Source organism: Onychomys torridus, chromosome 2 (genome assembly GCF_903995425.1).
Source record: "Onychomys torridus chromosome 2, mOncTor1.1, whole genome shotgun sequence".
Taxonomy (NCBI): domain Eukaryota; kingdom Metazoa; phylum Chordata; class Mammalia; order Rodentia; family Cricetidae; genus Onychomys; species Onychomys torridus.
Window position 1 is genome coordinate 162435583 of NC_050444.1, and position 143815 is coordinate 162579397.

The window sequence follows — 143815 nt, forward strand, 5'->3', positions numbered from 1 at the left end:
TGGTCACGCCTACAAGGCGGGGTTGAGGGAGGAAGCGGAAGACCCAGGATGAGAGGAGAGGTCTCTCTTGGTTCCAGGACCCTGGACACTGGAGGTAGACTGGGCAGAGTTCTCCAGAGAACACCACCGGACTGTGCCATACCTTTGCCAGACCCTACAACTTACCCCTTCATTTGTAAGTTACCCCACAAAATAAACCTCCCTTTTAACTACGTGGAGTGGCCTTAATAATTTCACCAATAGCACCAAGTTCATTTTCAATCTGCTTTAAATTCTAGGGTTGTATGTGTGTACGTGTATGTGTGCGTGTGCATGTGCGTGTGTGTGTGTGTGTGTGTGTGTGTGTGTGTGTGTGTGTGTGTGTGTGTATCTGGGCCTTATGTATGTTAGGCAAGCACTTTACTACTGAGATACATCTCCAGCCTCAGGTGCATGCATGCACACACACTCACACATACGCACATACAGGGATGGGGGGAAGACCAAAGAGAAGACCTTTAACTTCTGATCTTCCTGCTGTCACCTCCCCAGTGCTGGGCTCTAGTGTGTGCCACCATACCCAGTCTTTGCAGTTGTGGGAATGGAACCCAGGACTTCATGCACGATAGGCAAGCACTCCACCAACAGAGCCCATGCCCCAAAGCCCAGAGTACTTTCTACAGTGTGTTTGTTGCTACAGATCTGAGTGGTTAGCTTCACCGGTGAGCCAGTAGAAGAACTACTGCTGCTCAAAGTTCTGCTCAGCACCCAGGGTCATAAGCACTGGCTCCACATGTCACACCAGGGTTCCTTCAGATGCCACACTGTAAGGTGTCCCTTGTATGGAAGGCTGCTTCCAGGCATCCCAGATGGGAAAAGGCCCCTCCAGTGACTTAAGTCCACTTTGGAACTTCTTGTGAATAGTATGAAACTGCCTGACAATTTTGTTTTTGTTTTTGTTTTTCGAGACAGGGTTTCTCTGTGTAGCTTTGTGCCTTTTCTGGAACTCACTTGGTAGCCCAGGCTGGCCTCGAACTCACAGAGATCCGCCTGGCTTTGCCTCCTGAGTGCTGGGATTAAAGGCGTGTGCCACCAATGCCCGGCGACAATTTTTATACTGTCTGTGTCATACCCACAAAATTCCATCCCATGCCACGTGGCAGTGAAGATTGGGCAATGTGCAGACAGAAAGAAAAACAGGCTCCCCAAGATGGCCAGACTTGAGTCTTCTTGTCTTGCAAATTACTTTCTGACCCTCCCCCCAAATAAAACCCCAAAGCAGCATGATAGTTTCTGCGGCATGTCAGGGTGTGCTGACCATGGACTAGCAGAAGAGGTGGGTGAGTGAGAGGTGGGAGAGCAGGAGAGATGATGCTTTCTGAGGGCCATGATGTTACAGCATCTGGAAAGCTCCACTCTACTCACTGCCAACTGTCTTTCAGGCTGAGGCTCTGGGACGTGGTATGGCTTTGGTAATTGGAGAAAGAGTATAAGCCATCCTGGTTAACCACACGAACTACTTCCCACACCAGTGTGATGTGAGTTCTCAGGCAACACCCACCTGCAGCCTGTTATACTCTTTAAGGACAATTTATTTGTTTATATTTTATTTACTTATATTTATTTCATGTATACGTGTGTTTGCCTACATGTATGTCTACGCACCATGTGCATGCCTGCCAGTGGAGGGCAGAAGAGGATGTCAGATGTCCTGGAATCGGAGTTACAGAGGGCTCTGAGTGGCCCTGTGGACGCTAGGACCCAAACCCAGGTCCCCTGTAAGAACTGCAGAGCTGCTAACCACTGAACCACATCTAGCCCCCCAGAGCCTGTTACAGTCTTAACTTTGGCATCGTGCCAAGCATGTGTGTGAGTGCTCACAGAGTCAGAAAGAGGGCATCAGATCCCTCTGGAGTTACAGGAAGGGGTGAGTCATCCGGTGGTGCTGGGAACTGAACTCAGGTCCTCAAGGGCAGTAAATATTCTTAGCCACTGAGACATCTCTTTAGACCCTTTGATTTTATAGAATTTTCCTATGTCGCCCAAGCTGGCCTTGAAATTTGGACTACACACCTGGCTGGTCATTGTTTTTGATGACTAGCTAAAGGGATAAGACAAAGTGAAGGAGATATCAAGGTGGAGAGTGGATGGGAAGCATCCCTGGGCTGCCTTGGAGGACAGTAGCACGGTCCTGGTCTGAACGCTGACCCACAGCCCCATTCCCAGGCTGTGTAACAGACAGCCTCGACAGTGAGAAGTATAGGCTGGCCATTTATAATGCTCATGGAGCCAGCACTGGGGAGGCAGAGCCAGGCAGATCCCTCTGAGTTCCAGGCCAGCCTGGTCTACAGAGTGAGATCTGGGATAACCAGGGCTACGCAGAGAAACCCTGTCCACCTCCCTTGGCTTCCTAACTATGGGTGCATGTGAGCAGCTGACACCACGACTTCCCCTCACAATGGACTAAGCCCTTCTGCATTAGCTATAAACCTTCTCTCTCTCTCTCTCTCTCTCTCTCTCTCTCTCTCTCTCTCTCTCTCTCGGCTTTTTGAGACAGGGTTTCTCTGTGTAGGAGCCTGTCCTGGATCTCGTTCTGTAGCCCAGGCTGGCCTCAAACTCACAGAGATCCGCCTGGCTCTGCCTCCCGAGTGCTGGGATTAAAGGCATGTGCCACCACCGCCCGGCTCCTTTTTCCTCTCTTAACGCTGCTGTGGTTGGACATTTTGTCACCGCAGTGGGAAGAGTCACTAACAGTCCTTTAGCTGTGTGTACTCCAACCCAGAGCAGCACAGTGAAGGCTGAAGGAACTGATGTTTCAATAGAAACTTCTGACGGAGTCCCAGGCTAACCTCTGAAAGATACATGCATGGGCTACATCCAAAGGAGCAGAGGACAGATTGTAACAGATTGTAACAGCTTAAGTGACACGGGAACTCTTGGTAGGAACAACAAGATAGGGCTTGTATGGATCTGCTCAGAGAAGCCAGAGAGCTCTATGACACAGAGTCCTGCAACATCAAAGCATCAAACGCTTTTTGACACGGAGAACCGGGAAAATGCAAGCCATTCTCAAGGGGAAAAAAATGGATGGATACCAACACCAGCTGCCCTAGATGTGGACAAAGGCCTCAGCGTGGCTCTCTAGGGCAAGGAGAAGATGCTCCACAAACAGAAAGGCCCAGGCTTTTAACGGAAAATGGAAATAATGAAGAGGTATGGAAATGTTATAACTAGAAAATTCAGTATCTGAAACATCCTGACAGAAATGACAACAACACAGGAAAACACCACCACCCCCCTCAGTGGAATGGAAATTACAGTCTTCACTCGAAAAGCAGATTAGAAATCACCAAAAACTATCAAACCACGAAACTCCTGGTACTGGCGTTTCAGAAATGAGGAAAGGCACCAGTATTCATCTGGACAAATGGAGAGTAAGAAATGGATGTTACAAAGGATCTTCTGGACTTGCTTAGGAAACACTAAGCTACACAAAGTAGAATTTGGATAAAAGAGGACTCCCCAGTTCTCCTCCGAGGAACAGCACAGTTCTGCCAGCCAGCCAGGACAGTCCTGGTTAGTGGCTGCCTGGGGACAGCAGTCCTGGTCTGTCCAGAGAGAGCTGTGACATATTTTACACTATAAATCTCTCCATTTGTCCAAACAGCCAGCCTTGGAATTTCTGTCTCTGTGAAACATGCTCAGTGCCTCCAAGTGTAAGTTGTGGCCATGACACTGTATAAGCTGATGGGTTTCTGTTCAGGGCTGGTTCCCTTTTGTGCATTAGCCAGAACCAGACTATTATTAAAGAGCCTTTCAGTATTAATCTCTAAGTGCTGGAGTGATTTCTCACTGGGAAGAAGTCATATTCATTCTATAACAGTGTAGAAAAATACATGAAGACATAATGATGGATTGCTTCCTATCCTGCTTAGGGTTACTATTGCTCTGATGAAACACCATGACCAAAGCAACTTGGGGAGAAAAGGGTTATTTCAGCTTACACTTCCAGATAACAGTCCATCACTGAGGGAAGTCAGGCAGTGTTGTTTGAATCTTAGATGGTCTTATAATAAAAAACCCCAGAGCCTGATATCAGGATGAAAGCTGAAAGATTAGAGAAGCAGAGCAGCCAGCCACTAGTTCTTACCTCTACAAAATCCTCAGCCTAAAGAGGGTGATTTCCTGTTTCCTCACGCCTTATATACCTTTCTCTGCCCTGCCATATTACTTCCTAGCATTAAAGGCGTGTGTCCTTCCCAAGCAAAGGCATGAGCTCTCAAGTGCTGGGATTAAGGGTGTGTGCCATCACTGCCTGGCTCTGTGATGTCTAATATAGTGGCTGGCTCTGTCCTCTGGATCCTCAGGCAAGTTTATTAGGGTACACAATATATCACCACAGGGCAGGAACTCCAACAGGGCAGGAACCTGGATGACAGGAGCTGATGCAGAGGCCATGGAAGGGTGCTGCTACTGACCTGCTTCCCCTGGCCCCTCTCAGCCTGTTTATAAAAGCCAGGACCACTGGCCCAGGGATAGCACCACCCACAATGGGCTGGGCCCTCCCCCATCAATCACTAATTAAGAAAATGCCCCTCACAGGTGAATCTTCCAGAGGCTTAGTCAGGGTTTCCATTGCTGTGAAGAGACACCATGACCACAATAACTCTTGCAAAGGAAAACATTTAATCGGGGTGGCTTACATTTTCACAGGTTTAGCGCATTATCATCAAGTGAGACACGGTGGCATTCAGACAGACAGGTTGCTGGCAAAGTAGCCGAGTGTCCTACATTTTGGCTTGCAGGCAACAGAAAGTGGTCTCCCTTGCTGGGTTTAGCTGGAGCATAGGAGACCTCAAAGCCCACCCCCAAGGTGACACACTTCCTCCAACCAGGCCACACCTCCCATTAGTGCCACTCCCTTTGCGGGCCATTTTCTTTCAAAGCACCACAGAGGCATTTTCTCAGATGAGGTCCCTTCCTTTCAGATGACTCTAGCTTGTGTCAACTTGACATAAAATTAGCTAGGACACTCCCCAAACTGTGAAAGACATAACCCCAGAGATTTAAGCAGCTCGGTGGAACACAGAAAGCCAGGCCTGTGTCGAACTCACCAGCTCTAGCGGTATAGAATGATGGTAGGAGACAAACTTTGACCAGCAAGATGGCTCAGTGAGCCGGGCGGCGGCAGCACACGCCTGTAATCCCAGCACTCGGGAGGCAGAGGCAGGCGGATCTCTGTGAGTTCAAGTCTACAGAGCTAGTCCCAGGAGAGGCGCCAAAGCTAGACCCTGTCTTGAAAAACAAAACAAAACAACAACAACAACAACAAAAGACAGCTCAGTAGGTGAAGGCACCCACCTGCCTCCCAAGGACACAAGCCCAAGGAACCAAGTTCAAGCCTCAGAACCCAAGTCAAGGTGGCAGGAGAGAACTGACCCTGCAAAGCTGTCCTCTGACCTCCACACAGCCAACTCACTAGCTGTAGGCAGGCCTATATGGCTTTTATTTTTATTTTTAATTTTCTGAGACAAGGTCTTACATATAGCTCTGGCTGTCCTCGAACTCACCATATAGACCAGGCTGGCTTTGAACTTAGAGAGATCCACCTGCCTCTGCCTTCCATGTGCTGGAGCTAAAGGCTTGCGCCACTACACCAAGCTGGAGAGCATTTTCTTAATTAGTGATTGATTGGGGGGGGGGGGGCGGCCCATTGTGGGTGGGGCCACCCTAAGCTAATGGTCCTGGGTTCTATAAGAAAGCAGGCTGAGCAAGCCATGGGGGGCAAGCTGGTAAGCAGCATCCCTCCATGGCCTCTGCATCAGCACCTGCCTCCGGGTTCCTGCCCTGTTTGAGTTCCTGCCCTCACTGCTTTTGATGAACTGTTATATGGAAGTGTAAGTGAAATAAACCCTTTCCTCTCCAAGTTGCCTTTGGTCATGGTGTTTCATCGCAGCAACAGAAACCTAAACATTCTATGGACAGTCGAGTGGCACGTGAATCAGCTGCTCTTGTGGGCTGGACAGGATTCGTTTTTCTGATCAGGATGAGATTTGAAATACAACAGAATTGTCAGGTGGGAGAACAGCTGGGTTCAAAGTGCTTACCTTGTAAATGTGGGGACCTGAGTTTGGTCCCCAGAGGCCATGTTACTCCCAGTGCTGGGAGGCTAGCACAGCTGTCCCAGCTGCTCCCAGGCATGCTGGCCGGCTAGCACAGCTGTCCCAGTGCATTCTGTTGTTCTGGGAGAACACAATGATCAACAGTAACACTGGGAAGAAAGAGTGTTCTGGCATTACAGTTCCCAAGGGATAGAGTCCGTCACACTAGAGGAAGGGGTGGCCTCACGACAGCGAGACAGCCTCACATTTCATCCACACACACAACGCAGAGTGAGGGAACACTTAGTGGAGCCAGAGTACACAGAACCTAGAAGTCCACCCCCAGTGGCATACTTCCTCCAGCAAAGTACTCCCCGCTAACCGTTTCATTAACAGACAGCACCACCTGGTGGGAGACCGTGTTCAAACACATGAACCTATGAGGAACATCTCACACTCAAATCTTAATTCCAGCCTAGTCACTGAGTTCCAGATTCAGTGACAGGCCCTAATCCAAGAAAACAGGTTGCAGCCAGGTGTGGTGGCACACGCCTTTAATCTAAGCACTTGGGAGGCAGAGGCAGGTGGATCTCAGCGAGTTCAAGGTCAGCCTGGTCTACAGAGAGAGTTCTAGGATAGCCAGGACTGTTACACAGAGAAACTCTATCTTGGAAAAAAAAAAAAAAAAAGAAGAAGAGAGAAAGAAAGAAAAAGAAAACAGGTTGGATAGCACCTGAGAAACAATATCCAAAGTTGTCCTCTGGACTTCCTGCCCTGCTACCTACCCGCCCCCCCCCATCACCCTTCCCCTGGTAGAACTAGCATTAGACTACTGAAGCAGTCTACTCCAGTGGCTGGGCCTCTTTACCAACCAATTTGTCTTCTCATAGGATCTGAGAGAAGCTTCTGGAGGCAGAAGTGTGAGGTGCTGTGGGTGGGTCCCTCTAAGGCCTCCTTGGCTTGAAGATGGGGTCTTCCCCAGGGTGCTCTCCAGCTGCCCCTTCTGTCTGCCTTTTGACCTCTCCCTGCAAGGACACTATCCATCTTGGTTCACAGTCCACCGTAGAGACCGCGCTTTGGCTCAATCCCTCGTCAAGGACTTTGTCTCCAAACACCGTCTTATTCAGAGAGTCTGGGTTTTAGGGTTTTTACATGGATTTTAGGGGACAGATCTCAGCCCATCCCTTCCAGCCCATTGAGTCCAGACAGGAATAGTTAAAATCATGAAACGGAGCTAGAGAGAAGTTCAGTGGGTGAAGTCGTGCAAACACGGGGATCTGAGCATGGCTCTCCAGCACCCACGTAAAAGCCAAGATGGTGGCACACACTTGGAATCCAGTGTCGGGGGCAGGAGGAGACAAGCCGGAGCACAGGGGCCAGATCGTCTAGCCAAATCAATGAGCTCCAGGTTCAGTGAGAGACCATTGCAAAAATGAGGTGAGAGCAACTTCGGAATATGCCTCTGTCCTCCAAACGCGTGCAAACACACAGGCACACACCCACCTGAATGTGTACACATATTATACACACACTACCCACTAGTCACGAAAGGAAATTATGCAGGTGGTTGCTCCTCAGCATTCCTCACAGTGTCATTTGTGGCACACCTGTGTTTTGACTTTTTTCACTCCCAGTGAGCTCCACGGCTGGCTCTCAGTCTCCTTTAATATCGATAATAGGACAATGCACTGGCGAGGCTGTACCGGCACCAGGGAGGTGACATTTGAGTCATTGGGTAATGGGATGAATCAAATCAATAACTAGAGCGGATGTTTACTGTACGTCACCCTTCCTGTCCCCGTCACGCGGGTGTGTGACACATCGATGCTGGATTATACCCAGACACGGCACCATCCCTTTGGCAGCCCAGTGTTCCCTGGAGGTGACTTCTGGGTCACAAGGACAGCTGTAGATACCTCTCCTGAAGAAACAACGTCCCAAATTGAAGCATCAGTCTGCACACACTGCCTTGGAGCATCCCGTGGTGGCTTGGTGTGCTAGATAGAGGCTTGTCCTAGACTGTTAACAGCAACCTCAGCATGTAAACTAGACTCTGGAATAGAGCTCTCTGGCTGTGGGCTGTGGCCATAGCTCCATGTGCTTTGTGATGTGATGGAGCAAGAAGTTATTCTTTCTGGATACCCTGCAGAGGAGGGGCCCCTGAGCCCAGGGCCTACCTTGAAAAGGGATTAGTACACACCTTCCACCTTCCAATATGGTCAGGGTCATGCCCAAAACAGCAAAACAACCAATAGTCCTGCCCGGCCTGAGCCAGCATCTGTCACTTGAGGAGTAGGTATGTCATCACACTCTGCATCTCATTCCTCGGCTCTGGAGGCATGTGTTGACTGCTATAGTCTGTTCCATCTTCCAGAAAAGGATACTATAGCCTGAGGGTGCACCAGACAAGCTTTCCCTGTCTTGGAGGCTGCATAACCATGTCCAAAGTGTTAGTGGTTCAGTCCTGATGAGGGAGTAGGTCTTGCTCTCTGGACAGTGGACTTCTCTCACTATATTTTTACACACACAGAATCCTCAAGTCTCTCTTTTTTTAAAAGGGCAGCAATCACACTCTGAAGACCCGCTCTCCTGATCTGAGCTCACACTGTTTCTCCCGTGACCCCCATCATCCTGGGATTAGAGTTTCAACAGACATACAGGCTGTGCTCAGAGCCTTGGGACTCCTGTATGTGATGCCAAAACTGCTTAGCTTTGAGAGAAAGCTTGGATGTGGCCTAGGTCATCTGCTTCACTCACACAGGGTGGTGAGGACATGAACATTCTGACCAGATTGGGAAGACAGGCTGGGGGCTCAAGGGTTGACTTGAGTTAGGTGTCCTGTGAGGATGCCCTTGTCAACTTGGTTCTCTCATGTCTGTGCTTGCCTGGCATCCAGAACTGAGCCCCTGAGTGCTATCTCAGTAAGATGCCGTGGGAAGGGGTGGGAATGGAAGGGAGGGAGAGAGGAATAATGAGAACAGAGTACAATGATACAAACGTATGAAGAGGCCATAACAAAACACATTATTTTGTTTACAAACCTAAAAGATTCATTAAAAAAAAATTATAAAGAGATGTGTAGGGCTAGAGAGATGGCCCAGTGGTTAAGAACACTTGCTGCTCTCGAAGAGAACCTGGGTTCAGTTCTCAGAACCTGTATGGCAGCTCATAACCATTTGTAATTCCAGTCCCGGGGGATCTGATGGCCTCTTCTGGCCTCTACAGGCACACAGGCGCGCGCGCACGCACACACACACACACACACACACACACACACACACACACACAAAACAAGAATAGACACATGTGTGTACACATGCGTTTACAGTCATCCCCCTGCCAAAAGCCAGGATGGACGGACGCACAGCTTCCTAAGCGTTGCTCCTGAATGAGCCCCCTCCCCATGTGCAGCCATGGTGGATGTCACCCTGCTGACCACTTGAAAGTGGATGTGAACACACTTCTAGAGCATGCTAACCCGGAGGTCATTCCCTAAAAAGACCAGACACAGAACAGCAGGACACATTTCTTATGGGGCTTCCCTGGGAGACCTGTGAATTCCTTTCTATCTGTGGAAACTACTATGTAGAAAAGAAGCACACATTTTGTATAGTTGAGTTCTTTTGTGCTACCATCTTGTAAAAAAATTTTTTAAAGTATAATTTAATCATCTGTGTCAGGCACTTCTGGGTTGCTGTGAGCAGACATCTGACAGAGGCAGCCTGAGGGAGGAAGGGCTTGTTTGGCTTATGCCCTCAGAGGGGTCAGCACATCACAGAGGGAGGCAGAGCAGAGTAGCTCAGTTCAGCACTGAGAGCAAACAGAGACTGGAAGGCCAGCCGTGTGTGTCCCACGTTCAGTTAATCCGGCACCTAGACACATCCAGGGGTCTAGCTGACTCTGATTGCTATCAAGCTGGCAATAAGACAGTAATCCAGCACCCCCTCCTGCGTCGGCTCTACCTGCTGTCACAAAGCTCTGTACACTGGGTAGTTGAGGCAACAGAGGTGACTTCCCGAAGTTCTAGAGTCTGGAAAGCCAAGGCCAAAGTATTAGCTTGTCACTTCCATAGTGGTGCCTGACTCTGGGCTGTGAAAAGTCCTGGGAAGGGGGTCTGTTGGATAGGAGAGAAGGTCAGTCTAGAGGAGGGACTGATGTGACAGTACCCGGGTCCTCAGGCTCCTTTTCCCTACGGAGCTTCATGTTCTTCCCTTGAAGAGATGGCATCCTGTTGGGGACTGACTTCAACCCTCACAAATTCACATGCTCAAGTCCTACCCCCAGCACACCAGAATATGACTGGACTAAGGAGACAGAGGTGATTAGGTAAAAACTGAGGTCATTATGGTGAGTGAGCTCTACTCTAGTCTGATGGGTGTCTAGAAAGAGACCAGGGAGTGGGGAAGACGACCCAGGAAAGTGCTTGCAACATAAGCATGAGGGTGAGTTTGATCACCCAGAATGCATGTACAAAAGCCAAATGCAATGGCATGTGCTACTAACCTTGGCCCTGGGGAGGTGGACAAAGGCAGACCTCTAGGACTCACTGGCCATCTAACCTAGTCAAATTGGCGAGCCCCAGTCCAGTGAGAGTCTGTCTCAAAAAATAACATGGGTAGCTCCTAAGGAATGACACCAGAGGTTGGCCACTGGTCTCCGCATGTGCACACACAGATGCATGTAAGAGAACAGAACAGAGACAAGCAGAGAGGACAGCCATTGCATGCACCAGGAAGCAGATGCCACCTGCCATCAGCAGAAACCAGCCCTACCATATGTTGACCTCATCTGTCTCTGTGGCCCTGTCAGTGGGACTTTGGTAGAGCAGCCCTACAGACCAGTTCATCAGTCCTGGAATGAGGCTGGCTTGAGGGCTTCCTTGGACCAAGAGAATGCAGTGGACTTGAGCAGCTTCTGAGCTTTGGCCTCAAAACTTCTGATTTTGTCCTTAGTCTTTCACAAGATGCCCTGTGAATTCTCCAGATTAAACTGCTGGGGATAGGATATAAGGGGAGGGAGGGCCAGTGGCTAGCCTGGGCTAGCCTCCAAGTGGGCAGTAAGGTCATTTCCTCAGTGAGGCCAGCAACAGGCTTTCAATAGTCCATGGTTAATGCCAGAATTATGAACCCACAGAGTTATGAAGACTATTATCTGAAGTCACACTTTGGGGGAGGGGCATGTCTTAGTCACTGTTCCATCACTGTGAGGAGACACCATGACCAAGGCAGCTTATAAAAGGAAGCATTTAATTGGTGCTTGCTCAGATTCAGAGAGTGAGTCTATGATCATCATGGCGGGGAGCATGGGGGCAGACAGGCAGACATGGTGCTAGAGCAGTAGCTGAGAGCTCACATATGGTCTCTTAAGTTGCATGTGTGTGTGTGAGGGGGGCCTGACATGGACTGTTGAAACCTGAAACCAAGCTCTCCTCACCCAAGCCCCAGTGAGACACCTCCTTCAACAAGGTCACATCTCCTAATCCTTCCTAAACAGTTCCACTAGCTGGGGACTAAACATTCAAGTATATGATGAGCCCACTGGGCCATTCTCGTCCAAACCACCACAGGCGTTGACAGATAACCAGGCAACAAGCTTCCGTTAAAAGGACACACACAGAACCCAAGCACTGTGCTCAAGGCTAAAGGATCAGGCATTAATGGTGCTTAGGCCCTTGCTGGGTGAGAGGAGTGGGCAGGCACCTGGGATAGCTCGTCTGTGTGGATCACACAGTAACCCCAGTAAGCACAACATATCAACAAAACATGACACAGACTGTGAATATGACATACTTAAAATGTAAAGAAAGAGGCTGAGAAACAGGGGTAGGAGATGCCAACATGCAAATTTAAGTAAGTTTGGCTATTAAGGATGTAGAATTGGGGCTGGAGAGATGGCTCTGTGGGTAAAGTGCTTACAAGACAAGTGTGAGGTCCTGAGTTCATATCCCATGAAAAGAGCCGGTGCAGGTGCCACACTGTAACTAACGGTGGGCACGTCACCATTAGGGGGTGATGGAGGCAGGAGGATCCCTGTAGCTTGCTGGCCAGTCAGTCTAGCTGATTGCTGAGTGCCTCAGAAATAAGCCGAAGAGCTGTAGAGAAATATATACACCTGACCTCTCCATGTTCATTCAGGGACATATGCACAGCTCCCTTCACATGTGAATACACAGGCATGCACATGCAACACACACACACACGAATGGAAAATACAGTTTGCAATTTTAAAGAAACTTTGTCCATTAAAGTAGGGGAACTGAGTTAGCTATGTAGCTGTCTGGGGCAACAGCATTTTGGATAGAGGGAATAACCAGTAATCAGTTACCTGACATACAAACCTACAATGACTTACTTAGTTGTTATATATTAAAAGTCTCTTCATGTGCCAGTAGTCTATGATTTTGTTTTGTTTTATGACAAGGTCTTGCTTTACAGTCCTGGCTGGCAGATTCCCCTGCCTCTGTCTCCCAAATGCTGGGACTACAGGTACGCATGACCACATGTGGATGTCTCTATTTTAAGAATAGCTTTGCAGCCAGCTAAAGACATGACATTCCTTGAGGTGGTCATTGTTCTCAGATGTCCCAGCACAGATGTGAAGCCACAGCTCTTGGAGGGTAGTTCCAACTCTCCCTGGGGAAATCTGAGCAAGCACCTACTGCCACCAACCACACACCAGAGCTGTGTGCTTCCACACACATTAAACCTGGCAAACCAATGAGTTTATTGGGCTTACAGAGGATGAGTGAGGGGTGGCAAACAGGAGCGTGGATCACCCCAAGCGGCTGCATCAGTGAAGACTCACTCCCTTACAGATGGAGTCCTCGCTCCAGTTAACTGTCTGCACTCTAGGTAAGGAGTGCCTTCTGAGACCAGGTACAGCTGCACAGAATCAGTAAGCTGTGGGCAGGTGTGGAGGGAGCACAGGAAGAGTGGTTGTGATCTGGTGACCTTTCTCACCCCATCCCCTTTCTGTGAGGCCTAATCTTGAGGGATCAGGGTCTCTGATGAAGATGGCTGCTATGCTCAGAGGGTAGCATCTACAGTAGTGCTTTATACACCTTCACACACCAACTGTGGGAACTGAAGCCTCAGAGCATTTCTGGGACAAGGTGACATTGTCATTGACAGCCTATTAAAGAAAGATGCTAATTTTCATTGATGTCTAGGCCTTCCATAGTAACTTAATTAGGCCACGCAGTAAAACTGTCACTAACCATCAGGAGGACCCCTGAGTCACCAGGAAATGACAAAGCTTGGCAAGCAACCAGCCTCTGGGGGGTGACTTCATCGCTTCCTCCCACAACTGTCCTCCAGTGTCACCAAAGACCCCTGGATTGGCTGGCCTACTCCCCAACCTTTTGGCAGAACATGAATGATTTACATGTCAATGTGCACAGACTGCATACATGCAAACACATCTATTATAGACTTTTAGTTTTTTGTTGTTGTTGTTGTTTTTGTTTTTTTTGAGACAGGGTTTCTCTGTAGCTTTGGAGGCTGTCCTGGACTAGCTCTGTAGACCAGGCTGGCCTCGAACTCACAGAGATCCACCTGCCTCTTTGCTTCCCAAGTGCTGGGATTACAGGCGTGCGCCACCACCGCCCGGCTAGTTTTGTTTTAAGACAGGGTTTCTCTGTGTAGCCCTGGCTGTCCTGGAACTCTGTAGACCAGGGTGGCCTTGAACTCAAGAGATCTGCCTGCCTCTACCTCCTGAGTGCTGGGATGAAGTGCATGGGCTGCCATGCCTGACCCCAGCATAGACTGTTAAAAAGATGTGTAGACCTTGAACTTCCATCACCCAAGTGTTGGCATTACCATATCACCACATCTGGTTTATGCTGAAGATTGAACTCAGGACTTCACACAAGCATGCCAACTGAGCTGCATCCCCAGCCTACAGCACAGCATTTTAGGAAAGAAAGTCTACCTCAAGACAACTACGTTCAGTTTTGTAATATAATCCATACCAATCCCATATGGAACGTCTTGAGCTGACTGTCTTCTATTGCTATTTCCTGTACTTACTCTCTATCATCTACTAACTTACACACTCACTGGGGTCTTAGGTTTCAAATCTGGTACCTGTAGGTTGAGTGAAGGTTTATGGATGTAGTACAGACTGGCCTTAAATTCAGGGCCCTCTTGCTTCAGCCTGTGGTATGTTGGACCACGGTTGTCACACACACACACACACACCCCCGCATGCACATGCACACACACATACTCACACACACGTACTTGGAAAGGTCTAAGCACAGAACTTAGGTGATGTGAATTAGCTGCTAACAGCAGTGCTTTGGTGGGCTGCAGTGTGTCTAGAGAAGCCACTGCCTGGGCGTGGTCCTGGCGGGGCAATGTGGAGACGCACTCCAGTCCTCTGTGATCAGTGTCGTCCCGCTCCGAGGAAATCTTGCTCTGAAGACTTGAGTGCTTGTGATTTTACAGGAAACCACGTACATACACTGGACTTGGGTTTTGAGCAAATCTTGCTATGTGTCTTTACTATTTCAAACTGGTTTAATACAACATGACAATTCATCTAGTCACAAGTCAAAGATTTTCTAAGAAGCTGACATATTTCACGTCATACCTCGCATCACTTCTACAACTCATCAATCTTCGTCCTTCTGCCTTGGCCACATCATGTCTAAGCCTGTCTTTCACTTGTGATTTATTGTCTATGAATTGTTACTTTGAAAAATTACATCAATGCAAAGTGATTACCTTTTAGCCTCCCTAGCCAATAAATTCATTTTATTTTTTTGGAGGGGACATCTGAGGTCACAGGATGGTAGATAAAACGGGCAATCCCTCAATGAGGAGAGAGTCGGAAGTTCTACAGAGCAGAAGCCCAGCAGGATTTCTCTCCATCATCATGGACAGGCTGGTCTTCTGCTGTCTGCTTTTTCTAGGACTCCTGGACCCACTCCTGTCCCTTCCCATCACTGACACTGGTGAAGAGACTCTTCGGCTTCCAGGTGAGGTGACTGTTTGTTTGTAACAGTTCTAGGTACCACTCAGGAGCAGGAAAGGGATTCTGGCTAAAAGGGGTCTTCTGTAAACCATGCTTTGGAGGAGAGGATCAGGAGACCCTTCCTGTGTGTCTTCTTTAAACACAGACACGTAGCATTGCTTATTTCATGTCATAAATGTAGCTCAAGCTTTCATAGTGGTCAGTTTTGGACTGAGTTTAGAACATTACCTTCAGTTTTGAGTGGACTGGTTGAGTGTAGGAGTGGTTTTTCCAGCTCCAGACTAGTCGGGTATTTACTTTGTCATGTGTGTTAGAAAGCAGTCATCTGTGTTGTATGAAACAAAAGGTTTCGTTAAGCACAGTGGCAGCTGAAGCTGGGTGCCTCACAGACATCAAGTATGTTTATGTTTTCCTTTTGTCTTACTTAATGTTTCAAGTTCAAATTAAATAAAAAAAAAAAAACTAGAAATTTTACCACAACCCTTTAATTTTGGATGTAGGTTGTGTGTTAGATTCCATAAAGATGTAACTGGATTTACTATTTAGCTTGGCTACTTAAAACAAAATTCCCTTTATGTTTATCCTGTGTGCATGCACACAGTGTGGTGGTCAGGGGAAGACTCAAAGAGGCTGGTTCTCTAGCATGTGAGCAGACTTGGGGGCAAGGGCTCTCCCTGTGGAGCCAGCTTCCTGGCCCCTGCCTCTGGCTGCTCTCAGACACTTTCTTCAGGAGCAGGCTCTCCCCGACGCGACGCCATCGCTGTTACACGTTCTAGTCTGCGTCTCCTGCCAACATTCTCCTCCTTTTTGAGCATCACTCACATCCTGCCAATCAGTGCTGGCGTCACTGGAGTCACACTGGCACTTAGCCTGGTGGTCAAAACCAGGCAGGAACCGATTCTGTCTTTTAAAAGGGCCAGTACACACTGCAAAAAGAAACCAGGAATGCTTTGGTCCTGACGCCACTTTAAACATCTACAATAAGACGCTGAAATGAGGCTGGCCTCTTACTCAGGTCCCACACAGGTCCCTCAGGTTGGCTCCTCACAAATCCCCTTCAGCACTGGCATTCGCCCATTATCAAAGGGGAAGGTTTTCATCAGTATTCCCAAGGAATACTGTGAATGCACTCAGATGCCTTTATAATGCTTTGCTCATTGTCTTCCCATTAAGGTGACAAGATGACTATTTGTCAGCCTGCAGCATCCAGTGTCGTGTGTGGCTTTCCAGCCTGACTCCCAGAGCAGCTCATCGGGCTGGTGCCTATCTAAGACACATGTCCCACTGTCAGCCTCCACTGCTCACACACATTTTGCATGCACTTAGCATACATACCCAGTACATTTACCACAAACGCTGCACGCACTCAGTGTATACACCTGTTGCATGTAGAACACACCTCATACCTGCTATCACTCTTTACACACATTTGCCACACATGATGCATGGACTTACACCTCACACCACACACGTACCATACCTGGCTTGCACATAGCACACATCCCAAGTATACTTACCATGCATACCTTACATGCATGCACCACATTTCCCTCACTTACCATACACACCACACACACCTTGGGTATCAGTCAATTTCACAGAGAAGTCACAATGCAGCATTTGAAGCCTCAGGTGAACCCCCACTGTGAGGTACATACAGTAGGGGTGCCACCATGCTTTCTTCAGTCTCCCACTCACACATCTCAAAAGGAAGGGCCAACAGGTAGCAATGGATAAGGGGAGACAAATCTGACTTTCTGAGCCAAACTGGCATTTGGGGTCTCATGGCACTGCCTCCCTCTCCTGCCCAAGGCAGGGGGCTGCAATAGTAGGAGGGGTGGTCAATGGGTTCCTCACTTTTAGACTCCTGCTGGCTTGTGTAAGATCTTTCTGCTAAATGCCACTGTGACAGATCACCAAGTCCTCATTTGGAGTTCCAGAATCCACCTCCCTGTCCTGGTACTCACCAAAGACAGGGACCAGAGACAGCCAGGTGAAGGCTAGGGTGGCCTACTTGTCTGTCTCTACCCCACAGTGCTTGAAGAGGATGCTCACTTGGCTCTGGAGGAGCTGGAAAGGATGGCCCTCCTGCAGACGCTGCGACAGGCAATGGGCACAGAGGCAGGCGAAGGTCTCGGGGAAGCAGGTGAAGGTATTCTCGGGCTTATGGGTGGCTTCCATAGCTACTAAATTTGCCTTCTATGCTAGCTATCAGAGAAAGCTCTAGAAGCTGAACTATATGAAACAACATCTCCTAAGACCCTCTTCGCCTACTCTCCTTTCACCCTCCAGCTTCAGCAAGTGCTGCAAGCCCAGGCTCCCCACGATAGACAGAACTCTTTTTCACATGAACTGTTTAAGGCAGGCAATGCTGGCTACCCAGTGCCACTGAGGCCAAATGTAGATCTTTGTGTCTCACTTACTACCATCTTTACAATGTATTTAATCTCCTATATCTCAGTTTCTTAATCAGTACATAGGAATGGTAAGGACAGTCTATGCCAGGCATGATGCAATCTCTGCACTTAGAGGCTGAGGCAGGATTGTGAGTTTGAGGCAAGTCTAGGCTACATATTTGCTCTCTCTGTCTCTGTCTCTCTGTTTCTGTCTCTCTATCTCTCTGTCTCTGTCTCTCTCTCACCAACAACAGCAAAAAAAAAAAAACCCAAACCAAAACAACAACAAAAAACCCAACAACAAAACAACAACAACAAACAAACAAACCAAAAACCAAAACAAAACCAAGTACAATACTTAGAAGGTCAGAGTGATGAGTAGCACCGGACATGGTGACTTCTACTTGTAAGCCCATAGGTCTGTGGACAGCCTGAGACCTCATCTCAACAAACAACAAACTGATGGAGAAGATTACAGATTTGACTCTTTATCCACACACTGATACAGTGCTCAGAACATCTGGATGATGGAGTCTTTCAGAAGACAATTCTGACAGTCCAACTGTAATTTTTGACAAACTATGGTTAATGAGAAAAATTAAAAGTGGTGAGGTCAGAATCCTTGTCTGCATTCAGGTACACACTGCCTCAGTGAGGAAGGGACTAGAAACTAGACATTATGTAGGGATGTTCTATTTTTTTCTTCTTTGCATGTGTGGTGTGCATGTGTGTGGGGGCCCATGTGAGCATGTGGGGGGCAAAGTTGACAGCAGGTGTTTTCCCCAGCTCTCACTTTATTTACTGAGGCAGGTCTCTACCTGAGCCTGGACCACCTTAATCCAGCTCTTAGAAGCCAGTTTGTTCCAGGGATCCTTCTCTACCTTCTGAGTGAGTGTTAAGGGATCAGGGCGGCCTCCATGCTCAACCCTGCTTTTATATGGTTCTGGAGATCTGGTTCCTGTGCAGCTATGAGCTCTTTCCAGCCTTGGAACCTTAGATTTTGTATGTTTTAAAATCAGCTTAACTGCTAGGTGTGGAGACAAATGCCACAGGTGGATCTTTGTGAGGCCAACTTAGTCTACACAGTGAGCTCCTGCTTTTACAAAAGAAAAACAAGAAATAGTAGGTCTGATGACATGGTGTCAAACTGTTTTCCAGATCCCAGTGATGATACTCCCACCCTAAGGGGAAGCTTGAGAAAGGTAAGGACTCTAGGTTTTGAGGGAGAAAAGCTGAACTTCTCATATTCAATTTTACAGAACCCTTAATTTATGACCTAAGAGTGTTCTTGGTGGAAATCACATATTAAAATGATCGGCCAGTCTTCTTTCAATCATATTTTTTCTAAACTGATTCATAGAATATGGATATATAACTGTAACAAGAACTTAAGCAAGCTGGGTGGTGGTAGTGCACGCCTTTTAGTTCTAGCACTAGGGAGGCAGAGGCAGGCGGATCTCTATGAGTTCGAGGCCAGCCTGGGCTACTGAGTGAGTTCTAGGACAGGCTCCAAAGATACACAGAGAAACCCTGTCTCAAAAAACCAAAAACAACAAAAACCAAAAAAATAAAAAAACAAAAAACCCAACACCTGTTCTAGGTAAATTATAGAGACATGTAAGAGAAAAAGAGTGGCAGGAGCCTTTGCTGTCCACTACCCTGCCACATGGCCCCAGGAGCACCACCATCACTAGGAAGCTGGTGAGAAATGCATCATCTCCACACCACCAGGGCCTACCAGTCAACTTGCAGTTCAACAGATCTGCAGGGATTGATACATTAGTCAGCGTGGGGCACCACAGGAAGGGATTGGAAGGATGATGTGCCCCCTCCCCAGGATGCAAAGTGGTGCAAAGCCTGGGGCAAGGAGTGAGTGACAGACACACACAAATGGTGTGCAGTTAGTGGGGACCACTGCATGCTTGCTGAGGGGTCTCCCCTGGCCTTGCCTTCTGCCATGACAGTCAGTGTTCATGACTATGTAAGGGTCTCCCAAGAAATCACAAGATCAACATTCACGGACCTGTGTCGCGCCCGCCTCGACCAGCAAGGAAGACGCAACACCTGGATCCTTTTTATCATAGTTTATTTAGACCTTTGATTAGTTACATTGTGTCTCTCTCGCTGGGGCAAGCCTCTCCCAGCACCTAAGTAGGGCTGGGCTGCCAACCCCAAGCAGCCACGTGGGCACTGTCCACAGGTTCACGCATATGCCAGCAACACACGAATCCAGCCATAGCCAAATAAGGAGCTGTTTACCATAAAGAGTGTTTGCCATCGGGAAGGCAGAGGGTAGAAGCCAGAGCCATCTTTAGGGTGCGGCTACACGCGGCTCTCTACAGTTTCCCCCTTTTTGTTTTGCAGAGCAACAGGCAAGAGTAGAGGTCTGATCTCTGCTAAAATGGAACATGTACTAATGTTTGTCCAGGCGTCGTCCACCCAGAGAACACTAGACCCGTCCGATACCCTTTTCACAGAGGTGGGAGTTAGGGTACCAACCCACATGCAATCAGACTTGTTCTTCTTGAGGTCAGCGTATCATAACCTCAAGTGCAGTGCGCAGGCCTCGCATCCTGTGTCTAAATATCTTTTAAAGTAGCCAACCAGGCTTGGGGAGACTGTCCTGTATCAATGGCCATAAAGGCTTGGACAATCATGGCTGCATGGCGACGCTGTGAGATCCTAATGCGACAAATGCACCATAAGCATACTAGGGAGGTGAGCACCAGTAAATCTACTAGGGCTCCTATTTCCGCCCATTCCTTTATGTGATCCATGGCTGTAGCAATCTAGGAAGATAATCCCTCCACCAGTCCGGTATCCATTCGAGTCGAATTTACCGTGACAATAGCCATTCTCAGCTGGTCCATCAGGTTATCGAACTCTCCAGTCCAATTACCTAAAAGATAACTAGACAACTTTTTAGATAAATCTGTAGCATGGGTAAAATTATTATATGGGACATTAGTCATATACAACCCTTTATACTTTCATTGGCAGCCGAGTTGGGCAATCTGCCAGAGGGTATCAACAGATACATGTACATATTTGACACGTCTAAATTTAGAGATGTGTGTAACATCCATTTGTCATATTTTTAGGGGGAGCAAACCATGAGGGTTAACTCCTAAGCTAGAAGGATGATGAAAAATGACATATTGGGAACAATCTAGTACCATCTTTTGTGTCTCTGTACGTGAGATAGAAAACTTTTGTTGTAATGTCCTTGTATTAACATGAAATTCTTTGTGGAAAGCATATGTTCGTTGTATGGCAGAAGCCATAAACATCCATTTCTGTCTAGTGCATTGATCTACTATATCATTGCCTTTAGCCAATGGACCTGGCAGACTGGTATGTGTACGGATATGTTGCACAAAAAAGGGATTTTTATGTTGTCAGATCAGTTTCTGTAATTGTCTAAACAATGAGCTAACCGGGCTAGAAGATTTGATGGGCCCTGTATATTTAAGGCTTTTTAAAGCATTAACAACATAACTAGAATCTGACATTAAATTAAATGCAAATGGACAAGCCTTGAAAATTTTAAGAACTATTGAAAGCTCCACCTGTTGAGGTGCACCTGGCAAGAATTGATGCTTTACAGGTTTATTAGAATCTATCATATAAGCACCATAGCCTGTCTTAGACCCATCTGTAAATATAACATTTCCTGGAATGGGCTTTGAAGCAGTTATTTTAGGGAAAACTATAGGATGTTCTTTAAAGAAAGTTAATAGTGGATGTTTAGGATAATGACAATCTATGTGTCCTGGATAGGTACAACGCAGAATTGTCCAATTATCTATGGCAGCATATAATACCTTGATTTGAGTAGAATCATAAGGAACAACTAGCGTTTGTGGTGACGTCCCAAAATATTGTAAACATTGTTGAATACCCTGTTGCGCAAGTAATGTCATTGTAACAGGATAATACTCAATTGATTTTGTAGGTGAGATTTTAGTATAAATCCATAACAAGGGTCCTTTTTGTCATAAAATTCCCTTAGGTTGTAACTGGGTAGGCAGAATGCACAGGGTAATATCCTCATTATTTTGTACTCTTTGAAGAAAAGCTCTTTGTAGTTTATCTTTTAATTTTGTTAAGGCTTCTCGGGCTGTATTGGTTAATTGCCTCGGTGAATCCAAGGCTGTATCTTTAATTAAAATATCATATAATGGTTTTAACTCATAATTGGCCATTTCTAAACTTTTTTTTATTTAATTTATATTTTTTAATAATTTTTGAAAATCATTTAGTGTGCAAAGATGATCCTTTTTTAACTCTATCTTTTGTGGCATGATATAATGATTAGTTATTTTAGAGCAAAGATAATTGACAATTTTGTTCTGTTGTATCTTCTCAGGGGCAATACAGAGTCCCTTTTGCTTTAGCAGTTTTACAAGTGAGCTATATGCTTTTTGAAGAATGTTCTCTTCTTTAGCTGTTAACAGTATATCATCCATATAATGGAGGCATTTTAAGCCTGGAAAACGTGCTCTCAAAGGTTCTAAAGCAGTTGTTACAAATAATTGACATATTGTAGGACTATTGGCCATGCCTTGTGGCAATATAACCCATTGATATCTTTTATCAGGTTCCTTATGATTAGTGGACGGTAAAGTGAAAGCGAATCTCTCACTGTCTTTGTTATTTAGTGGAATGGAAAAGAAGCAGTCCTTAATATCTACCATAATAATAGGCCAATTTTTAGGCAAGGCTGACAGCAATGGAAGACCATGCTGTACAGGTCCCATAATTCTCATTTGTTTATTTATAGCTCTAAGATCATGTAACAATCTCTATTTTTTTGATTTTTTTTTGATGACAAATATGGGTGTATTTCAGGGAGAAAGAGAGGGTTTAATATGCCTTTTTTCTAATTGTTCTTTCATTAATTGATATGTAGCATGTAATTTTTCAGAGGAGAGTGGCCATTGAGGAACCCAAACTGGCTCCTCTGTTACCCAGGTTATGGGAATGCCCTCCTCAGCGGCCCCTAGGAAAAACCCAACCCTTGTTTGGGTTTCTTAGGTACTGTTTGTATTGGCTCTTTTTTGTCTTGTAAAAATTTTCCCAGGCCAAAATCAGGATGACACCCCATGTTTTTTATAATATTTTTAGATTCTTTGGAGTATTTATTATTTAATTGAAAGCCCATGGATTTCATAAGATCCCTCCCCCAGAGATTTGGATTGCAGGTGCAGATTACAATATCATAGCTAGCAAAGATTGGCCTTGAGGTTGGCCTATACAGGCTTCCTCACAAACATTGCAGGGACTGGGTTATGCCAGTGTTCCAAATGTTAGTACAAATTTGTTAAATTGACAAGATTCCGAAGGTCACTCTGGCGTTATACAACCCTATGTCCTTGAGCTTCGGAATCTTGTCAATCCAAATCTAGGTCTCCTCCCAACTTTTCCCAGGAAGGCACTGTGAGGCTTCCTGAAATTGCAAACCAAGGAGCAATTACATCACATTGTTGTAAAAATCGTTCTAAGGTGCGTTTTTTTATTTTTAGTTTCTTAGAGAGAAGCAGCTCGTTAAGAGCCAAAAAAATTGGGTGCGAGGAGGAGGCGCCCATGTTAGTATATATATATATATATTTTTTTCTTTTCTCAATTTGAAAAGTTTCTCAGAGGTTTCTCAGAGCCTTTGTAGAATTGCTCCAGCCCTCCGGGCTCCTGCTTGTTTTGTTTTACCTGTTGGTTTGTTTTACCCTCGGGTTTTGTTATGCAAATTACCCGTCTGCTGTAGTCGCAGAACAGGTTCCATCTGTTGACTTTGTTATTTTAATTACCCGTCCGCTCTAGTCGCGGCCCAATTGAATTATCCGTCCGCTCTAGTCGCGGCTCTGCTCTCCCGCTCTCCCTTCTACAGGTGAGCGTTACCCGCTTTTGTCGCGGATCCCCAGTTTTTTCTGAGGACTTACCGGTACCGCCTGACTGTAAATGAGTTCTGAATCCGGAGAGAGTCGTGGTAATTGTCCCTGTATGGGCCACCACTTGTCGCGCCCGCCTCGACCAGCAAGGAAGACACGACACCTGGATCCTTCTCATCACAGTTTATTTAGACCTTTGATTAATTATATTGTGTCTCTCTCGCTGGGGCAAGCCTCTCCCAGCACCTAAGTAGGGCTGGGCTGCCAACCCCAAGCAGCCACGTGGGCACTGTCCACAGGTTCACGCATATGCCAGCAACACACGAATCCAGCCATAGCCAAATAAGGAGCTGTTTACCATAAAGAGTGTTTGCCATCGGGAAGGCAGAGGGTAGAAGCCAGAGCCATCTTTAGGGTGCGGCTACACGTGGCTCTCTACAGACCTGGACCAGAGACACCCCTGTCCTTGTAACAACCTCCAGCATTCTGGTGAGAGCCTAGAGACACTGAGCACCACCCGAAGCTCTCAGGACTAGGAGGGCTTCTGTGTGCAGCTATCGAAAAGTCCTTACTCGATGTTTATATGCTTCTACACAGAAGGCAGTCTAGTTAGGATTACTACTGCTGTGATCAAACACTGTGAACAAAGCAACCTGGGGAGAAAAGGTTTATTTGGCTTACACTTACACAGCATTGCTCATCACTGACAGAAGTAAGGATGATGATATTGTGTTCCCCAAAATATTGTGCATTCTAATAACTTATCTGGGGTCAGAGAACAGACAGCCACTAGATATAGAGGCCAGAAAATGGTGGCACATATGCCTTTAATCCTGGCAGTGGAACTCAAGGAACCACAGGGTTAAGCAGACTGGATGAGAGCTGGAGAGAGCCCTGAGGACCCCCAGTGAGGATTCTGAATTCAGGTCACTTATCTACTTTTCTGGACCTCTGGTTTCAGGCTTTTTCTGGACAAGACTCTAACACTGTTCTGAGTCGTCTTTTGGCAAGAACCAGGAAACAACATAAGCAACAGAGGCCTGTCTCGGAATGCTTCTGGAAATACTGCATTTGAAGAGTTCTGAGCATCAACTCGTCTCCTTAGAACCACTTCTTTAGAAAATTAAAAAGGAAGATGCCTGAAGAAAAATCAGGCTAACTATACCCCATTCTTCATTATTATGAGAAATAAATCCTCTATGTTTCGCAAGTATCACATGTGGTCAAGTTTACTTGTATATGTACATCCTGAAAATATGTAACCCCCCCCCCCACTGGCCCATTTAGCATTTCCTGAAAATGTACAAGTTGGGCTGGAAGAGTAGGTCAGTGGCAGGGCTTGCCTAACTATGTGAGTTCTCTGTTCTATCTTGGGCAATGCAAAAATGTCTAAGTAAAGCAATAAGTGAACAGAAGCACACAGCACAGAGTAAGAAGAAAAAGGCACAAAGAAAGATTTATCCAAGTCTCTCAAGTCACAAATGATTTAAGAATAAATCTGTTATAACATTTCAACCCTTAAAAATGAATATATTGTGGGGACCCACAGAGGTTTCCTAGTGAGAATTTACTCATGGTCCAAGAATCTGAGCTTGCTTTACCCAGCAGGGCTGCATTAGGGGATGATTTGACCACAGGAGTGGTTACCAGGTATTTGGAAGGGTCTACACTTGGCTGTATGGTGTGCTTTGCTCTAGCAAGGTGAGGTCTTTTGCCCCACCCCTTGGCGTTGTTATAAAAATCCCTTTCGAAGAGACAGAGGGGCCGTTGGATTTTGACCCAGGTCCTCCTGAAGCTATCCTGTGTTTCTGTCTGTCTCCTCTTCGCTGTCTTTCTATCTAAAAGTTTCATATCCCTCTCTCCTCCTCTTAGGAACCCTTTTAAAAGATGGGGGTTGGCCTCCCACAATATATGTTGCTTTTATTTCTATTTGGGGGAGGGAACAGGGTCTCATGTATCCCTGAACTCAGTATGTAGCCAACCTTGAACTCCTGATTCTCCTGCCTCCATATCCTGAATGCTAGGCAGGCAAGTGGATGTCATCACATCCAGAGTCTGTAGTGCTGAGGATGGGATCTGGTGCTTGGTGCTCATGAGGCAAGCATCCTCATTGCTCCTTTCCAGGAAGGCAGTACCTTAGCTTGAAAGCTCAAATGCCAAGGCGCCTGGCAGGAAGGGCTAGGGATGGTCTGAACTGTTTCTTGTGGGGAGTCCATGTGCTGAATCTTGCTCTTTGTTGCTGCAGTACTGAGCACCTGAAAACTTCCCTGCGCTCAACCTCTGTGAGTTAAGATCAAGGCCGACTCACACTAAGTAATGAAAACTTACTTCCCTTCAGCTACTAAAGGCAAAACACCCTGTGTTCTTAGATTTGCAGGGATTTGGGCTGTGCAATGGAATCAGTAGGTTATCAATCTTTAAGACCCACAGGTGTAAATACACTAGCATTCCATGTATAATCGTGGCAGTCTGTGGATGACCAGATACCTTGTCTGGGTGCCACAGGCCCTGTGACTGACCACAGAACCACAGGCTGGGTACCCTAAGGTTCCTGAAGAAACAAGCTTCCCTGCATGAGACCAGCCATTCCCCTGAAACATGCAGTTGAGCACCAACCATGAGACATACATGGCCCGTACTCACCGCTGTCAGCAAACATCACCAATGCCTTCAAACACAGCTCTGACAAAGCTTTCCTAATCTAGCTCAGAAGAGAAGCAGGTATGTAAATTCAAGCATGTGAACATCAAGTCTGCCTATGAGAATTACGGTTTTTCAGTTGTAACAATCAAACTAGCTCGAGCTCCCCATTGGCAACCCGAAAGCCTAACTGGTTCCTTGTGAACTAGTGTTATCCATAAACCATCACCAGCTGTAGTGACTCGGGGTAATTATCATGATGGATCCCTGAGCTCATCACACCAGCTATGCATGCGTCCTGCACCGCCTCAGCAGCCTACCCTGCACAGGGAGAGTAACAGCCACCATGGTCTTGCACGATGGGGAGATGAGGTGATTTCTACAGAGCACTTACACCAGCCGGCCGGAGCAGACACTGTAAATACTATGTCTGCCTTCTGTTGTCATCAGAGGAAGGAACACATGACTGGAAAGGCATGAGACTTAAGGCCTTGCTGGCTCCGGCTCCATATTTTGATGTCTAGATTTTGCTGCTTTAACAGTCAGACTGTAAAATACAAGCTCATCCCACAGAAGCTTCAGGAATTATTTGGATAATTTTATTAAATTGGCATAAATTAATAGCATTATACACGTGTATACACATACAAACATCTAGGACCCAGGGAATTCTTCTCAGGGCTCAAATGAGGACCAAGACACTGGAAAATGCCTTTCTTCCAGGGCAGGAATGGAGACACGTGGCAAAACCTGTTGTGAGAGTTGATGCTGAGCTAACACCAAGACCCCCAGGGGATCACAGGAAGCAGCTCTGGCTGACACCACACATGCTCATGGCTTGCTTATGCAATGAAGAGTATTCTCCACTTTTACGCATACATTGTTTATTGTTTTTACTCAAAAAAGATATCCAATGAAAAGATTAATAACCATTAAGAACAAGCAAATTCGCAATTAGTTACAAACAAATTGCAATTTGATTAAAATTTACCACTTTATGAATTATAATGATATTTCATTTAATTCATTCACACAACATCTTGTTTCCTTAAATTTTGACCTGTGACCCAAGAAAAAAAAAGCTTTGGGGAAAGAGTTATGTAAACATTGAAGTCTACAATACATACTTTTGTTACCAATTCTATAGTCATTAATACAAAAGTTAGTAAGCTTGAACAACAGTTTCTACTGGGTCTGGCCCCCATGGGGGGTAGCAATCTCTGCTGGACCTGCCCGAGCAGCAGGGACACTGAGTGCATTGATGGCATCCCCAGCAGAGGGAGACTTGGTTAGGGGCTTTACAGCCTGACTTTACAGCACCAGTTTCAAATCAAGCCTGGATAATACATACCCCGTAAGATGTGACTAAGGCAGAGAAATAAGGAAACAAGTACCCAGAACCAACAGGAAAGGGCCCATCTCACCAGAGCATATCAGGCCTGATGTATGTGTCCATGCAGAATGATCCTGGTAGAGCCAATACCATAACCCTTCACTGGAGAAGGCCAGCCTGACCCACGCAGGCCTCTGACATCATATAACTACCAGGGTGGAGTAGACTATGAGAAGTCTCTATTCACACAGCAGAAACATTTATGTGGAAGTGCATAATACCAGAAAATGCTAAGCGTCTCATAGGCAGCATTTGAGAATGCTTCTGACACCTTCCAATCGGCCTGCCATCCAGAAAACCATTCTTTTAGAGAAGAAGTCGAAGCCACAGAGCTGGAGCACAGGGCCAGCAGTCGTCACCACCTTCTCCTAACTGTCCTAATGACAGTACATTTATCAACAGCTATGAACGGACCGAGAAAAGTGTCCCTAAAGCCAAACAAAGCAACAGAAAAACACTCTGTTAGCCTGCTGTATGTAACACTCATGAGGCTGCTGCAGACTTCCTTCCCTGCTGTGACTTGCTGGGCTCTGCGTGCTGTGGATCCCACAGTCATCTGAAGTTGAGTCTCAGGCATCTCTAGTCTAGAGCACCGGGTAGTGAGTGGACAAACGGACAGAACTACAGTCCCCGAAGGCTGGGGTCACTGAGGTCTCTGAAGGGCAGTTTCTCAGTCCGCAGGCCCCAAACACTTACCCCGTTCCAGGGCAAACAAAAGGCAGTGCCATTCCGGCCTCTTGTCGGCATGGAGACCTCTTTGTGTAAGTTTGGCAGGAGAAAAAGTTAACTGTCAGACTGAGCATTTAAGCACATACATATCCAGAGTAACAATAACATAATTTAAAAAACTTTTCACATTTATTTTATAACAACAACAACAACAACAACAACAACAACAAAAAAAAAAACTTAAAAAAAAATACTAATGGCTGAGTAAGCGGCTCTTTTAGCATGCAAGGCTTAGTCTGAATTCTCCAGAGTAAGCCCTGTTCAGGCAGACAGATCTTACAGAAGGAGTTTCTGTGAGAGGCCGACATCAACAGGAAGTGCATGGACAAGAACGGGGCCAAACAACCAATCCATGATTCCCACATTTACTAGAGAAGGATGCACTCTAATATTTTGTGAGAAAGGTGGAATGTTTTATCATAATCAGAAAGGGAAGCACCATGCTATACAAAGCCTAGATCAATGTGTTAAATCCATGGAAAACATCATGTGAACTACACAACCTGTGGACAGAATTCAAGTATTCTAATGGGAAAATGACTTTGCAACAACAGAACAAAGGAAGCTAAGGCTGGGGACTCACTCTACCTGTAACTTACTCAGAGTGACTTCTGAAATCAAGTTGTATCAGACACATACCTCTTCAGAGGCAATCTGCTGTCTTCAGAAGACAGCTAAGCTAGAGAAGGCTTCTCAATGGCGGTTTTATTATCAGGAACAAGAGACTATGCAAATGCCTGCTTTGGGAAAATATCATCCATTAAAGACCAAGAAGGGAGGGCTGGGGATACAGGTCAGCCGTAGAGAGCGCCAGACTAGAGTGAGCAAGGCCCTGGGTTTGATCCCAGTGCTACCAAACATGGAACGAAACAAAAGCAAGAAAAAAATTTTAATGTTGATGACTTTCATTTAAGAGTTAGAGTTTAGTGAAGTCACACAGACATCTCTGTGCCCCACATGACCTGGAAAGTGTGACAGACATCTTCACAGGTGTTCAACTGGTGTCTTCAGCTGGGTGCTGTTCATGGGCCTCTGAAGTGCCACCTGAACCTCTGTCTTCACAGGCGACATAACTCTCCAAAAGAGAACAAAGGCAAGTGTGTTATGTGACTGGCTTTGTCGGCTTGACACAAACCTAGACAGATCTGGGAAGAGAGACTCTCAACAGAGAAAATGCCTCCATCAAACTGGCCTGTAGGCAAGTCTGTGGTGCACTTTCTTGATTAATGATTTATGGACAGGGCCTAGCTCACTGTGGGTGGTGCCACCCCTGGCTGGTAGTCCTGGGTGCTGTAAGAAAGCAGACTGAGCAAGCCGTGGGGTTTGCTTACTGAGTAAGCAGTGTTCCTCCACGGCCTCTGCATCAGCTCCTGCCTTGAGTTCCTGCCCTGACTTCCCTGTAGACTGTATCATCTGTGAGGTGAAATAAGTCCTTTCTTCCCTGAGTGGTTTGGTTATGGTGCTTCATTCACAATAGAAACCTAACTAAAACAGAAGGCAGAGAAAAGAACTGCAGGAAGAGGTAAGAGGACACCTTCAAGAAACCAACAACAAGTTCTGTACCCAAAAGAGACAAAACAGAAAAACAACATCAAAACCTCTCGGGAGGAATTCAAAGGGAAATCTGGGGAAAGTGAGAACTGAGATCATGAAGAGAACGGACAGTCATCCAGAAGGAAAAGACAGACGGTGGAGCAGCATTTAAAGTTTATGTGGTCCGAGAGGACTACACAGCCGCAGAGGAAGCAGAGGGAGGGAAAGGAAGGAAGAGGATGTACTGGAAAACACAAAGCTGAAAATCTTCTGGATTTAGTAAAGACATGATACAGCATCCAAGAATCTCAGTGGCCTCCAAGGGGGATCAGCTCAGAGGCACACACCCCGACACATTATAACCAAACAGTCAAGCCAAGCAGGAGAGGATGCTCCACACACAAGGGATTCTTAGCAAGATGGTCAGCAGATGCCTCAGCAGAAACCCCGGAGGCCAGAAGGCAGCAGCTGATACAGCCAAACAAGGCTGGGGAAGGGGGTGTGGTCTTCACCATATCTGCAGTAGAAGAAATGCTGAAGTGGGGGGGGCTGGAGAGATGAAATGGCTCAGTGGTTAAGAGCGCCGGCTGCTGCAGCAGAGGAGCTGGGGTTAGATCCCAGCTCACACACGTCAACTCACAACCACCCCTAACTTCAATTCTAGAGGATCTGGTGCCCTCTTCCTCCCTCTGACGGTACCAGGAATGCATGTGAGTGCACAGACATATGCAGGTGAAACATCCACACACATAAAATAAAACACTTGGAAAGAAAAGAAAGGATCTGACAAAGGAAAGTCTGCAGACTGATTCAGAAGGATAGTAGTTCAAAGCCCTGGCTTGCCAGTCCGTTACATAGTTTAAGAGATTAATGCGTAAGATTGACTGGAGTTTGTGTTTCTGGGCTCTCGGTGTACCAACAACAGAAAGGAAATGGTTATGGAGCTCCAGCAGGGGGAGATAACTTCCTTCGGTGTGGGCCTTTCTTATACTCAGAATTTGGATTTCCAAGCGGGGATGAGCAGTTGACCTGTGTCTCTCTGATAGCTCCCTCAGCTGGTCCCACTTCAGGGTAGTGTGACCACGATGAACATTGGGACTGGTGAAAGAGGGCTATTTCATCACGGTGTGGAGTGCTGGCTGATAAATGTAAGAACTCTGACTACTCACAAGAGTGAACAGTCTCTTTAGGATGGGGCTGGTTGAAACTCCCCACAGAAAAGGGGGTAGGGAGAGTCACTAGACCCTCACTTTAGACTCCAGCTTCTGCTCCCAGTTCTCTGTAATTTCACCTCAGGTGTCCTGTGCTCCAAGGAGGTGATGGGAGTCTACAGTGTGCAGAAGGCACTGACAAGGCTGGGCGTGGAGGAGTCCTCCTGTGAAGCTATGCTATCAAGTTATCATTCATACTGGATGAGATGTTTTTGTGATGTGGCTGTTCTGGGGCCACTCATGCTCTGTATGTAAGCTAATATCAACTCCCTGGATTCCAAGTCGGCTTTTCCTTCAACAGTACTATGGTGAATAGATGTTTGTTATGCCTCTCTAAGGAACTTTACAGTGTTGAAAACCTAGTACACACTGTACTAATTATCTCACAAGTACGTACTGTGCTGTCCAAACACAAAGGTCACTGTGGAGGTGAAGAGCACCTGTCACCTGGCATACAACAGTCGCTGTATGAGTGATTAGTGCTTACTTGGAGGCGCCTTCTTGAGGGGCAGTGTGGCTGTGGCTCCAGGACAGCACCTTGGCCAGCTCCTCCTCCTGTGCAGGGGAGAACCTGGGCTGCTGCTGCTCCATGCTGCTGAGCTTTTCCAGGTCTTCTCTCAGCACCTCTTCTCCCCTAAACACAGCAAAGGCCTCTGAGAACAGTCTCCTCTCCCAGAGCGAGGCACTGTTCTGTTGACTTGTGACATAATCAAGTCATCGGCCACACTGACACAGCAGACCTCTGCTTCTCGGTGGGAAACAAAGTATGACGTTTAAATGAAGCATTTCCTTCAGGCCTCCTCTGCCAGGGGCAAAGGGAACCCCTTGACCACATGCCCCTGGAAGCACAGCTCATGTGCTCTTGCCTCTGTGGTTTGGTGAACAGCGTGTTTGTTCTGCAGGGATTGGCGCATGTGCAGCTGCAAGCTTTCCTTCAAGAATCACCTGTTGCTTGAATTTAAATGAATAATACATCTGTAAACACACTTTTCCTATGATGTGTATAAAACACTAAAAATCACTTTATATTGAAAAAACACATTAGAAACAAACAAACAAACAAGAGCCAGTGACATGGCTCAGAAGGAAGGGGCGCTCTGGCCCTGTCTGACGACCAGTGCTGTCCTCTGATGCACACACCACAGCAGTGAGGGTGCTCCCCTCTCACCAAGTCTAATGCCTGCGTCTGACTCCCAGGACACACATGGTAGACAGAGGTCAGGTTTCCACATGTGTGTCACAGCACACTCACACATGTACACAACAAAATAAATAGACTGTAATGGAAATTGTTTTGAACTACAGAAACCAATCAACCAAGCATACAGGAGGTTTTCAGAAGAGCTTTCATACCTGCTGGGCACCTGGTATGTCATGAGAACACTCTCTGGCGTCTGTTCTATCATTCTCCAGATGGACTCTTCAGTCACCCCGGGAAAGGCTTCATTCCTCTGTCTGTCCTGGGACCTCTGTCCATTTTCAGAAATTTCACAATAGTCGCTGCTACTCAAGTACATACTGCCATTACTGCTCCCTATCAAAGATCAGCAAAACACCTGTCAGAAGTTTAATTGCCAAAGAGTTCAAACTCTGGCAATCATCTGCCCATGCCAGCAGAGCAGTGACAGTTTCTAAAGACATTAACCAGACCCTTACCAAATGGCTCATAACATTACTGACCATAGGCCCAGACCAGAAACAGCCCAATAACCATCTACACAATGTACTCCTCTTGAGCAACAGAAAGGAACAGACGACCAATTACATATAACAAGGATGAATCTCAACAGCATTATTCTTTTAACACCAAAAGCCCTCACACTGTCTTTCTTGGGAGGATATGAAGCTACAGAAGCTGCAGTGGCAGAAAGCACACCATCGGCACGCCAGGGCAGAGGACCAGCACAGTGGTCAACTGTCAGTCTGAATATAAAACACCCCCACAGGCACACGTCTGAGCACTTGGTCTCAGGCTTGTGGCACTGTTCTGAGAAGAGGTGCAACCTCTGAGGCAGGGTACATAAGGTGAGTCACTGGGTGTGTGTGTAGGATTCTGAAGGCTGTAACTCAGTCCCACTCCAGGTCTGAGCTCTGTGTTTCCTGTCTGCTGTGCCAAGGTCTCACCTCCATTCCTTCCCGGCCACGATGCACTGGACCCTCTGGACCAAAAGCCTAAACAAATCCTCCCTCCTCTAAGTTGCTGCATCAGACATCCTGTCACAGCAATGAGCAAAGTAACACAGACACGAGCCGCTACAGAAGAACCTTCTAGAGCAACAGGAACATTCTGAGTGGTGACTGTAACAGTTATACCAGGAATATTACACACACACACACACACACACACACACACACACACACACACACACAGGAATATTCAAGTGGTGACTGTAACAGTTATACCAGGAATACTATATATACAGGAATATTACACACACACACACCACACAGAGGAATATTCAAGTGGTGATTGTAACAGTTATACTAATGCCAATTTTGTCAAATATAAGTATGCCCCCAAGAAAGCCTATAAGAAGGGAACAAAAACCCAAAACTTTCCTCATTCATTAGTGTCTAGTGTCGAAGTTAGAAGGCGCAGTGATCTGGTAATAATGTGAAAGCTGTTTTTCCTGGTCACTACCTGAGGCAGCTGCAGACAGAGACTCCTGATGTACTGATTCGGTGGCCAGTTCCCCGGTGGCACAGTGACTGCTCCTACTGCCACTGTCACCTGCATTACAGTGCTGGAAGGAGGACACAAAGGCACTTTAACACCCTGAGAATTGGTTAGCAGCAGATCTCTGACTTTACATATTGAATAGAATGAGACTCTTATGCCTGACCGAGAATGTGGTTAAAATTTCTTTGGTACTCCTGCATTCCAAACACTGGCTGCATGCCAGGTACCATACAAGTGTGGGCTTTTGTTCGTTTCTGTCATCTGGCAAGCATGCCTGGACATTTTATATGTTCTAAGCACAGTGTGTCAAACTCTAGGAGCAAACAAAGTCCAGTCTTGTGAAAAGAAAGATGCACAGGGGAAGCAGCACATAAATACTGCATCATCCAATCTTGGCATATGCTACGAGGCCACCGTCTTCCCAGCTTTCTCATAAACAAACGCAAGCTGAGTCAAATGCCCCTCTTAAGCGAGCCCATCTAACTGGTGACAGAGCTCTGATGTGGAAGTCTTCACATTTGTTTGATTAGGTCGGCAAGCTGGCTCAGTGGGTAAAGGTACCCTATGGCCAAGCTCCATGACCTGAGTATGATCCTAAGACCCACATGGCGTAAGGACAGAACCAATTCCCCAGAGTTGTCCTTTGACCTCCACATGTACACTGCGGCAATTAGTACCCACTCCACCCCTCACCAAAATAAATAAATGTACTTAAGTTAAAAATATGTATTATGTTGTATACAGGTGTACAAGTATCTGTAGAGGCCAGACAAGGACTTGGGGTCCTTGGGAGCTGGAGTTCCAGGAGTTTGCTAGACAGCTTATGTTTCGGGCTCTGCATTGCCCTCATGATGCACAGTAGACACTCTTAGCCCCTGAACCATTATCCAGCTGCTGGGATGCTGTCTTTTTTCCTAGCTCCCAAGCTTTAGTCACTCAGGCTGTCAAGTGAGTGAAGGGATTGGGGAGACAGCTCAGAGTGCTCCCAATGTTCTTACAGAGGACCCGGGTTCAGTTCCCAGCACCCACATGGCTGCTCACAACTGTCTGTTAACTCCAGCTCCAGGGCATCCAGCTGCCTCTTCTGGCTTCTGAGGGCACTGCATGCACCTTGTGCATACAACATGCATGCTGACAAAATACTCAAATATATAAAATAAAACACTGGTTCTACACCTCAACACAGGAAGGACAGATTCTGAAGATTAGTCTGGTAAATAAATCTGGAAATGCCTTTTAAAGTAGAGTTTGTCAAGTTAAAGGAAATTTACCTAAAATTTTTTAATTTTGACAATGACGTGTAAACATGGCAGGATAAGCTGCCCACTTTCTGATGATGCCAAACAGTGACTCCAACTCATCTGTGTAAACACAGAAAAGCAGGAATTCTATACCTCTAAAGAGGAAGCATCATATTTTAAGAGCTGAGGGACAGGATGTCTATTGTGAGACCATGCCTCCTAAAAATGTCAGGGAAGCTATGCCCATAAAGTCTCAACAATATGGCTGCCTATACAAGACCTGAACAAGGACAACACCAATGGACATGTCAACATGGAAAGAGGAAAAAAAAGCCACAGGGCCCCAACCTTAGACAAAGAACATAAGGAACTAGTTATGCCAAGCATGGGAGACAGTCTTCCCTAGGGTTACCCAACACCAAGTAGTGAGCCCTGAAATCATAAATAGGAGTAACACTATACAGACTTAGCATACTGAATTTACATATTTAGAATATATGTGCTTTGTATGTCTCTACTTAGGGGCACACATGCACACACACACACACACACACACACACACACACACACACACACACACACACACACACACGCGCGCGCACGCACCCCTATTAACAACAATATAAAAACAAAAAGGCCATAACTTTGAGGAGAGTAAGGGATCCATGGGAGGACCTGAAGGAGGAAGAGGAAAGGGATAATGATATATTTTAACTAAGAAATTTAAAAGTAGGAATTCTAAATTCATATCCTGCCACATGGCTTATTTCTCTTACTAGGCCACAACTCCAGCTGTAATTTATAATATAATTTATAATATAATTTATAAGGAATGAACACATTAAGTTTAATTCCTGGATACCAAATTTTGAAAGGTATAGGAAACCCAGAATTTGTGAAAATCATCCCCAAGCATCAAGAACAGAAGACTCCGTTTCTGTTCTACAAGTAGCCAGGGACACACTCTCACTTACACAGAACACGGCTTAATCTTAATCTTAGTCTTAATCACAGCTGTGAGGCAGGCCACCTACTGGGGACCAGGCAGTCAGTGCTGAGCCTCCCCCCCCCCCCCACTGCCCCCAAGACAAGGTTTCTCTATGTAATAGTCCTGGCTGTCCTGGAACTCACTCTGTAGACCAGGCTGGCCTTGAACTCACAGGGATCTGCCTGCCTCTGCCTCCCTGAAGGCTAGGATTAAAGGCGTGTGTCAACACCGCCTGGCAGTGCTTAACCTTTGACTTGGTAAGAGAACCCAGATTTTCTCACTCACTCAGGTATTAGCAGCACCACTTACACACTCAGCCTCTGGGCCAACACCTCTTCTCACTGGATCTGGAGATTCAGATGATGGTGCAGGCATTTCTTCCTGGAGTAAATTTAACTGTAATGGTGAACTGCTCCTTGAACTAATAAATGGATGCTCTTCACCATGTGTCTCCCAGTTCTCCTCCGTTCTCTTGCGGCCATGGTCTGAAGAAGCTGGTTCCAGGTTTGGAGCCATTGCTGGCTCTACGGGTGTCATTTCAGAAGAACCTGCAGCCCCCAGGAATGGGTTTGGGGAGAACGGCGGTGACCACAGAGGAAAGATGGGGGAGTTGTGCAGGAAGATGGTCATGAACGTATCCAAGTAAGCAGAAGGGAGAGCTGAAACAGACTGCTGTCCAGCGGACAGAGGTGGACATTCAGCTGCAGCTCCCCAGCCTGCAGAGTCCCCTACTCCCAGAGAGGCCACATCTTGGAGGGGAAGAGATGAAAGGAGATAAGGGGCCTGGCTAGGAGCTACCAGAGGGAAAGCTAGGCTTGCAGCATGAGGAGAGGGGACAATAGGAGGGATCCAGGGCTGTACATCCGGAAGGAGTCCTCTGACATGGGAACAGAAGTCAGCCGTGGGGCTGCTGGTGTCCAAAGGCCCTGGCAACTTCTTCCGCTTGTGCTTCTGTCTCTCACTTCCAGCACATCTGGCCTGCTCAGAAGGAGAGCCTGATGAAGCGATAAAGACAGAGGCATATTACAGAAAAGTAACAACCAAGAGAAAGTCACTGTCAGTGATTCTAAATACCTTCTAATGAGTTATATATTAGCCAATAGTAACTACTCTAAAAAAAGCAAAAAGTTGTTCTAATTCAACAAAAATTCTAGGTAAAAATCTGTGCACTAAAATAAGCCAATCCTAACATCTTATAGGCTTCTTGTAAAAACTGTCCTCAGGCCCAGACTCTAGTAAGGTCCAGGTAAGCTATGGAGCAGGTGCCTGCCTGCCACATCTCAGTCTTCGGGACCAAGCCCTGTTCTTCACCTTCTCCCTGCACAGCCACAGGTGCCTTACCTGCAGCTCTGGCCAACTAAAGACTGAAAATACTCAGAAAGCAGACATGATCCCTCCAATTATAACAATATATACTGTATTAAGCATTAAATAAAAGGTCAGTTAAAGGACATGGAAGGCATGAGTACATCATGCACAAATACTATGCCCTTTGCTATGAAGGCCTTGAACGTCTGTGGATTTGGGTGCCAGTGTGTCAGGCAGTCCTTCCTGGAAGCAATCTTCCACTGACACAGAAAGACAGTTGTATATGATTTATAATAGTCCAAAGATGAAAGGGAAACGTCCTGAAAGGTAACTACCCTGAACACAGGAGAATGTGGCATTGTTTCGGCCTTCTGGCTGAAGATAGCAGCTGTAGGGTGAGGTCAGGATTTTTTCCCGGAAGCTGTCGACATAGTTCTGTTCTTCCTTCTGCGTGTGTGCAGAGAGGACAGCTGCTGTGAGCCCCACATGCTTAAATTCTTCTGCAGTCAAGGGAGATGGCTGTGTTTTCAGGGTCCATGGCTTACACACTAAGGCAACACCCTCTGCTGAGATCACAGAAAACAGATTTAATAATTAATGGCAATTATTTATTTTTTATTTTGTAACTGCCTTTCAATAAATTTCTACAAACATAATTGTTAGAATATAAAACCATCAGTAGAGAACAAAAATTCTTCTCACCTTTCTTTATACTTTCCATGTATATGCACTTTATGATTACAATACTATACGGACATTTATTTAGATCTTGCTATTATAAACATTTTCCATGTCCTTACATTTTTAGATTTTTGGTCAAAATTATTAATTTAGAAATAGAATTTAGGGGCTGGAGAGATGGCTCAGAGGTTAAGAGAACTGGCTGTTCTTCCAGAGGTCCTGAGTTCAATTCCCAGCACTCACATGGTGGCTCACAACCATCTATAATGAGATCTGATGCCTTCTTCTGGCCTGCAGACATACATGCAGGCAGATCACTGTATAGCTAATGAATAAATAAATCTTTAAAAAAAAAAAAAGAAATAGAATTTGGAACTTACTATGTAACCTACCTGTCCTGAATTTGTGATCCTCCTGTGCCAGTCTCCTGAGCACTGGGATTATAAGTGCCATCACATTTAGCTTTTGAATCTTTTTCTACTTGTTTCTTGAGGACAAAGTCTCTCTATGTAGGCTGCCCTGGAACTTTCTATACAGACCATGTCGTCCTTGAACTCACAGAGAACCACCTGCCTCTGCTTTTCGAGTTCCGGTATTAAAGGCGTGCACCACCATCCCTGGCTCAATTGGTTTTTTAAACAGGTAACATAGCTATGATTCAAACATCAAGTTTTAAAAATCAATTTAGTAGGTCCTCTCTGCCCTTCCACCGTCTACCCAGTTCTGTTTTCATTCTCCCACAGAAAACCGTTCGTCTTCCCCACCCTTCGACTTCCTTTATGCACAGATAGACAAGCACGAGTACAGAGGCTCATCTGCCCACCGACTTTCCTCCACAAACACTCGTCTACAGTTCACCCCACTTCCCACCCCATAGGGAGTTTAACAGGCCATCTCCTACACTTTCCATGCAGGAGAGCATCCACTTCATTCACACGTACATCTGCATGAACCTGTACACAGATTCTTCCCATGTACACTTGCATGCACCTGTACATGGATTCTTCCCATGTACACTTGCATGCACCTGTACATGGATTCTTCCCATGTACACTTGCATGCATCTGTACATGGATTCTGAGCTGTTTATAAGAAGTTACTACTTTCAAGAAGAGATCATGGTGGGTGCTGTGGCGGGTCTCCCAAGACCCTTCCTCCCTCTCAGGGCTACGCAGTACTGTGGTAGGTGGGCTAAGTCTGGGCCCATGCTACTTTCAGAAACAGGCTCTGAGCTGTTTCGAATCCACGTATCTGCTGTGGCCAGCAGAGTAGCAGGGACCAGACTGACTTTCTTGACTTAAACAATGAACACAGTGAAAGGAGTCTAATTAACTACCTCAGTGGTGGGGCTAGAGCTTCCACAGAGGTGCAGAGCAGTCTGCATAAGAGAGGATGGAGAGGTAGCCAGCCAGCCCTCAGGGTACTGGGGAGGGTTGGCCTTGAGTTCTAGGGAATGGCAGCTCAAGCTTAAAGAGCAAGCTTCTTTCATCAGCCAGATCAGAAAACCTCACCCTGGGCCAGCAAGATTGCTCAGTAGGTAGAGGTGTTGCCATGCAAGCCTGGTGACTTGAATTTGATCCCAGGAGTCCACAAAAAGGAAAGAACTGACCCCCAAACAGTCTTCCTCTGACTTGCACACACACAAATTATGCAAGAGCATACACACATGCACATATACACATTTTAAAAAGAAAAAAGAAAGTCTTGGCTTTCTGTGGCTGTGGATGATCAGTAGCAGGGGCGATCGGGCCTGGAGTGTGCAGAGCCAGTCCTGGCTTGACAGACTTTTAATGTGAGATCTGAAAGAACTAGTCTGTTTCCAGGAAAATCAACTGGGTCTCAAAATAAAGCTTGAAATGTTCTCAGGAATAGAAAACACTGTGACTTATTTAACATAACTGGCATCCAATAAAAAAACCACCAATCACACAGGTGTGGTGGCACATACCTTTAGTCTCAGCACTCAAGAGAAGGAAGCAGGAGAATCTCTGTGAGTTCAAGGCCAGCCTGGTGTACAGAGTGAGTTCCAAAACAGCCAGAGCTATACAGAGAAAATGAGTCACAAACTTCATCCCAACCCCAAAAAGATTACTTCTGAATTATCAGCAATTAGAGTTAATTGTCTGTTTTACTGAATCCTATAAATTTTAGTATGTTGTACTTTCAGTATTTATTTCAAAATATTTTAAAGTCCATTTTTGACTTTTTCTTTGATCCATGGACTATTTAGAAATGTGTTATTCATTTTCTAAATTTTTGGACTTGAAATAGTATTAATTTTTAACATAATTCACCCTAACCAGAAAGCACATTTTTACATATCATCAATCCTACCTCTGAGACTTACATTTCAGCAGAACATATTTTATATGTCAGCACAATTCTCAAGTGTGCTGGAAAAGAAACTGTACCACAGCAAGCTAACAGTGTCTGCTAAAGATTACTCAGGTCAAGATGGCCAGCAGGGTTACTTAGCTCAGCCACTTCTTATGCACATTTAAAAAAAGGATTTATTATTTTTAATCATGTACACCTATATATGTCTTGTGTCTCACACTCCATCTTAGCTAGTCCCTGGTACTATAATGGCGGCTGGAGAACAATTTCACGGCCTGCTTACCACTCACAGGCAAGTGACTCAGGAAGTTACTTCTTGAGGTTATGCCTTAGTTGTCACACATCAATACTAAAGGTCACAAGGAATGCCTTGTGATCGAATTTGTCAGACAGGAGGTCACTCCAGGTTGTAAACCTAGGCACTAAGCTTTCCAGAAAGCAGAGGCATGGAGATTGAAATGGAGTCAAGCTGGCGAGATCAGCTGTTGCTAACACGATTCCTCCAATAGTCCTGTGAGAGCAGACTATGTTCCCATTAACCAGGGACAGTTCTATCAGAACTGAGCCAGGCCTTTGGGACAAGTGCAGCTTCACATTGTCTATCTGGGCATTTTTGCGTGTGGGGTGGAGGATCTTGTTGGGGAGGTGTCTGTTGTTTTTGTGAGTACAGTCCATCACAGTGGGGAGGCAAGGCAGCGTTACTGTGAGGGAGCTCGGGAATACCCTTAAATCATGAGCCCAAAGTACCCCATTTCTCTCAGGTTGTGGGAGTCAGTAAGTCTGTCACTGCAATGAGAAAAGTAAACAGCACAGCTTCCAAGAATGAAGAAAGAGACCTTCCACGGCAACTACTCAACACACATGAGCCGATATGCCACAGAAGATTAGCAAAGGTGAGCTAGAGACAACCCCAAAACCCAATTTAAGAGATGTGTCACCATTACATCCATCAAGTCATTATGAAAAACCAGAAAGTCAAAGGACAGGAGGCAATGGAAACAGTAGAATAATTTATTGAGTGAGTATGCTGTAAAGGGCATGCTCTGTTTGAAGGGTTCGAGCAGGCCCAAGCATGGCAAACTTGACCTTTCACCCTTCTCCCCTTGCTAAAAACTGTTAGATGACATTCCTAAAGCTAGCCACCAAGGTCTAGTCCCTTATTTGGCCACGTCCTCCCCCTGAGGCTGGCTACCAAGGTCCAGCTATCAAAGTATTGAAGTCCAGCAATCAAGAGCCCCCTTGTGACTACCCTAATTAACATATCCAATCAAAATCAACCACCTCATCCTAACACAGGGTTTCCCTTTTTACCTTTATAAACTCACTTGCCTATGGGGCACGTCTGTCTCCTCTCTATCCAGAGGCAGTCCTTTGTCTCTTCTGGGCAAGCATCTCTCTCCCCCTCTCCCTTTGCCCTCTTCTGCCTTCTCCTTCATCCTTCACTCCCTGTCTTTGTTTTTATTCCTGCCCTTTGTTCCTCTGGGGCAAAGAAATCTGTGTGCTGAGAAGTTGATGTCTGGGTGCATCCTGTACCAACTCTGAGGGAGCCAACTCTTCCCTTTCACTGCTGACTTAGCAAGTTAACACAAAAATGAGAACATATGTGTGACTCATCTAGTTGCCAGTATACATTCAACATGTGAAAGACACTTTTTAAAAAAACATCAGTTGAAAAGGGCTAGAGAGTTAGCTCAGAGGTTAACAGCACTGGCTGTTCTTGTAGAGGACCCAGGTTTGGTTCCCAGCACCCACACGGTGGCTTACAACCACTTCTAACTCCAGTCTCAGGGGATATGGCACCCTCTTCTATCCTCTGTGGGCACCAGGCACACACATGGTGTGCGCGCACGTGTGTGTGTGTGTGTGTGTGTGTGTGTGTGTGTGTGTGTGTGTGTGCGCGTGCGTGCGTATGTATGTATGCATGAAGGCAAAACATCCATACATATAAAATACATCTCTTGGGGAAAAAAAATCAGCCACACTATGACCTGATGTGGTCCATAGAGAACTGCATTAATAATGGTGAACACACAGAACTTCAGCACCACTGTCCCCAGCAGCTCTAAGGGCTCCACATACATCAACTGATCCTATTAACACACAGTGTACTTAAGAAATACAGTCTGTAATATATAACCATACAAACATGGGGACATTTCTTAATTAGGTTTGATGAATAAAAGACATTGGTTAAGACACAGAAGTTATAACTAAGCAGGTGGTATTAATAATGGTTTCTTTTGTCAACAAAAGGCAAAAGTGGTACCTGAGTGCGGGACATGGCCAGGGGTGCTGCTGCAGCTTATGCCAGACCCCATGCTCAGTGCAGCAGTGGACAGGGTCCACGAGACACCTCCCTCAGCGTCTGTGGATGGTCCAGTTGTTGGCGTTTCTGGTTTAGGTATGTTCAGCATCTGTTCAGTATCTGGTGATATATGAGAAACTGACAGTGAAAAATCCTAAATGGAAGCTTACAGAAGTCACTGACAAATTACAGCCATTAGCCGCACAGAGATAAGGTGACACCAGTATACTGTGATCCACCATATAAACAAACTGAAAGGAAAAAAACGACATGATTATCTCATTAGATGCTTAAAAAGCCTTTCACAAAATCCAACACCCCTTCATGATACAAGTATTGGAGAGATAAGGGATATAAGGAACATACCTAAACATAATAAAAGCAGTATACAGAAAGCCAATTGCCAACATCAAATTAAATGGAGAGAAACTCAAAGCAATTCCACTAAAATCAAGAACAAGACAAGGCTGTCCACTCTCCATACCTATTTAATACAGTACTTGAAGTCTTTGCTATGGCAATAAGACAACTGAAGGAGATTAAGGGAACAAAAATTGGAAAGGAAGAAGTCAAAGTATCATTATTTGCAGATGACATGATAGCATACATAAGTGACCCCCAAAATTCTACCAAGGAACTTCTATAGTTAAGGAACACCTTTAGTCAAGTGGATGGATACAAGATTAACCTCAAAAAATCAGTAAATGATAAATGGGCTGAGGAAAAAATCAGGGAAACAACAACCTTCACAATAGTCACAAAAATGTAAAATATCTTAGGGTAACTCTAACTAAACAAGTGAAAGACCTGTATGATTAAAAACTTCAAGTCTTTGAAGAAAAAGATTAAAGAAGATATCAGAAAACAGAAGGACCTCCCATGCTTATGCAGAACGACCTGCAGGATTAACATAGTAAAAATGGCCACCCTACCAAAAGTGATCTAGAGATCTAGAGTCAATGCATACCCCATTAAAATCCTAACATAATTCTTCACAGACCTTGAAAGAACAATACTCAACTACATATGGAAAAACAAAAAACCCAGTACAGCTAAAACAATCCTGTACAATAAAGGAACTTGTGAAGGAACCAACATCTTTGACTTCAAGCTCTACTACATACAGAGATATAGTAATAAAAACAGCATGATATTGACATAAAAACAGACAAGTGGATCAATAGAATTGAACTGAAGATGTAAATACACACACCTATGGACACTTGATTTTCAACAAAGAAGCCAAAATTATAAACAGAAAAGAGAAAGCTCCTTCAACAAATGGTGCTGGTATAACTGGATGTTGGCATGCAGAAGAATGCAAACAGAACCACATATATCACCCTGAACAAAACTCAAGTCCAAGTGGATAAAAGACCTCAACATAAATCCTGGTACACTGAATGTGATAGAAGAGAAAGTGGAGAATAACCTCAAATGCATCAACACAGGAGATATCTGAACAGGATACCAATAGCACAGGCATTAAGACCAACAATTAATAAATTGGAACCTCATGAAACTGAAAAGCTTCTGTAAGGCAAAGAACACCATCAATAGGACAAAACAATAGCCCACAGAGTGGGAAAAGATCTTTACCAAACCCATATCTGACAGAGGGCTGATTTCCAATATATATATATATATATATATAAAGAAACTAGATATTTAAAAACTAAATAATCCAATTAAAAATGGGGTACACATATAAACAGAATCCTGGACAGAAGAATCTCAAATGACTGAGAGTCACTTAAAGAAGTGTTCAACATCCTTAGCCATCAGGGAAATGCAAATCCAAATGACTCTGAGATTCCATCTTACAGCTGTCAGAATAGCTAAGATCAAAAACACAAGTGACAGCTCATGCTGGAGAGGATGTGGAGTAAGGGGAACACTCCACTGCTGATGGGAGTGCACACTGTGCAGACACTTTGGAAGTCAGTGTGGCAGTTTCTCAGAAAACTGGGAATCGATCTACCACAGGATCCAGCTAGGGGCTAAAGAGATGGCTCATGGCACTGAGACACCTCAGCAGTTAAGAGTGTTGGCTGCTCTTCCAGAGAGTCTAAGTTCAATTCCCAGCACCCACAGTGGCTCACAACTGTTTATAATGGAATCTGATGTCATCTTCTGGTGTGCAGAGATACATGTAAACATAACTTGTATATATAAAATATATAAGTAAATACATCTTTATTTTTTTAAGATACAAGTTCTTTTAATTTATTTATCTATCTATTTATTATGTATGTATGTATGTATGTATGTATGTATGTATCTATCTATCTATCTATCTATCTATCTATCTATTTATTTATTATGTATACACTCGCCAGAAGAGGGCACCAGATCTCACCACAGGTGGTTGTGAGCCACCATGTGGTTGCTGGGAATTGAACTCAGGACCTCTGGAAGAGTAGTCAGTTCTCTTAACCTCTGAGCCATCTCTCCAGCCTGTAAATACATCTTTAAAAAGGAAAAAGAAAAGACACAGCTATACCACTCTTGGACATGAACTCAAAGGGTGTCCAATCATACCACAAGGACACTTGCTCAACTATGTCCACAGCAGCATTTTTCATAATAGCCAAAACCTAAGAACAATCTAGATGTCTCTCAACCAAGAAATGGCTAAAGAAAATGTGGTACATTTACAGAATGGAGTATTACTCAGCTGTTAAAAACAATGACATCATGAAATTTGCAGGCAAATGGGAAAAATCATCCTGCGTGAGGTAACCCAGACCCAGAAAGACAAACACGGTACGTACTCACTCATAAGTGGATATTAGCTGTAAAATAAAGGATAACCATGCTACAATCCACAGGCCCAGAGAGACTAGGTAACATGAAGGGTTCAAGGGGGGATGCCCAGATTTCCCTGGGAAGAGGAAACAGAAAAGGTTTCAAGAGTGGACTTTGGGCAAGTGGGGATGGGAACATGAGTGATCAGGTTTCAGGGGGTAAGAAGGAGAGAATACTGAAATAGACTACTGGAAAGGGAGGGCATTTTGGGGTCAGGTAAAAACCTGGAATCTCCCAGGAATCTACAAGGATGACCCCAGCTAAGACTCCTAGCCATAGGGGGTACCTAGCCTGAACTGGCCATCTCCTGGGACCAGGCAAGATTTCAAGTGGAGGGAGTGGGACAGTAACCCAGGCACTATGTTGTGGAATATTCCTTTACACTGTGTGAAGATGTGTCACTATGGCCGGCTTAACAAAAAGCTAAACAGCCAATAGCTAGGCAGGAGTTATAGGCAGGACTTCTGCACAGAGAGGTCTCATAAGAAGAAAGGCGGGTCATCAGCAAGTTATGGAAGAAGCAGGATGGGCAAAATGGAGATGAGGTGACAAGCACATGGAAGAATGTAGATTAAAAGTATGGGCCAGACAGTGGTGGCGCACGCCTTTAATCCCAGCACTCAGGAGGCAGAGCCAGGTGGATCTCTGTGAGTTTGAGGCCGGCCTGGGCTACCAAGTGAGTTCCAGGAAAAGGCACAAAGCTACACAGAGAAACCCTGTCTCAAAAAACAAAAAAAAATACAAACAAACAAACAAAAACAACAAAAAGTATGAATTGAGCTAGAGAGATGGCTCAGAGGTTAAGAGCACGACTGTTCTTCCACAGGTCCTGAGTTCAATTCCCAGCACCCATGTGGTGGCTCACAGCCATCTGCAATGAGGTCTGGCACCCTCTTCTGTGTACATAATAAATAAATCGTAAAAAAAAAAAGTATGGGTTAATTTAAGTTATAAGAGATAGAAACAATCCTAAGCTATAGGCTGAGAGTTTTTAATTAATAATAAATCAGTGTCGTCCTCTCCCACCCCTGAGACAAGGTTTGTCTGTGTAGCCCTAGCTGTCCTGGAACTCTATCTGTAGACCAGGCTTTCCTCAAACTCACAGAGATCTGCCTGCCTCTGCCTCTCAATGGCTGGGATTAAAGGTGTGTCATTTTTTTGTGAGCTGTTGGCCAATGAAAAATCTGACTACACACATAACCTTCGACCTACAGTCTGTCCTACCTATGGGATGTGCTGGGGTAAGGGTGGCCTGGAGACTGAGGGAGTGGCCAACCAATGACTGGCTTAGCCTAAAATCCATGCCAGGAGAGTAAGCCTACCCCTGACACTACCTGGAGTGCCAGGACCCACAGGTTGGATGACCCAGAGACCTAGGATAGAACCAAACATGAGCTGGAGAAAAAAAAATTGCCAATGTAATGATGCCTAATGATATTCTGCTATACTCGTAGATAGATGCCTAGCCCAATTGTCATCAGGGAGGCTTCATCCAGCAACTGATGAAAACAGATGGTTAGACCCACAGCCAAATATTAGGTGAAGCTTGGGAAAACCTACAGAAGAGAGGAAGAACTGCAGGAGCTAAAGGGGTCAAGGACAGCACAAGAAAACCCATGGAATCAACTAACCTGGGCTCGTGGGGTTCAGAGACTGAACAGACAACCAGGCTGACCTAGGCCCTTTGCATATATGTTACAGTCCTCTTGCGGGACTCCTAACAGTGGGAGCAGGGGCTGTCTCTGACTCTTTTGCAGCATTTTGGGATCCTACTCTTTATACTGGATTGCCTTGCTCAGTCTTAACACATGGGGAGTTGCTTAGTCTTACTGCAACTTGGTATGCCATGTTTGGTTGATATCCATGAGAGGCCTGCTCTTTTCCTGAAAAGAAATGGAGGAGTGGACTGGGGGTAGGGACAGAACAAGTATGGTAGGGAGGGACTGGGAGGAGAGGAGGAAGGGAACTTCAGTTGAGATATAAAATAAAGATAGAGAGACAAAAAACAACGAAGTCATATGTTCTGAGGACACTTGGCTACCTCGCAGCACCATGCTACAGTCCACCTCATGGTTTGGCTTGGCTTCTTCTGAGGATGAAGACGTATTTGTGCAGGATATGCACTTTCTTTTCAAGGCTGGGAGACTGTAGCTCGTCAGGTACCTACAACAGAAGTGAGCCGTCTTTGTATCAGCTCCACCAAGGTTTTCCCACTTCTGTGTTTTACTTACCCCACTGAGGCATGGGAGACTTTGTCTTTCCTTCTTGGATGAAGCCAACCCTGACCATCCTAGCCTGGGTTAGTGACTTATAATAGTATCTTTCACTATGTTCTTTAATTGGTCTTCACATCTTATACCATTTGATTCTGACCAGCTTATGCGTTCACTATACCATAGCTGACACAGAGAGATGCAGCTTCTTATTTTCTGTGCCCTCCACAAATTGCAATCAATTGTGAACTGTATGTGACAGGTACCCCATGCTAACAGAGGACTCAGCACTACTGTCCCCAGCAGCTCTGAGTTCCACATGCATCAATTGATCCTATCCCTTACAGTATGAAATCAATACAAATACCTCTGAAAACGCTATACACTCCAGTGATGAGCTAGGCTTGGCTGAACTGCTGTCACTGGCACTTCTTACCTGATGACACTGTCGATACAGTTCATCTGCTGATAGGATGAACTATGCTGCTCTAGCCTCAGGTCCTCACAAGAGCCAGTACACATGCTTTTATTTTTCAGTGTCTGAGAGGAAGAAAAGTCCTTCTGCTCATCTGAAAGAAAGTAAAAGCATATACAATTAAAATATTAGCATGTATTAGGAAAATAGAAAGCTCATCACATACATTTACAAAATATTATACAGCCATTAAACACGAGCTCAGTTATAAATGCACTGACATAAAAATATCAGTAAAATGAATAAAATAAGGCACAAAAGCAAGTTATACAGAATGATTACACTAGCTTTTATCATTTTTTTTTTTTTTAAATCTCAGGCAAGGATTACCAAAGCAACTATCAGATGAAAGGCTGATGAGGGAATGCCGAATGTTAAGCTAATACTACTTATTACAACAGGCTAAGACACTTAAATGCTGTGTGTCACCCCACCTTGTACACCACTTGTCTACTGAACACCTGTAGAGTTGGTCAGTGGACACAGAGACTGGAATAACTGGATATCACACCTATCATAAGTGTTGCAAGGTGAAGCATACAGCACTGCCTAGGACTTCCACACTGTTTTTGTGGTGTCTCACCCGCTAGCCATCATCACGTGAAGCTCCTGAAATAGGCCACTGCAACCAAGGAATAATAAAATAATACTGTATTGGTTTGAATTTGAACTTAAATTACCAAATGTGGCTGGTGGCACAGGTGTGGAGACAAGGGAAATATCTCTAGGCTTGAGTACTAGAGAACCCGAACCTCCTGAAGAGAAGGGCGAGCCAGTAAAGGCAACGGAAAATCAGGCAGAGGAAAACCACATAAAGTGGTGCTATGGAGCCAAGAATGACGTCACACAGTTGTCAGGTCTGTGGCATTTGCTACTGCTGCTCTTAGTGATGGGCATTTTTAGCTGACCTGCTGAGGCCTCCCTTGACAAGGCTCTATGGAAAATGATTTCTTGGATAGTCCCATTTCAACTCTACAGAAACATACCCCTCCCTGAAGTGTCCACTAATGTTCACACAGTGACACGATGATGAAACCATGAAATTTCTGTGGAGGAATGCTTCACGGGGTGAAGACTTTCCTTGAATTTTTACTGGGTTATCACTAAACTTAGCTTTTATCTCAGGATCTCAACGAATCTGGTGGTCATATCTTAACTCTACTGTAACTTGGTCCCTTGGTCTTCACTTACTCCTCCAGTCATTTTTCAGTAGACTTATGGTTATTTAATTTGGTGGGTTACATAGCAACACTGTCATGATGAATTTTGTTACTCAAACTGTCTTAGCCTGGGCTACTTGAAGCTCTTCCAAGATCTGTCTCGTGTCCTTCTGATATCTGTCTCTTGAACATCTTTCCTCTCTGGCCCTGGTTCCTTTTGTTGGAAAAAATATACCCAGAAACCAAGACATTGGTGTTAGGTGTGTGTCTATGCTTGTAAGTTCTCTAATGTCAGAACTGATAGACAAGTCTGTATGTTAACCTATGTCTGTCTGTCTGTCTGTCCAGCCATCCACCTGAATGCCTGAGTTCTTCCACATGCTTCTACCACCAGTCCAGGACAATTTATTCCAGAATTCCTCCTTTGATTACCTGAAAGTTCTCCAATAGTGAGAAACCTTGTTATCATTATCTATAGTGTTTACATATATTTGTTCAACTGTAGTATACATACAAAGTAACTTCAGAATTCTCCTGGTGATAAAAATACCAACGTGGATACTGTGTTTATGCACATTAGTATTCTGTGTTTGGCTGTCGCGCCCGCCTCGACCAGCAAGGAAGACGCGACACCGGGATCCTTCTCATTACAGTTTATTCAGACCTTTGATTAATTGCATTGTGTCTCTCTCCCCTGGGGCAAGCCTCTCCCAGCACCTAAGTAGGGCTGGGCAACCAACCCCAGGCAGCCACGTGGGCACTGTCCACAGGTTCACGCATATGCCAGCAACACACGAATCCAGCCACAGCCAAATAAGGAGCTGTTTACCATAAAGAGTGTTTGCCATCGGGAAGGCAGAGGGTAGAAGCCAGAGCCATCTTTAGGGTGCGGCTACACGCGACTCTCTACATTTGGCATCTAGTTGAAATATATTTTTCTTCTTCTCTAAAGCTATTTAATCTACCTCCTTGAATAGATTTTATGTTTATGCCATCCATGCTTGGCAGACTTATCTGCACACAGCCTTGGGCTCTTTCTACATTCTAGAGTGGGATTACTGTTTATGGATCTTGGCAAATGCATAGATTCTCAGCTACCTCTCTGTAGTCAACTCCTCTCCCCCTTTCAATCTCAGTATATACCCCATCACTGGTGGCTGGTTTTGTTTCCTGTGGTGTCAGTGTATTAAGTTTTTGGTTTTCTGGAGGACAGGAGATTGAGCCCAAAGCTTTGCAAGGCTAGGCAAGGCTCTACCACCACCAACTCCATGGTTTCAGTTACCCATAGTCATTTGTAAACTTAGAAAAAAGAAAAAAAAAAAACAAGTGGAAAGATGCAGAGTTAACTATTCCTGTTTTAAACTGTGCACTATTCTAAATAGTATGGTGGAATCTCACTGCTCTGTTCCATCTCACATGGGATATAAGTCATGTCCTTGTCCAGTGTAGCCATATGGTCTGTTACCTGCCCAACACCATCAGAGCTGAGTGATTTAACATCCCTAGAAACAATAGCAGCTCTTTAAGGTCCATAGTAGATTAACTATGTCACAGTGTCTGTTCACTCACCATCTTTCATCTAATTGATATAGTGTTCAGGGTTCGCCTCCAATTATTACATCATTTCAAAGGCAAAGGCTGACAGCAGTGCATTCCCCAAAACTCCCTTACCATCTTGCAATAGTGTTGCCATGCTTTACTTGTATGTCATCAACGCACAACACTATTTTAATCAGCCATTTTTCAAATCAATGACAAATAAACTTTTTTTTATTCCTTGTGCAGTGTTTGTCACTCCTTAGTGTAGACAGGTTTTGTTTTGTCACATTTCTTCTGTGGTAAGAAATTCCTGGGGCTGGAGAGATGACTCAGTGGAAAGGAGTGAGTACTGCTCTTCCAGAGGACTGAGTTCAATTCCCAGCACCCATGTTGGATGGCTACAACTACTACCTGTCACTCCGGCTCCAGGGGATCCAATAACTCTAGCCTCCATGGTCTAGTACACACACAGACACAGACACAGACACAGACACACAAAATAAATCTTTAAAAAATAAAAAATTCCACTGGTCAGTGGTGGCACGTCTTTAATCCCAGCACTCGGGAGGCAGAGCCAGGTGGATCTCTGTGAGTTTGAGGACAGCCTGGGCTACAGAGCGAGATTCAGGACAGGCACCAAAACTACAAAATGAAATTGTCTCAAACCCCCCTCCCCCCAAAAAAACAAAAACAAACAAATAAATTCCTTTACATTTCTGGTAGAAGAGTGTGTTGTCGAATTCTCAGTTGTTTGAGAAACCTGCTTCTCAAGGATTTTCTACGGGGTACAGAACTCTGTGTTGACAGCTTTTCTTAAAAGGGGCAGTTTACTGTCTTCCTATAGATGATTTCTGAAGAAATGCACTGTTATGGTCATCTGTTTCCTGCTGCTTTCACAATGTACTCTTTGGTTTTATTTTCAGCAGTTTGAACAGGTTATGTTCAAGTAGGTTCTTAAAAATAATTTTTATTTTTTAAAAATACCAGTGTTTCTTGAATCTGCAGAATCTTGATTATTTTATCTTCAAATATTTCTTCTAGGATCCCACTCAATCCCATATTAGGTAGTTTGATGTTACCCCTGGACTCAACATGCTCTACTGTTTCCGTGGCAGTCTGAGGAATCTAAGTGATATCCAAAGCAATCTATGCGGGAGCTTAGTGATTCTTCTGTGTGCTGATGACAACCATTCTTCATGCCTGATCTGCTGAAACCGTTTGTTCCCCGGAGTATGTAAACATCGATGTTATTCTCTTTGACTTGGGTCATATGAACATTTTTATATCACAGAGACAATCAGTAGGAAACGGGTAGCAAAATACACACAGTACCTCCAGCATTTCTAACTGTCTCATCTGACCCTTTCCTTCAGCTCCTTCTCAGAGCTGGCTTCGCTCATGGCCCACTCTGCCCATCAGCCTGGCAAAAAAAGCACCATTCACAGTTACCTTACCTTGTCAGGCATCTGCTATGTGTTTGAGTCTTCCTTCAGTGACCACTTTGTCTCTTGGTTTTCCCTTCTTGCTTTTCCATAAACTTCATTTCTTTTTGATAAGGACAGCAGAGACTGAGCAACCATATCCCTGGAAAGGTCTGTGCTTGGATTAATATAACCTTAGGCCAGGCTTGAGGTGTTATTACTATGGTTTTATGAATGATTTAGCTTCCAAATTCCTCTCCCAGATTTTGTGCTTCAAGTGGTGGCTGTTGAGAGAGTGATCATCTGCTGCACTTCCAGCTCGTGATCCTTTGCACTGACGGTCTGTCTCTTGCATGTTGCTGGATTCAGTAGGCCAGCGCACTCACAGTAAGCAGCAGCCCAGTGTGCCTTGCTGCATTTGTTCTACAAGCCCACGTCTTTTCTTGGATTTTAGAACTACTAGCTGCTGCTTCAGTACTCAACTGGGTAAAGAAAGGTAATAGATTTGCTGTCTGTTTCACTCCAGAAGTAGATCGATGCTCTTTCTTTATTCCTGAGCAGAAAATGGAAGCACTAGCATATCCTTTATGACTGGGTTAGTGAGCTCACAAAACGGCTGAAGGTTGGTGTTGTGGCAGCATTTAGTGCTAGCATGCTGCAGCCTGTTACAGAAGATCATTTTACCCCAGGAGTTTGAGATAACTACAGTGACATAGCAAGGCTCCGTCTCAAAACCACGGGGTGCTAGCGGAGGGACTAGCTAAGGCTCTTTTTGTTTTCTTCTTCTGTCATGCAGGGGGAGTTTTTCCTTTTCCTTTGAAGGAAGGGGGGATTGAAGCTCTTTCTTCAAAGCAGTCAGGGCTCTCATTGAATACTATACCTTCCATACCTTGGCCCTAGACATCCGACCTTTCCACACCGTGAGAAATAAATGCCTTCTTGTTTGAAAACTACAATCTCAGGGGGAAAAAAACCCTGTGGGGAAAACAGGGTCTTATTTTGCAGCCCTGGCTGGCCTGGGACTCAGCGATCTACCTGCCTTTGCCTCTGCCTCTTGGTTGCAGGGGTATATACTATTACACCTGGAGATCTCAGAAACTTTGACATAACATTATACAGTGCATAAGGCTACAGTAATGTATGATCAGTAGTTTGAGCTGGTTTGGGGTGTGGGAGTGTTACTTATGTGTGCATGTAAGTAGAGAGCAAAGGTCAATTTTGAGTTTCTTCTGTATCTCCACTTTATTTTTTGAGATTGGGTCTCTCACTGAACCTGGAGCTGAGCTGAGTAGATGGGCTGGCTAGTGGGTCACTGGAATCTGCTTGCTTCCACATCTTAGCACTGGAGTTACCAGCATGCACAGTCATACCTAGCCTTTACGTGAGTCCTGAGGATCCAAACTCAAGTGCTCATACTTGTGCAGCAAGGACTTTACTCATTGACCCACCTCCTCCCTAGTCTTCTGCCTTAAAGTTATGACAGATTCGGAACAACCCAGCTACTGTTATTACTGGTCTTAGAAAGTGAATGTCACCCATGTTATGTATGCTTGCATTTCACAATGATAAATACTATTATAAAATTCACATGATTAAAACTGTATTAAACTTCAAGGAGAAAAATGAAAGAAAAGATAGTTGAGTTAAAAACAATCAATGTGTAAGTGAAAACAGGCAAGTAACAAGTCAATGTACACAGGCCAGCAGTGTGGCTCCATGAAGGAGTACATGCCTAGCAAGACCCTGGGTTCCATCCCCAGCAATCCAATCTCCAAATACAGATTTTTTTTTGCTTGTGATGTAACTAGGTAGCTTTCCAGCATAATACCACTGACCCAATACTTTTGGAGTGAGCCTTATCTCACATTCAAGAAAAGCTCAAAAGGCCAATGCTGTCTCCTCAGTTTAGATTATTTTTCATTTATTTGAAATAACAGAAAAGGACTATCTCAATATTCTTTATTATCTGAAATGTATTAAAAATTATTTTCTTTTGGGTTTGGATAGCTCAGAAAGGAAAGAAACTAAGAATCTGATGGTGTGGTGGTTTGAAAGACAATGGCCCCCAAAGGGAGTGGGCCCTGTTGGAGGTGTGACCTTGTTGGAGGAAGTGTGTCACTGTGGGGAGGGCTCTGAGGTCTATTTTGCTCAGGCTTCCCTCAGTGTGACTTTCAGTTGACTTCCTGTTGCCTGTAAGATGTAGCATTCTCAGCTACTACTCCAGAACCATGTCAGCCTGCACACCACCATGCTCCCCACCATGATGATAAAGGACTGGATCTCTGAAACTGTAAGCGAGCCACCTCAATTAAATGTTTTCTTTGTAAGAGTTGTCATGATCATGATGCCTCATCACAGCAATAGGAAACCTAATTAACACAGATGGTATCAAAATAGTTAATTCTTTATTAAAGCACACTGAGCCATATTTTAAAACTATTTAGCTTCCAAGTGGTATTATGCAGCCAGTATATTACTATTGTCAATGTTATTACCATTTTCTGGGCAATTCAGCAAGCTAGAAAGCATCACAGGGCTCAGGGTTTTCTGTTCAGCATGCATATATGCTGCTGTCTGTGAAAAGACAGATTCAGGAGAGGCTGAGGGCCACTCGGTTGACTTACCACCACCCTGCAGCTCCATGCACGTGTCCATCACTGGTTTGACTGATCTGGCCATTGACTCAATGTAGAGCTGTTGACCCACATTCTTAATTTTGTTTACACTGGCATAGACCTGCTGCAAGGTCATCTTAGGGAGAAGAATGATAAAATAGGTTTAAAAATGTAGAAGTGTGCACTAAAAGACACACAAAATACACGCTTAACTTCTGGATCTCTGAGACATGACTAGAAGCAGTCCTCACTTCAATTCCACTTTTTGCTGAGCCACTGATGCCAATCAAACTGTACCTCCACCTACCCATGGTACACTGCTTTTTAGAAAAGCACACAATTAATCCCAGGGTCACCTTGCAAAGGTGATTTTTTTCCTCTACAAGACAGCATGCAGCCCAGCCGGCCTCTGACTCTTGTTCTCACTCTGACTGCTGAAATTATAAGTGTGTGCCACTAAGCCTATCTCAGACTTTGTTTTTACAGACATTTATCTATATCCATTCAAATCACTTTCTAAAATAAATAGAAAGTTGTCAAATGATAAATCCCAAGATGTTACCAGGTGCAGGACCAAGACAGACACGTTGCATCTGCACAAAAACACATCTGCCACACACCTGCTCCTTCTGCGCTTCCTCCACACAGGGTCCACTTGCCTCACTGGAAGAGGTGATGCTGATGTGCTGCTCCTGTGAGCCGCTGCTGCCCAGGCTCCCGTAACCACTAGAAGCACTGGCATGAATCGGCTAGGAGGAAGCGGCCCAGTTCAGTTACTGCTGTGTTAAGTGGTAAGGATACTCACCTCAGACCTTCTAGTCTACAATCACTCCTTAAATGCTACAGTAGGTATGGGGAGGCTGAAGCTGTTAGCCTGGATGCTGGCGTGAGGTTAGGGTTGAGCCTAACCTTCTAGTCTAGGTGGGGATTACAGCACTTTGTCCTTTTAGATGCTATAAGATAAATGATTTTTGTAAATCATAGATAATTTAATGAAATAAAACAAACTTTAGTTCTTTATACTAAATTTAGACAGAACACATGAAACAAAAACAGAGTTTTATAAAACTTCAGACACTTTATGGACCCTAGAGATTTTATCCAAGACATTTTGGAAAACCTCTGGGTTCACAGTCTTTGTGGGGACACACTCAACTCTATTTCCTAACAGAACCCATCTTTGGTTGCTCTTTTCAACAGGTAATTTCCTTGTTCTTCCCTTATAATGACAAGAGATACTAAGGCCAATCATATCTCTCTTCTACTTTTAAAAACTGAATTATTAAAAAAAACACTGAAGCCCAAACTCAGGAGCTGAGCACAGTTTGCTGTGCTGAGGTGAGTGCAGCCAAAGGGGCCTGTGCATCTCACACAGAATAGGGAACAAAATGACCAGAACCTAATCCATAGAAGCACAGGGAAGAGCAAACATTTCTAAGGTGTGGAGGTAAAGACTCCTTTCTCCTCAGTGTGTTCTTAGGACTTCACTAAGACTGAGCTAACATAAAACACAATTTTTCAAATGATGTGTTTTAAAAACCTCTCACTTTACCTGCAAAAGAAGTTTGTGAATTTGTTCTTGTAATTCTGTTATGTCTTTGTTGTTATTGGTTGCCTTTTTTATTCTGGTAGCAAAAACATCCTCATTTAATGGGCTCCTATAAAACGCCAAAAGAAACAATGAGCCAAGGAACCGAATTTATTTAAAATAAAGATAAAGTGCTTGCAACAGACCATTTAAAGAATAAGCTATGTTTTGATGAAACAGCTCCTTAACTCTAGATACAGGAAAATATGGAGTTAAAATTCCCAAAGAAACAAACTAGACATAACAGTCCCCAACCCGCATGGTCCTGGGGATAGAACACAGGACCTTGTACATGCTAGGAAAACACTGCAATACTAAGCTACATCCTCAGCCCTTGGGTTTTTGAGTCAAAGTCTTGCTACAATTAGTCCAGGCTAGCCTGGAGCATTTGCTCCTCCTATCTCCACCTCCTAAGAATCCTAAGGGATTATAGGCAAACACCTGGCACAGTTTAAGTTTCTCTGCAACACTGATCTTATGTAACAGGTTCAGGTAGGGATGTGTATGTGTGTGTGTATAAATTTAGTAAATGTACCTGTATACATAAAACCAGTGATAAGCTACTTCTTTTGCTCCTAAGAGGTTCAGTAAGGACTGGTTTCAAAATTTGACTGAGCGGACCTCTCAATACTCATTAAGACCCTGAAGTTGCCAGGCAGTAAATGCTTAAATGCTGGGCTGGAGATGACTCAGTGGTTAGAAGTTCCTGCTGCTCTTCCAGAGGACCTAAATTTGATCCCTACACCCAGGTCAGGTGACTCATAACCATCTCTATGTCCAGCTCCTAGGGGATGTGAGGCCTCTGGCCTCCAAGGGCACTTGCACACACCCACATGCAGGTATATATTCCTAACATATTTTAAAAAATAGTAAAAATAAAACTCAAAAAAACTTAGCTGGATGTGGTAGCACACCCCTTAAATCCCAGCACCTGGGAGGCAGAGGCAGGAGGATCTCTGTGAGTTTGAGGCCAGCCTGGTCTACAGAGTGAGTTCTAGGACAGCCAGAACTACATGATGAGACCTTGGCTCAAAAAACAAACAAACAAACAAACAAACAAATAAAATTTAAAGTTGCTAATTACCTATGCTGCCTGATAAAAATGACTCTCCAGCCCACCCTAGTGGTGAAAATGAGGCAGTCACAATACCACCTCTCAGCTCATTGACAAGCTTCAGAGAATTTACAATCCCCCACTGAGATGGTAAAATCAGTTGTTGTGCAAGCCTGGTGACTGGAGCTTGACCTCAGAACCCTCGGGTGAAGGCGATACCAACAAAAGATGTTCTCTGAGTTCCACATGTGTGTCATGTTATACATGTCATTGTTCCCCATCTTACATGATAAATTAAAAAACAAAGTAAGAATTACTACCTGAATACAGTGAATGCCAACAAAGATAACAAAGACAAGAAACTAACATTTATTAGGATCGCCTCCTAAAAACTGTGCTAGTTTTTAAGAATATGAAAATAACATCTTCAAAAGCCATAAAGCAGTGCTTCTCAGCCTGAGGGTTGCGACCCTTTGGCAAGCCCCTATCTCCAAAATATTTACTAATTACAATTCATAACAGTGGCAAAATAAATAAATAAAGTAGCAACAAAATAATGTTATGGTTGGGGGTCACCATAGCATGAGGAAGGTTGGGAATCCCTGCCCTAGAGTGGCAGTCATTGTCTCAATGGCTTTGCAAGTAGCATCCCTTCAATGGGATGTCAACCTTCCCCAGGTCTCCTAGTTATTAAGGGGAGAGGAGAGATAAGGGAAGGGACCAGTCTAGGTACCGAGGTTTACACATTTGTCATGACATGAAACTACCTCTTGGGACCTTGGTAGAGTGGGTACCAACGAGGAATACTGAGTCAGATATATCACCTCATCAAGTCTTATGATATAGGTATTATGCCTGGCATTTAGTGTGAGGCTGGGTGATGTGGCCCAGTGGGAGAATGCTTGCCTAGCCCAGGCTGGATGGAAGAACTAACCAAGAAACAGCAAGGCCAGAGCATGCAGAGATGGTTGCATGGTTAAGAACACTTTCGGGCCGGGTGGTGGTGACACACACTTTTAATCCCAGCACTCGGGAGGCAGAGGCAGGAGGATCTCTGTGAATTTGAGGCCAGCCTGGGCTACAGAGTGAGTTCCAGGAAAGGCTCCAAAGCTGCACAGAGAAACCCTGTCTCAAAAAACAACAACAACAAAGAACACTTTCAGCTCTTGAAGAAGACCTGGGTTTGGTCCCCAGCACTTACATAGCTGCTGACAAGAGTTTGTAACTCCAGTTTCAGGGGACCCATTGTCCTCTTCTGGCCTCCCTGGGCCCCAAGCACACACTCTACACACATGCAAGCAAAACACTTGTACATATAAAATGAAATCTTTAAATTTTTTTGTTTTGTTTTGTTTTTGTTTTTCTGAGACAGGGTTTCTGTGTTGTTTTGGTGCCTGTCCTGGATCTCGCTCTGTAGACCAGGCTGGCCTCAAACTCACAGAGATTCGCCTGACTCTGCCTCCCGAGTGCTGGGATTAAAGGCATGTGCCACCACTGCCTGGCAAATCTTTAAAATTTTTAAATTTTTTATGTGTATGGTATTTTGCCAGAGTGTATGTCTGTGTACCATGAGCATGCCTGGAACCTGCATAGGCCAGGAGAAGACACTGGATCCCCTGGACCTGGAGTTACAGATCTACAGTGCAGCTACAGTGACCTAAAAGCTGAACCACCACCCAAGAGTGCAATCATTATTAGAAAAATCAGAGTGCTGGTAGTGCCATGAAAGCAGCAACAAAACCCGAATTCAGGACCTTGGACTCAACCATGTCCATCTTCCCATGACAGGTGACATTTGCCCCACTCACCTGTGTACCCCACAGCAGCAACTGATGAACTTACGTTCGAACTTTATGTCGGCCAATGATGAAAGAAACCTTCCGGCTCCAGGGGTTCACAAAGCTGGACCAGCTGGAATCCAGAATGACATAATCTCCATTCTGAGTGCAGAATCTGATGGGCAAGTGTTCAAATGGAGGATGGCCCACATACTTTAAAACTACATAAAGCAAAAAGATTACAACCAAACCTTACACAGGTAAGATTGCAAGTGTCCTGGGGAATTTTCAGCACTTTAAAGTAGGAAACTTTAGCAGTTTCAACACATTTTTTATTTGGGTAAAGGCTAAACTCTAATGAGAAATGAACTGAAAAGTTAGAACCAATCAGTGGCAAATAACAACTTCCATAAAGGAGCAGGCCCCACCTTTTTGGTGTATGGCAATCATCAGAGGCCGATCTTCTGGGTGCAAATATGTTAAGATCGATGTTCCAATCAGATCCTGAGGTAGGTAACCCAGCAAAGGCACTGCCCTGGGGCACAGGGACACAGCACAGGAAGCATGTTACACTGAGCAAGTAATTAAGGATTTCTATATATTTAAAAATTACCCACTCAGGCTGGCAATATAACTCAGTCAGAAACTATGTGCTTAGTATACATAATAATTCTATCTCCCACTCTGCAAAATAAAACATCACCATCAAACCCTAACTTCTCTATTTAATTCTAAAAAAGACGACCATGAAAAGATGAAAAGATATCCATTAACACATCCATGAAACAAAAACTTAAGTGCCTGTGCTAGGGGGAACAGATACAAGCTAACTATGCAGTAGTCACCTGACATGTTACATCACCATCATCTCATTCCCTAAGAACAGGCTTGCAGGCTCACTGTGAACATATGAATCAGAAGCTCTGGAGAAAACCCACAGACATGAATTTCTAGCAAGTTCCTCAGGAGTCTTGTGCTCTTTGTTGTCATTTAGAAAGAGCATATGGTAACAGAACGATGCCAAGGATAATGTGGGCTACAAATTTATACAGCATTAGTGTAGTGTACACAGTGTTACTGTAGTGTAGTGTAGACAGTATTAGTGTCGTGTGGACCTTGACTGTCCCCCAAGGTTAGTACAGTACATTGGAAGCTCAGTCCCCAGCCCATGGCACTATTGGGAGGTGATGAAGTCTTCACCACCTAGTGGAAAGAAGTTAGGGTACTGGGGTACACCTATAGGCCTGATCAACCTGACACAGCTTAGAGTCACTGGAAGGAAGTCTCAATTCAATAACTGTGTTTATCACGCTAGTCTGTGGACATGTTGGTGAGGGACTGCTTCAACTGTCTTAATGTAAGAGTGCCCTGTCTAGAGTGGGCAGTGTCATTTCCTGGGCAGGTGGTCCCAGGCTGTATAAGAAAGCTAGCAAAACATGAGGCAATGGGGGAGTCAGGGAGTGAGCCCGCAAGCAGCATTCTTCCACAGTTCCTGCACTCAGGTTCCTGCCCTGTCTTCCCTCTACCTCCTGGTCCCAGGAAGGAAGCAGATTAACTTCACCATGATGTCCTGACCCACCAGAGGTCTCAAGGCAATGGAGACAGCCAAGTGATCATGGCGTGAAACTGAGCAGTCATTAAACCTTTCCTTCCTCCTTACAAGCTGGTCATTTCCAGTATTTTACCACAGTAACAAGGGCTGATGAACAAAAATGTGATTAATAAGAATTGAATACAATGTAATGTCAAAATCAAATGTAATGTAGTATCCAAAGGTACTAATCACTCCGATACTCACAGAAGCCTTGGAAGGTTGACTTAGATAAAACAGGCTCCATAAACATGTTCTGTGCTCCGCTTTACACTAACGCATGGTTAGTCTTATTCTCACATTTTCAAATTTCAAGAATAAGTAAAATTCTAAAATAAATGTGTGTATGTGGGGTTGCATACACTAATATGATAACAACATTTGTTTTGTTTGTTTGTTTGTTTTGAGACAGTGTTTCTCTGTGTAACAGCTTTGGCTGTCCTGGAACTCACTGTGTAGACCAGGCTGGCCTTGAACTCATAGAGATCCTCCTGCCTCTGCCTCCCAAGTGCTGGGATTAAAGGTGTGCACCACCACTGCCCCGCCAACATTTGCTTTATCCAAACAAAAACACTAAAAAAAATTGGAGCTGGAGAGATGGCTCAGCAGTTAAGAGCACTGACTGATCTTCCTGAGGACCTGAGTTCAATTCTCAGCACCCAGATGGTGGCTCACAGCCACCTGTAACTCCAGTTCCAGGGGATCTGAAGCTGTTTTCTGTCCTCCTTAAGGTGCTTTCACACATGGTACACACATAAATGCAGGCAAAACACCTGTACACATAAAGTAAACAATTTTCTTCTAAAAAAAATACTGAAAACCAGCAGTAAGCACCATAGCTTTCACTGTGTTAAAAAAAAAAGAGATGATTTTAAAATTGCTCTAAAAAAAGGTATGTGTTCAAAATAGAGAAAAATTCTTAAACATTATCCTTTATTAAAAGACATATGTTCTCTTTCTTCCTCTTCAGACTAATCAGCATAGTTAGCATAAATTTTAATTGAGCAGCATTTGTCAAACGAAAATACCACCAGAGTAAATGCTAAAGGAGCTGAGTCTCGGTCCTTGGCTTATGTAAAGTGATAACCCCTGCACCACCTGAGCCTCTACGCTGTGAAACCTAGAAAGGCATCACGTAGGTCACTTTCAAAAATACAATATGCAAGATGTTTACACTAAAATTCAGCCAACAGGTAAAAGTACTTGCCGCCTAGCCTGCTGGCTTGAGCTGGATCCCTAAGGCCCATACAGTAGAAGGTGAGACCCAACATGAGAAAGGTGGCCTCTAACCTCTCTCGAGCGCACGTGGGTATACACAATTTGAAAATGTATTTACGAGGACTCAATTGAAGTTGCACTGTCACCAGCAGGAACCACGCAGGCAAACCGACAGTGTCACAGGATACAGAACAGTACACAAAGAGTAATGCAGACCTCTAGTACTTTGGTCTGTCTTTGGAAACCAATTTCTTTTAGGCTCAAAGAATTATTTACCTTTCATCTACTTCAAGAAACACACATCCTGGGGTGTGTGTTGTGGTAAAAATTCTTTTATCTACAGGGATTCGAGGAGCTATTAAGAAAGGAGAAAGACTGATTAAGGGTCAAACATCCAATTAATCATCTACTGAACTGGCTACTAAACATACAAGGAATAAAATCTCCATACAAAATGGCAGAAATCTAACTTAAATGTAAGGTCTGACTGTCATGAAGTCAAAGCTACAGTAAAATAATAATCTTCATTATTAAATTGATTTTGATGAGGTCAATATGTGATGACTACATTATGGTTAATTTTAAATACAGAAAGTCTGTTACATTGTAAATAGCTAGTTTCTTTATCAGAAATATTTAATAGTTAAAGGGGGAGTAAGGGAGGGACTGAATATTCTTCAGTGGCAGTGTATAACTAAACAAAAACACTTGAAATAGTACTAAAATAAATTGTCATCTGATAAAATTGGTACCATCAAGTCAGGTAAGCTCTGCTCTAAAATGTGCACTGAAAAATGCAGGTAACAAACACTCTGAAATAGGCTTATATCCCAGTTACTTCAACACAACTTCAACTGCAAGAAGCCTCAGTGAATGGTAAAAAGGCATCCATGGAGCTGCTAGGAGCACATACAACAGGCATGCATTTCATCCAGTGGAGCTGCTGGGAGCACATACGACACGCATGCATTTCATCCAGTGGAGCTGCTGGGAGCACATACGACACGCATGCATTTCAACTGCCTGTTGCTACCTTTGCGCCTCCCAAGCCACACTTACAGGAGTGCTGCTGTTAATGTTTAACATGTAAATCAATGGTTTATGATTTCATTTAAAAAGAAAATTTTTATGTGCATTGGTGTTTGGTCTGCATGTGTGTACAGGAGGAGATCAGAAGAGGGTGTGAGATCTCCTAGACTGGACTTACAGACAATTGTGTGCCATCATGTGGGTGCTGAGACTTGAACCTGGGTCTACTGAAGAGCAGCCAGTACTCTTAACCACTGAGGTATCTATCTCTTTAGGCCCTTTATCCTTTTTTTAAAAATGTAATTAACTTTTTGATCATTGTGCCCCTGAACTAATTTTTCCAATAGTCCTGTTTTTATTGTGACTCATTCGGTGGCAATTTGTAGGAAAGCACATACTATGTCTCATCAGAACCAATAGTGATTTTTTTAAGTAGTAAATGGAAGCTGCCCATGGAGAAGTTTAGAAATGTATTTCTGTTTATTGAATATACATACTGTAATTTCTGGAAGTTTCGAAACACTTCTAGAATATGTTGTCTCCTCCCTCCATTATATGCTGAGAATCAAACACAGGGCCTTGTAGTTACACAGCCAGCTTTTGCTATGTTGAGGCAGGTAGTCACTATGTAGGCCAGGCTAGCTTCGAACTTGTTACGTAGCCTAGGGCATACATGCCTCAGTCTCTTAAGGCATGTGCTACCTGGCAAATTCAATCATTCTTGTGGCCTCTTCCTGTAATGATTTTAGTGCTGTTATTTCATACAAGACAGATATAAAGGCCATAGAACAGGTCACCTGTTGTACTACGTTTCTATCCAAGTGTGAGGCACAGACCACAAAGCCACACTGTGGCAGTGATGACAGCACAGGAAGCCAAGGTCAGTAAGAGTGACATCAGTAAACATCAGCTAGAAGTGCTTACAGAGTTTATGCCCATACTGGACATGAAGCAGCCTTTTGTCCTAGAACTGTAGAAACAGCTATCCCTGTGCTCCTATGTGAACACTGGCATTCTGCCTCTAACTGAGCCATAGGACATCCTGACTTACCTTCATAACCAGAGTGAATCTTCTCAACCAATGCTAGACAGCAAGGCTCTGGTTCTGGCTGGGCAGAGCTGTGTACGTGAACCAAATAGGGGAGGATCCGGAATGGAGAGTAATGCTTCTTTTGTGCTCTGTCTTCATCTCCACTGAAGAGATCAAAGGTCATTAGAGCTGGTACTGGTGCACTCAGCCTGCTGCAAAAAGGCTGGGGAATGCATCACTTGTAATTCCCCAGACAGAAAGACCCAAATCTAAAATGTTTATAAAGATGTTTGTTTCCACCAAGGGAAGGTTAGCTTGAAATCTTAGTAACCCTGGGCAATAACACACATTCACTATTCACTGCATAGAAGGTTTTATGGAGGACTGCTTACATCACGGTGAGAGTCACCCCACCCATGACCTGCTCATGACCACACCTCAAACTCCTGTGGACTTGAACCCTTCCACTGTGAGGTACACCAAGCACTACAAAGAGAAAATGGGGTCCCATGTGATCATTTGGCCAAACCCAACTCTAGGGCACCCCCCTTCAGTTTTTTTAAAAGAACTGACTCGGTCTCAAAGATTCAGCTACTCCTTGGCTGCTATAGGCTTGGCTTGAAGGTAAGCACTGTCCTATAAAATGCCTGGCTGGGGAAAAGGGCATTAAAACCTAGCTGCCCAACCTGGCCTCTGGAGTAGAGCCAGACCCCTTCTCAGCTCTGAGGGTGAGCAAAAAGGTTTCTCCTGTATTGCTAATGGGATACGCTACCATGCTGTGGAGTCTAACTGTCCAAGAGTGAGCTACCCTCCTCTTTGTCTGCAATCAAGCCTCTCTTATAACTTAATCTAGATTAGTGACCCCTAATCTCAAGGCAGTCTCAGAACTGCCAGAGCCACCCTCAGTCCTATGACCTTGCTTCCTACTTTAGTCATTTGGATGAGGGCCTTCCCCCAACCACACAAGAGCTCATGCTTGTATTTGTTCAGCTTCCCTCCTATTGCTATGAAGAGCTGCTTCAAGCTTGTCCAAGCCAAGGGTTCTAAATGCCATTACATACATTTGCCCTACATATTACCTGCGGGCCTGTACCTCTACCTAGAACTAGGTTCTCATACAGTCTCAATGTAGACCCAGATCAACTCAACCACACTAAGCACCTCTCCAAGAAGGTGCTTTTGCTACATGCTCTTGGGCTTCAAATATCTCCCCCAAGGTTTCTATTGCCACCCCTTACTCCTTTTATCTGATGTCCCAGTTCTAACCCTTACTAAGTCCTGGCAAAGCATCTACAAGTTTTTCTTTTAGCACCTCACTAGCCTGACTTTACAACCCAAGCCTTTCAGTGCCCTAGCTGACCTAGTCCTGCATACAGCAGCCCACAGTCCTGTCTAATGCAAAATATGCTTTCTTGAAAATGAAACCTCCTAGCAGTGCTGTCCACAAACACTGGCAGCCCTGCAGTAAGGACTGACCCCTCATCCAGACTAGGTCTCAATGGTAATACCATTTCTCTCCACCTGTAACAGGGCATGCCTGGAGAAATGATGACTCTTAAATCTGGGGTAAGAAAGTCTATGTTCAGTCTGGGATGTCTCATGACTAAAACCAAGGAAGCTGTCAAAGACCATGTAGATACTGTTACAAGGGCAGGACAGCTACCCTAACAGTATCCTGACTGGTCAAAGACAGAACAGTTTCACCACCATGAGGTGAATCGTACCTTTGCCTTTTAGAAATATTCTGAAATACTAAGCAGGTCTGAGGTTGAGATAAGAAAGCAGAGGGGAGGGTCTGCAGGAGAGACAGATGGCACCAGGCTGGCTGTGGCTTAGAGCTGGACAATCAGAACACACTGGTGTTGTAAAATATTATTTTAAAGTGTGTTATTTTGTTTATGTTGCATTTGTTTAATTCTATGAAGCTGTGATACTGTGCCTGTCTAAAACACCTGATGGTCTAATAAAGAGCTGAATGGCCAATAGCAAGGCAGGAGAGAGAAACAGGCGGGGCTGGCAGGCAGAGAGGATATACAGGAGAAGAAATCTGAGAGGAAAGGAAGAAAGAGTGAGAGGAAAGGAGGACATCTGGGACCAGCCACCCAGCTACACAGCCAGCCATGGAATAAGAGTAAGATTTACGGCTGGGCAGTGGTGGTGCACACCTGTAATCCCAGCACTTGGGAGGCAGAAGCAGGCAGATCTCTGTGAGTTCGAGGCCAGCCTGGTCTACAAAGCGGGTTTCAGGACAGCCTCCAAAGCTACAGAGAAACCCTGTCTCAAAATCCAAAAGAGTAAGATTTACAGAAGTAAGAGAACGGGAAAAGCCCAGCAGCAAAAGGTGGATGGAATAATTTAAAGTTAAGGAAAGCAGCTAGAAGCGAGCCAAGCTAAGGCCAGGTGTTAATAATTAAGAATAAGTTTCTGTGTGTTATTTATTTGAGAGCTGGGTGGTGGGCCCCCCAAAAGAGCAAAAATCAATAACATTTTGGCACCCAATGTGGGGCCTGTATTTCCATGTAGGGCCTTGCGAAAGCTGAAAGGAACAGAAAAAAAGAAAAGAAAAAGGACATGGCTCCTTTAAGAGACACTGCTGTTCAGCTAGCAGCACTAAATAAAAGCAGGAAGCTAAGTAGAAACCACTGTGGCAAAGCAGGTACTGGCTTCCATAACTAGGTAGGTTGAATGCAGTTCTTAGTCAAGAACCTCTAAGGGAGCCATGTTAGGCTTGGCTTTCATGACCTGAGAAGCAGGCAGAGGTCCACGCTGCCTAACAGTTAAAGGTTTGACACAGGGTCAAAAATGGCTAAAAGATATGCGGTAAAACAAGTTTAGATAAAAAAAATAAAAAATAAAAAACTTCTAAACAGGTTTCAGTGTGTTTTACAATGTGCGTAGGCTTAAGAAAGAGAGGGGAAAAAAGGGTACAGTCAGAAAAAAATGAAGTTAAGTAATAAAGTCTTTAAAGAGAGAAGTAAAATAATAAGCCATGTAGAAATGGGAAATACACAGGGAGCCTGAATCCTGTATGTTATTGTGTTGATTTTGAATTATTATTATTATTTTTTTTTTGAGAAGGGTTTCTCTGTGTAGCTTTGTGCCTTTTCCTGGAACTCACTTGGTAGCCCAGGCGGGCCTTGAACTAACAGAGATCCGCCCCTCTGCCTTCCGAGTGTTAGGATTAAAGGCGTGCGCCACGACCGCCCGGCTCTGAATTTTTTTTTTTTTTTTTTTGATTATTGATGAGCAAACAACAGCTGCTGGTAGACATAGAATTGTGAATATGACTGTAAAATTGAGCCAACGTAGATACTTGAGGGCTATCTTAACTTTAAAAAGAAGTAAAAAATGTATTTTTCAAATTGAAATAAAAATGCTTTGGAGTTTTGTTCCCACAGGAGACAAGAGGTTGTGGATTCCTTCAGGAATAATATGGATCAGGAGTGATCAAGGGAGACCTCCTGAATCTTGACAGGTAGTATCTATTAACAAAGGTTACAGCTGGTCTTCCCAGGACTTGGCCATTATCTCAAATTTTCTCTCCAGGACCCTAAAGATACTTCGTCCACAGACAGCAGGAAGCAGTTTAGAGAAAACCATGCCCACATTCCCAAGAGTTGGAAGGTATGGTGGTTTTTGGTTATTTGGTGGGTTATGGGTATTTGTTATCATTTAGGGGAATATATTGATACAAATTTAAAGTTATTTTTGTTACAGCATAGTGTATGTATGTTTCTATTTTTGTTTGAGGTACTGTGACTATGCAGTTCATTTGGAAATATAAGGTGAAGATCTACTTTTTGAAAGCTATTATTATAAACTATATAGGAGAATCAGGTACATAGTTTAGTGGTTAGTCATTTGTAACAACCAAAATTATAGATATGTTAGGTATGCTTTCCAGATCATATAGAGACATATTTTAGATAGATGGTCTTCAAACCTTTCAAAGACCTACAAAATATGCCATTTAAAGATTTATTTATTATGTATAAGTGTTCTTTCTGCATGTGTGCCTGCAGGCCAAAAGAGGGTGCCAGATTTCATTATGGATGGTTGTGAGCCACCATGTGGTTGCTGGAAATTGAACTCAGGACCTCTGGAAGAACAGCTACTGCTGGTAACAGCTGAGCCATCTCTCTAGCCTAAATACATCATTTAAAATGTTTTGTTAACCTAAGGTTTTTCATGACAATGAGACACATCTGCTCCTGGAAGCACCAATTTACTTCAGAGATGATGGGTATTGAAGAAATCCCTTATAGAGTTTGCTTTCACTGTGGCAAGGTTAGCCACTGGGTAAAGAAACTGCTTTGACTGCTGACAATGTGCTGTGCAGACTGGACATGCAGGACACACAGGGAAAATACTGTTGAACTTTGCCCAAACAAGGCAGGATAGTACTTCAAAATTCCTGCTTTACAGAAGAGTCTGTCAGATATTCTGTAAGACACACAGGAAAGTAACTGCTAAACTTTGCCAAAACAAGGCAGGACAGTCCTTCAAATTTCCTGCTTCACTGAAAAGTTTGCCAGATAATCTGGACCAGTAGGCTGAAGATGGATGCCCCAGTGTTGCAGAGGAACTTAGGGTGACTGTCCAGGCAGCCAAATGTCTCTGTTGTTAGATAATATTACATCCTCAGCCTCTAGGTCTTTGATGGTGTTGAAAGACTAGATAGTTATAGTTGTAGTTTTCCTTAGTTATGAAACTAAGTAAATTAGGTGTAAAACTTTGGATTCACTAAGATAGGATAGAAAATGCATTATTTTCTCTAAATGTGCTAACTACAAATGTACTGAATATTGTAAATTAATTCTTACTTGATAACTGTTTTTGTTGTATGTAGTTATACTATGTTAAAGTTAAAACATTTCTTTTTCTTTAGATGAAAGGGGGAAATTTTGTAGAATATTATTTTAAGCGTGTAACTTTTGTTTATGTTGCATTTGTTTAACTTTGTGAAGCTGTGATACTGTGCCTGTCTAAAACACCTGATGGTCTATTAAAGAGCTGAATGGCCAATAGTGAGGCAGGAGAGAGAAACAGGCGGGGCTGGCAGGCAGAGACGATAAATAGAAGGAGAAATTTGGGAGGAAAGGAAGGAGTGAGAAGGAGGAGGACATCTGGGGCAGCCACCCAGCCACCCATGAAATAAGAGTAAGATATGAGAATGGGAAAAGTCCAGAGGCAAAAGGTAGATGGATTAATTTAAAGTTAAGGAAAGCTGGCTAGAAGCAAGCCAAGCTAAGGCCAGATGTTCACAATTAAGAATAAGGTTCTGTGTGTGATTTATTTGGGAGTTGGGTGATAGGCCCCCCAAAAGAGCAAAAATCAACAACATACTGGCTCATTATACTATTTTCTCTGCTTTCATTAGGTTAGAAAGTCTAAGGAAAAGGTTTTGAAAATAGTTAATCTCAACAAAATACTTCCTCTGAAAGTGAAGTTCCCTGTGACCTAGTCCCTGCCTCTTCATCTACCTCCCTCTCTTCCCTTCTGATCCACCCTAGGGCCTTTGCACTTCTATCCTTTCCACATGGACGATGCTTTCTCAGGAACTTCCTTCAAGTTGCCCGGCTTACTCCTTCACCTTCTTCAGGTCACTGGCTCAGAAAAAAGTTCCTTCATCAGTCTGGTGCTTTGTCACCACCAAAGTATGTGTCAAAGCTGTCAGTGCAATGGTGGTGAGCAATGCAGGGCTCTGAAGGGTAAAGGGAGCACCACCATGATGGAGGGATTAAAGCAGTCCCTGATAGTTGGTTGTTATGGTGACTGGCTCCCTCTGCCTTTCTGCTCATGCCGGTTTGCCCTTCACCATGAGGCCCTTGCCCAATGTCAAGCAGACCCTGCCTTCATGCTCTCTGGCTCCCAGAACTGCAAGCCCAAACAGATACTTCTCTTTACAAACTAGCCAGTCTTCGGGATTCTGTTACAACAGAAGACAGACAAAGTGACTAAATAAAACACCAATTTCTCCACTGTCCAGAACTCACTTTCTTGTCCTGAATTTGTTGCTAATGGGCACATTTATATTTATACATTATTGGTCTCCTGCTTACAGAATTTAAATACAGAGTCTGATTCAGATAGGAACTAAAAGTTTTAGTGTAACAAACCTGTGTGTCATTTATATTGGGAGCATAGCATGAAGGTCCTTGTGCCCACAGATCTCCAGAGAAACCAGGAATGTTAAGCACACAGTATTGTCTTTACAATAGGAAAGATGAAAAACTTATTCTTCCCTCCAGAAAGCTGAGAATCAGAAGTGATTCACAGCCTGGTGATCTGTGTCATATGTTATAGCTAGGCCCTATCAAGCTTTTACAGCCAGGACTGGTGGTGGCTAGTAATCTAAATGACCCTTATAGCCAGAGGCTCCCCCAAGCTCCCACAACCAGGACCAGAGACGGCTAACAGCCCATATGACCTCTATGCTATCCGTATGGACCGGAGACCAGGCCAGACATTTAGGCCCTTAAGCTAATACAAGTATCATATCTCTAGAACCCATCTTCTTGGAGGGAATGACGTGTACCCTGAGCTGAGTTTCAATGTAATTATGCTTCTTTGTGCACCTGGGATTGTATTACACTAGGAAACTTGTTTTCAAATTGTATTGGGAATAGGCGGCCTGTTGTTAGACTCTCTGAAGTCTGATCCAGGTTGAAAATGTCAATCTGTACCTGTTTTTCATTCTTATCTCTTCATGGAGTTAGCTCCCCTGTATGGTACCTGCTGGGACTCCCTCCCCCCACCATCCACATACATACATTTACTACATTCCAGGCATGTTCTTGATAAACACACTTGTGAATGACTCAGTAAACCACACAGCCCTTTCATGCATACAAACACTATTAGCTCAACACTGTCCACCCCACCCCCCGGTTTTACAGCATATCTGATTATTTCCATTATAAATATTTTTCTTTCTATAAACATCTGGAGTAGTTACTACCTTCAATACTAATATTAGCAACGGTGACACTTAAAAATGTTTTTTTTGTTTTTGTTTTTGGCTGGGCATGATGGTGCATACCTTTAATTTCAGCAGTCAGGAGGAGACAGAGACAGGTGGATCTCTGCAGGTTCAAGGCAAGCTTGGTCTATAGAGTGAGTTCTAGGACAGTCAGGGCTACACAAAGAAACACTGTCTCAATTTTTTTTTCTTTTTACTATGAAAGCAACATTATAGTAGTTTGTTCAGAGGGTGACAACTATCTACAAGAAGTCACTCCTGTTAAAGTGTGCTCAATTTTCTTCTAGATCACTCTCTTTTTAAGCCCTGCTACTAAAAATTCTAAGAACTGATAGGTAGGTGTGGAGAAATTTTAAAAATTAACTTTAAATGTGACTGAAAAATAAAGCAAGCAAAATGGGCCTCAAAATAGTTGTTTTACTGTTTACTTCAAACCAGGGGCTCTGATGTCATAGGGAGCTAGCAATTACCTTTCAGTCTTTTTATTTTTCTTCTCAACCACATACAAATTCTCACGGCAAGAATCAAGAGGGTTTTTGCTCGTTTGTTTTGTCTAATTTTGCTGTATGCAGGACAGAATCCAGCTGAATACAAAAGAGTCACCATAACAGTTGAACAGAAATTAGAGCCACGTTTTGGGCCTCCACAGTCTTTACTTACCAGATTCTGCAGAAGAAGGATTTCACTGGTGCATGCTCATACCGTGAAGCTAGAAGGAAAGAAAGATGGTCACGAGCCCTCCCAGGGCAGCCCTCAGTGACGAAGTCCTGAGTGAGACTCTGAGCTTCCCTTCATCTAACCCTCGGTCTCCCCACCCTCCAGTGGAGCATGTCCACCATTTCTGACGTCACCACGATGACCTGATGACGACTGTTTTGGGGCTAACAGTCTGGCCCACTTGAACAGCATGAGGAAGTTTGGAGAACTTTCAGAATTCAGTTCTCTGATGTTTAAACGGAACTGTTCTCCTTCACTTCAGTTCACCCTTGGGGAAATCTAGAATATTACATGTATGACCCTCCTTTGACTCTCGTGGTACTGCTAAGTCATCTCTAGAGGACTAGACAATTCACAGCAATGTTTATGTTTTTCTCTTCCTCATGGCAATGTTTCCATCAGCCTTCTTGAAATATATGCTGACAACCTAGAGGTAAATGTACTCAAATGAGGAGGCAGAATCTTTGCCCAAACGTTTCATTGAAGTAAAGAGACCTAAGTTACAGAACTATGGAAAACTGTTAAAATATTTGCATTAACATAACTAGTGAGAATCCCACAGATCCAAAATATTGAAGAGGGTCACGTCTTCGCACATCTAAGGAAAGGATCATAAAAATAATAAAAAATTGCCTCTTGCTCACACCATTTACACATTACATCAGGTTTCTATGTTCTCCACAAGCCACTGCAGAGCCATGAGCCAGACTCTGTTATCTCAAGCCTATAAGGCACTCAACAAGCTGAATGTGAGTCCTTACTTCTGCAAATGAGTTCTTTAAAACCATCAGGTCCTTCTGAGAGGTTTATACAACCAACATTACGTGGAAGCATATTCTAAAACACGACCAAACTGACAGCAGATTATATAGCATTCTGTGTCCACTTATGTCCTCTAAGCTCAAAGGAGGAAACTGGAGCAGGTAACCTGGGCACAGCCCTGAATGGGCACAGAGCTCACTAACTGAAGAGCTGAAGCTTGAACCTGAGATTTGCAGAGCAGAAGAACACTATTTGCAATAAACTAGATGCTTTAGGTCGCATGGCAGAAGTAATGATTTCAGAATATATTTAAGTTTCAGATGGGATGAAAATATCACAGCAAAGATTAAAAAGACTGAAGAGATGGTACAAGCAATGTTTAAGGAAACAGAGAAAAAAAAAAAAGAAAAAGAAGAAGAAGAATGGAAGGAGCTGGCAGCAGGACTAGCACTCCAGCATCTAGAATAGTTATGGCCAAATCTAGAACAGACCACTGGCCCCAAGTGTTCAATGGTCTCAGAATAGGTGATTAATGAAAGCAGAAAAACCAACACAGGCAACTAAAGGTTGAAAATGTATACTTAGGAAAGGAAGGTGAACAATACCAGTATTTTTAAGATGGGAAAAAAGAGATAATGGAGCTCCACAAAGGTAGGGAGTACTCAATTTTAAAAAATCAGGAAAGTAGAGGCTGAAAGATAAAAAAGTTTTAAAAGTCTGTTTCATGAGAATATAAACATGTTTCATACTGAAAGGCCATTGTAAGGGAAACAAGGCCCCCCCACTAGCTCTGCTAATTGTAGATTCAGTGGAAAATACTGCACTCTGCCCCCACGCCCCATACCAGAAAGTTAGCCCATCATGCTGTGCTAACAGGATGCTTGCAGGATAACCACCTGCGGTTGTGCTTGCAAGATAAATTGCTTGAGAAGAATGTTTGCAAAATAACCCCTTGCTAGATAAGCTTGGAATTCGTTTACCCACCCAGACTCTGAGAAAGACTGCGGAGACATCTGGCCTCCAGATGTCTGCACTCTGGATGACCCCGCTCCCCCGCCCTGGTAGAACCGCCTCATAAAAGGCCTGCGAGCCTTAGACTCGGGGTCACCAGTTACTTCTCACGCTGGTGGCCCATGAGCTCGTGCTAAATAAAGCTTCTTTTGTGACCCGATATCGGAGTGAAGCTCTCTGTTTTGGACGCCGACCCTAACATTTGGAGGTTCCACCGAGATTGGTAAGGACGGTGGTGAGTCGGCGGGGAAGCAGCTGTTCAAGCGGCCCGTGAGGACCCTTGGATGGTGGGGGACAGACATGTCCTGAACCCACAGGCTGCAGCTCTGGAGGACACTCTGGAGTGTGGGGACCCTGGGACAGGGGCCCCGTCTGATTCCCTTTTGTCTAGGAGATTTTTCCTACGGCCCAGGCCAATAGACAATCTTTTGGTTTCATTTTCCCTACCATTTTGCCGGCTTGTCTTGTTTGTGTGTTGTGTCTCGATTTTTGTGTCCTTCAGTGTCTGTTTCTACTTGTTTGGAATGGGACAGTCTGCCTCCACCCCTTTGTCCCTAACCCTCTCTCATTGGTCGGCAGTGACGGACAGCGCGTCGAACCTGGCGGTTTGGGTGAGGAAGGGAAAGTGGCAGACTTTCTGTTCGTCTGAATGGCCCACCTTCCGAGTCGGGTGGCCAGTAGATGGTACTTTTGATCTTAATATAATTAGGGCAGTCAAACAAAAGATTTTCATTCCAGGTTCACACGGACACCCGGACCAGCAGGCCTACATTTGGGTATGGGAGGATCTGGTGACTGACCCTCCTAAGTGGGTCCGACCCTTCCTGACTGCTCCTACAGCGCCTTCACTACTTCTGCCCCGATTCTCGTGACAAAGCCTTCCCAATCGACTCCATTACCGACTCCATCCCCTCCTCAACCCCCCTTACCTGAATCTCAGAATGACCTCATTTCATTTGCCTTAGACTTCCCACCACGACCGCCTCCCTATCGGCCCAAACCACGACCTCCGGCAGAGACTGGGCCCGAGTCTGTCTTGGTCTCTCCGTCGGGTCCAGCACAGGGAACCCGCCAGAGGAGAGCAAGGCCCCTGGATGAGGCACCCTCGGCTATCACACTGCCTTTGCGCCCCATTGGGGGAACGGTTGATGATGAGGCCGGGGGTGACATGCCCGCTCTCCAATACTGGCCCTTTTCCTCCTCTGACTTGTATAACTGGAAAAATAATAACCCTCCATTTTCTGAGGACCCCTCCAGATTAACAGGTCTCTTAGATTCCATCATGTATTCCCACCAACCTACTTGGGACGACTGACAGCAGCTCCTGGGGATCCTCTTCACTAAGGAAGAGAGAGAGCGCGCATTCTCCTGGAAGCCAGGAAACTAGTCCCCGGGCCAGATGGGCGACCAACTCAACTCCCCACCCTGATTGATGAGCGCTTCCCATTAAGACGACCAACCTGGGACCCAAATACCCCGGAAGGTAGGGAGCATCTGTCCCTCTATTGCCAGACTCTAATGGCAGGTCTCCGTGGACAGAAGGCCCACTAATTTGGCTAAGGTAGGTGAGGTTCTCCAAGGGCCTGACGAAACCCCCTCTGCCTTCCTTGAAAGGCTCATGGAAGCATACAGGAGGTATACGCCTTTCGATCCACAGTCTGAAGAACAGAAGGGGGCAGTAGCGATGGCCTTTATAGGACAGTCAGCTGCAGACATAAGACGCAAGTTACAGAGATTAGATGGTTTACAGGGACTGAGTTTCAGAGATTTAGTCAAGGAAGCAGAAAAGGTTTATTATAAAAGAGAAACTGCAGAGGAAAAAGAAGCTAGGTTAGAAAAAGAGAGAGAAGAAAAAGAAAGACAAAGAGAGAAGCGACAAAATTGAAATTTATCACGAATCCTGGCAGTGACAGTGAAGGACAACTCAGGGCCTCGAGGCAGAGGAGGTCGCCCGCCTTTAAAGCCTAACCAATGTGCATACTGCAAGGAAGAGGGTCATTGGGCCCGAGAGTGCCCCAAAAAACAAAGAGGACAAGGCCGGTCAGTCTTGGCCTTTGAAGACTGGGGAAGTCAGGGTTCGGAACCCCTCCCTGAGCTCCGGGTAACCTTTGAAGTGGAGGGGACCCCAGTGGACTTTGAAGTAGATATGGGGGCAGTCTTTTCAGCAATACAACAACCACTCGGGCCACTATCTTCCCGCAAGTCTCTGGTCCAAGGGGCCAACGGTAGTAGAGAGAGACCCTAGACCACTCAGAGAACAGTCAACTTGGGGAAAGGTACTGTGCAACATTCTTTTCTGGTCCTCCCTGACTGTCCAGCGCCTCTCCTGGGGAGGGATCTCCTGACAAAATTAGGAGCCCAAATAACTTTCACCGCCCAAGGACGTGAATTAAAGTTTGCCCATCCCATGGTCGGGGACCTCCGCCTCCTCACTCTAGAACTCCCAGCAGCAGAGGAATATCGACTGTATGGGACCACCATCCCCGCGGCCCAACTGACCATGGTCCCCACAGGACTGGGAAATGAAGAATGGACCCGCAGGTTCCCGGAGGCTTGGGCAGAGACGGGGGACCTGGACTGGCAGTAGAACAGCCACCCGTTGTGGTCACCTTAAAACCCACAGCAGTTCCGGCTCGGGTAAGACAATATCCCCTCAGCCGAGAGGCCAGAGAGGGCATTAAACCCCACATAGAACGATTCCTAGAACTTGGCATACTAAGACCATGCCAATCGGATTGGAATACTCCGCTCCTGCCGGTAAGGAAGCCACGAACTAATGATTATAGACCCGTCCAAGACCTACAGGAAGTAAACACTCGAGTAATGGACATACACCCCACAGTGCCCAACCCCTACAACCTTCTAAGTACGCTGCCCCCAGAACGAAATTGGTACACAGTTTTAGACCTGAAGGATGCTTTCTTCTGCCTGCCCCTTCACCCGGACTCTCAGAAACTTTTTGCCTTTGAATGGTCAGACCCCGAGAAAGGGAGAACAGGGCAGTTAACCTGGACCAGGCTCCCACAGGGATTCAAGAACTCTCCAACCATCTTCGATGAGGCCTTGCATCGGGACCTCCGAGAGTTCCGAGAGACAACCCCCGAGGTCACTCTCCTTCAATACGTTGATGACTTCCTACTGGCAACTGACAATTGAGATGCCTGTAGGCGGGGGACAGAGAAACTGCTGGGTACCTTGGCAAAATTGGGATATAGAGCATCCACCAAAAAGGCACAAATTTGCCAGAACCGAGTCATCTTTCTCGGCTACTCTCTTGAAGGAGGAAAAAGATGGCTGACGGACGCCCGAAAGAAAACGGTGGCCAACATCCCGGCCCCGTCGGATCGCCGTCAACTACGGGAGTTCCTAGGTGCGGCAGGGTTCTGTCACCTATGGATCCCAGGATTCGCCGCCATAACTGAGCCATTTTCCCCCTTACTCAAGGAAAAGAACCCCTTTTTCTAGCAAGAGGAACACCACACAGCGTTCGAGACGCTGAAGAAGGCACTCCCGTCAGCACCCGCCCTCGCCCTTCCTGATGTGAGTAAGCCCTTCACCCTGTACCTCCACGAGAAAAAGGGGGTGGTGGTTGGTGTACTAGCGCAAGCTCTCGGACCCTGGAAAAGGCCCGTCGCCTACTTATCCAAACGACTTGACCCAGTGGCTAGAGGGTGGCCCACTTGCCTTCGGGCAGTGGCAGCAGCGGCTACTCTGGTGAGAGACGCGGACAAATTGACTCTGGGGCAGCACCTGACCATCATTGCTCCCCATGCGCTAGAGAGCATTGTTCGCCAGCCACCCGAACGATGGCAAAGCAATGCCCGGGCCACCTATTACCAGACAACGCTACTAGACCAAGACCGCATCACATTTGGGCCCCCGTCCCTTTTGAATCTGGCCACCCTCCTCCCAATTTCCCTGGAGGAGGGTGAGAATGAACTAGTCCATAACTGCGAGGCCATCCTAGCCAAAGAAACCGGGGTCTGAAAGGACCTAACAGACCAGCCTCTAGCCCACTCTGATCTGATATGGTATATGGATGGCAGCAGCTTCCTGAGTGGGGGGCAGAGGAAAGCGGGAGCAGCCGTAGTGGACAAAAATCGGGTAATTTGGTCTAGTAGCCTCCTGGAAGGAACTTCAGCCCAGAAAGCAGAACCGATTGCGCTCACACAAGCTCTCACCAGGGCTGCAGGGAAACGGGCCACAATCTATACTGACAGCCGGTATGCGTTTGCAACAGCGCATGTGCATGGGGCAATATATCGAGAGAGAGGGCTACTAACCTCAGCTGGAAAAGAAATAAAAAATAAAAAAGGAATTGAGGCCCTATTGGAGGCTGTAATGTTGCCCTGAGAGCTGGCCATCGTACATTGCCCTGGGCACCAAAAAGGGGACTCCCCAGTTGTAGCGGAAAACAGGAAGGCCGATCAAGAGGCAAAGGAGGCTGCCCTCCAGGATCCGAGGAGCCTGGCCATTCACGCCTCGACTCCGCAGGATCCAGCTCCTGAAGAGGCTTCACCCCCGGAACTTCTGAAAGACTCTGGAAAGGATCCACAAATTAACCCATCTGGGCAGCAGATAATTGACCCAGCTGACTACAGAAGATAAGACCCTCTCCCCATCTGAGAAGAAACAAATGGCAGAGAAGGTGGTAGCTGCTTGCCGGGCCTGCCAGCAGGTAAATGCATATCCTGGGAAACTGGCCCCCGGAAAAAGACTACGAGGAACCCGCCCTGGCCAGTATTGGGAAGTAGACTTCACCAAAGTAAAGCCAGCTAAGTATGGCCTAAAGTACCTGCTAGTGTTTGTAGATACCTTTACAGGATGGGTAGAAGCCTACCCCACCACCAAAAAGGAGACTGCCGCAATAGTTGCTAAGAAAATCCTGGAAGAGATCTTCCCAAGATTTGGACTGCCTCAGGTAATTGGGTCAGATAATGGCCCAGCGTTCATGGCCCAGGTAAGGCAGGGACTGGCAAAGGTACTGGGGATTGATTGGAAGCTGCATTGTGCATACAGACCCCAGAGCTCAGGATAGGTAGAAAGAACCAACAGGACCATTAAGGAGACCTTAACCAAATTGACCATGGAGACTGGCTCTAGAGATTGGACGATGCTCCTACCGTATGCCCTCTTTAGAGCTAGAAATACCCCTTCCTTCATGGGTCTTACCCCCTTTGAACTGCTCTTAGGGTGTGCACCCCCAGTTAAGAACCTAACTATCCAGCAAGGAGAAATCATGCCTTCCCCTCTATCTGACAGGCTGCAAGCCTTAGCATCTGTCCAGCATATACTGTGGAAGCAACTGTCCGCTGCATACCAACCCGGCGGGGACAGCGCTGCCCATCAGTTCCACGTGGGGGACTTCGTATACGTCCGCAGACACCAGCATCAGACTTTGGAACCCCGGTGGAAGGGACTATACCAAGTCCTGCTGACCACCCTGACGGCAGTCAAGGTGGACGAGATTGCTGCCTGGATTCATGGCTCCCATCTCAAACCTGCCCCTGCCCCTGACCTGGATGCTGATTTGGACTGGACTGTGAAGCGGACTGAGCATCCCCTCAAGCTCTGCATTAGGCACAGAAGCCGGCCAGACAAACCCCCACCGGCCACAACCACAAACTTGGCAAGTGATATCTGGGACGGGAGATATGGTGTGGACAGTGTCTAGCTCGGACTACCCGCTGGGAACCTGGTGGCCTACACTCCAGCCAGATATCTATCAGTTAGCAGCCGGACTAGATACCTGGGACTTGCAGGGGAAGGAACCCGGTAGCGAACTCCCCATAACAAGTGAAGGGAAAATGAATGATGGAAGGCCTCAGGGATGCGCCACCCCCTGGAGGAGATGCCTCCTCAATTATTTGTCATTCTATGTATGCCCCTGAGATGGTAGAAAAAGAGGGGAGATTCATAGGTGCGGGGGACCAGAATCCCTATACTGTAAGGCTTGGGGATGCGAAACCACTGGAACCACATATTGGAAACCTAGCTCTACATGGGATTGGATCCGAGTAGGGCGAAACATCACTTATCCTGAACCGGCCAGGGGCCCTTATCCGGTTCATCATCCTTGCCACCCAGATGACCTTGCACCTAAGGGTAAGCACGTCACAGGATGCCAGAACACCTCCCTGTGTAATGTACTAAACATAACCTTCACTACTGAAGGAAAAAAATCCACATCTCTAGCTGAATGGTACAAAGGTCGGACCTGGGGTTTGAGATTCTATGCTCCCAGACATGATTTTGGGCTTCTCTTTAAGATAAGGCTAAGCAAGGATAATATACTAGTACTCCAGGCTATTGGCCCAAACTTAGTCCTTCCGGACCAAAAGGGGCCCACGCCTAAAATCTATCAGCCTGAGATTCGCCCCTCACCCCCGAAAAACATTTCAGGCCCTCCAACAACTCCCCCAGGCCTAGGGACAGGAGAAAGACTTATAAACTTAATCAAAGGAGGATATCAGGCTTTGAATTCAACCTATCCCAATCTCACTGAGTCCTGCTGGATCTGCCTTCAGCTCAGCTCTCCTTATTATGAGAGGATGGCTATGAATGAAAGTTTCACTTACAACACCTCGGCTAGCTGTGATTGGGGGACCAAGCATATGTTAACTTTACCCGAAGTAACTGGCCTGGGAACCTGTCTAAGACGTACCCCTACCTTGGGGAGACCCCTCTGCGCCCGCACAGAGAACATAACAACCACAAATGGGTCCCTCTTCCTTGTCCCGGCCCTCGGCCTATATTGGGCATGCAGTACAGGACTCACCCCATGTGTCTCAGTTGCCAGTTTTAACCAGTCTAGAGACTTCTGTGTCCTTGTCCGAATCTACACGAGGCTAGTCTATTACCCAGCTGAAGAGTTCGAGGAGCATTTTGCGGGCAGGACTAGGTTCCCCAGAGAACCTGTCAGTGCCACCCTAGCCGTGTTGCTAGGAGCAGGAGTGCTAGCCGGGGTAGGAACCGGAGCAGCAGCATTAATTGAAGGCCCTAGGCAGTTGGGGATCCTAGAAGCGGCAGTCCAACAAGACCTGAGAGCAATCGAGACCTCCGTTACTGCCCTAGAAAAGTCTTTAACTTCGCTATCGGAAGTGGTCCTGCAAAATAGACGAGGACTGGACTTACTGTTCTTAAAGGAAGGTGGTCTGTGCGCTGCCCTGAAGGAAAACTGTTGCTTCTACACGGATCATACAGGTGTAGTAAGGGAATCAATGACAAAACTCAGGGAGAGACTGGATGCAAGGGAAAAATCCCTACGAGGCTCCCAAAGCTGGTTAGAGGGGTGGTATGAAAAGTCACCCTGGATGACCACCCTGCTTTCAGCCCTCACTAGGCCTCTAATTGTTCTGCTCCTAGTACTAATGATTGGACCATATGTCCTAAATCGGATTTCAGGCTTTGTCCATTCCCCAGTAGACGGGGTTAAAATGATGGTCCTAGGACAAAGATATCAGCCTATACCAGCGAATGACCTTTAGGATTAAAGGTCAGCACACACACACAAAAAAGAGGGGAATGAAAGGCCATTGTAAGGGAAACAAGGCCCCCCCCCACTAGCTCTGCTAATTGTAGATTCAGTGGAAAACACTGCACTCTGCCCCCACGCCCCATACCAGAAAGTTAGCCCATCATGCTGTGCTAACAGGATGCTTGCAGGATAACCGCCTGTGGTTGTGCTTGCAAGACAAATTGCTTGAGAAGAATGCTTGCAAAATAACCCCTTGCTAGATAAGCTTGGAATTCATTTACCCACCCAGACTCTGAGAAAGACTGCGGAGACATCTGGCCTCCAGATGTCTGCACTCTGGATGACCCCACTCCCCCGCCCTGGTAGAACCGCCTCATAAAAGGCCTGCGAGCCTTAGACTCGGGGTCACCAGTTACTTCTCATGCTGGTGGCCCATGAGCTCGTGCTAAATAAAGCTTCTTTTGTGACCCGATATCGGAGTGAAGCTCTCTGTTTTGGACGCTGACCCTAACAATACTATTAATACTTGAACTTAAAAATGATTAGAAATGACAAATCTTGTGCTACACTTTTTTAGGACTTCTCACTATATAGATCACAATGGCCTTGAAGTCACCTCCTGCCTCATCCTCTAGAATGCTAGGATTAGCTACCATGCTCACCAGTTTTTCACTTTTTATCACAATGAAAAGAATGTTTTTTAAAAATTAGATAAAAGAGTCGCTAGGGAGATGGCTCAGTGGTTAAGTTGAACCCCCCAGCCCCCCAAAAAAAGTGATGCTGGGGATTGTGCAAGAATATATTATAGAGATTCAGCTGTATATTAAAGCTATACCTAGAAATTTCAAGGCAATTTTCTAAAGGAAGCCATTTATCAAGGAATATTTGGTGTTACTCATTTTTTTAATATTTCAGCTGTCTTCTGCCATGAAATTCTTGTGCGCCCATATACTACTAGGCCATTTGGCAAACAGTTCAGCTTCTCAGACCTCCTGATCCACTAGGTAACACTCCTCTGCAGTAGATGCATAGCTTTGCCTCTTGTGTAAATGAAGTTCAGACCTCCCTTCCCCGGACAGGAAAATGGCATTACAAAGCAAAAGACTCAGGACAATAGGGCCTTTTGCATAACCAGGTGCAGTAAGGGCTGGAGGGAAATTCCAGAGTGGCCAGGAAAGAAAGAACAAGAAGACTTTCTGTAGATGCTAAGGCAGACTGGTTGGGGAGTGAGGAGCAAGGAAGAGTTTCTTATAGATTGTAGATGAATCAGATCAGGAGAGGAGAAGAGGAAGGAAAGATGGAGGATGAAGGAACAGGGATGAAGATGAGATAAAAAACATAAGGGCTTAGTTATTATTACTAAGGCTATCAGGGATAGAAAAAGTAGATACAGAGAGGAACTGAGACTCAGGGCGGAACTGAAGCTGTATAGATAGAATTTTGCCACAGAGGAATAAAGTAAACAGACAAAGAGCATGGCATATGTAGATTCCTTTCCCTCAGATAACCCGCATCAGACGTAGCATCTTCCCCGAGACTCTGGGAGGAATTTTCTCAGGGTTGGGACTTGGGAAAATTCCATTAGGGAATATGGTCCAGTCAGGAGATGATTGCCTAGCCTGCATGAAGCCCTAGGTTTGATCCCCAGCACTGAGTGAGTTGGCCTGGTGGTTTTTGCCTGTAGTCCTATCACTTTAGGAGGTAGAGGCAGGAAGATCACAGTTTAAGGCCATTTTTTGCTATATAGTGGGTTTGTGGGTAAGTAGCCTGGTATACTGGCTGGTTTTCTGTGTCACAAGCTGGACTCATCAGAGAAGAAGGAGCCTTAGTTGAGGAACTCCTCCATGAGATCTAGCTGTAAGACATTTTTTTTTTTCAATTAGTAATCAACGAGGGAGGGCCTAGCCCATGGTGGGTGATGTGGGTGATACCATCCCTGGGCTAGTGGTCCTGGGTTCTATAAGAAGGCTGAACAAGCCATGTGAACCAAGCTAGTAAGCAGCAACCCTCCATGGCTTCTGCATCAGCTCCTTCCTCCAGCTTCCATCCCTGCTTGAGTTCCTGTCCTGACTTCCTCCAGTGATGGACTATGATTTGGAAGTGTACGCCAAATAAACCCTTTCCTCCTGAACTTGCTTCTTAAAGGTCATGGTGTTGCATCATATCAATAGAAACTCTAAGACATACAGGTTACAAACAAACATACAAATAATAAATAAATAATAATCTAATTTGAGAAACAGAATTGAAATCAAAGAAAAGGCTGATACATATGGTGTATACTGAGCTCTTTAAGAGATGGTTCACAAAGAATGTAAGGGATATAGAGTGTCTTTAGAAAGAAAGTCACACAGGACTGAATGCCATAAAGAAAACGGTGACTGTGCATATCTGGTTCAGATAAACAAGCATTTCAAATGGAAACAAAGTTATGGGATCCATGAACTTTCAGGGGCCAGAAAAACTGAGTAGGAGCTATCAGAATCTCAGCTATAAAGTCGAAGCTATTACACAAAGAGAGTGCATGAAGTCAACATAGGAAGAAAGTATGTTGCATTAATTACACCTGTACAGCAACCCATCCACTGTGAAGTATGCTGGTAATCAAAGCTATTTTTCTTTTTTGGGTTTTCAAGACAGAGTTTCTCTGTGTAGTTTTGCGCCTTTCCTGGAACTTCTGTAGCTCAGGCTGGCTGGCCGGCCTCGAACTCACAAAGATCCGCCTGCCTCTGCCTCTTGAGTGCTAGGATTAAAGGCGTGCGCCACCATCACCCGGCTCAAAGCTATTTTCATATAAAATCTGTGAAATTTCAGTAAGTTTGGTGTGCTATTGAACAATAAAAAATACCATTTTGTTGTGTTCTTTTTAAAAAGAATAAAGCCTGTGGTGGTGCACACCTTTAACCCCAGCACTCAAGATGCAGAGGCAGGCGGGTCCCTGAGTTTGAGGCCAGCCTGGTCTACAAAACAAGTTCCAGGACAGCCGTGGCTATATAGGGAAACCCTGGCTCAAAAACCCAAAAAGTAAAATAAATAAATACACAAATGAAGTACAAAGAATAAGGGAAACAACATGGTCTGTATGTTGTAAACAGCATGTTAAGGACTGTACTATTCTGTAAGAGTGACCAGATCCTGGGGCAAGATATTCAACCTCACATCAGTCCTATTACCTCTTCGGGTCCAGTTGTTCCAGAAAGGAAGCTGACTTCGAACAGTGTGTGCATAGAACACCCTCACATCTTGAGGTGCAAGCAGGTCAGCAAAGTGCAAGGACTTGAAGAAATCTTTCTCAGAATTCAGGATCGAAGCAGCCTGTTCAGAAACGTGCATGAACCTTCCAGACAGAAAAGAAAACACTGCCACAAAGGTACCCTGTGGAATTAAAACAAGAACTGAGGAACTTACAAACAACACTCTCTGGAAGTCAGTTTCTTCTGGATTTCCACCACAATCCAAGGAGTAAAATACACGCACACACATACACGCATGTACCCCTTGTAAAGAAAAAAAGCTTCCTAAATCGTTTTCTCCAGAATGCTTAACAGCTATCATAAAAGTTACACCGTGCTTCCTGAAAGTGTCATCTCCATGCCAAAAAGCCCACACCAGCTTCTATGCAGACTAAATATATATATGGCACATACATTTCTCTCTTCTGCAAACTGTGCTCTCCACCAGGAGGGACTGTCTTCTTGTCAGGAATGCAGATTCTGTGCTTAAAGACGGAGCTCAAGATCTGCCTCCTTCACAAGCTGTCCTTGACAGACCTCATTACATAAGAATTGCACCTCAGATCTGTTTTATTAGTCACTAATATCGTTTATATTCCAGTCATTATGCTTGTTAGCATGGACTTGTTTCCCTGTCTAGACTCACTGTAAAGATTTTAGAGGGTGAATGTTTTTTTAAAACTTTTTTTTTTTTGAGTTGAGGATTGAACCCAGAGCCTAGCAAGCGCTCTACCACTGAGCTAAATCCCCAAACCCAAAACTTGTTTTTTTAAGCATCCATTACAATACTATGCACATTAGTAGAATAAGCTCTATTACGTAATGCTACACAACTTCTGTTGTAATACTATAAAAACATTAAGTTAAAGTGATGCAGAAGTGTAAACATCAAATTAAGAAGTCTCTGCCATCAATAAAATAGGTTTAATTACTCTGTCAACAAGAAGAGATTAAATACATATACATACATACTAAAGGTCTCTTCTAAAAGTTCATCATAAAAATGACATCTCAACTCACTTATTCTATAAAATCCAGCTGTTACAACGTGAGGAAGTAGGTATTGGAACTAAGAATGATATACATAGAAAGTAACAATTTGGAAATTAGAATAAGATGCAGGAAATCACTCTGCCACCTTCTGTCTGCTGCATTTTTCTTTTATCTGAGAGAACACGGATGCTGAGGGGAAGCTACAGCTACAGCACACAGGCTATGCTAGAGCACAAGGTGAGGCCTCCACCTTCAGACACTTTCTCTGCTATGGGCCGGAGAAACCACACAGTGCCTTTTTTAGCGGTTTTGCCTTTGCTTACCTCAGCAAGGGAAGCATTCAGTGACTGTTCTAACACCTAGAGAAGGTCCTTAGGAAAAGTCACCACAGTGGAGATGGCAAAACTCATGAAATCTTACTGTGTTCTTGGAAGCATGTTCAGAAGCAAGAGAGGCCAGCTCCTCAAGACTGTACGCAGTCACATCTTCCTGAGATGCTCCATGTGGACTGAGACTCGGGAAAAATTCACGGTTTGCTAAGAAACACAGGGAAATAAACAGGTAATCCAGTGACAACAGCGTCTTCAGGAAGTCTTGTCTTAGCACTATCAGGGTGGCTAATTTTCTTAGATGAGGATACCTTGTATTTTCCTCAAAATCAGGCAACTTTTTTTGCTTGCATAAAAATATGGTTAGTTTATGCAAACTGAAGACTATGAATTTTATGAGACCTACACGCTCTAGGTTACAAGAAGCAATATTCATTTAAAGTTCTAAAGCTAGTTAATGAAATTAAATTACACACACACACATTTTTATGGAGGAAATATTAGCATTCACAAACTACCTATTTACACAGAAGAAGCAAAGAGGTTTGTGCTAAAGACACAACTTTATGGAATAATTGAGGACAAGTCCGAAGGAAAGGAGAAACATTTGTCCTTTACTTCATTTCTTATATAGTGTAACTGTATGTCCAAAGTATGTGCATGACAGGAAAGTGCACATGCATTTTCCCTTGTAATCTCCATGGAAGGCAATGTTCCTTGAAAAAAAGTTTTCGAGTTTTACTTAAACTGCTAAACTTTATTCTTGCAACAGATCTGCAAAATACTGCAGTTACTAAACTGTCAGACAAATCCCATTCTCCTGGCTTTGGAAAGCCCAGAGCACCACTTCAAATCGGTTAGACTTGCTTATCCTGGCCACAAAGAAGCTCAAGCCTCTTGGGAATCCCCCTGCACATGAGTACTGGGCCCAGTGCACCCTACTCTCTGCAACTCATTACCTTGCACGCTATGTACACAGCGTAGGGCATAGTTAAGGGCATCTAGGGTGCTGGGTTTAGTGTGTCTCTCGGCTGGAAAATACTTTTTCATTTCCTGGACAACCATTATAAGTTCTTCAGAAGGTCTGCTTCTGTCTTCATGTTCACTGAATAGAAAAAACAAAACAAAACAAAAAACCAAGAAATGGTAATAATGGTGGACACTCAGGAAGCTTTGTTAGGGGTGTTTGGGCACATCCACTCACTCAGATCCTTTCTCTTCCTGGCAGGGTACATTTGACACTTTCGATCTCCCTTCAGCCCTACTCCTCCAAATTCTTCAACCGCTTTCCTCCACCTTTCCATACTCTGGTAATTTACTCCAGTATCACCCTCCTGCCGTCAATTCTCACTAAACTGTCTAAAAGTTCCCTTTCACGTCGCCTCCCCCCACTCACCCCGCCCCCGGGGTCAACACAGGATAAAGTCCTGCTTTCCCAGCTCCGGGCAGGGCAATCGAGGGAGGTGGGAGCAAGCTTCCTGGCGTCACCTGTGGCTGCTGTCCACGCAAGTGCCCTGCAGCGGACCCTCCCGATCAGACGCGCCCTGGAGCCCCTGTCCCCCGCTGTGGGGACAGTCGCCGCTGGGCGCTGCCGGGTCTCCATAGGGGTCCATCCCGACTAGCAGCCCTCAGCCAGCTTTTCTCAGTTTGCTGCTAGCAACCAAACGCGGCTTGTTTTGGTCCCTGCCATCGCCTTCGGGAGACTGGTGGCCGACCACGCTCATCTGAGGGGCACTTTTCTCCTCAGCATGGTCACAGAATCTGCTCGGGTGACGAGCAACCCCGACAGCTCGACGCCGGAAACGGGCTGGCCGGACCCCACAGAGACTCTCGGCGAGCTTGTTCAGCCCGAACCAACTTTTCCACCGTCCATGCTGAGAAGTCGGCGAGCATCAAGGAACGCCTCAGAGCGCAAGGTTCGGGGGTGACACGGCGGAAGGCAGGGGCAGCGGCGCCGGGTCGTGCAGGCTCGCAGGCCTCCAGCCAGCCGAGCACTCGCCGCCGCCCGCGGCCCCGCGGAGCCCTCGCCCACCCGCGGGCCGCCCAGTCTCGAGGCCAGCCGCGTGCCGAGCGGCCGCCGGCCCCGCCCCGCTACGCGCCACGGCTCCGGCCACGCCCCTCCGCCGCTCGATTGGTCACTGCGGCCGGCTACGCGAGCTCCCATTGGCCGGAGCGGATTCCGGCTCGGCACCGCGGGGGTTATGTAACCGTGGGCGAGTGGGCGGGTGCAAAGACCCGGAGTACCTTACATAACGCGCGGGTCGGGCGAGGTCGGCTCTTGGCCAATCCCTGCCGCCAGGAGCCCGGGTCGGGGGCGGGGTGGCCAGGAGGACGCTAGGGCCTAGCTGTGCGAGTCTGCTGCTGGGGTTCCGGAGGCGGGGCCTTGCAGCTGTCAGTCAGGAGAGGGCGGGCCAGGGGGCGTGGCCTGCGCGGCCGACAGGTGAGTGGAACCCGGTTTCCCTGTGGCACTTGTGGGTCCTCTGGCTACTGAGGCTCCCCGGGCGAACTGCGGTAGTGCCCAGGGGCGCAGTGCTTTGGAGTGAAAGATCTCCTTGGTTTCCCATTGTTAATCTTTCCTGAACTTGCTGTCTCCTCCCGCCCGCCAGCTATAGGCGAATGAACCCCGGTAGAATCCAACCGAATTTTCAGAAATAGAAGTTTAATAGTACAAGGTAACTTCCCGGGCTGCCCTGAAGTTACAGATCCATTTGGCAGCAGGAGGAAGATAAACATATGTAAAAGATGCTCCCTTTTCGAGGAAACAGCCGGGACGCTCATTTTATATAACTATTTATATCTTCCGAAAGGAAATGAACAGGGCAGAGCCCTCTGCTGCCCGGGTACACCAAGAAGACACGGGGATGGGGTGGAGGGGAGGCGATGGCTCAGCAGAGCGCCTACTGCTCTTCCCTTGGATGGTTCCCAGGCACCCTCTATCAGGTGCCTCACAAGTGCCTCTAATCTCAAGCTCCAGGGGATTGATCCTATGCCCTCAACGATAAAAGCACATGCACGTATCCACACATACAACACATAAATAATTAAGTCTAAAGAAGTACACTCAGTATTTTTTTGGGGGGGGGATGAATGAAAGATGTTCTAGGTCAAAGAAAGGGAAAGTGCCAGAGGGCAGTTATCCACATTATTAAACAAATCACTCATTTTTCCATGTTTCTCTCCACACCGGACCACTCTCTACTGTCAAGCTCTTCATCAAGAAGCATTCATTACACAGCTATTGAGTGCACACAGAGATTACTGTACTCCCTGCAGACAGGACAAAAACCCCTCACACTTAACATACAACATGAATGCCTCCTGAAAGTCAAGAAAGTCTAAGATGATAAAACAAAACAAAACAAAACAAAAACCATAGTGGAATGGGAAGGATAGAGAGGTTAAGGGAGGAGGCAAGAGGCCTGGGAAATGGCCTGGAGGATAAGGATAAGTTTTCATTGAGAAGGAGAGACTGAACTTGAGTGATGCCTTGGGGTGAGGGAAGTGGGTGAACACTTCCAACTGAACTGAACAGTATTGTACCTGCCAGGCCATCTTGGTGCAGAGCAGGTTAGTTGTTGAGAACTTGAAATGATATGAGAGTGGGTGAGAAAGGAAGGGCCAGACTGTGGTAGGGCTTGTAGATAAGGGAAAGTAAACTTTCGTGTTGTAAACATAAGCAAACCCCACTTGGTCCGTATTACATCGTTTCCAGGTGTGGAGGAATGAGGGTGGGAGCATTCAAAGGCAGGCAGATATAGATGCTTGCTGGTGTGTGTGTGGGAGCCACACATTTGGACCATCCCTCAGCTATCCCAATTTATCTGGCTGGTGGTGGTGTGGTATACCAGGGCCACCTTTCCAGATAACCTCTAGAAGACCACATTTAAGAAACCCATAGGCCATATTCTAACTGCAAGCCAGCTCCTATCTCATCTCCACACTGAAAAGCACTTTTCATTTGGGGTATGATGGTCAATTTCAGTCATTGACTTCATTGGATTTGGAATCAACTGAAAGGCAACCTGCTGGCCATTCCTGATGGACTTTCTTGCTTTCTTTTTTAGGCAGCAAAACTTTTGGTGGCAGCCCAGATAATGATGATGGAAGAAGGATCCTCTGCTTTTTGCCTGTGATCCTCACTCACTGGCAAGTCCTACCCTGGTGTTGCTGCACTTTGCTATTATCAGAACTCAGCTTTTTGGATTTCAACATGAGGTTTTCCAGGAATCCTCCAGGCCTGTAGTGCAAGATTGGAACTGCTGAAGCACTCAGCCTCGTGAACTGAACAGCTACCAGGTTCTCTGTAAGAGAATGGCAGGTCTGGATTGGGATCGGCTCAGCACACCCAAAGGCCAAGCTCTCAGTACAAAGCAGATTTATGTGCCCCAGAGGAACAAGGGGCAGGGAGTAAGGTAGAGGGGACAGGGGTGTTTTCCTGGAGGGACTGCTGTGGATAGAGAGGAGACAGATGTAACCATAGGCAAGTGAGTTTATAAAGGTAAAAAGGGAAAGCCCGTGTTAGGATGAGGTGGTTTATTTTGATTGGATATATTAATTAGGGTAGTCACAAGGGGGCTTTTGATTGCTGGACTTCAATACTTTGATAGCTGGACCTTGGTAGCCAGCCTCAGGGGGAGAATGTGGCCAAATAAAGGAATAGATCTTAGGGGCTAGCTTTAGGAATGCGATCTAATATTTTTAGCAAAGCAGAGGGAATAGGAGAGAAGGACAAGGGCTACCAGAGCCATGTTTGCTGTGATCAAGCTGGCTAGAGTCTCTTCATTTTCAGCCTCTCCAGTGTGAGGCAGACCATATCACACAAGCCAATCCAGTAAGTCTTCTTTGAATATATATTCAACTCATCAGTTCTGTTCCTCTAGAGAACCCTAACATGGGATGGGATCTACTCCTAGTGGGGGTGGGTAAGAAAGAAAAAGTAGTTTGTGAGGGAAAGGCAGGGACAGCAAGGGGAAGACGTTTTAGGAAATGGTCAGGTGTATCCACCCCACTCCAAGGAACACAGGACAGGATCATGTTAATATACAACTTTATTCAGGACTTCATAGCGGGAAAGTTCCCAGCTAAATGCACAGACAAGCGAGGTATTACTGTGTTAACGCAGGAGCCAGTGACTTACATGGGTCTGAATATGGAGGAGACAGCACCAAGGTTGTGGGGTCAGACCAAGACAGAAGCCCCAGGCTGATGCTGCTTTCCCATATTGGGACATGCTTTCTGTATTTGTACTGTTTCAGTAATGTCAGGGAACAAATAAAAAACTGGAACCAGATTCTATTACATCTTGACTGATGCACACACTTTGCACACAAACACAAATTCCAGGACATTCTAGTGGCACTGCCACAGGCAAAGAAAGCCTCTGCTTCTTCCTCCCTGCTTTCTTCTTTACATTCATGCTTGAATGCCCATCTTTGAACCACACTTTGATGAAAGTCTCATATACACAACGGAAGTGTCTCAGATGGCAACAGCTATGTCTTAGGAGCAACAGGCATCTCTGGTTAGCTATCCACTTGGAAGTGAGCAACGCCTCACCTCAAGCACAATCCAGAGGACTGAGTTAGGAAGTAGAGTGTGAGTAAATAGCACTCAAGAGCTCTGGTCTTTGCTGATGACTTGGTGAGGCTGCGGAGCTGCTGCTGCTGCTCACATTGCTCTAGAGGCTACAGCTTCTTGTTCAGTCCGCAAACAGCTTGCTTTAGCTCACCTCTATAGCTCTATGAAAGAAACCAAATTTGAAGGAGTGGCATCATCTACAGCATTTCACAGGAAGGACTGTGAAAATGTTGAAGGCTGACACAGTATAAACACTTTCTTGAAGGACAACCTGAGTTACATTTGGCACTCATTTAAATTTATCTATTAGGGACAGACTTAACGGACATTGTATTTCAGTTTTGGCAAAAAGAAACTTTGGTCATAGTCCTACAAAAACTTTTTCAAGGGTTATTTCTGATTAAATACTCTTTTAGACACGATAAACAACAAGAACAAGAAAGTAAACATCTTTGCACCTAACATGAGAACATCTTAATACAGCGGGAGTCAGTAGTGCTTACAAAAAGGAGGGTCCTCTTAACGAAAATGAGCCAAGTATCAAAATAAGGCACACCCTGTTATTGTCACCAATTTGTATTAGGCAGTAGTGTTCTTCTCAGAAGACGCAACTTGGTAATCTAATCATCCAAAGGTCTAAAATGTGGTTTTGAAGATGATGTCAGATGTGGGCCAGCTGACTTGAACAGGATCCCTTCCTGGAACCCACAGCAAGTTGTCAGTGACAACTTCCATCTAGACTCCAGCACTTAGAAGCACCAGAAGTCCTCTCTCCTAGGAGGTGCAAAAATCTGTGAAGGCACTGTGCAAAATGTGGGCAGGATAGGGCACACCCCCCAGTTTGGAGTGTATATTAAAACAAAGGCACATTTTCTAGGCACTGAACTGTATGTAAACTAACAAAAATAATCATTTGGAAAAACAAGCTCAATAACACAGCAGGTTCTAAGTAGAAAGTCTTGAAGACGCTCCTGAACAGTGAGCTTCGGTTCCACCAGGTTCTTCATTAAGAGACAGACCACACTAAGAAGCAAGGAAGATTTAGAAACAATGAAAAGGGCAGTAGTCTTTCTGCGTAGCTATTCAATAGGAATTTCTATTGTCTATATAGGGACAGGAAGAAATTGATTTGGCCAGTTGGGATGGATCAAGGTGGTCTCAGCTAATCACTATACTCCACAAAAGGAAACATAAAACTGCATAGGAGAGAAAAATTGACCAGTCAGTAGGAACGAGATTCCCTATTCTCAAAGGATTAATGTATACATCTATGTATGTATTATCTATTACCCTCCATATCCATCCATCTATCTACCTATACAAAACACCAGACTTTAATCACACAAACTCAAATATCTAGGATCAGTATGGTGGCACATGCCTATAATCTTAGCACTTGAGAGGTTGAGGCAAGCCTGGGTTGAACAGTGAGACCTTGCCTCAAACTTCCCTCAACACCATCATTCCCAAACACCCTCAAGTATTCAAAATATTTGGTAAAGAGAAATATTTAGACCTTGGAATGAACTAACCTTCACCCTTTGCTCCTGCACATGCAAACATCAGTGAACATGGGGTAACTTACCAACAATGATGATGACAACAATCACCAGGACACTGATCCCTATCGCCCACATCTGCAACAAGACAGGTCCATTTAACATTGCAAAAACAGACAGTGTTGGCTTCAACAGCTACAGTGTGAAACAATTTATCATTTCTAAAACCTAAATTTAATATTTTCAGTTAGGGTCTGAAATTTAGTTATGGAATGTGTTCCAATCCTCTGTGGCCTCTAGAAATTTCCACACAGGCTACTGAGCTTGTCTCATGTATCCTTTCTAAACAAAGCATGACAGAAGTATTTGAGATCTGATCAAAGACATTCTCATTTGCTAACTATATAAACCTGCTTTGAGCAATAATTATATGTGGCTGTCTCCTCTTTTGTTGAGTAAGATGGAAATTCTTAGCATCTGACGTTTGAAATTGGGAGCCATTCCCAGAATGGCCTGCAGACTAAGCCCCGAAGCTAGAACTTCCCTATCGGTGTGTTCTCAGGTACCTGGGTGGGGTCTAATGCCCAGGACTGGTTTGGGACCGTCCTATTCTGCACATCTTTTAACTTTAGCCACAAGTCATGGGACTGGATTCCTAGTTCTGGGCAAGGAAAAGGGATGTAGACTCAACAGTTGGCCCAGATTCCACCTGCTTCCCAGAGTCACAGAACGCAACACTCTGCAATGGAGGTCTGTCAAGACAGCATTACCTTGCAGTTCTTCCACCAATACTTTCTCTTCAACTTGGCAGCACTTGTTTCAAACTGAGAAGCACCTGCCTGCAGTGCATCTGCACGGTCATCTAACTCCGAGAGCTTCTGGTCTCTCTCTAACACTTTGTCCACGTTGACTCTCATGATGTCAACCACCTAAACAGACATGGTTACAGTTGCACAGAAAGGAGAGGAAGAACAAAATACACACCAACTCTAAGAGCACTCCCCCCCCCCCAGGTCAGCAGCACTTTATTACTTTAAGCTAAACTCTTAGTTAAAAAGGGGGGCCAGGCCTTCGTGATAAATCCACTTAGCAAAACAGGGATAGAAGGGAACTTTAATAACGGGTACTTATTGGGAAACCCACACTAGTATTACATACCACAGTGAGAGACTCAACTTCCTCTAAGGTCTGAAACAGAACAGTGTGCTCACTTTCATGGCTGTTCAACACTGCACTGGCAGTCCTGGCCAAGGCAATCAGTTAAGGAAAGAAAGACAGCCTAGTTGGAAAGGAAGAGGACATCTATTGCTACATGTAAGAAATTCTACAGAAAACCCTTAAGACTCTTTCAAAGGAGGCTGGTGAGATGACTCGGCAGGTAAAAGTACTTGTGGTCAGTCTGATGACCTGAGTTCAATCCCTAGGACCCACACAGTGGAAAGAGAAAACTGACCCCTGAAGTTGTCCTCTGACTTCTGCATGTCTTCCACCACCTCAACTGCTTTTAGAGCCAGGTCTGTGCCTATCAGTCATTCCTGCTCTCTTAAGGTAGGATGAGAAGTAGGGACAGGAGAGTCACCTGGAGTGCCCACGTGCCATTTTGTCTGGATTTCATAGCATAGCCATGGCAAAACAAGAGACTTTGCCTTAGCAAGGTGGGGTGAGAGAACCTGCTCCAAGAAAAGCTGTCCCTGACCCCAACACATATGCCATGGCACATCTGCGCCCGCTCAAGGACATCTACCCCTTATATTACTGTGCGCGCGCACGCACACACGCACACACGCACACGCACACACACACACACACACACACACACAGACTGTTGTAAGAATTAAAGTCTTGTAAGTGGGAAGACACCCTTGTTTGCACGTGAGAAGACAATGCTGTGGAGACGGCCGTATTCTCCAAGTGACTGACAAAGTCAATACAATCCCAACAGCTCTTTTCCCCTCAGAAAAACTGTCATGTAGTTGGGCGGTGGTGGCGCACGCCTGTAATCCCAGCACTCGGGAGGCAGAGCCAGGCGGATCTCTGAGTTTGAGGCTAGCCTGGTCTACAGAGCTAGTCCAGGACAGGCTCCAAAGCTACAGAGACACCCTGTCTCCAAAAACCAAAAAACCAAAACAACAACAACAACAAAAACCCAGAAAAACTGTCATGTAATAACAATTCCAGTGGCTTTTTTCATATATAATTTCAAAGAAGAACTGAGAAGCAGCAAGTCAATATTAAAAAAAAAAAAGTTACTATGGTCATACTCCCCAACTTCAAAACTCACCACAAAGCTAGAGCAGTGGAAACTGTGATACTGGCAAAGGGCAGAAGACAAGGAGTAGGAAAGAACTGGGGATCTGGAAATCTGCCTACACATTTACAGCCAATTAAACCAGTTTATTGCTTGATTGATCGAGTCTGGAGCTGGGGATGGAATCTAAGGCCTTGTGTTGGTTAGGCAGCTGTTCTACCTCTGAGCTACACTCTCAGTCTGCCAACTAATTTTCAAAAGGATGCTAAGACCATCAAATGGAGAAGGATATTCTTTTCGACAAACAGTGCTGGTACAACTAAATAGTCATAAAGAAAGAAGTTGGATTCCTGTTTAATTTCCTATAGAAAAAGAACTCAATAGACCAGTGAGTTAAATTTAAGAGCTAGGAGTATAAAAACTCTTAGAAGAAAAAAAAGTAAAGCTTTATAGCTTGTTTTAGGTTTCTATTACTGTGCTAAAACACCATAAACAAAAGCAACTTGGGGCAGAAAGGGTTTAATTCATCTTGCAGCTAATAGTCCAACATACAGGGCAGTCAAGGCAGGAACTGATGATGCAGAGGTCATGGAGGAATGCTGTTTACTGGCTGGCTCCCTGTGGCTTGCTCAGCCTGCTTCTTACACCATCCAGGACCACTTTCCCAGAGGTGGCATCACCCAACAGTAAGTTGGGTCATCCCACATCAATCATTAGTCAAGAGAATGCTTGCCCACAGGCAAATCTGGCTGGGGTATTTTCTCAATTGAGCTTCCCTCTTCTAAAGTCAAGCTGACATAAAACTAGCCAGCACACAGCTTCAGGTTTGGCTCTAGGCTCTGAGATTTGATATCAAAAGCAAGAGCAACAAAAGAAAAACAATTCAAGTAACTAAAGAGATACATTGGAGCTCAGTGGTGGTGGAACACATCTTTAATCCCAGCACTTGGAAGGCAGAGGCAGGTGGATCTTGGTGAGTTCGGGGCCAGCCTGATCTACAAAACGAGTACCAGGACAGCTAGGATTGTTATACAGAGAAACCTTGTCTTGAAAAACAAAAAGGGAGATCAACTGGGCTTTATAAAAAGTAAAACCTTTTAGCATCAAGGTATACTATGAAAAATGTGAAACTCAACCACCCCAGAGGATGGAAATACTTATGAACTACAGATCTGATAAATGTTAAATGTGAAGAATACATAAAAGAGCCTTATAAGTTAACAACAGAAAGACAACACAATAAAATCATTTGCAAAGGAAGCATGTATGAGACACATAACTAATACTCTAGCCCTTGAGAGGCTGAGACAAGAGAGTCTGAAGTTAAACAGTAGCCAAGGCTACACAGTAAGTGCCAGGTTAGCCTGTGCTAATAGCAGTAACACAAAAGGGGTAAAAGACTCAAACAATCACTTCCTCAGAGACACACAAATGGCCAACATGCACTAGAAAGGTGTTCATTATCATTAACCATTGATCAAATCATTAATTAATTCAAAACTACAAAGGGATACCACCTCCTGCTTGCTAGGATGGCTATAGCTCCAAACTCAGCACCAGCAACACCAGACACTGCTGTCTGGAAAATAAGCTAGTGTAGGGTAAGTAGCCACAGCATTATTGTATGAATTATTATATATGCTACTCTTAGATCCACACTCACATGAAACACATTTAAAAATCTGGCCCCGGCATATTTACAGCTGCATTGGAGAGGTAAGAATAGCTCAGCCACCCACTAACTATGAAGGGATAACAAACTACCACTCTGTGAAAAGGGGACAGCGTGCTAGCAAAGCTACAGCCTGGATGAGCATGGAAACACACGAAGGTTGAATATGTCATACCTAGGTTAGGCAAGCCCAAAGACACAAAGCAGGAAGAGGGAAGTGAGCGGTTATGAAATGAGTGCAGTGTGCATCTCAGCAGTGACAAGAGTTCTGGACTCAGGAAGATGCGCCTGTTGTCCAACCCAGTGACTACACTAAACAGGCTATACATGAATGAGAGACTTTAAAAGGCTTAATTGTGCTATGGGGATTTTACCTCAAACAACAAAAACTCAATCTCTTTAAAATTCCTTTACTTTCTAAAAAGGTACAATTTGAGTTTGCAAGTGACAGAATTAGTGTAAAGGTCTAAAATGCTTAGAATTAAGTTCATAAAGAAATCATCATATCAAAATCTTATTGTTGTAGAACATTATTTTAATGTTACTTTTGTTGATGTTGCATTTGTTTAACTCTGTGAAGCTGTGTTACTGTGCCTGTCTAAAATACCTGATGTCTAATAAAGAGCTGAACAGCCAATAGCAAGGCAGGAAAAAGAATACCTGGGGCTGGCAGGCAGAGAGGATATATAGAAGGAGAAATCTGGGAGAAGGGAGAGAAGGAGCCAGAGAAGGAGGAGGACATCAGGGGCCAGCCCCCCAGCTACACAGCAAGCCATGGAGTAAGATTTACAGAAGTAAGAGAAGGGAAAAGCTCAGAGGCAAAAGGTAGTGGGATAATTTAAGTTAAGGAAAGCTGGCAAGAAACAAGCCAAGCTAAGGCCAAACATTCATAATTAAGACTAAGCCTCCATGTGTGATGTATTTGGGAGCTGGGTGGCAGGCCCCCAAAAAGAGCAAAAACAGTATCTAAGATAACTAGTTTTAAGACAATTAAAAGCAGAAAGATCGTGCTGGGGGTGGTGGTGCGCTGGGCGGTGGTGGTGCATGCCTTTAGTCCCAGCACTTGAGAGGCAGAGGCAGGTGATCTCTGATTTCAGGATAGTTTGGTGTACAGAGTGAGTTTGAGAACAGCCAGGGCTACACAGAGAAATCCTGTAAGAATACAGAAGTAGGGAACTGGGAGATGGTTCAGCAGTTAAGAGCACTGGCTGCTTACTGAGAACCTGGGTTTGGGGCCCAGAACAGACACAGCAGCTGACAACCTTCTGCAACTCCAGTTCCAAAGGTTTTAATGCCCTCTTCTGGCCTCTGCAGGCACTGCACGTACACATAGTACACATACATGGAGGCAAAACATACACATTAAAAACAAAACAAAAAACAAAAAACAAAACAAAAAAAACCTTAGTGTTTCAGCTCTTTTAGAATTTGTCTACCAGGTTTTCCAGCTTCTGTTGGGAAACCCCTAAGGAAAAAACTTAAAAAAAAAAAAGAAAAAAAAAAGGAATATGGAAATACTGAATTTCTCACAGAATCTTCATTGTGGCCCTCTAAATACACATTTAGAAAGAAGACTTCGGATAAAGTAAAAATTTATACTCATTGATGATGATTTTTCTTTTTTCTAACATTAAATTTTTAAAAATTGTGTGTGTGAGTGTCTGGGCAAATGCATGCAGGTGCCCTTGGAGGCCAGAGTTAAAGACAGTTAAGTGGCCCAAATATGTGTACTTGTAATCCAACGTGCGTGGATCCTCTGCTAGAATAGCAAGTGTTCTTAACCACTGAGCCATCTCTCCAGCTCCAATGACTTTTTCTGATAGAATTCTACAGAATTCCCATGTTTGTTTAACATTCACATTCTAGAATTTTAGAGCAGTACCTCATCTACTTGGTTTTGTGTCTGCTGGAGTCTTCGACTACTGCCAGTGGCAGCACTTGAACTTCCTGAAGGCGCACCTGTGGACCTGAAAGGTATGAGGCACAACCATGAGTATGATTCCCAATGTACTTAACGTAAACTAGATTTGGGAAGGCAAATAAGTAATCCCAACGCTCCTACGGTGAGATGGGAGGTGGAGACATCAGAGTTTTGGGCACTTGAGGGCCAGCGAGCCTGACACATATGCAGCACTGAACGTGAGATACTGTCTCAAATAAAGTGGTAGGTAGGCAAAGACTGACATCTGAAGCTGTCCTCTGCTTGCACACATATACCATGGTGTGTGCGTGTGTGTGTGTGTGTGTGTGTGTGTGTGTGTGTGTGTGTAAACTGTTATGCTGGGGCTTAATCTTATTAATTCTTATACTGAAATTAAAAAAAAAGCAGTCCTGCAGTAAGAAAGGCACTAATGCATTTTTAATAACTCCCAAGACTGTACCTGTTGATGGTGACCAAAGTCTGAAACATTCGTTGCACCAATGAAGTGCATGATCTCAAGACTGGATACCTCTACTTTCTGTTTTTGGTTTTGTTTTGTTTTTTAATTGCTTTAAGGGCTGGAGAGATAGCTCGGATGTTAAGAGCACCGGCTGCTCTTTTCAGAGGACCCGAGTTCAATTCTCCACTCACACGGTGGCTCACAACCATCCATAATGAGTTCTGGTGCCCTCTTTTGGCCTGCAGGCACACATGGAGGCAGAACACTGTATACATAGTAATAAATAAATAAATATAAAGAAAAATGCTTTAAGACACACATGTTTAAAGGCATTCAGTATTCTGCTCTTTCTGTTGTGGCAAGTACTGTCTTATAGTAAGAAGCAATCACAAAACAGCCCAAATGGAGTGGATTCAAAGCGCATGGAGGGTTCGTGTGAATGGAAAGGTGGGCTGAAGCAGTTCTCTCTGCTGGAGAGTCATCTTCCACAGGTTTGTCCAATGCTTTTTCACTCATGCCCGCTTTTCATAACTATTCTTGCTTTGAAGTCCCAAATGCCTCCATTAAACTCTTCTCTGTACCTGAGATGTGCCTTGCTACACAACAGTCGTCCCATCGTTGATACGACAGTTCTTTTAAGTCTGCACCGTGTGTAACACCAGGATGGCTGTCTCACAGAACTCAGGGTCTGAGAGCTAAACATGGGAACCGTGCTCTGGGGTGAACAGTACCCGTGTACTCCTCTCTTTGAAGAGAACAGTATTATCACCCTCATCTTATAAAAATGTAGAATGAACATGCAGGGCTGAAGTGAAGCCAGGTCCAGTTTAATTCTCTGAATGCAGACCTCGGGCTCTGCAGTTTGCACACGCAGTCCTACCAGGGACCTCTACAGTGGCGTCAACTTAGGGCAGAGGGACCTTACCGAGTCCTGCTGAACGTTACCGCTAGAAACCAATTTCAAAACAAAAGTGTTTATTGCTTAAAACGGAAGCGAAACCCATGTTCAAGTGATGCTGGGGGCGCAGCAGCTCCTCGGAGGGCCCCACCTGGGCCTCTGCACCACCGCAGAGCGAGCGCTCCCGGCCGCCCCCGCCCCTCTCGAGGACTTCGGGGAAGGAACCACGGGGTGTGGCGGCGGCTTCCTCTGGAAGCCGGTGCCCCACCCTCGCCCTTCGGCGTCTGCCCGCCAGCCGCGGGGCACTCCGGGACGTCGCGGCACCACGACTCGGCCCGCAGCGTCTGAGGGCAGAGCGCACCGCGGGGCCACCGCCCACCTCAGGCCCAGGGCGCTGCGCGCAGGCCCGCGAGGCCTCCACCCGAGTCCGGGTCCCGAGCGGCGGCCACCACGCTTGACGTGGGTCCCCGGAGGGGGCCGCCGCCCCCCGGAGCCCGCCTCGCCTCGCAGCGCGGCGCGTCACTCACATTTTGGCGGCGGCGGCGGCGGCGGCGGCGACTAGCCGAGGGTCGGCGGAGTGGTGCAGCGAGCAGCCGAGGCTGTGGAATGGGCGGGGCCGCGGTGACGTCACGAGCAGGGGCCGGACAGGAACCGACGAGGCGTTCCCAGCCGCGGAGGGCGCGCCGGAAGTGGGCGGGGCAGGAGTCGGGCCCAGGCGCAGCACTGCGGCTGGAACCTCCGGGCAGACCCGAGTGGGAGGGGTCAGAGCTCGGCGGGGAAGCAGCGCCCGCGCTGGAGTGGGCGGGGCTAGGGCGCGGCGCCTGCGCCTTTGGACTGGCTCCTCCACGCCCATGAATCACAACAGCTTCCTGAAGCGTCGCCGCTGCCCTGTCTCTAGCCCTGGAAAGGCAGTTTAGAGTAAGAAAGGATGCGTTTTACATTCCTTTGAGCCTGCATACGTTGTCCCTGGGTCGTGACAACATTAGAAACAAGCGTACGTGCCTAATGTTCCAGAATAATCGAGTGGTCCTGGGGAGACAACCAAAGTTCCTTTCAGAGAAAGTTAAGAGGGAATAGGAAGTCCATTTGGAGTCTTGACCTCAGGGTTTGGGGTAAGTCTCCTCTCATTTTCTCACTAGAGATGACAAATATTTGCCACAGCATGGTTATTACAATCCCTGAAGGGAGCCTTGACAGTGGGAAATCCAGTTTCTTCTTTTCTGTAATTCTCTGGCCCTAGCAGAGTAGGTACTCAACTTTTGGTCAAATGAGGTAATACACGTTGCAATGTATTCCAACATGCTTAAACAGGTCAGTTGGTGGATTTCTAAGTGAGAACCACAAAGCTGTCTTCCCCTTCAATATCGTAATTCAAAAAAGTTAATGTGAAGCTGGGCGGTGGTGGTGCACTCCTTTAATCCCAGCACTCGGGAGGCAGAGCCAGGCGGATCTCTGTGAGTTCGAGGCCAGCCTGGTCAGAAACCCTGTCTCGAAAACAACAAAACAAAACGAAACAAAAAAGTTAATGTGTATTTGAAATGAGAGAGTGCCACATAAAGTGGGTTTTGGGTTGAGTGGTAGCTATGAAGGACGTTCTAGGTGAGTAGAAGTGGACATAGCCAGCGCAGAACAACTGGCGAATGTGGGGCTGGGCTTAAGTAAAAACAAGAGTGAACAGAGGGAAGACAAGCAAGACAATGGCATTTCAATGCAGTGGGCTCCAGAAAGTGTTAGGTTCTCCCATTGGAAGGTTCAGTGTGAAACTGGCACTAGTCCTGAGGCAGATCTGAAGTGAGGTACTCCTAGGGAGACAAGCACAACTCTGCAGTGAAGAGGCCTGGAACGATGATGAAAAGTACCTGGAAGGGAGGCCTAAGTGAGGTAAACTGGAAAAAGTCTTCTTTAAAAACCTACCCAGTAGAGCTGGGGAGTATAGCCTAGTTGGTAGAGTGCTTGTCTAACATGCAAAATCCTGGGCTTGATCCCCAGAACCACATAAAACCTAGCCTGAGGTGGATCTCTGCGAGTTCCAAGGCCAGCCTGGTCTAAAGAGTCAGTTCCAGGGCAGCCAGGGCTACACAGAGAAACCCTGTCTGGAAAAGGGAAACAAAACCCCAGCCTGTTGGCACCCATCATCTCAGCATTTGAAAGCTGTAGGTAAAAGGTAAGAGGTTCAAGGTCATCCTTGGGCTTAAACAGGGAATTTAGGGGTACTCTAGGCTACACGAGAAAAGGTGAGTTCAGAGTAAGATCCTTACTTATCTTTCAAGTAACTGCAGTTAAGACAAATGATTGATGTGTTGGGAGACCAGGCAATGTAGGTGGAAAGCAAATCATTTGGGAAAGTGGCTCTAAGTGAAACACTGGGTGTGGAAACACTGCATGTGGAAGGTAAAAAATACTTCCAGGTCTAACTATGACCTCAACCTCAACACCCTAGATTTCAGGTCAGGTTAAAGCAAAACACAGATAATATGGGGAAATTTTCTTCATTTTTAATTTACAGCAGAAAGAATATAAAGCATTCAGAAAACATTTTCCATATTTTAAGGGCAATTCAAAACATTTTGCATGGTTTCCAGCAGCTGAGTTCTTCAACAGATCCATTGACTCAATGATGCTTTACATGCACAATTACAAAAATAAAACTTACAAAAAAGAAGACATCTAGACTAGTTTTACATGCAAGTCTCAGGGACCCCCCGTTGGGCGCCAACTACTGTGTGGAACTGCCATAAGCGACCGTGCAGCCAGAAAAGGGGTTCGTTGTAATGTCTTTATTTCATTCACACAGTACAGCTGATTTTGAATGGGTAACAAGGATAGCAATTAAATCTTCAGGAGACAGAATAAGATTAGCTATTAATTTTATAATGAAATCCTACTCCTGGCACTTGGGAATTCAGATTATCCAAGAAAGCTGCGCCTACTTATCACCTTATATTCAAAATTAAGAGTCACAATCAAAAAAGGTGGTCAGAAATGCTTTGTTTCAGTGGAAGTACGCTTCGACCTCACCTAGAATTCACAGTTGTACTGGTAGGTTTTGACCCTACTTCTATCCCCTCCGTAAGAACTCCCTAATTCTATAAGTCTCTATCTTCCAGAATTTTCTAACTTACTGAGCTAATAATGTGGCATGTGAAACACTTAAAAAAATAAATGTGAGGGTTGAAGCAAATCCACTGAGGTCATTACTCTGGTCAAATGATCAGTTATCTGAACCATAAGCAATGGAGTAAATGTATCCAAATCCAGTATTAATATAGGATATTCTGAAAGAGCTGGCTTTACATTCTATTCCCTGTTATGAATACAATGTGTTTTTATAAATTACTCCGTGTCCTCAGACAGGCCAAACTGTGTAAAATAATAGGTATGGGGGGTAAGGGCAAGGATTGCAACAACTGCAACATAACCCACACATGTAAAAACAAAATTTGGGTCAGGTCAGCTTACAAATGTACAGGTGGCTACTAGTTGTGGGGCTGTCACTGTTGTCCAAGCTGATCACAAGCAGAAAGACATATACTGTACAGTAATTTGAGGTTGGCAGTGAAAGGAAGTAATTAAAAAACAAGTACAATTATAGAAAAGGCACCAAGAGCACTGACCCCAGTTTTTTTTTTTTTAAACCACAGTCTTTTTGTTTCTCCCTTTCTTCTGAAGACACCAGTTTAAAGCTCATTTGTGAATATTTTTAGGCTTCACAACAAGCCTTGAGTTTTAACTCACAGTTGGCAGCCAGAACCATGTTTTTGTTTTTGTTTTTAAAGAAAATCTCATACCAACCAATTCTCACACTTAACCTGGGATTTTAAACTGGCATTAGCAAATGCAAAATTGGTTCTCTCTATTTGACATTAATAGTTTAATTTTAAAAGCATCAGATTTCTTTGGCTCCTCATTACATGGAAAGAGTAATATACCGTGGCATCCCTTCAACACCAGTCTCCATTTTTTTCACTTTTATTTTTTCGTTATTTTTTCAGTTTTTGATTTTCAGTAGGAGATATGAAAACGTCATTTTTTTTCTAATTTCACACTAATTCTTTTGTCAAATTTTGATCATTCTAATGTTCTTTGTTGGTGTGAGTGGATGGTGTTAAGTTCTGTAATGATTAATCTTATGATTATCTATTTTGCAAAAGTAACTTAATTTTCTTAAGCAATATTAGCATTCACATTACTTGGCACCTTTGGCAAAAAAATTTTTTTAAATAAAATAAAATAAACTCCTGGTAGCCAAAATTAAATGTAAACATATCCTTTTTTTTTTTTTTAAAGTAATGCTACTCTGCCTTTTTTCCTATTTCTAAATACAGTAGCTCTTTTTTATTTTTTTGCAGCTTAGTCATGCTTTAGCAAAATGTTCTTCTACAGAACATTTAAAATAAAGTACTCTTATAGTGAAATAAAGTTTTTTTGTTTCATTTTACAGACCATAGCCACTAATGCTTTGCTTTTGTTCTTTTTCTTGATTTCATGCACATCTCTGTTTTAATATATACAATATATACAAACAATACATCCACATTGTTCTCGCTCATTCAGACAAAACTATACAAATAATTTTATCTTGCCATGTTATTGACCTTTGTGAATAAAATATTTAGCAATTAATATAACCCCTTTCAAATATTTCCTTGCTTTTTTTCATTTCTACCTTTTATATGTACACAGAAGCCACTCTGTTTGGATGAGATAGAGCCAAAACATGGAATTTACTGGCCAGAATGCAGCACCACACTGGTCGTTTAGGTGGCAAATGTCCAGGCAAGGTTTATGATTCCTTGGAATTACTAGTTTCCAAGGTTACTAAAAAAGGCTACATGCTTTACCAATTCTTCAGGAATTCTCATTGCAAGTGAAAGTAAGGCAAACAAATGAAAGTGCTGACATGAGAAAGGGACGAATCAATCACTGTCCTCGCAGGTTCTTGGGGGGTGTGGGGACAAGAAAATAAATTTAATTCTGTAAGCTGTTTCTCATTATTTCCCGTGCATTACCCGTTTACCACACACCCGCCCCTCTGCAAATTTTCACAAGACATTAAAAACCTGCAGATTTTAAAAGTTGCATTAAGTGTGCTGTAGAGATACAAACAAACAAACAAACAAACAAACAGGGGAAAAAAAAGGAACAAAAGAAAACAGTGAAGGAAATGAGAACACACAGACTCAATAATGACTTGGGTGATCTAAGCCCTCCACTGAGAACCAAAGATTCAGCTTCTTGGAAGTAACCGAAGGTGCAGGCCCAGCATTCCGTGTGTTGCTAGCATCGCCCCACCTGTTCTTATCTATATTTTTGGTATAAATATTTGTACAGTTCCACACGATGTTTGAATACAGCCCTAATGACAAGGAAAGTGGCTTCTTCCTAAGATGAGGAAGCCTTTCCAGTTCCTCCTGGTGTCTTGTTTTCCTGTGATCCAACAGAAGATTGAGTTCCAAGATGTCTTGCTGATAAATTAAAAGTTGTCCATGAAAGTGCAAACGCAATGACCAAAACATTCTTGTTAAAATCCTGCAGCTGACTCCCCAAAACTGCAGAGGGATTGCGTGTGCGTGTGTGTGTGTGTGTGTGTGTGTGTGTGTGTGTGTGTGTGTGTGCGCGCACGCGTATGTTTGTTGTTGCATGTCTCTGCTAAAAACAGAAATGAAAACAGTCTGAGAAGCAATGTCACATTGCTAAGGGATGCTGCTGTATGTCTTCAAGTTCCTTGGCCTTTTTCAATTCTTTCACTCTGGAAGAGAAACAAAACACAATACCAGGTGATAACTACAGAGTGAAACTGACCAAATAAAGGAGAGAGAGGGCTGTCACCCCGGAAATGAGAAGCCCAGACAAGCCCCTTCTGAAGACTGACAACAAGAAAACTTGGGAAATTGTTGGGAGAATATTCCAAGAGGAAGATGTGCCCCTGTGTTAAAACGTCAAGTTTTCCATGGGGTGCTCCAAAAACAGAGCAAAGCTATTTGCTTGTTATACTGAATTAAGAGTGACACTCATAGCTTAGAAATGTTTAATTAATTATTTGAGGAACTTCTTCCTCTGTTTGAGAAACTGTTATGAATGCCCCAGAATTCCATGTGATGTAAACTAGGGAACTGGCATGCACATTTATTTAGCTCTAAGTAGACGCAGGAACTGAATCACTGTTTTACTTGTAGACTCCAGACTGCTGACTACCTTGAACCTGACCCTACAACTTACACCAAGCTCCTCTTTCCCACTCCCCTATATTGCCAAGTCTTAGATCTTCATAATTCTTGGTTCCCTCCCATTCCATACTATTAACTGTAAAGTTCATGTTCCTTCTCAGAGCTCCCAGATACCAAAAAGGGACTCTGTTTACTTATCAGAAATACTAGAGTAAGCAAAAAGCTCGAAGACAGCCATGGAGGGCTCAAACTATCAGTTTACAAATTGCCGCTCCAATCTAATTTTCTTTTTTAAACGTGAGACTGCCTATAAAAATGTGGGGCCCAAGGAGATGTGGTGCAAGGGTAAGGTTGTAGGCTCTGAGACCATCAACAGCAAATGTATCAATGGTAAAATGGTCAAGTGCAAGCTGGTGCTTGCTGTGTCAGGCAGTCCACAAATGCTACGTTCCACGGAGTAACATCTGCTTCCCAGAAACAGAAGCAAGAGTTTCTGAAGACATTGTCCCAATGACAGGAAACATCAGATTGGCAGTGGCTTATTCAGAAGTCAGCCAAATGTGGCCTCTGATTCTATCTAAGGTCTCCCTCCTACTGTTCATGCTAGTCCATTAAAAGTTAGTGAAGATGAGTGCTAGTATTTTCTAAATATACTTATTAAAACTCTGGCAAATAGGAGCATTCTGGAAAAAAAACAAAAAAGTACTGCTGTATTACACAGGTTGGAAATGAATGGAAAGGACATATATATTCTGAGAAATTGAATAACTTAGGTTTACAACCTTGAAGCAGAATCATTTCTTAGTAGTGTGAAAACCTGGTGTGATTTCTTCAGAAAGATAAGATATACTCTTTTGGAATAAAGCTTTATCCTTTATATTAAATTGCTATTACATATGAAAACTTGTCTAATTTCCTGCATAAACCAAGCCCAGCTTAGCATGGCTTATTTACAAATAGCATTGTCTTTCCCAAACTGTCTCATCTTTCTTTCTTAAAGCTATGCTTTTTTGTTTACTTGTTTTGTTTTTTGGTTTTTGAGACAGGGTTTCTCTATGAAGCCCTGGCTGTCTTGAAACTCCCTCTGTAGACCAGGCTGGCCTTGAACTCAAGAGATTCACCTGTTTCTGCCTCCTGAGTGCTGGGATTAAAGGCGTGTGCCACCACTGCCCGGCTCAATATGCATTTGATAGTTTAAGAATACCATAGTACATAGGTCCTAGGATGTGGCACCATGTTGCCATATAGAATAGTGTATGATTATTAGGCTCCTGATTTTGGACATGCATACTTGATAAATGACTTCTTAAAAATTGAAACATGCTATAGGTCTGTGTACAATTTTTAAACATGCAGCATCTAGACTAACATCCCTTTTGGCTGGAACAATGCAAGGCATGCACAGATGCCAACCTCACTTTCAGACATGCAGTTCTGTGCTCACGAAGACCCATCTGCCAAAGTCCTGCAAGATGTGCATGCTATGTCAAACACCATGTTTCATTTGTGCATTAGCACAGAACTCATTCATAGCATCGCTGCTTAGACTTGTAGAGCTTCAGGAAGTCTGAACTCAGAATCTGATAGCATCACCACAAAGACAGCCACCCTTTATCTTTCTAGAACCATCAGAAATGCTTTAGACATATTAAGTTCATCACTGAGGTGAAATAAAAAGGAGAGTGAAATGTTTTAGGCAACTTTGTACCAAAGAATCTATAACCAGTTGATCAGGACAGGCCTAAGTTAACGCTATTCATCTAGTTAAACTGGTCACACTGGGGATATGCAGTCACCTCATCTCCACCACCTACTTCTTTCAGAACTAATTAAAATGTCAATTTCATTTTCACAAAGGTTTAAATTAATGCTGAGTTAAGTATGAAATAATGATGTTCTCACAGACAACTAAGGAGAGTGTGTGTCCATACACAGAAAGTCTATATAGGAAAAATGAGAGCATTCCAATTTTTAGGTACATTAATTTTATCCTGGAGTCACCACATTATACTGGAATTATAAATGACATCAAAGGAGTGAAATGCCATAGAATTCTTCTTTAACAAAAATCTGTCAAGGGATGAATTAGAGAAAAGGAGTGGGAAGAAATGACTAACCATATTCCAGTGTCTTTAAAGGTTCCTGAGAACCTGTGACTTTAAGCAGTCATTAAAATACAGCTACTCTCTGTAGCATGAATCTTAAAGATTATTATTAATAAAATCAAACCTGGAGCCAGGTATTGGGGTGAATGCTGGAAGATCAGAGAAGCAGAACAAGCCACAGCTACCTCACCTTGCCAATTCCTCAGCTGATCCTGTTTCTTCAGACTGGAAGCCTCTGAGTCCTCATCCAGAATGAATCTCAGCTGAACTGCTGCTCCAAAGTCTGAAAGCTTAACCAGCCAAATGCTTCTAGTTTCTGGTCTTCACGCCTAATATATCTTTCTGCCATCACTCCCTGGGATTAAAGGCTCACTTCTTGGGATTAAAGGTGTGTCACCATGCCTGGCTGTTTCCAATGTGGCCTTGAACTCATAGAGATCCAGAGGGATTTCTGCCTCTGGAATGCTAGGATGAAAGATAGACAGTGCCACTATTTTCTGGCCTCTGTATCTAGTGGCTGTTCTGTTCTTTGACCCCAGATAACTTTATTAGGGTGCACAATATTTTGGGGAACACAATACCACCACAACTCTCTCCAACTTATAAACACAGAATATGAAATTCATAGGAGTTAAGCAACCTGCCTCAACTTGCCTTGCTGGTAAATGGCAGAAAAGCAACTTGAACCCATGTCTGTTTGACTTCAAAGCCATTCTGTCCCACTCCACTGCCTCTAACAGACAGGCTTTTAAAAATTCCTACTATATTGTTTTTTTTTTCAAAAGACTTTGATAGTAAAAATGAATTTGGAGAAATGCCATACTTTGGATGAAACTGACAATGATTCTATTTTCTCCATTCTAAGATACCATCCTCCATAAAGCACTGTAATGGATTTAATTACAATGTTATGGGGGAAAACACCCACATACAAATTGCCACTGGTGTAATGCAATACTAGAACCCTGAAACATGCGGAAAGAATATGCCTGTAACCCCAGAAGACAGGCTGCAATGCTAGCCAGACCCGCCCTGTTGACACCAACTCACCCGAGACAGCAGTAAACAGACCTGTGCCATCTGTCCTGCTGACATCACAAACGGGCTTCGTGATACTTGAACAGATTATGGGGATAGAATAGGTGTCTACATCTTCCTTTAAATCAAATGCCAGGCGGATAAAATCATGTATTCAAGTTATATTGCCTCCAAAGAAAGATTATACCTCTAAATTGATTTGGGATATCTGAAGTACTAATTTTTTTTTTAATTCTAAGAAACAGAAATTTCACGTCAGTATTTCAAAGAATTTTTAAAAAATTGGTGTTGCCTTATCAGTCACAGACATAATCACTAAACCTTTATCATCAATAAGAAAGCTATATGATATTTAACCACCATCTCTGTCTTCCTCCCTGCTCATGTGTTCTCCATAAGCTACAACAGATACATGCTTCTATATTAATTATCATGCCTGTTCGCCATTTTTTCAGATGTTTCTTTAAAATTTTTATTTTAGCGCGTGTGTGCATGTGTGTGAGTGTGTGTGTGAGTGCGCGCTCTAAGCCATCTCACTGGTCCTAAAAGGTTCCTAGGATATTCTTCTACGCATCCATTCCATTATAACTTCATCTTATAAATGTGTTCATATGACAGAAACTAAAAAATTCAGTGGAAAAAAATAATTCATTTGTGTTTTACTCAAACAAAAATCAATTGTCTGAACTACTTTGTTTGGTATCTCCTGTGCTACAGACATGTTTCAGTACATGAACTTGGTAAACATAGACCTAAATTACTGAAGTTGGACTCCTACTTGAAAATGCAGCACTTAGAGTGCAATCAACCTTGCTGTTTTACAGCCGCTAAGGACTGCTAGGTTTGGGGTTTCTTAAAGAATTACAAATATGAGGCTTATGTAGGACTAAGAAAGCAGTAAACCTAGAAACGCCCAGGTTATCTTTTCTCTGCATCTATGAATGAATGAATTGTACTCCTTTCTGAATCCCACTACACAGAAGACAGGCAAAGTAGTTGTCCATGACTTAGTACAGACAAACACAGGACAGAAGCTATGGTTGTTAGAAGCAATAGGCATTGCTTCCTCTAAGGAGAGCAACAAGGACCACATTTCTTTCTATTTTTAATTACGCGAGCGCGCACGTGTGTGTGTGTGTGTGTGTGTGTGTGTGTGTGTGTGTGTGTGTGCGCGTGCGCACGCGTGCATATACACAAAGTGTAGATGTTCTCCCCTGGAGCTTGATGGATGCCAAGAACCCAACTTATATCTTCTGCAAGAATAGTAAATGTTTTTAACCACTGAACCATCTCACCAGCCCAAGGACCATATTTCTGACTCTCCTCTCAGTAATTTGGAAGGTACTTGAATAGCTTAAAGGTACAGGAATCAGGACATCAAGCCTTTGAATTGTGATCATACAAATATTAACATCAGACAATTCTAAGATTTTCTTGAGCATTCTAGGCTGTAAATCATTGACCCTCTGAGATACCATGACAATCTCAACCAAAATCAAAAAGAAAGCTGCATCATAATGGACTTGAGTGATGTATAAGCAACAGCCCTGAAAGCCAGCAGAAGCCCACAGGGTTGACTCCATCAGATGTCCAATGAGAATTCATGAATAAATGAAAAAGACCTGCTTGAGAAACTCTGGTGAACAATGGCTCCATGGGAAAAGCGTCAGGCAAAGCCGCTTCATTACATCTACTGGGTGACGCTCAGCCAGAGGAATGCTTCATGAGTCAGTGGCTTTCAGCAGGCAGGGCCTTGCAGTGCTGGCCGTCAAAAATCCACAGAGCAGCCCGAGGCTGCTGTCCAGTTAGTTTACCTGTTGCTCTCAGGGCTGCAACAGCTTGTGGGGAATTTAGGGAAAGAGAGATCTTGCCATATTCCAGAAATCTCATTTGGATTGCAAAATAAAAAAGACAGAGAGGCCCAATAAGAATGACAGAGAGCATGTTGTCTGCAATTTAACACACACCACTGTGTTCCAAAAATATTCATTTCCTAAAAGAGGCAAGTGAGACACAATTACTTTGAGATTCATGACATCCTCCATGACACATTCCACATTCATTTCTGTCTTCTTGGATGCACAGGGCCACTTGGAATCGAAACCTCATGCTATAGTTAACTAAAGATGTAGCTAACACATCTGTTGGTCCTTGACCAACTGTTGACCTTTCTACAACAGTATCCTTTCAGGTGGGGTCAGGAAATGAATGGTCCCTTGGATAAGAAGATACAGCAAAGCAAATGCTGATTTGTAACTTCCAGAACCTGGTGACGACCTGCTACAAAAAAGTGAAGGATTTGAAACCCAGTTCTCAAACACAGAGGAAAACCCGTGGCTTGAACATTTGTGTGTGATCAAATGTGCTCTCTCTCCTTCTTCTCATGAGGACCTCGTTTTGGGAGGAGAGCTGTACCCACCCTCTTTGAACATGAGCAGTAAACCCATAATTTCCAAATACAGGTTATTGAATGCCACGGCTGATTGTAAGGGCCCTCCTTGTTACTTCGTAGAGGGAAAGGAGACACCTGTCTGGGAAATACAGAATGGCCCTCATTTAGGAGGGACACAAAAGGACTGTCCTTGAGACAGAAGGGCAAAACCATTTTGTATCTGGAAAGAGACACTGCTTTGTTTTCTCATGTATTTTCAGCCAATTATATCTCAATACCTTGAGGCCAGGTTTTTCCTTAACATGTATCTCAGTGGTTCTGGGGCAGTACCACAAGCAGCACACCAGAAGTCCTTGCAAAAAATGATGCTTCCCTTATACACCTTTGGAAAATTTCTTAAACTTTAGCAGAAACTAATGTGTCTGAGAGAAGAACAAAAGAAACCAAATTCCCAAGCCAAAAACCTTCCCACAGGCTTCTCAGAAGTTGTCGACTCCATTTTCAGTTCCTGGATAAATCAGGAGTGAAGCCTGGGTGGAAGGCCGGACACAAATGACCTGTGTACTAGAAGAGTACTGATGTCCTTTCTGAGCCTTCTAGAGAGAAGATGAAAACGGAGACACACTGGTAATTTTGGGTCACTCTGCAGCTGGGACGAGCCTATGGTGTCCTAAATCTGCTGATGGTGGCGCCTACCTTTGTGGAGGTCCTTCTGCTGTGGACCTAGGAGTTTGGTCAACAACGTGTTTCACACTGCATCACAAAATGTAACTGTACATTTTAAATGATTTTTTAACATAAACTGCTAACTGGTTTTTCTGTACTTTATAAACTAACAAAATAAGCATGTTATCCTCTTTTGACATGCCATCTCAAGACTATACTGAAGGAAATTCAACTTGGGGACTACAAAGGGGGTGCCACTGCAAGTTCCCGAGGAAGAGAGAGGGAGAGGAGATCTTATTGGCAACTGCACAAAGACATAGACAAGTCATTCCTCAAAAAGAGCTGGATAAATGGTCCCATCCCAGAAGGACCCTCAAACCCTCTTGGCTCCTCTCTCTCAAGCTCCCTGCTGACTGCGTGAGGCATGAGGGATGTTATGAAATTCCAGCTTCCCATGCATGAGTGGGAGTCTTAGAGTTCATGGCAGAATGCAGCAGGCACTAGAGAAATTAAAGTAGGGGCTCTGGTTGGCACTGAAGTCACCTTTAGAAAATGTGTTCTTAACAATGCTCATCATTGACATACCAGAAACTAACAGGCTTCAAAAGTGCGTAAGCAACCACTTCTAATGTCAGTTCCCTTCAGCAGGCTCTAAGAACTGCATTTGACATGCAAGATACTACACTGAGTTAAACTGAGGGCTAGGGCATGCACCTGTCCTCTTGGAGGACTCCTGGTTGTTTCTAATGCAAACAGTGCATCTGTATATGCAGCGGGTGAGGAGCCTCATGTACTTTAAGCACAGACATCTCTGAGAGGCTCTACCACATGGGACCTGAAGGCTCTTTCAATGGCAAACAACTGTCTAACATTAACAGGTGGGAACAGCTGAAGTCACCAGCATAGCTGTGGTCTAGTTTTGTTTCCAAGTTTCCCCTTCGTGGTTGGTTTCATTCTTGATTTTAAAGCAGTCACAACTGTTCTACACATAAGTCACTACTCAGGAGAAACTTACGAAAAACTCAGGTCATATCATTAAGTTGGCATGGCAGCAGCCTGTAGAGGCTGACAGAGATAACCTCCATGCAATACTGAATTAACTTCTCCAGATGTTATGTAAGAAAAAGTTACCAAAGTTTATTCAAGTTCCAGCCCAATGTTGGTGAGCTTTTTTTTAAAAGTTTTCTGACATTGCCTTTTACTGTGTCTTTCATGTTTCAGCTGTACTCGAAGATGCTCCTGTGTGTATCTACAAACTGGGATCCTAGTCTCAGACCTCGGCAACACCGTCAGTGTCTGACTACCTAGTCAAGACAACGTCTTTAAAATGCAAATGCTTTTGGAACAGCTACTCCCAAATGTAACATGGAGTCTCTAAGCACAAGATACTCCAAATGTTTTTATTAAGAATTACAATTCAGTGTTGCATGTCTAGCATGCTTTCTGTTATATACTCAATGTCCTAGGCAGGTTTTCCTCACAGGAAAAGGGAAGAATGATTTAAAAACTGTAACTGTAGGGATGGGGTGACAGGGAAGTAGTATCTGTAAATAATTTTTTTAAGCCTAGTACTTCCTAATGAGCTTTTTTTCCTGCCTATAAAATTTGACAAAACAAAAGTTGAGAAAATTTGATGTGGCCAAGTATTGTAATTACAAATTACACTTGCTGAATTTTCCCGGTAATACAGCCTCATGTCAGCAGGAAGTACTGTGTGGAGGGCTCTCCACCTGGTCTGAGCATGCTGGGCAGTGGTCTCAGAAAGTCCTTCCTTCACACTTTCTCATGCATATGAACCTCTACTGTAAGTGACTGCTCTCCTGTTGCATAAAACAGCAGTGTTAGTAGTCAGGGTTAGTTTGTATTTTATTTTATTTTTCATTCAGAATGGATGTGAAACTTGCTGGCAAACCTACGCTGCAGCCCCATGCAAGCAAGCAAAAAGCAAAATATTGAAAATGGAAGATAAGGAGAAACTGGCTAGCAGGCAGCTAAACTCACCCTTTTGTACAGCCTATGGTCCACCAGGGGGCTTTAGACAGTAAAACAACACCAGAGAGCTATTAGCACGTGAGGGTCACAGCAGCAATCTTACCAATAGCTTTATGTCAACCCAAGAGACTACCAAGTGGTTCCTTTTGTGGGGAAGGAAGGGAAGGATGATGGCGGGGATGTGAAATGAGCAGGAAGAAAACCCATCAACTCATTCTTAAAAACCAGTGGGGTCACATGACTTAGGAATGGGACTCCTGCTGATTTCTGAGGCCACTGTCTACCTACCTTGTTGAGAGGTTATCACGGAGTTTTCTATTTAATACAGACTGTAATGCTTCTAACAGACAATAAACATGACAATGTTGTTTCTGAAAGTAATGCTAAGTAAACCAGATGGGGTTACACACACCCAAGGGAAAATACAAGGTAAAAGTAACCCCAAGGAGAGAAATCCAGGACTTTGTCAGGCTCCTTAATGAAATATGTTAATAAACACACAAAATGAAAAGTGAGCAATACACACTTCATGGCCAATATGCAAAGGCTCCTGCCATTGGCTTGTGTATTTTCTATCATCTGAACCACAAAGGGCCAACAAAAAGAGCAGTAGTCTTTATTGTGCTACAAACTGTGAGCAGACAGAGCCCCAAACCTGATGCTCTCTTCACAGCAGACCCTGCCAGCCTCACTGGTCAGAATATAAACTCAAGACACTGAGCTTTTCAGCAAATCCCTCTCAGTAGTTTAAGAGTAGGGTTCCTCTGTCCAGCCTACGTTCGGAAGCAGTCTTTTATGCAATTATATTTTAAGGACCTCACTCTTTCACCTCATCCACTGTAAACACAGAACACACTCTTAAAAGGAACACACAATGGAAAGGCAGTGAAGGACTCAGGTAGCTTTGCTTACACTGCATTTCTTATGTACATTTGAACTCAAGTAGCAACCAAGTGGAGAGAACAGCACAGTTTAACCTTCCAGTGTTCTGGTTTACTGGAAATGGCCTCAAGGAACCATCCAGTGTCATCAAGTGGAGCGGCAACTTTGCACCACAGGGGCTAAGTCTACAGTCTCTGTACTTGACAGTCAGGGGGCAAAACAAGGGAAGAAGGGGAGGTGAACATGTGAGGCTATAAGGAAGAGAACTTAGAGGAGTCCAAGATATTTTACCAACTGGAGATACGCAGCTAGTCTACCAGGTTGTAAGTGCACAACTGCTAACTAAAGCACACGGCTTACCAACAGAGACGGGAGACTGGCTTTGGGAAGACGTGCGAATGGCCTTCATTATGTGAAAGCGTACCCCGTCGTTTACTACCCTTTCTGCCAGGGTTTCCCCAGTCAGCTCTACACTGGTATTTTATGTGCTAGCTCTCGGGCAAGGAGCAAGGGAGGGGAGAAGACCTTGATCCAAGGCAGGGGAGAAAGCTTCCGGGGGATGTACCTGATCATCCATTTCCATCTAGCGACTGCCTGGCATCCTAACACTCACTCTTTTAAGATTTTACACGTTTCTTGCTCTGGTCACATAGGTGTGTGTCTATGTTGACTTAAGTAAGAGCATAAGTTTCCAGTTAAACTTTAAGACTCAGTGGCAAAACATTTTCGAATATTAGCAACTTAAATGGCTTTAAGAGTAAGAAAACTGAAGTGAAAGCTCTGACGAATGAAATTGAACGCAAGGCTCTGGGGCCGGTTCAACAGGAGAGAGAGTGCAGCAGAGCCAGCTCAAGCCTGACGCCCTCCACTGTACAGCTCCTGATACCTGGGAAACAACACACTGCACGGAGGGGAGTCTCAGTGCAGCTCCAACAGCCACTAGCACAGACTCCAGACTTGATCCACAGAGAGAAGGCAAGGCTCTCTTCTCCAGCCCCTGGAAGTCTGAGTCTTCACCAAGAAAGCTCACACTGAGGAAAGTCTCCTCTAGCGGGGCTCCATAAGAAGATGCTACATCCTTGGGGACCAGCAGGCTGTCTTTTCCTGTTCCCAGCTCTCATCTTGGACCAAATCAGACTGGCTCTCTATGGCACTGAATGGAAATGCTATCTTCTACATATCCAGCAGAGGGCACCAACTGCTTAGTGGAAATTCCACATGTGAAATCCTACAGCATATAAGGGCTTTTATCCTTGATTTTCTGTGTCAATGTCTGTTAGCAGAGTGAACACACAGTGAAGACCATAATGCAAATTGGCATATAAATGATACGTCAGAAAGAAAGTTGGACTAAAAGCTAAGTAAATTACATACATGCCCCAATCAAAACAGAAAAACACTGTTTTGGGTCTCCATGGTCAGACACACACACACTTTCTCCAATTATTCCAGCCCAAGTGGCAGTGCCTAGAGTTCCACCATCCTGTTGTGACCTGGAGTGCTTACCCCATGCTTGCTGGAGGTTATCAGCATTACACAGAGCCAGCACACAGTTAGGAAGGTAAGGGTTGTTGTGTTATTATTTGTGAGCACAACAATAGATAAGGACTCGGTGTACCTGTGACGACAGCGACGTAGAAACCTCATTATTTTTCGAGCAGCTTGGTCCTGCTTTTTGGTCAGCAAACTGCTCCTGAAAAAGCCAGAATACTATGGTCACAAGAGAGGTTCCATAAAACTTACAGTGCAGATACTGAGAACCTATCCATCACACTGGGGGCAGGAGACTTTCAGTTAAATGGTTTGTCACAAACCCAACTGAAAGCACACACTGCTCCCACAGTGCTGCCACTGGCCTGGGGACTCTCCCAAGCCTTTGTCATTTTTACTTATTTGTTTGAAACAGGGTCTCATGTGTCTCAGGCTGGCTAACCCACAGTGTAGAGGCTTTTGAACTTTTGATCCTCCTGCTTTTGTCTCCCAAGTGCTGGGACTACAAACAAGCATGTGCTACCTTGACCAGTTTATGCGATGTTGGATACGGAGTCCAGGGCTTTGGGCATGCTACGCAAGCACTCTACCAAGTGAGCTATGGCCCACTCCCAAGTTTTTTTTTTTTTTTAATACTTTTATTTTTTATTTATGAATGTGTGTATGCACATGTGTTAGGGTGCCCGCCAAGTTCAGAAGAAGGCATCAAGTCCCCTGAAGCTAGAGTTACAAGTGATTGTGGTATGGATGCTGGGAATCAAACCTGGGTCCTTTGGAAGGGCAGCAAACTGTCTGAACCACTGAGCCACCTCTCCATCCTTTGGGGTATCTTTTTTTTTTTTTTTTTGATCATCTTCCCATGAAAGCATCTGAGCACAACTATGGCACTATCATCTTCTGCAAACCCCGAGTTAGGGCAACAGAGTCACATTATGAGTATGTACAAAACTCACACCAGAAGGTAGAATTCTAGTTTGTTTCTCTTTAATCACCAAATTTGTGTTTACAAACAACCTTAGAATTCAGGTGACTAAGGGTTTGTTGGGACAGTTCTTGCACATGAAGGACAATTACATGCTCCATTTTTTTTCTGTAACCATCAAAGAGACATTGCCACAGAAACAAAAACTTAAAGCCATAGATCGCTGCACTTATATTTACAAAAAGCCACGAGCAGACATGCATTTCTCCCTCAGCCAGAGGGCTTAAATAGATGCTTGAGTTAAGGCAGTGACAATTCCAAAACACAACAGGAAATCTAAGTTAAGGCTTTATGTCTATTCTGACACTCACATTCACGGGCAACTTTGACCAAAACCACTGTTTAGCTACTGGGGTGCACTCACCCGCTGGGTGTGTTATCAGCCCATTTCCGAGTTCTTTGCATCAAATGAATGAGATACAACATTGGCAATACCACCAATGTACCTAATGAATCATCAGTCCCCTTATGTTTTACCCTAAGGGTTCAGCTTTTGGCAGCACAAGTATGCAGCACAGAAAGCACAGGGCTTTCCACCACTCCCAAGTTTTAAGGAGACAATATAAAGACTAAAAATAAGATAGTCCCTCCATATGCCGTTACAACTTATTGTCTTGTCTGTCTGGGTTTTGGGGTAAGACAGGGGCTTGCTGTGTAGGCTAGGTCGGCCTCTAACTCATGATCCCCAACTCAGCCTCTAGAGTTTTATGATTACAGGTGTGTACCACCATACCCAGGTCTTTTCCAGGTTTTTTTGTTTTTTTGTTTTTAAATGGGAATAGGCCTTCCAGCATTAGCCAGGCCTCCTCAGTTTAGGGAGTTCATTCTGAGCTTGATATTCTCTCAGGGCTATTTTCTGTTTTTAATCTTTACTCTGCTTCTCTAGAACGGAAACACTGATCTTTAAGTACATTTTCTGAGTAATTAGGGAGTTCAGAACACTGCAAAATGACATCTCTTTAAAAGTACAAGTTTAGTCCTGACAGTCTGAACCTATACTGAAGACAGCCAGTGACGTTCAAGTAACAACGTGTGGCAGTGATAGAAAGGACTGCAGAGACCAACAACACAGGTATTGCCAGACAAAGCCACAAGACCTGGAGTAGCTGGAGACCAGGCTGCTGCCATGCCTCAGGCGCTGCACTATGCCAGGCAGGTCTCCTCTAGGCCCGCAGGCTTGCCACCCACCTGAGCTTTTTTTTTTTTTTTTAAAGATTTATTTATTTATTTTGTATATAGCCTGTATGACTACAGGTTAGAAGAAGGCACCAGATCTCGTTGCAGATGGTTGTGAGTTACCATGTGGTTGCTGGGAATTGAACTCAGGACCTTTGGAAGAGCAGTTGGTGCTCTTAACCTCTGAGCCATCTCTCCAGCCCCCACCTGAGCTTTTGCTGCACGATGACTGCCGTCCTGCGGGCTGGCCGTCTCCTGCCGCACTTTTTATAACTCCGGTAGAAGTTCTGGATCAGCACTGCAGCTCGCCGGCTCTGCTGAAACCGTTTCTGCTCATAGTAACTTCGGAATTTGCTCTGGATGAGGATGGCTGCCTGGGTCATCTTTTTGTAAAGTGCATACTGCAAGGGACACAGAAGAGACAGGACAATTAGCAATGGGAGCTGTAAGTCCTCTGAGCTCAGGAAGTAAGAGTCCTTCCTTCCTACCCTCATTTTTGATGGGGCCGACCACAAGACTCCAGCAGCAATCTTTTATCTAGTATTCCAGAATGGAAAGAATCACTTTCGGGACAGCCTGCAGGCAACATGGCACTTCTATCCTCAGACAGAAATATATTTTGCCTCTAGTGACAATTTCTAGTACACTTAAGACATTTGAGTCCAAAAACACTAAAATGTAAGTTTAAGCCAAGAATTTACTATCCAATTTGGAAACACTTTAACCCTTACTATGCCTAACACTACACATACAGAGCCACCTGGCAGTCAGCATCTCTAACTGAGCTGCTCCACGACATACATTTCTAATGGAGTTACGAAGTCCCAACACCAGGCTTATCATGAGACGCTGACACCTCTAAGCCACTGCACTCTGCAAAAGATTAATACTCGTCAGACCCACACAGTGGCCATGCAGTGGACCCTGGAAGGCTGCCAGAGAGTATCAGAGACCTTCAACCCAACATGCTCCACAGCTACAGAGCTGAGAGAAGGTGGCACAGGAGCCAGGCTTGGTTCTGAATCAGTCTCAAGACCCTAAGCACACAAAGCTCACCACCATGCTATGAAGACATTTCTAACATGGTGAAGAAGGCACATGGCTATTGTAAGGGGACAAACTACTCAGAATCCCAAACTCCATGCCTAACAGCATCCCTAGCTATGACATACATGAGGGAAGGAAACTGACTTCTCAGAATGTTCAAAAAGCCAATCTCTCTGATCTCTCCTCGATGGCTTTAGATTCATTTCCATCCATTCAAAGTCCTTTCAGGTAAGAGCGCTGCGTCCTATGATGCTCCTGTAAGTCTCCTCATTACAGTGCATGTAATGAACACAGTGCATGTTCTGGTTTCTGGGGCCACCATGAAACCCACCACAGAAAAAAGATATTGGCTTAATATTCACTAGGTTCGAAGTCACTGGCTTGGTGGATTGACCTGGCCATAAAAATGTTCACCTATATTATTAATGCCCAGGCTCAGTCCACTACAAAAACCACAGGTCCCCAAGGATAGATGTGGTGTGGCTGGGTGGCCTAGCAAAGGAGTATGTGTCTGGTGACTGAATGACCCTCCTTGCAGCTGGCGATGGGTGTGGTGAGTGTGACTCTGATGGAATGGTTTGTGAGGGGACTTGGTGTATCATTACCTTCAAGGCTATCCATGTCAGCTTAGGGGAGAAACAGAAAATACAAGATTAACGTTAGATTACTGAACATAGAAAACAAATTTAAAAACCCCAAATCAGTACAACTCCCAACCAAAACCAACAAAAAGGCAGCCTGGCTATGTCCCTGCACCTTCCAAAATATCAGTCTTACAGCTGGTTGTCACCATTTCCAAAAATAATGCCTTCCATCTTCCTAGGCGTAGACAACATTTACTCAGCAGGGGTTTTTCTTTCTTTTCTTCTTCTTTTTAATAAGTACCTGTTGTCATCACAGACCTGAAACCATGATTCTGTGTATAATATAATCTAGTGCTAATATGAAGCCTGTTCACCAATCATAGACACGTGGACTGTGGGGTCAGTGTTTGCACAATAAACCTTCAGTGTCTGGGATCTCGGATTCAGCTGGCCAGAGTTGGAGCCCTTGCTTCCCTGCCCATTGATGAAGTTTAAAGGAGACACTTGAGAAACAACGAGCAAAAACGACAAGTCACAGCAGAAACCAAAACCTCAGGTCTGAAGGAGAGCATGGGACCCCACATTTCTCTGCAACTATTACACATCTTAGTACTCAATCCCTCTATGTAGAATGTAAAGCTTACCCAAAGCCCAATAAAGTAAAGTGCTCTAAAATCTTCTACAGAACAGCCTGTGTGCACACGCCCGTGCATGGATTAGTATGTGTGAGTGTGTAACAGTGAGTCCAGGCTGGCCTTGACTCCCATCTCAGTCTCCGAGTGCTGGGACTGGAGGTTTGTGCTACTGTTCCCAGAAACACAAGCAATTTTAACATGGGATCTAGTCTAAACTCAGTAAGAAAAGTTTCAGTATTTTATAACCACCTTGCTATCTATAAACTCTAACATTTGCTTAATTTCTGCAAGGTTGCTTCTTCCTCTGTGAATAGAAATAAAATTGTTTGCTTGGAGTAGCTATGAGGCGATTGTGCTCCCGGAAGACAGGCAGACACTGCCCCTTGATGTAGTTCAGCTACCCCACAAGCTGTACTGGCAGCATGATCTCTGTGTGAGAAGCCTGGCTGTTCTTCATGCCTCTGCTAACTAAAGCTTGGTGGCAGACTGCTGTTTTCTCTTCCTCTGGTTCTTACTCAAGGCCATTCAGGTCAGGCCTTTGCTATCATGTTGGCAAAGTTGGATGTGGTGCTTTTTAGCCAAAATGCACAGCACCATCCTCCAAGGCCCGGGCTGCTTGGACAGGCGCCCTTTCCTCCTATGACACACAGCTGAGGTTTACCTGTTTGTACTTCCTGTAACAGCGTTGAATGACGGCAGCGGCCACTTCCTGCTGTTCCCGCAAGGGTCTGCCCTGAAAGGTAAAGTGAGGAGGAGGTCCTTTACTCATGTAAATGCTCCTTTCCAAGAAATAAAATCCAAGGTTTACTAAACCACAATGACAGTGATCACTAGGAATTAGGAAAAATGAATTTATAGAACAAATCTCCAACTATTTTTGCTTTTAAAAATCAAACAATATTTGGATGTTAGGAGGCCTAAAAACATGCATTTAAAAGCTTTTTTTTTTTTTTTTTTTTTTTTTTAAACAAATTAGGCATTGCACCACTCATCTTATAGGCTCTTGGCAGTCTTTCCTAAATAATACTTTACTTTTTTAACACCTGCAGGCAGGGTGGTCAAGATTCCTTTAGGGATGTGCCTAAGGTGACGGATTCCCATCTCCCAAACCCCTGATAAAAATCACAGTCTCTGATCTATGTCCTCAGGGTCTGATCTATGATTTACTTAGTTCACAGATCCCTTGTGGCTGAGGTGTCAACTTATCAACAATAAGATAATGACAGCCATCCTGCTGGTTTTATTTGACTAAAACTCCTGAAAGTTATTATGATAATAATACAACTAACATAAAGTCTTCCAATAAACATTTTATCAAACCACAAACCACAAGGAAAAGGGACTGGGATGGAGACACCCCCATTTTACCTTGTATTTCCGGAAGGCTGTCTGGACAAGCCTGGCAGCTTCATAGAGTTCTCTCTGCTCATGGTCGGACAGCGTGAGCTGAGCAAGCTCATTCTCTACCTTCTCACTGGTTGATGCGCTCAGGAATTCTGACCAGTCTGCAGCCGAGGGAAGGCTGGGTTTCTCAGAAGCCACTTCACTGACAGGGGAGCCTGCGGGGCTTAAGCTGGCATTAGAAGAAGGAGTTAGGGGCTCAGCGTATGCACTCCTGAAACAGAAAGAAAAAGACAAGATGGTTAACAGCTACTTGCACCATCCATTACCCAGGAATTGAGGAGACAAGACAGGATCCACCCGAAGCCACCCGGGGCAGGTGAGAAGCTTCAGTCTGTTTGTGGGTTGCTTAACACACTTAAACTTTGGCTGCACCTCACTTAAATTCATACTGAACACCTATTATCAGTTTAGCACTGTGCTAAATATCAAGGCCAATAAGGACACTAGCCTGCCTCTAGGAGACTTCACCTGAAGTCGGGCACATCCTAGCCTGGCATTTTACTAACACTGATGTGGGGAGGAAGGGACAGGAGAGAAGGCAGAGCCAGAGTTTGGAAGTGCTTAAAGGCCCTCCTTGGGAAAGCTATTCTTTACACTTGGCCTCCAGTTAAATCCAGGACTTTATCCTGGGCAGAGAATCCCTGACCCCAAATTTTCCTAACCTGATGTGGGCAGCACTGGGCAGACGGTCGGCATCAGCTAGGTAACTGGCCAGCCAGCTCATTGTACTGCTAATGGTAGCGGGATCTGTTCTTTCCAGGGCTGAGGACTCCATGGGCACAAAGTTCTCCTGCTTGATTCGGTCTGGTGTGGCCTCAATAATGTGCTCCGCCAAGGTCATCATGTTCACCTGCAACCAGAGGCCACAGACACTGAGCTTAGAAAGAAACCTCCACACCCGTTTTACTGCCCCCTTATCTTGTAAAGGAAAATGGAGGCGGAGCAGGGAAGTGGGGGGAAGACAGCCAGTTTACACTTCAATCCAATGCACTCAAATAACATTTTAAGTCAGTATGTGACTCACTCTGAGACCTGATTATCTCCTAATCATAGCTTGGCCTCACACCTTAGTCACATCTTCGAGAACTTCTGTCTTGGGCCCACTGTCTACTCTAAGCAGCATTAACCAGTTAGGGACCTCATACCTGGGGAGTTCCAGGTAAATCCTCATCTTAATTAAAAAATATATCATTTATGCACCTGCATGTGCCTTTTACCAAGTGGTTCTGGAGACTACACTCAGGTCATCATGCTTAAGGGCAAACACCTTTACCTGCTGTGCCTTTTTGTCAGCCCTACATACTTATTTTGATGTTTAACTGTGTGTCTATGCAGAGCAGGTGCCTGCACCCCAGATGAGGGTGGGTGTTAGATCCCCTGGAGCTGGAGTTGTGAGCCACCCAGTATGGGTACAGGAAACCAAACTAAGGTTCTCTGCAAGATCTATACTTAGATTGTAGATATGGTCTCATCTTTTCAAAATTATTTGCACACCTCTTAAAAATGACAGTTAAAATGCAACAGTTTAGGTTTTCACCAGCTACTCTGGCCTCAGTGAATGAGTGTTCTGAAAGGAAGTCCACAGGGTGGAAAGGCTTATCTCCTACCATGAAGGCACCTCAGAAGATTACTGTGCTATGGGGTCCCGCTTTGCACACAGAGCCCCAGCTTGTGCAGTGTGGAGTAGGTGACGGTGAGTGCTCAGGCATTTGCTGCCCTGAGCCTTAACTGCAGATGTGAGGTGACTGCTGCTCCAGGCTCCTGCTGCCCTCATCTCCTAGCATGATGGACTGTGTCTTGAACTAAAACAAAATGTTTCTCCCTTAAGTTGATTTTGTAGAGTACTTTATCACAGCATTGGGAGAAGAATCTAAGATACACACTGTTAACCACAGGCCTGGGAAGGCCTAGCTCCACTTCTGGTTCTCGAGTGTGCTCAGCAGGCCCCTGCCACACCCTCCCACGACCACAAACTCTTTATTTAGTCCCATGTCAGGTATTTTGGTCACGGCAACAGCAAGACACAGAAGACTACATCCTAGTTTGATGAAGTTTCCAGAAGAGCAAAATTCTAGGACTGAAATCAGATGTGGGTGGTTCAGTGGGACACCAGGAGCTGAGGAGGAAATGAGACTGACCTAAGGCCTTTCTGACCAGCTGACAGCTACCGAAAGTTGGCTAAAGGGAATTTTACAATCTGAAAATCAGAACTCAAAAAATAAATGCTATTTAAATGTTTAATGTAATTTTTCAAATTTACATGGATGAGCAACTGTCTATGACAGTGTCTCCAGAAAGGTTTAACAGAGGGAAGAAGGTCCACCCTGAACGGGTGGCATCATCCCACAGGGCTGAGATCACAAGCTGAATAAGCAGAAATCGAGAAGCACCAGCAACCAGCTCAGCTTCCTGACTGTGCCTCCCTCCTGCTGCCAAGCCTCCTTCACCACCATGGATTACACCTTCAAACCGAACCAGAATGAAACCCTCCCTTCTTTCCTTCAGCTGGTTTAATCAGGGCAAACAGAAAAGTCATTAATACAGGTTCCATCAGGAATTGTCCGCACCAAGGTCTGGGCAAACTACAGCAGGCAGAACAGAGCCTGTTTGTGTAATGAGGGCTTTCCGACTGCAGCTGCAATGCGTCCCTTTCACTTTGTCCACAGCTACTTCTGTCCTCTTACGGCAGACCCAACAGTTACACCCGTTTCTGTATGAGCCACAAAGCTTAAAAATATTCATTTGGCTCTTTACAGAAAAATTCATCAGCCTTTTGTCTACAACATTATTTAACTTAGGCTGGGCATTTGGGGACCCACATGTAACCCCAACTACCTGGGAGGCAGAAATGGGAAGATCATAAGTTTGACGTCAGCCTGGGGAACTTAAGAGACCATCTGGAGATAAAACTTTAAAAGGGGGCTGAGACTGTGCTCAGAGTTGAGTGTTCGCCTAACATGTAGGAAGCTAAAACAACATTATTTGATTTAACCTGGCAGGCATCCTCCTGGCTACATGGTTGTTGGTAAATCAGTGGTGGGGTTTCCCATCCACTAGGAGCACGAGGTATACTGGTAATAAAGCATGCACGCTTCTCCTCCTTCACAGAATACCAGAGAGATTGAGGCTCCCCCAGGGTGCAATGCTCAAGAGTGACTCAGCCATTAAGTTCCTGCATCTGCTGGCAGAGAGACAGCTTCCCACTCCTGCACCACTCCTAGGCATGGGTGCCCTTGAGTTTTCCTTTTGTTTTGGGTTGCATCAACAAGAATCTGGAAATCAGAGGTGGTCCATCCCATGCTTTCTGGTTGCCCCTTTTGCTGCCTCCAATTCTGAATTGATGAACTTTGTCTTAATTGCCTGGTACCTCATTTAGTCTACAAGTTTAGTGCTTCCTACATTCACTACACGGGCATCCAGCTAGCTATTAGTCCCAGAGGTATTTCACTACATGCCATGTGAGCCTCCAGCCACAGATGTCCTTCACAATGGCTAGGTGACGGCCATGGTAGTCAGTCACTCTGATAAGCAAAATCCTGTCTGCAGGCTTTCTGGCTGGCTATTTTTAGGGCCTTGACTATACAACCAGTACTGAAAACAGTGAAGCTGTCAGAGACTTCTTAGAGGGTCAGAAGTTGAGTTCTGAAAGGCTGCTACCAAGAGGGAAGCCTGTGGTCAGGCCTTATTCATGCTGCGAGTCACAGAAGGAAAATGCGGTCCGAAGGAAGCAGGTACTCAATATTTCCCTGAGCAAGATGAGATTGCAAACCCTTCCTGGGCGGGGGATGGGAGGTGGGGGGAGCCAGGGGGTCTGGGTGTGTAAAAATTACATGACTTTCAGAAGTGAACCATAATGTTCACAGTCACAGTGAGGTTCCAGCTTCTGCAGGCTTACCTGATCGGTCTTACCTGAATATCATCCATGGGCTGGGGGCATTCCTCGCTCTCTGTACTATCCCGGTAGGCCCCCATCTCTGTATTCACCACCTCTCGGTTAGCCATCATCAGGACACTCATTGGTTCCCTCGGACGCACCTGTGAGGGTGCCGCGTCCTTTACTACACTGGTCCCCTTCGGATTTCCAGTCACCTGCACTGTAGACACACCAATGTAAAGATCTTTGGAACTCCACTTTACTACAGGCTGAGGTGCAGAGGCTTGGAATGCTGCAGACTCTGGAGTGGGAGGGGAGGCTTCCCGGCTGTAGTCCCTCACTCCTTCACTGGGGCTGATTGTTTCGGGGGAAGACTGCTTAGAACTAGGGCTCTGCTTCCTGATATTTGGCTGCTCCAGACTCAGTGCAGTGCAAAGCAGTTTCTCCTGCCTTGCCTGGAAGGACTCAGGGTTCAATTTATGCTTTTTGGGAGCCGGATAATCTTTGTGGCTCTCACTGCTGTAGTAATTAGAGGGTTCAGACCGAGGTCTTCTCAGATCTGAAAAGTACAGTAGAAAGGACAGTCAGGACAGGCAACGAAAGCAGGAACCCTAAAGAACCAACACTTTATGCCTGAGAGATAAGAAGTGCGAAGCTGGAGCACAAGACGTTCCTGAGCTGTCAATACTCCCCAGCAGTGCTGACTGTACTAGATAATCCTCATCCAAAGGGGTGTGTTTCCTGTACAAATAGACTTTCCATACTGGGAGGGGTGCTAGAGATTATTAAAGGAAAATCAGAAACATTATGTAACCCGCCCCCTTGCCACCAACCCGTATATGGGTACCCTATGGACTCTTTAAGGGAAGCTGCAGAAAGCCAATGGGGAAGCCAGCAAGTTCCAAGATAGAACCTTGTGAATTTGTACCTGGATTGGTGCTTGCAATGACAGTGACTCCTTTGGGTATTTCTGGAGAGCTCATGGCCTCCCTGTGCCACTGGGCCACCCAGCTGTCTGTGCTTGGCTCTTCGCTTGGAGCACAGTGGATCCTGGGGGTCTGTCCCAGCTGGGCCTGCTCGTCTCTTTGCAGGTGCTCCAGACATTCTGCTAATTTCACATGGCCCCTCGACCTGGCAATTCCCAAAGGCAGCCTTCCCAGAGAGTCTGGGATGGAGATGGCACGGCGGTCCCATTTGTACAGCACCACTGCTGCTTCCAAGTGCCCTAGGGCACAGGCCCACATCTGAAAGCCAGGAAGACAGAACAAAGAACGCAACAGGAGGTTGGAAACAGACTTCACTTTTGCTGTTGCCGGCAAAAGATACACTAGTCTTACTGGCAATCTCAGTGGGACCCCTGGATAATCAATGCTATTACAATCATCTCTAACAAATGCCTGATTCCAGAGAAGTAACAGTGTGCATCTCTGAGTGTCCCCAGAGTTTATAAATTCACTTTGCTAAATCAGTTTAGAATTTATCTTTGTATCCTTTTTTCCTTTTTCCAGAAAGGGTCTCATACAGCCCAGGCTGGCCATAATTCACTGTGTAGCCAGGGATGATCTTGAACTTCTGAACCCCCTGCTTCCTACCCAAAAGCTGATGTTAGAGGCCTGCATCATCATCATACTCTGTTTTGCATCTCATCTTTTAAGTGACACTCTCAGATCCCACTGGGGTCCAGAGTCCCTGTGCCAGTCTAGAGATGGTTAAGGGACTAAACAAGCCTCCCCGCCAATCCACCTATCCCTGAGACAGGGTTTCTGAGTAGCCTTGGAACTCACTTCCTGGAACTCACTCTATAGATCAGACTGGCCTCACACTCAGAGATCCACCTGCCTCTGCCTCCCAATGCTGGGAATTAAAGGCGTGTGCCACCACTGCCTAGCTAACAAGCCTCTTCCTTACCAGAGGAGTGCAGGAGAAGTGGTCCACATTCAGGGGGTCAACCTCCAGTTCCAAATCAATGCTGTCTGCATGCTTTGTGCTGTTGAGGATAGCACAGAGGTTACCACATGTTAATCCATGAGAAAAGGAAACCCCAGGATGACCTAAAACCTGTGAAAATGAAACCAAACTGGGGACCTAGCTTTCCAAGTGTGAAGAAATAGGATTCTGGACTTCCAAGGGTAGTTTGGACTCCATTTGACAGATGCCCAAAAGAAACAGAAAGTCTAATATATCCTATTGCACTCAGTAGTCTAGGGCACAAGACCGCACTGATCTCTTGGGAAAAAGCCCTGGCTGACGAGCTGTGACATGCACTGAATGACTGGATTCCTTTGCACTAGTGGGAAAGCTCAGGAAACTGAGAAGGGAAGGCGGCCAAGTCCTTTGCACCTGGCCTTACCGCCATTTGATGAGGGTCTGGATCAGGGTGGCATAGCCCTGGGCAGCGGCCAGGTGTAGGAGGGTCATTCCACGGAAAGTCTTGGAATGGATCAGATGCTTGGACCTGGTCCAGCAGGCTCGGCTCATCATCTTCTCACAGACAACAACCACACGACTCTCGAAGCAGCCCCCCAGGGCCCCGGCGCCAGAAGCACACTGTGTCATGAGGAAGTACATGTCACAACAAAGGCCACAGGCCTCCACCACACCAGAGACCCAGATGACAATTAGCAGTCAGTAGAAAACATGTTAACAGTGAAAACAAAAAAATGTTAAGAAGTACAGAGGGGCTGGTGAGATGGCTGGGGGTAGTTTGGTCCTGGAACCCACATGGTAAGTTGCCCTTTGTTGTGTGTACACACACACACACACACACACACACACACACACACACACACACACCCCTTATGTTATTTTTAAGTGTGTATATATTCAAGCTATCCAAAACCATTTTTTTTTTTTTACTTTATGTTTTAAAAAGAAATTTTATATGTTTAAGTGTTTTGCCTGCATGTACCATGTGTGTGCCAGGTGTCCAGAGAGGTCAGACTGGAGCTGCCATGTGGATGCTGAGATTCAAAACTGGGTCCTCGGCAAGAGCACCCGGTGCTCTTCACCACTGAGCCATCTCTCTAGCCCTCGATTTTTTTTTTAAGTCTTTATAAAGTGAAAAGGGGTACTTGGGAAAGCATGAGAGATATGAGACATAGGGTTACTAATCCTAAGGGTCCAAGGAGATCAGTTCACCGACATTGGCCACATGGAAGAGGGATTATAATCAGAGCTGGTAACCACATAGCCTGAGTCCCAAACAGCACTCTTACGTCCAACACTCTCAGCCAAGTGGCACTTCTAGCCTAATTCCCATCTCTGGTGTTACTGGAAAAGCTTTTTTTTTTTTTTTTTTTTTTTGGCAATAAATTCCATGTAATCCAATTAGTACAAAAATAACATTGTTCCTCACTGCTCTTTATTTTTAAATATGGAAGACATGTTTCCAAAAATTAAAAGGCAGCTGATGGATGCAATGTCATCCTCAACCAGAGTTGTCAAAACATCCCAGAGAAGATGGCTGGGCCATCCCAGGAGGCAGCAGACTGACCTTGACCCCGGCAGCAAGGCTGTTCTAGATACACCAACAGACAACTTTATGGAAACATGGAAATTATCAAGCATGGGATAGTCAAAGAAGGTTTCCATCAAACACAAACAACACAAACAGCCCTGTCTCTGTCATCATGTAGCGGCTACCATCATATACTGGAGAGACAAATCAACCAGCATATTCCACAGCAGCTGTACTTGACACTGGATCAGATCTAAGAGGGACATGGCTGAACTTGAAATGTGATATACTGACCCCTTTACACAGTGTTAGTGTGTGAAAAGGATTTCATGAGAACTTCTTATTTTATCCTCAGATCAACTCAACAAGGATTACTTGGTTTACAAAACTTAGCAGTATCAGGTGAAAATAGAAGCTATCTTTGCAGTGGCACAGGCCTTTAACCCCAGGACTTGGGAGGCAGAGGCAGGAAGATCCCTTGAGTTCTAGGCTAGCCTTAATAATAATTTACCACATGTGGTCTCTACTACCAATTTCTGAAAACAGGAGAAGTTAGGAGAAAATCTGAAATTAGTGTGGCACAGATACCATGCTTTGCTTCCATCTACTATTAATATTAAAAACACTGGCGCTGGAGAGATGGCTCAGCAGTTCAGAGCACTTGCTGCTCTTGTAGAGGACCAGGGTTCAATTACCAGAACCCACATGATGGCTCACAACCATCTCTAAGTCCAGCTACAGGGGATCTGATGCCCTCATGTGGTCTCTTCAGGCACTGTATGCACACGGTGCATATACATACACACAGGCAAAACACCCATGCACATAAAATAAAAATAAAACATTGCTAGTGCTTCATATTTACAAGGTTTCCAAACAAACAAGCAAGATGTACTTTAAAACAGGAAATTCTGCTGGGCATGGTGATGATGCACAGCTCTGACCCCAGCACTTAAGAGATGGAGGAGGCCAATCTCTATGAATTCAAGGCTACCATGGTCTACATAGTGAGTTCCAAGCCAGCCAGGGCTATCTCAAAAACAAAAAGAGGTATGGAGGAGAGAGAAAGAAATTTCTGCAGAGGAAACCATCCTTCACATGGAAGAGCAAGAAGGGGCTCTCTGAGGCTTTCAGGAAAGGGCTCAGTAGTGAAGGCAGGAAGTATCCAGTCCTCACTCTCATTCTCAAGGAGTCTTAAATAGTTTATTCTCAGACTTCCTCAAGACAAAGCTCCTACATGGGATGTGCACAGAGGCACCAGGACCAATAAATAGTTTGAAAGCAATACTTGGTCACCTCCTTGACCTGGCCATGTGATAAACCCTTTGTGTGGCGTATGGAGACAGTCTAGTAGGGCTCAGCAGACAGAGGTGCTTGCCATCAGGCCTGACAGCCCGAGTTCAAGTGAGGAGAAAACTGAGTCCCCAAAGTTGTCCTTGACCCTCACAAGAATGTCATGTATACAGACACTAATAAGAGTAAAGAAAATAAACTTTTTAAAAAAGCAAAGGAAATGTATGCGTGAAGAATGATAACATGGTCTAATGTGATGCTATTTCTCACTAAACAATGTTCCATGTACCGTTTTCTGAGTTCACCTTCTGGGGGCTAGAAAAGGCTTAAGAATTGCTGAATTAAGTTATGCTCTGTATTTCCTCAGATAGGGATAATACACAAAATACGAAATAGAAAGACTGGTTTAATTCGGAGTTCCAGCAAATGTGCATCACCCCTGGCTGCTCCTTCTAATTGGTGGGGAACACAGTAAGATCTGAGAACCAAGAAGGGTAAAAACCAAGGTGGTGAACAAGAACCCTGCACCGAGGCATCTTTCACACTGCACAAACTGAGCGCAGGTATCATGAAGTAGGTCCCTGGACATTCTATTGCAATCTCTGACATCAGTAGCAGCAGGGAGGCCACTGGAACCAGGTACCTCGTGCATGAACCAAACACTAAGCAAACAGAAACTGCCAATGGCAGGGCCTACCTGGGCCTGGCCCCCTCCGGCACCACTTCCACTGCCGCCTCCACTGCCACCTCCGCTGCTTGCCTGCTTGTGCTGCTGGGAGCCCGTCATCTCGGCCATCCTCCTCTCCATCTGCTCCAGCCGCTCCAGGATGGACATCCTGAACTGGTTATCTAGGGCAAAGCAGGAGGAGTGAGGCTGCATTCTAGACGGAAAACATTTGATCTGTGGCCTATGCCAGCCTGTGAGTCTGGAGTCCAAAAGGCTGTCAGTAACTCTGCCAAATGAGGGACTACAGCAGGCCATTTTCCCCAGCACAACACACAGGCATCTCTGCACACCAGAATGTAATGTTTATGGCAGCCCATAGTCCCCAGGGGAAGGACCAGAAAAATCCCTTTTGTGTCAAAAATCTTGCTTTTGGGTTCTTGCTTCTCTATTTCTTTGTGGAATTCCCCACTGAAACCCAAGGAGATCTGACAGACACCCCCTCCCCACCCAGGGCAGACACAGGAAGTGGGTATGGTACAATATAAGCTAGTGAGAAAGGAGACAGGATGGGTATCTATAAGGTAAGTGCTCACAAGTTTAATAGCCTCAGATGTTTTACTCCAACCCAGGAAAAGGAACAGGTCATCACTGTGAGAGCTGGGATTGTAATTCAGAAAGCATTGATTCCATACTGCTGAGTGAGGACCAGACGGCACATCTGCACCCCCACCTGTGTGCACGCAAGCACACACGCAGGAAGCACTGGGATACATCACAGGAATAAGAAGAGCCCAAATCACTTTAAACTCATCAGAGCCTATGTTTAGTGCCACAGATTTTCTTAAATATGGTACCAGGGGCTTAGCAGTTGGGTGGCAGGGGTGGGGGTGGGGCAAAAAGGGTCTCTTTCTGTCAGAGCCCAATCCGAATGTGAAAAAATGAGGCAGCTAGTAAATATGGCCAGGAGCAATGGGTGGGCACAGAATTTAGACACGTTAGGAAAAGCAACCTGGGAGTCTGGCCAGTATAAAGAGGAAAACCACATACGCCAGCCAGGAATGAAGGGGTAAGTGTGCATAAGGGAGTAAATGCAAAGGCCCTGCGGCAAGACCTACAAGGAGCATGGAAGGGGTAGATGACAGAGAAGGGGGGTAAGCTGTCAAGCTGGGCTGCTTGGAACCCGCTGTGCTGTCGGCTATCTGCACAGCTAGGACACACCAACCATACCTCCAAGTCTCAGCTCTTCAGTGGGAAGAGAGTTCCTGTGGGAATCACATTAGTTCCTACATGTTCATGATCAGAACATACTATGTCCTAAATGAGTGAGCTTGCCATCAACTTTTAAGATGAACTATGGTCTTCAGGACCTGGCTGAAGACAGTCACGACACATTTCTCCCCAAAGTGTGAAAGGCACAGCTCTGTTCAGAACACAGCATCTGAGTGACAGGAAAAGGACAAGCTTGGAAAGGGGAGATGTGCTGGTGCCCCTGCTACCCCACCAGCGACTCCCTGCTAGTGAGCGGGGCAGTGCCCCTGCTACCCCACCAGCGACTCCCTGACTGGGGAGCGGGGCAGTGCCCCTGCTACCCCACCAGCGACTCCCTGACTGGGGAGCAGGGCAGCGCCCCTGCTACCCCACCAGTGACTCCCAGACTGGGGAGTGGGACAGTATTCCCTGCTACCCCACCAGTGACTCCCAGACTGGGGAGTGGGGCAGTTTACATACAAGAAGAAATGAAAGGCAAAGGCAACAGACCTAGGACAGCACCACTTCAAGCCCTGGCTCATCACCAACACTCAGGCAGACACCATTGCTTCACTTTACATACAGGGACACACAAGGATGACACCCCTCCCTGGCCTCTCAAAGGCCCCAGGAAGGAAACATTACAGAAAGACAGAAGCACAAGTTTGAAATGCCCTGACTTCCCTGGCAATTATAAACACCAACTTGCCCATCAAATTCATTTTACTTTACTAAACCAAAACCTTTTTACAAGTCCTGATGCTGTCTCCAGAAACAAGCAGTGCTCATTCAGGTGAGACCCTCCATCTCTGCTCCAATTTCACACACACAGGTGGATATGGCTATCTTGGAGGATTTCCCCCAAGTGTCATCAGGAAAACCTCAGGATGAAGGCAGGGGATGGAATGGCCAGAGGGTCCTTGAGCAGATCCCACCCCTCTTCCCAGGAACTATCAGAAGCCAGATAAAGACAGAACTCCACCCTTGGGTCACTATCCTTCTTGGGACACTGCAGAGGCTCCTGCTTCCTCCCGCAGTGCAGTGCTCAGCCTGACCTCCATTCACCCCTGGACTTGCACTAGGCTAGCTCACCCCACTGAAATGATGTGGCGGCTTAATTCTAAACCTCCACAGCTCCAGCTGCTCCTTCATCTTCCTGCAATTTTCCCAGGCACTGTGAACCCAGCAGCCAAGATGAACACCCCTCTGGAGACAAAAGTCACAGAGGCACTGACTACCTCGAGACCTGGTCACACCCACCCTGAGACAGCCACCAGTTCCCTGTGGGGCAGAGCTGGAATGTGCAGTGCTAAGGATGGTCACCTGCTCATCCCTCCTACCAGGCCCAGACATGACAGACCCTCTGGACACAAACTGCAGCTACCACACTGCATTTGATCTCCAGGAACAGGGCTGCCCTGATGCTATGCACTGAGGGCACCCATGTTAATAACCTTCTCCAAGGAGCACTGCACACAGATACCCAGCCTGAGCCGTGAGGCAAATAAACACCTCTTCTTTATACATCAGCCAGTCTCGAACAGAGCCGCCTCTGTGGCTGTGTCCTCTGCATCCATGAGCTCATTTGAAAGATGGGAATATTCTTTAACAAAGGTAGAGGGGACTGAGGAGACGGATAACTCCATCCATAAAACACTTGCCATGCAAGCATGTGATGTGAACTTGAGAGTTCCAGTAACCATGTAAGACTGGAGCAGATATGATAACCTGTCTGTAATCTCAGCCCTAGGAGGCAGAGATGGGATCTCTGGGGCAATCTTGTCTAGCTGAATCCATCAGGATCCTAGTTTGAGTGAGAAATAAAGGTGGAGAATCAGTGAGGATGATACCCAACGTCAACCTCTGGCTTCCATGCTGAAGCACTTGCATCCACACACATAAAACAAAACAGAAAGCCCAGGCCTGGCAGCTGGCCTATTACCACAGCTACCTAAAAGGGTAAGCAAGAGGATCTAGAATTCAAAGCCAATCTGGGTAACTTATCAGCAAACTGTTTCAAAATTTAAAATGTCTAAGGGCTCAGCATGGTGGTGCATGTCTTTAATCCTAGAACTCTCAGGAGGCTGGGTCATGCAGATCTCTGTGAGTTTGAGGCGAGCCTGGTCTACACAGCAAGTTCCAAGCCAGCCAGGCCTACAGAGTGAGACCCTGTTAGAGAAAAAAAGACAAACATCAAAATGCTCAGGCTGCACACAGCGACAGGACGCTTGCCTTGTTTATGAGCCACTACACCCCAACCCACCAAACCACTCACACTGAACATGTACGGATTTCTTTTCGTCATCCCCTAATACGACACAATTACTGACACAGCGTTTACCTTGTTAGATATGGTAGATAACCATGAGATGATAAAATATATGGGAAGATGAACATAGGCGCTATGCAAACACTTCATGTAAGAGACCTGAGCATTCTTGGATCTTTGTGATGTCTTGAAACCAATACACCATAGGGACCAAAGAGGCACGAAATTTTACTATCCCAATAGAATATGGACTCCTGACACCAGAGGTTCTCATTTTAAGGGGGCTGAAGAGAATGCTTGGCTCTACTCCTAGAGTTTCTGACCCCACAGGTCTGGGTGAGGCCCAGCGGTTGCATTTCTAACAAGTTCTCAGGGGATGCCGAGGATGCTAGTTGGGACCACATTTCAAGGAGCCTGGCTCAGGCCCTGGCATGTTTCCACTGTGAAAGAACACCCCTCTCTCTTCCACCCAGTGCTTGGATGACTCTGACAGGAGCAGATTCCTTCCCAGCACAGCCTTGGGTAAACCCTGCCTGGCCCCATCTGCCTCGGTTCTGTTGACGAGAATTGGGACCCACACTTTCCCCCAAGTGCAGAGCCAACAACTCAGATCTGTCAGTACTTGCAAACATTAAGATCCTGTCCCCCATCCCACTCTCCGCACTCTGCACCCAGCCAAGCACTAGCTACATCCCATTGTTTCTTACCAGTTTCAGTTCAAGGTGGAATGTACCCCTGGGTGTTAGTCTCTACACTGGCCTATTTACCTGCATGACTTCAGGAAAGGAAGGTACTGTAGCCATCATCAGGCTCCTGCCCACAGAACAGGCACACACATGCACACCTGCACACCTGCACCCCAGCCACAAGGTAAATAATCCTGGCTCCTGACTCACCATCTTTTACCTAAACCACCTTCTGTAGAGATGGCATTCTTCAACCAGGCAGCAGTGACACAGGAGACATCGGAGCTCTCGGCTGGGCCCAGCTACAGTATGACCCACCTGACACCTCATTCCTTGTATCTGTAAAGTCTGTGCACCACCGTCTATCTTGTCTGGATTAAGTAAACCAACATGTGAGGTCTAAGTGAGGAGACTTCTAAGTGTGAGCTACCATCATGCTGGCATCTTCCCCAAGCCAAAGCTACGGATATATCTATATCTATATATAAATCTTAAATGCATTTTACTCACATATATGTGGCAAAGATCAAAGCCTCCACAAGCCCTTGTCCAGTTTATCCCTAATACTAACATTTCCTTTAACACCTTTGTTAAGATGAAGAAACTAATATCGCTACAGCCCTACTACTAACCAGAGATCTGAATCTGACTGCCCACTAATGGGCCTTTTCTGTTTCAGGACTTAGCCCAGGATACACTGCATTCGGTTTCTAAGGCTCCTTGGATTTTCGATTTTACTAGCTCTTACTCTTGACTTCCATCACTGGAAGACCACTAATTAGACATTCTGTAGATGACTCTGCATTTTAGGTTCATCTGCTGATCAGACTGGTGCCTGCACCAGAAGCAGACTTCCTGCCCCTCCATGACATCAGTGGATCCAAAATGTGCATGAATGATGTGACTTGACTTGATATGACTGTTTGGTTTGGGCATGGTCTGCTGGACTTGTTGGTAAAGTTGGGATTTTTCTCACATGGTCTTTGGAAGCAAGGAACTAACTTTGTCTGTGTTCAAAGTAAAGGGTGCTGAACTCCCCATCTTGGAAAGAGGTGTCACATGTCATCTGGAGTTCTCCAGTGAGGAGGGAAGTCTTGTCCGTCTCTATTTATTCAGTTGCTTCAACCAATATTGCCTTGTGTGTACTTATTTTCTACCCTAGGTCACAATCTAACACTGCATTATTGACTTCTTGTTCCAAGTGTCCCAGCTTTGGCCACAAGCTCTTCCAGGCCAGACCCCATGCTCTGCTCTCATGTTACCATCATTGTTCTCTTTTGAATACTTCCTTAACTTCAGGGACTTGTCACAAGACGCTCTGGGTTTGCCTTTTGTTTTTCATGCCCCAGCCTCAGAAGCAACAGTCCCTGTGAGGTGTGGAGCCCCATTCCTTTCACTGGAGAATGGTATTTAGGAACCAAGACGTGGGTGCTATGTGAGCTCACTGCATTTCTTCTAGGCTCTGTCAGTGGTCAGAGCTAATCAACACTTGTATGTATACAGACGCATGCTTCTACAGTTATCCATCTGTGCAGATGTTAGAATAAACTGGAGTCCATACTGATAGATGAGAGCAACGTTACAATGTCCATTCATACCCCCTGGGGCCACTGAAACACACACAAAAGATGAAAAGAAGCAATGTCATGACAGAAAGGCAACACCAGCCATGATGCAAATACTCCCCAGAGACAGGTTAGACTACAAGAGGAGGGAAGCAGGGAAAGAGGCAGAGAGAACCCCACAGGTATGCAGGGCAGGTGCAGCAGCATGCCTGACCAATCTGACTCCAATTCTTACAGTTTCCAACAATATCAGAAAATGAAAGTATAAAGAAAACTACACTCACAATCGTGCATGGCTCTGACGGTTACAAAGATCAGAATGAAAGAAAAATGCGACACAACCAATCACTGTCCAAGAATGCAGAATGGCCTGTTGGAGTCTCCTGTGGTGGTGCACATCTTTAAACCTGGTACTCAAGAGGCAGAGGCAGGCAGATCTGTGAGTTCAAATCCGACCTGGTCTATGTAATGAGTTCCAGGCCAGCCAGGTCTACACAGTAAGACACTGTCCCAAAAAGCACAAAACAAGAAACAAGAATGGCCACTTGGAGCTTGATTCACCTGATCCCGGCCGTTCCCATTATGCAAAGTACCATGCAGCCAAGTGGGATATCTCTGTCTCTCTGATAGGGATTTCTAATTCTCAAAGGGATTCATTTAAAAACATTCCAAGTTGACAGATGCCTAAATCCTTAAAGTTCCCAAGCCATAGCAAAGGCCTGAAAAAAAAATTCAAGAAACCAGACACCTACAGCATGTTCTATGTTCAGAAAACATGGAATCTCCTGCTGGAAGAGAGGAGCCACCCAGGGCATCTGCTATGAGTGAGGTGCTGTCTGTGGGGGGAAAAATAACAAAAAACAAAAAAACAAAAAAAACAAAACCTCTGAGCCTGCTGCATCTCCTGCTTGCTCCTGATTTTGTACAGCCCATTTTAAGTTTCAGAGCCTAGTAATTTTCATGGCTGTACTGGATGGTTTCTGACATGAGATCAACTAATTTAAATATTGGGGCAAGGGACTAGAGAGATGGCTCAGCCATTAAGAGCACTAGCTGTTCTTCCAGAGGACCTGGGTTTCAATTTCCAGCACCTCCACGGTGGTTCACAATGCTTCTGGCCTCACTGGGTACCAGGCACACAAATGATGCACAGGCATACATGTAGACAGAGCACCCATACACCTAAACTAAAATGTTTTTAAAAAATTAAGGGGATGAGAAATGGCTCAGCAGTTGAGAGCATCTGTTGCTCTGGCAGAGGACCTACATGTGATTTTCAGCAGCAATGTGATGGCTCATAACCATCAGTAACTCTAGGTCCAGAGGATATGGCATCCTCTTCTGGTCAGCACAAGTACTGCATGCAATTAATATTCTTACATACGTGCAGGCAGAACACTCATATGCACAAAATAAATCCAAAAGCTTATAAAAATTAAATCCTTCTCCTTGGACTTATAAGACTGAACTCTATCGTATTGTGGCATGCTCTTTAGCAACTATTCCAGGTCACATTTATGTTTTGTTTTCTCTGAACACACCAGGAACTTTCCATGCCTCTGGCCTGTAGTTAATATCGCCCTTTTCCCATGTCCACCTGTGAACCTGATTCTTCATAAACCCAGCCATCACTCTCGGCAGTGTATTAACAGCAGCTACTGAGCAGCTATGTGGAACACCTGCAGAAGCTAGGTACCACTGTGTAAGCTCCATTTCCAATGACTAGAGGACTCCACTCTTGACTTACAGAGGAGAAAGCAGAGGCTCAGAAAACAGCTTCCTTTCCCAAGGCCATGCTGTCTTTAAGCATCAGGGCAGAGACCTGAACATAGGCTGGAGTCCCAGGTGTTGTTCCCACTGCACCTGGCCACCCTTCCCGGTGTTGTCCTGTCCTAGAGAACTCAGCCAACACATGTACGCTTGTCTTCCCACATGTCAGCCCACTACTGGCAAGATGTGTGTGGGCTTTCGGGAAGCGGGGATCTGGCACCAGAGTGGGTAAGTGTTCAGGGCAAAGATTATTGTTTTCTAATTTAAGCACCTGGGAGCCAAGCTATTGATGAGGTCACTTACCGACTAGCCAAGGACTCGGCAAATTTCACTGCCACAGTGGATGTATGCGCCAATCAGCAGCTCTTTTTGTTTGCTTCAATGGGGAGGGTTTGGTTGAAATGGTCAAAGTGCAATGGAGCTGAATTGGAGGGTGGATGATTTAAAACGCTGTGTTTACCTGGCTTTTTTTTTTTTTTTTTTTTTTTTGCAGCTCAGGTAAAGAAATGATGTCACTACATAGTGCTGGCCATGAAGCCTGGCAGCAATTGTGACCATCTGACGTCCTCAGACACTAGCTGGAATTTCCCAGCAGAGCAATGTCACTTTTCTGCAGCCGTTGGCGCTGCACACTAAAAATATCACTGACCCCTAACTGCTAGATGCCCCCTTTTCACTTGGGAAATGGGCTATGCAAATGACCAGCCACAGAGCATACCTTCATGAAAGCAGAGCCTGTAATCAGTTACCAAAGTGTTAAACAGGTCCATCAGGTTAAGCTGCTATGTAAACATGAAACTTCAATGATGTGAAACAAAGGAAGTATTTTGTAGAACCACCTCAGAAGCATGCTCGGGCATGGATGCCTGCAACTCAGCTAATGCACAGCACATGCAGGGACACGTCACGTGCACTGAGCCACTACAAATCATGTTGCAGGTAGGAGACAGTCTGCCTTGGCAGGTAAATGAATGAAGGGGCAGTCATCAAATACCATCTGCTATTTTAAAACGTGTTATTTGTGTCTCAAGTGCACATGTGCCTCCTGTTGCTATTTGGACAGGGAATGAGAAGCCGTCTCTCATTCCATTTACAGCCCTTGGCTTCAGCGGCACCAGGAGCTGACAAAGCAGGAGGAGGCATGGCTCGAACTATTTCTGTAAAGAACTGTAATTGCTGCTTAGGAAGTCTCCTGAATGTTTCAGGGAGCTTGGAAAGATGGGGAAAGTGGAATCACTTCATTCCTTCCCAGAATAAATGGGGCCACTAGAGTCCATTAAGCTGCTCCTCCCTGGCAAGCTGTGTAAGACGTCTGAGTGCAGAGGGAAGGGTAAGGGCCAGTCTGAGATAAGGCACACGCTGTACCACTCCGATTTTCCAAAGCAACTGCTAAATTTAGCCTTAGGAAAAAACTGCCATACTCCAGTTTTTAAAAACCCTCCAACTCTGCAGACCGGAACGCTAGATCGGGAGGTCAGGGTGCTTCATCCATTTGCAGTCGTTTGGGACTCCAATGCCTCCTCCTTGTCTTTGTTCCACACAATTCTGAGTGAGAATCTCAAGAATGCCCAAAACTCTTTTGGGAGACTGCTGAACAAAACAACTGGCCAACTGTGAGAGGAAAGCCAGCTCCACAGTTCTCTCCTACTTGCGGCTGTCCACTCTGAGAGCCCACGGTGCGAGGAACAGCAAGCTTACTCGTCAAGGACCCCAGGGTTCTGTGGGATGCCCAAGGAGCTCAGCCGTCACTGCATGAGCATTAGGCAGGAGAGAACCCAACCTACTGCAGGAGCTGACCTTCATGTCAATAAAGCACAATTCACCAGGGATTCAAGGCAGCAAAACAGCAGCCAGGAAGAACCAAAGAGAGCAGGACGCTGACCGAGGATCACAGGGTCAGTGCCCACTTCCATAGCTCCCCTTTACATACGCTAACTTCCCAAAAGACCAGCGGCAACAGTCCCGGCGCACTGAAATACAACACACAATGAAACCCATCATTCTGGACAATTAATGTATGCGAATAAAAAAGAAACACGATAAACAGGAAAGGAGACATCAGACACGGGGAAGCAGATTACACTGAAGCCTGAGGAGGTTAAGACAGAGTGCTAGCCTTTGACTCGGGGGACAGACAGAAGACACATGGGTGGCAGGAAAGCTAACTGGTTTACAGGAAGGAAATACAGAGCAAAAGCCCTAATGCCTAAGGACTGAAAAGGACAAAGCATGAAGCGGGCAGAACTGTCAGGAGTGAACACGGTAACTGAGTGAATGCAGGTTGATCGTGCCATGGTTGTAAGTGTCAAAAGCCATTTAAAATTCTTTGGGAGTCCCCAAAAGCTTCCAGTTATGTCCAGCTCGGCCACAGCCTTGCAGCATACAGGGCATGTAACAGAAATGTGCACCAAGCTGAGTGTGGTGGCGCACACCTTTAATCCCAGCACTCGGGAGACAGAATTGGGTGAATCTCTTGTGAGTTCAAGGCCAGTCTGGTCTACATGTTGAGTTCTACGACAGTCAGGGCTATGTAGAAAGACCCTGTCTCCAAAAAAAAAAAAAAAAAGGAAAAAAAAGAGCTAAATCCCCAGCCCCACATCTTATCTTTCAGATGAGTGAAGTCATTCATTTGCCATATATCTCTCAGTGCATATTTTTTTCCTAAGAAGTCACTAAAAGCAATTTCTTGCTTTGTTTACCACTTGCTTTGAATGAGACAGGGTGTCATGTAACTCAAACTTACTACGTAGCCAAGACTGGCTGTCAACTCCTGACCTTCTACCTTCACCTCCAAATGCTGGAGAGTTAGAGGCATGTGCCACCACACGTGCCCCTGCTACTTTCCATCTTTCACTTGGGAGGGTGTCACTTATCTATCCTACCAAAGAAATACCAGACCAGGCCTCCGAAACACACAACACCTCACTGAGATGAAACCATGTAGGACTTCCACTGAGGCCACTTTTACCTTAAAGACAGTGCTCCACAAGATTGGGAAGGAGGCCATAGGAAGCAGAGTGGAAACTCAGTGGAAAAGAAAGGATGTTTTAGTGCCCCTGGGGAAGAGCAGGCAGATAAACCTGGCAGCTTCCAGTTAGGATGTCCATCAACAGGGACATTCGGCTTCCAGTTAGGATGTCCATCCACAGGGACATTCGGCTTCCAGTTAGGATGTCCATCCACAGGGATGCTCGGCTTCCAGCTAGGATGTCCATCCACAGGGACGCTCGGCTTCCAGCTAGGATGTCCATCCACAGGGATGCTTGGCTTCCAGTTAGGATGTCCATCCACAGGGATGCTCGGCTTCCAGTTAGGATGTCCATCCACAGGGATGCTTGGCTTCCAGTTAGGATGTCCATCTACAGGGACGGACACTCAGCTTCCAGTTAGGATGTCCATCCACAGGGATGCTCGGCTTCCAGTTAAGATGTCCATCTACAGGGACGGACACTCAGCTTCCAGTTAGGATGTCCATCCACAGGGATGCTTGGCTTCCAGTTAGGATGTCCATCCACAGGGACGCTCAGCTTCCAGCTAGGATGTCCATCCACAGGGACGCTCGGCTTCTAGCTAGTATGTCCATCCACAGGGATGGATGCTCAGCTTCCAGTTAGGATGTCCATCCACAGGGATGCTCGGCTTCCAGTTAGGATGTCCATCCACAGGGATGCTCGGCTTCCAGTTAGGATGTCCATCCACAGGGACGCTCGGCTTCCAGTTACGATGTCCATCCAGCAGGAACTCTTAGTCCCAAGTTCCTGCTGGTTTCCAGTATCTGCTAAACCACCCATTCTATAAACTGGATGGAAGAATTCCCCTTCTGGTTCCCGACTCATTCTCCCATGTGTTGTCAGAGGCCCGTAGTTGGCAAGGCTTGGCTCTCGGGCTGATTGTGGGGACATCACCTGCACAGACACACTCTGTTCATTTGCTAACTTGTGAGGATGTTAAAGTCCAAGATGATTCAAAAGCATTTTATTTGTTTATTTTTGAGATAGGGTCTCTCTATGTAGCTGTGGCTGGCCTGAAACTCCTAGGTAGACCAGACAGGCTTTGAACTCACAGAGATCCCCTACTTCTGCCTCACAAGCGCTGGGGTTAAAGTTGTACACCACCACGCCCAGCCTAAGATTTTATTTTTTAAAACAATGGCATACTTCTACCTCAAAATTTGAACATTCAATAGCCACATTTTTTCACAATGCTATGAACTCTGAGATAAATATAGACAAACTCCCTTCTAGATTAATAAACTGAAATATAAAACAGCCATAATACTTAAAATAGTAGACATATTACAGGTAAGTCTAAATACCTAAATTATTTAAAGAGGATATTTTATAATCTTTCTGATAAAAGAATAAACATTTTTTAATTCAACAGAGATCTTGAAACATTTTATCTGTGAAGGGAACAAGTAGTTTTAGGAAGTGCTTGGTCCTCAGAATCTTTCCTTAAGAGGACTGTTTGGTCCTGGGCTCCATCTGCTGCATCAGAACAAGGACAAGTCCACATCTGAGCAGTGCCCATTCCATGTGGCAAGTGTGGCAGGAAAGGCAGGAAACTTAGCACTTCATGTCCCCAGCGCTTGCCCCCAGGCCAGGTCTGTACTGAGACCTGACTGGAAAAGAGAAATCAGCTGGTGTTCTTCACTAGCGGTCAAAGCTTGACTTCAATCAAGTGTGGGGCAGTCCTGCCCTGTTGTCTTCATAAAAGCCCCTAAAGTGGACTGCTTGAACCATTC

General features: G+C 45.1%; 4 protein-coding genes and 1 non-coding gene across 20 annotated transcripts in view; 2 read left to right on the forward strand and 3 right to left on the reverse strand.

The window, feature by feature from the left end:
- Positions 1 to 14957: 14957 nt before the first annotated feature.
- Positions 14958 to 24412, forward strand: Uts2 (urotensin 2). Its single transcript, XM_036179872.1, has 4 exons — positions 14958 to 15060; positions 17092 to 17202; positions 18611 to 18654; positions 24299 to 24412. The coding sequence occupies exons 1-4, from the start codon at positions 14958 to 14960 to the stop codon at positions 24410 to 24412; spliced, it is 372 nt and encodes a 123-aa protein (XP_036035765.1).
- A 2142-nt stretch (positions 24413 to 26554) lies between these two features.
- On the reverse strand, positions 26555 to 87494 carry Per3 (period circadian regulator 3). Of its 5 annotated transcripts, none has more exons than XM_036177885.1 (21): positions 86895 to 87493; positions 86366 to 86511; positions 85498 to 85613; positions 84025 to 84226; positions 71545 to 71593; positions 63924 to 64066; positions 62120 to 62198; positions 59463 to 59569; positions 59099 to 59255; positions 56167 to 56272; positions 55235 to 55363; positions 54624 to 54750; positions 47841 to 47973; positions 47233 to 47354; positions 42345 to 42503; positions 37396 to 37626; positions 36062 to 36747; positions 33485 to 33587; positions 32197 to 32377; positions 31331 to 31477; positions 26555 to 28125 (listed from the first exon to the last, which is right to left on the reverse strand). In XM_036177885.1, the coding sequence occupies exons 1-21, from the start codon at positions 87017 to 87019 to the stop codon at positions 28041 to 28043; spliced, it is 3333 nt and encodes a 1110-aa protein (XP_036033778.1). In that variant the 5' UTR covers positions 87020 to 87493; the 3' UTR covers positions 26555 to 28040. The 5 variants fall into 5 exon arrangements, with proteins under 5 accessions (XP_036033778.1, XP_036033777.1, XP_036033776.1 ...); XM_036177884.1 differs by lacking the exon at positions 26555 to 28125 and adding an exon at positions 28246 to 29174 and having other exon boundaries at positions 37396 to 37623; XM_036177883.1 differs by lacking the exon at positions 26555 to 28125 and adding an exon at positions 28246 to 29174.
- A 2942-nt stretch (positions 87495 to 90436) lies between these two features.
- Vamp3 (vesicle associated membrane protein 3) lies at positions 90437 to 100595 on the reverse strand. Its single transcript, XM_036177888.1, has 5 exons — positions 100209 to 100595; positions 98285 to 98369; positions 93253 to 93411; positions 92569 to 92620; positions 90437 to 92006 (listed from the first exon to the last, which is right to left on the reverse strand). Exons 1-5 carry the CDS (start codon positions 100532 to 100534, stop codon positions 91990 to 91992), a joined length of 639 nt encoding a protein of 212 aa, XP_036033781.1. The 5' UTR covers positions 100535 to 100595; the 3' UTR covers positions 90437 to 91989.
- Positions 97808 to 97869, forward strand: LOC118578993. The gene has a single exon (XR_004944368.1). It is a non-coding gene; the product is annotated as a U7 small nuclear RNA (small nuclear RNA).
- A 2705-nt stretch (positions 100596 to 103300) lies between the features above and the next one.
- The window catches only part of Camta1 (calmodulin binding transcription activator 1), an 841450-nt gene continuing 800935 nt past the window's right edge, over positions 103301 to 143815 (reverse strand). For 4 of the 12 annotated variants that reach the window (XM_036177869.1, XM_036177868.1, XM_036177872.1 and 1 more), the window contains 14 exons: positions 131564 to 131715; positions 128467 to 128663; positions 128025 to 128103; positions 127045 to 127360; positions 126152 to 126675; positions 122905 to 123092; positions 122207 to 122453; positions 121500 to 121571; positions 120225 to 120245; positions 118780 to 118973; positions 116542 to 116616; positions 114051 to 114081; positions 110806 to 110984; positions 104158 to 105430 (listed from right to left, as the gene is read on the reverse strand). In XM_036177869.1, coding sequence (XP_036033762.1) covers positions 105367 to 105430; positions 110806 to 110984; positions 114051 to 114081; positions 116542 to 116616; positions 118780 to 118973; positions 120225 to 120245; positions 121500 to 121571; positions 122207 to 122453; positions 122905 to 123092; positions 126152 to 126675; positions 127045 to 127360; positions 128025 to 128103; positions 128467 to 128663; positions 131564 to 131715 — 2339 coding nt within the window. In that variant the 3' untranslated portion in view covers positions 104158 to 105366. Of the gene's footprint in view, positions 105431 to 110805; positions 110985 to 114050; positions 114082 to 116541; positions 116617 to 118779; positions 118974 to 120224; positions 120246 to 121499; positions 121572 to 122206; positions 122454 to 122904; positions 123093 to 126151; positions 126676 to 127044; positions 127361 to 128024; positions 128104 to 128466; positions 128664 to 131563; positions 131716 to 143815 lie in introns of all 12 variants that reach the window. The other 8 variants (XM_036177874.1, XM_036177879.1, XM_036177875.1 and 5 more) reach the window with 6 other exon arrangements.

Excerpts from the sequence above, each read along its gene's own strand:
- Uts2 (XM_036179872.1), top strand. The coding sequence starts at position 14,958 with ATGGACAGGCTGGTCTTCTGCTGTCTGCTTTTTCTAGGACTCCTGGAC. Across the intron at positions 15,061-17,091 it reads AGAGACTCTTCGGCTTCCAG|TGCTTGAAGAGGATGCTCAC; the intron begins GTGAGGTGACTG and ends TCTACCCCACAG. Across the intron at positions 18,655-24,298 it reads TAAGGGGAAGCTTGAGAAAG|GCTTTTTCTGGACAAGACTC; the intron begins GTAAGGACTCTA and ends CTCTGGTTTCAG.
- Per3 (XM_036177883.1), bottom strand. The coding sequence starts at position 87,019 with ATGGACCCCTATGGAGACCCGGCAGCGCCCAGCGGCGACTGTCCCCAC. Across the intron at positions 33,588-36,061 it reads TTGGCCCAGAGGCTGAGTGT|CACTGTAATGCAGGTGACAG; the intron begins GTAAGTGGTGCT and ends TCCTCCTTCCAG. Across the intron at positions 32,378-33,484 it reads TCTGTCTGCAGCTGCCTCAG|GGAGCAGTAATGGCAGTATG; the intron begins GTAGTGACCAGG and ends GATCTTTGATAG.
- Vamp3 (XM_036177888.1), bottom strand. The coding sequence starts at position 100,534 with ATGGGCGTGGAGGAGCCAGTCCAAAGGCGCAGGCGCCGCGCCCTAGCC. Across the intron at positions 98,370-100,208 it reads GCCGCCGCCGCCGCCAAAAT|GTCCACAGGTGCGCCTTCAG; the intron begins GTGAGTGACGCG and ends CATACCTTTCAG. Across the intron at positions 93,412-98,284 it reads CACAAAACCAAGTAGATGAG|GTGGTTGACATCATGAGAGT; the intron begins GTACTGCTCTAA and ends ATGTCTGTTTAG.